Source organism: Falco cherrug, chromosome 6 (assembly GCF_023634085.1).
Source record: "Falco cherrug isolate bFalChe1 chromosome 6, bFalChe1.pri, whole genome shotgun sequence".
Classification (NCBI taxonomy): domain Eukaryota; kingdom Metazoa; phylum Chordata; class Aves; order Falconiformes; family Falconidae; genus Falco; species Falco cherrug.
In genome coordinates this window covers 19,200,923-19,331,399 of record NC_073702.1, presented here as the reverse complement: position 1 = coordinate 19,331,399, position 130,477 = coordinate 19,200,923, and the positions used below count along the sequence as shown (strand labels likewise).

At 41.4% G+C, this 130,477-nt stretch overlaps 6 protein-coding genes and 1 long non-coding RNA gene across 17 annotated transcripts; 2 read left to right on the top strand and 5 right to left on the bottom strand.

Annotated features, from left to right (window-relative positions):
• The first annotated feature begins 13,890 nt into the window (after nt 1-13,890).
• On the top strand, nt 13,891-22,966 carry TMEM14A (transmembrane protein 14A). Its single transcript, XM_055713521.1, has 5 exons — nt 13,891-14,049; nt 15,351-15,436; nt 17,185-17,286; nt 21,285-21,372; nt 22,366-22,966. The coding sequence occupies exons 2-5, from the start codon at nt 15,361-15,363 to the stop codon at nt 22,403-22,405; spliced, it is 306 nt and encodes a 101-aa protein (XP_055569496.1). The 5' UTR covers nt 13,891-14,049; nt 15,351-15,360; the 3' UTR covers nt 22,406-22,966.
• A 2,176-nt stretch (nt 22,967-25,142) lies between these two features.
• Nucleotides 25,143-35,722, bottom strand: LOC102049995 (glutathione S-transferase). 2 transcript variants are annotated; one of them, XM_055713519.1, is made up of 7 exons: nt 35,582-35,722; nt 32,254-32,360; nt 31,142-31,193; nt 30,775-30,907; nt 29,564-29,705; nt 26,342-26,473; nt 25,143-25,494 (listed from the first exon to the last, which is right to left on the bottom strand). In XM_055713519.1, exons 2-7 carry the CDS (start codon nt 32,338-32,340, stop codon nt 25,372-25,374), a joined length of 669 nt encoding a protein of 222 aa, XP_055569494.1. In that variant the 5' UTR covers nt 32,341-32,360; nt 35,582-35,722; the 3' UTR covers nt 25,143-25,371. The 2 variants fall into 2 exon arrangements, with proteins under 2 accessions (XP_055569494.1, XP_055569493.1); XM_055713518.1 differs by having other exon boundaries at nt 35,573-35,706.
• A 1,025-nt stretch (nt 35,723-36,747) lies between these two features.
• LOC102049827 (glutathione S-transferase-like) lies at nt 36,748-43,388 on the bottom strand. Of its 3 annotated transcripts, XM_005441872.3 has the most exons (7): nt 43,251-43,380; nt 42,072-42,177; nt 41,311-41,362; nt 39,430-39,562; nt 38,447-38,588; nt 37,466-37,597; nt 36,748-37,135 (listed from the first exon to the last, which is right to left on the bottom strand). In XM_005441872.3, exons 2-7 carry the CDS (start codon nt 42,156-42,158, stop codon nt 37,016-37,018), a joined length of 666 nt encoding a protein of 221 aa, XP_005441929.1. In that variant the 5' UTR covers nt 42,159-42,177; nt 43,251-43,380; the 3' UTR covers nt 36,748-37,015. The 3 variants fall into 3 exon arrangements, with proteins under 3 accessions (XP_005441929.1, XP_027664949.1, XP_055569495.1); XM_027809148.2 differs by lacking the exon at nt 37,466-37,597 and having other exon boundaries at nt 43,251-43,388; XM_055713520.1 differs by lacking the exons at nt 42,072-42,177; nt 43,251-43,380 and adding an exon at nt 41,665-41,689.
• A 7,572-nt stretch (nt 43,389-50,960) lies between these two features.
• LOC102049651 (glutathione S-transferase 3-like) lies at nt 50,961-63,375 on the bottom strand. Of its 3 annotated transcripts, XM_027809132.2 has the most exons (7): nt 63,269-63,375; nt 60,293-60,399; nt 59,562-59,613; nt 55,857-55,989; nt 55,366-55,507; nt 54,218-54,349; nt 50,961-51,258 (listed from the first exon to the last, which is right to left on the bottom strand). In XM_027809132.2, the coding sequence occupies exons 2-7, from the start codon at nt 60,377-60,379 to the stop codon at nt 51,136-51,138; spliced, it is 669 nt and encodes a 222-aa protein (XP_027664933.1). In that variant the 5' UTR covers nt 60,380-60,399; nt 63,269-63,375; the 3' UTR covers nt 50,961-51,135. The 3 variants fall into 3 exon arrangements, with proteins under 3 accessions (XP_027664933.1, XP_027664934.1, XP_027664935.1); XM_027809133.2 differs by lacking the exon at nt 60,293-60,399 and having other exon boundaries at nt 63,269-63,309; XM_027809134.2 differs by lacking the exons at nt 59,562-59,613; nt 60,293-60,399 and having other exon boundaries at nt 63,269-63,304.
• A 2,345-nt stretch (nt 63,376-65,720) lies between these two features.
• LOC129736380 (uncharacterized) lies at nt 65,721-76,073 on the bottom strand. The gene is made up of 4 exons (XR_008732883.1): nt 75,248-76,073; nt 72,641-72,740; nt 70,744-70,795; nt 65,721-69,978 (listed from the first exon to the last, which is right to left on the bottom strand). It is a non-coding gene; the product is annotated as an uncharacterized LOC129736380 (long non-coding RNA).
• A 62-nt stretch (nt 76,074-76,135) lies between these two features.
• Nucleotides 76,136-102,255, bottom strand: CILK1 (ciliogenesis associated kinase 1). 5 transcript variants are annotated; one of them, XM_027809128.2, is made up of 14 exons: nt 102,152-102,255; nt 97,938-98,196; nt 96,048-96,102; nt 94,453-94,574; nt 91,695-91,774; nt 89,194-89,326; nt 88,556-88,727; nt 87,777-87,944; nt 85,537-85,833; nt 84,276-84,466; nt 83,498-83,649; nt 82,051-82,179; nt 80,249-80,362; nt 76,136-79,783 (listed from the first exon to the last, which is right to left on the bottom strand). In XM_027809128.2, the coding sequence occupies exons 2-14, from the start codon at nt 98,036-98,038 to the stop codon at nt 79,629-79,631; spliced, it is 1,869 nt and encodes a 622-aa protein (XP_027664929.1). In that variant the 5' UTR covers nt 98,039-98,196; nt 102,152-102,255; the 3' UTR covers nt 76,136-79,628. The 5 variants fall into 5 exon arrangements, with proteins under 5 accessions (XP_027664929.1, XP_055569231.1, XP_055569230.1 ...); XM_055713256.1 differs by lacking the exon at nt 102,152-102,255 and adding an exon at nt 101,244-101,444; XM_055713255.1 differs by lacking the exon at nt 102,152-102,255 and adding an exon at nt 100,454-101,054.
• Nucleotides 102,038-123,875, top strand: FBXO9 (F-box protein 9). Of its 2 annotated transcripts, XM_005441868.4 has the most exons (13): nt 102,038-102,375; nt 106,320-106,397; nt 107,335-107,493; nt 108,500-108,557; nt 111,434-111,533; nt 114,705-114,835; nt 117,746-117,860; nt 118,544-118,662; nt 118,953-119,043; nt 120,072-120,167; nt 120,920-121,013; nt 121,798-121,952; nt 123,276-123,875. In XM_005441868.4, exons 1-13 carry the CDS (start codon nt 102,373-102,375, stop codon nt 123,382-123,384), a joined length of 1,308 nt encoding a protein of 435 aa, XP_005441925.1. In that variant the 5' UTR covers nt 102,038-102,372; the 3' UTR covers nt 123,385-123,875. The 2 variants fall into 2 exon arrangements, with proteins under 2 accessions (XP_005441925.1, XP_055569234.1); XM_055713259.1 differs by lacking the exon at nt 107,335-107,493 and having other exon boundaries at nt 102,200-102,375.
• The last annotated feature ends 6,602 nt before the right edge of the window (nt 123,876-130,477 follow it).

The following is a 130,477-nucleotide window of genomic DNA, read 5'->3' as shown; positions in this document are numbered from 1 at the left end:
ATGATGGCCAAGGCAGCGTTTCCAGTGCCACTGAAATCTGATGTGCTTCACATACCAATTAAAGGACATTCTTTGGACTTCAGTGTCCCAAACTGTGCAGCCCTGACAGTCTCCCAGCTCTACTTGTTGGGCAAACTGCACCAGGAGCATATCCAATTTGAACCCACCAAACGTGTGTCTTCATCCTCCTTGTGTCTGGTCTCCCTGGTACCTGATCACCACCACGACCAACAAATTTGATCATTCACAAGTGAATCAGACTGATCAAAGGACTGACTGACCTCCATCTGACAGTTGTAAAAGCTCTTGTTCAAGGAAGAATACATGTCAACATTGATTTGAGCTTCTCTGGAGTAGCTGAAAGGAGATCTTCTGTCTTCCCATTGTGTCTATTTGAAAGCTGAGGAAAAAACCTGCAGACCATGAATGCAGCTGAAACAGAACATCTTTATCTCTGCCTGAACACTACACTGAGTCCCTATTTTTATCCACTGTTATAGCTAAGATGGCCGAATTACAAGGTCACGTATTTTGCTGAGGGCTGTAGCATAAGTCATTTGATTAAAACTCTGCCCTTCCTGGCTCTCAGTCCTTTGCTCTACTCATTAGTGCACACAATGTAATAAAATGTTGGAATATCCCCAGAAGGGAGACTTGCTTAGACCACTTCCTCTGTAGTTCACTACCACAGACCTCAATTCTTGGCTTGGGCAGCTTTCCAGCTGAACTACATGATGCAAAATAACATTTTAAGTTAAATTTCAAGTGGGATAATGAGCAGCTAAAGAACTTCAACATTGTTCTAAATTTAAACAGAACAGCAAGAGGAATTTTAGAGAGTATTCAACAGAGTAAACAGAATAGAGGCTAAGCAAATACATAGCAGACACTATTCACCCTTCTTATTATCTATCTTGACAAGCTTCTTTGATGCATTTAGTAACTTATGTCCTCCACTCCCTTGCCTTTTTTTCAATTTTTAGCAAAAACCCTTTACCCAACTCCCTAACCCAGGATAATTGAAAACTGAAAAGCTGGCAAAATTAACCAGCTGTACTGACTGATGAGAAATCATTGATAACATTAGATATTCTATTAAAGTCGCATTAAAACTCTTCTATTTAATAACACAGCTTAAGGAAGGGTTCATTTTATAAACTCATAGGGTGTTGGGATGAAAGATGTGATATTTCCCATGTAACCTCATAAATTCTCTTGCTAGTCAGTCTCGAGTCTATGAGCTCTAATAAAATTCTCATGAGAACACAGTATCCGTCCATAAAAACTCCTGAACCCCCCATGGGAATCAGCTGGTTTAGAAGGGTTCAGAGGTTGAAGCCTGTGGTTTATTTATTAAAATTTTCTCAGTAAATATATCATGGTATAATAGATAACAACCACACTGTTCTGTGCTAGTAACATCCATCTTCCATAAAATATATGAACAGTAAGCTTCAAAAATAGGAAGGAAGAAGAACCTTAAGTTACATTTAAATGTGGGTGCACTAAAACTTTTCTCAAAAAGAGTCTGAAATCATAAACAAGAGTGACAATTTGCTTCCTTATTCTCCCCCTCACAAAACCACTGCCATCGGAACAGCTAAAATGTTGCTCTTTGGAAAGCCAGAAAAAGGGAATTCAGATCACCTGAGCTTTTAATAGACTGGGCTAAGGTTAGACATAGTCTCAAAAGAAAATGGTGACTTAGAGATAACATAGCTCTAGTATTAGAAGTGTGAATCTGACCAGGAACACCATGCCATGTCCATGCTGGAAATACAAGCATTTTGTATAGTGTGTGGTTTAAGGCTCTGAACCAATTTTATCTCCTCCCTCTATGAAGGCTCTGAACCAACCCTAAAAAAGAAAAATGCAAACTCCTTCCCTTGGAACCAGTGAACAGTAGTAGGAATGTGACAGACAGCAGTAGCTTCTATGAGGCAATATTGTACCCAAGACTTGCTCAGATACTCTAGTGATGAGTTTGATAGCTAATTGGTGCCAGATTAATTATTGTAACACAGGATACACACAGTCATTTCCACCATAAAAGGCTCTTTAGGGAGGGTATCACTAGAATCCAGACAGACTTTTTTTTTTTTTTTCTGTTGGAAAGCAAAAACCAGTTGGTCCAAATCCTCTGGTGGTATCGTCTTGAAGAACACTTCCACCCTAAGAAAGAGTAAGTCTTTCATAGATGTTTTATAGCAGGTCACTTCAAGCCTTTAGAGGCAGGCTCTTGGGGTGGCAGGAACAGGGAGGTGACAAAGGCACCTTTCTCGCAGCACTACAGCCAGCTGCCAGCTTCCAGCTCTGAAAATAAACAGGTAGATGGTCACAGCTCTCCTGGTCCAAAAGACTGCTTCATGCAGATGTGCAGAGCATCGCAGCCCCAGCATGCTGTGGCACCCAGGAATGCCAAAACCACCATTACTCTAAGTTGCAGGGGCTGAGCATGCCACAGGCAGTCTCCAGTTTCTCTACTCAGAAACCTCCATATCCACTCTTCTCCTAGTACTACTGTATTAAGAGAAAATGGGAGAGGAGGATGCTATGTGGAAAGGATGAAATACCCTTTCATATTCCCTGCCTTTCCTCCCTGTGACACAAGTGCATAGCTTTTCCCACTCAGCTGGTCTCCGCTCCATATCGCATCCCATATTCACCTCTCCATTCTCTAACACTGATGTGATGCATATAAAGAGCACAAGGTTGTGCAGCAAAGGAGCCATCAGTCTCATCCCTCTGTAGTCTGCATGCATGCAGATCCTGCTCAGAAAAATGGACTCTGTTCTGATTTCTGCCAACCATCTGTTGAAATGTAAATGTGTTTTATTTTTTATTCTCAAACAACTCCAAGCAACTTCACAGGCTTCCTTCACTTACCATAACAACACCTTGAATATGTTCAGAAAATTTGCTTAGCTTGGATAATAAAGTTCTGGCTTTGTATTTCAAAGCAGTGTGCTTCAAATCCTGCTGGGACTGCATTTTTATTAAAAATTCTCTGTATCTTTCCTTTCTCTCCATGTGAGCTCGGCACATGTACAGTATTTGAATGGCTGGATTAGAAAGATAATTAACCAAAATATTCAAATAACCTTTTTTTGTTGTTGTTGCTGGAAGAAGCCAAACTTTGTGTGTGTGTGCATGCTCATGCGTGTGACAGAGCTGGTTTCCTTCACACTGACACAGCCCAATAAATGTTTAAATAGAAATGCGTATGTCAAATTCAACTGTTCAATGTGCGAAGTAACCATTAAAAATCTTTCTTAATTTCTTAATGCAATCAAAATTTTGATTCTACAAATAGCGTATACTATGATTTAGTGTTACCCGGCTAAAGCTGTGCACATAAAGGAAGTCTGCAAGCACAGTACCTTTACACATCTATACATCTCTTCTCTGGAACAGAGCTGACATTTGCATTTGCCAAATGATCTACACCAAACTTAGAAGATAAAGAAAGGGAATAAAGTGTTTATTGACTTTTTCAAAGGAGAAACTAGATCTGAATTCCATTTTAGGCCACTCAAAATTCCAAGGCTTTAGGGCAGGCTTCTGCTTGCATTTTAGCTCCAGCAGTAACAGTGAGCTGTAATTTACATAGCACATCTTTTGAAAACACCTCCAATTTACAAAGATTTACGGGAGTCATTTCAGCCAACAGTGAACTGCGGGGATGGGGGAAATAGGTTTGTGACATAAAGAGGTAGGCCACAGAAGTGAAAGAATACTGTATTCCCTTGAAAAATGTAGAGGATAATAGGTAGACACACTATAAATTGTAACACTGGATTATCCTTCAGCTTGTAAAAAATGTCAGGAGACTTTAAATACCTACAGATGGTCAGTGCCTCCATTTTCAATTCCTCTGACAGATGGCCCTTCCCTGCGGCCCAGCACTGACACGCCAAGAACAGCGATTAGGGATTGACTCAGAGGCAAGAGCGGTGCCATACTTTGCAGCTGTATTTACAGTCAGACCCAGAGTCTTCTTTGCATGTCTTACTGCAATTCAAAAATGTCACCTGAAGACATATTGAAACAATAGCAGTCACATAGTTCTATCCCCCCGGCCCTGATTTACCACCATAAATCATACTGTATTGAAACTAAAGGCTATTCACCAGTTACATTAAAACTCCAGAACTTATCTGTACCCTTTCTAGAAGCTAACAGCTCTGCATACACTTAATGCATTAAAGTATCAATGCAAATCTCTTTCATTCCCCAAAGTTGAAGATTCTGTTATAGATCAAATCATCAGTTAAAACTATTGGCCAGTAATCACAAAACCTGAGCCAACTGCTGACAAACCAAATCTATAACTGGCATTTATACTAAATTAATCATGTAACACGTGGCATTTGTTAGCACTTTACCACATTGTACACAGTCTGGTTATTTCCTGACTCCAGTTCCAGTTTCAATCACGGCTCTTCATTTCATGTAAAACATCCAAAAAATAAAATGATCCAAATGTCTTTATCACCTCGGAAAATGTAAACCGTGGGAGTGTGAAATGTGAATTCTTCACGATCCAGTAAAGCACCAGGCCCAGATGGCCTCTCTGTGCAGTTTTTCCAATGATCCAATTTGCTGCTTCCGTCCCATTTATGATCCCTTTATTGAGAATCATAATAGGTGTTCAAAAGACATTGAGTAAAGCAACTATTTCTGGATTTTGGAGCCTGAAGAGAGTCTGGAAATAGGTTTGCTTGCCCACTTACTACCTTCAACTGTGTGGGATGCATCCAGAACATCGCAACGCTCTGGTCTGAGCAGTGTCAGCCACACGGCTGCAAGCAGCCACTTCGCTGTGCCCACTGCTCTTCCTGCTCCTGCGGCCCACGTGTCTCCCAAGGATGGCTCTCCCTCACTATGGACCTGGCAGGACGAACAGCCCCCGCCTTGACAAATGGCACAGATAATTGCTGGGGGTGGGGATGGGTAGGGGGTGTCAAATACACCAAACGCCTGATCAGCATTTGCCCAAACAACTGATCATGTTACAGAAGATGACCATCGACCAGATTAAACGGTTACTGGGGCAATACAAAGAGGCTTGACACTAAGCAGGAGCCAGACTGAAAAGAAGTATAAAAGATGCATGAAAACTTAACAGGAGGGAGAGACCTTGGAGGGGAAACAGCTTTCTCAAGGGCATGTGGTTCAGTCACCAACTTGTAGGGAGCCGCAGGGGCCTGCATTAAGGTACAGGACCCACATCTGCCAGAGGAGGCACATGTAAATAGGGAGACCTGCAACCTTTGGAAAGGGGGGTGTTTTTGTAACCCATACTGCCAACAAGTGAGGGGGTGCATACAACTCTGTGCGTGCATGCGTGTGTGTGTGTGTGTGTGTGTGTGTACACTAAGAAGACTTTGGGATTAGTTATGGGAGACTGTTCAGAAATTTCCAGTACGATTTGCCTATTGTATTACTGATCTTGTATTCAGAGTTCACTGATTGCTGGTTCATTATATACTGTCAATAAAGCAATAAACTGCTTTGATGCATATTTATTTTAAACTATGTAAACTCAGCAGTTTTTCCCTGCAACATCTAACAAGTTGCTGAAGCAACCAGAGATCTCTGTAGCACAAGGATTTTATGTTTTCTTCCAGAGCACTGACACGGAATAAATCCATGTAAAATATATGTTCATGTTTAGTGAGTCACATCGAAACATATGTGAGATCCCTTAAATGCATGCAATATTTGTCTCAAAATAATTACTTTTAAGTAAGTCATTACACATATGGTTATTTCAAACCTAATTCCCAGAAGTTTATACGCAGATGTTACATGGTTAGCATTTGTAGTTAAACATGCTGTTATACTTCAATTTGGGGATCAGCACTCACTGTTTGCACCATATTTTCCTTTGAGTTGTCTGTGAAAAGAACAAACCGGGCTTGGGATTTGGATTTCAATTACCACAATCTGATAGAGAAGAGCCTTAGCTAAACCTTACTAAAGAATCAAAATTGTAATTCTACAAGTGGCTTTCGTGTGTTGCAGTTTCACTGACCCTATAGGGTTTTGGGGTTTTTTTGTAACATCGACTCAGAATTTTCTTTTTCTGTAAGAGAGACAAATCTTTTCAATTTTACCCATTTAATCGTCCTGGCCAGTTCTCTCTCCTTCCATAGCTGTAATAACATACTCTAGTATTCCCTAAAGCATGTTTTGCTGTGCATGCCTGGATATGTTAGTCAGTGCTAATTTGCTATAACCCTGCTGTCCTGACTTTCCCAGACCTCACTGATAACAAATGTAAGCAGTTTGGTCCGAAGTGTGGACTTTGTAATAGCCTCACAGCTCTGAATATTGCCCAGCATTGATGCACTACCAGTGACAACAAACTCTCCACACATCCTCATAGTACAGATAGGGCACAAGCAGGCAATCAGCCAGGAAGGCTCTAACACTTACCAAACAATGAACTTTGAACAACTTGGTAAAGGAAATAAACAAATTTAAAAATCTCTGTTTCTGGGCTGATATTGTAGTTGGATATCCCTGCCAAAGATAATTGTATTTCACAAAATTGCAAACCTCACATGCGAGTTTATAGTGGAAAACCACTGACAGGCCATTGTCCGCGGCATTGTATTCATATTGCTGTAATTCTAGCTTTACCATAATGAGTGTTAACTCTGTGGTCAGGAAGATGGCAAGAATGTGATATTTTTCCAGGGAATACTTCTTCCTTCATAGATGTTTGGCTTGAAATCTGCCGTTTAAGTTGCAGTGTCGTTGGCATTATTTTTCTCATGTTTTCATTTTTTGGGGCTGATTTCTGTAAGTGCTTTAACTTGGCTCCTCATTTTAGGTGTACAAATAAATATTACTTCATTATTTCCAAGCTTGATTAATTGCACATAAAAGTAGACATGTAAACACTTTCTATCATTTGATGTTTAGAATCCTCCCTTTGCACCCACAGTGGTACTCCTTTGAGTATTATCAGCCACAAAAAAATGACGATTTTTTTTTTCTTTTTTCAAATTAGGTCACTACTGTTATTAGGCAAGATCCCTGAGGTCTCACTGAGCTGTGCTCCTCCAGGCTGGCTTGGCAGGAGACATATCTTAACCCACGCTGCCTGATGATAATCACCAAGAGATACCAGTCTTACACCCACGAGAGGCTCCTTTACCACATCGTTGTGGAAGGTTTCTGGCTCATCTGCACTGGAGGAGCAGCAAAAAAACCCTCAGCAGAGACCAAAGATCTGGCTCCATAATCAACCAAGCATGAAATACAGTACTGTCTAATATACCCTCGTGTATCTAAGTGTGGGATGAGCTTTGGAAGGGGAAAGAAAACGATGTCTGGACTGTTAAAAATGTTACTTCTGATAGGTCTAAAAGATGGGTTGGTAATCATTACTGAAGGCTGCTTAGTAGTGGGTGGTCCTCCTTACTTGGATGTCCCAACTCTAATGAGCTCTGACGAGGAAACAAGGTCAGAATCTCACTGGGAAAGTGCTGGAACAAGAACACTGCTTTGAGAGCCCAAGCCGGCTCACCACTTTTTCTCAGTAGTACTTGTATAAGCAATACTCCTGATGGTAATGTGATTATCTAAAGGCAGAAGGAATACTCATACAAATAAGGGTTGGGATTCATGCCTAGCAATCTGTCTTATCTGGCACTCCCTCTCCTTCAGCTGCACTAAATGTTTTCCAGCAGAAGACTCTCAAATATTATATCCAAAATACACCAATATTCTGGGGGGAAATTCTATCATAGCTTACAAAATCTTTCCCGAGACATGAGTATCCATCAAGTTCTGTGCAGACAGAATAGAAGGATCCCAGGAGAAAAGGATTATAGTTTAGTCTAAGGGTCCCTTTCCAAGTGCTAATTCTATGTCAATCGTTGTAAAACTGCATGTTTCCTCAATAGGGTACAATGCAGTGTTAGTGATCTAAGCATCAGGTTTCACTGAGGTAACAGAACCCTGAGATATCACCTTCAAAATATAAAACACAATCTCCCAAATAAATTACAAACTCCTAGCAACATCACATTTGTCCTTACATACCTGTGGACACAAAACCAGGGACCTGAAAAGAACACAAGGGATGCCCTGGTGAGTCGGACCAACATTCAGTTACTGCCGGTATCCTATCTCCAATAGTAAGAGATGATATTTAAAGAGAACGTGCAAGCCGGGCATATACATTTCCTTTGTTCTCCTCCAGTATCCACAATCATTGCATTAGGGATGTTAGGGAGCACATCCCTACCCATTCCTTTTAGAGTCTCTTCATGAACCTGTAGTCCATTTAATCGTTTTGTCTCCTTTCCAGGCCACTGACCTATCTGCTTCCAAACCCTCTGCAAAATCCCCAAGTCCACTATACCTGCTACTTAAAAAAGTATTCCCTTTTATCTGTCTTAAACCAATCGCCTATTGGTTTCAGTGGCTGCCCCCTAGCTCTAGTACTGCAGGATTCGGAGAACAACAACCTGCATTCACTGTACCCACTGCCTTGATTTTATAAATCCTGATCGTATCCACTCTCTCCAAAATGAAGCTCATGCTGTGGATAGCCTCACTCCCTTCTGTTTGCCCCCCGACGCTATGGCACGTGGGTCTGAAAGGGACTGTCCCTCCGCCTTTCACCCCCTCTTCAAAACATGTGCAAGAATCAGCTCTCTAAGACTGCAGTTCCAGAAGAGAAACATCAACAGCAAGCTAAATTTTCTGAAGATTTATCATCATGACTCAGCACAGAGTTCACTGAGTGCCAGAGGTGGTTCAAGGAAGGGACTGAGAATGGGGAAGCCAGCAACTGAAGTAAGTTATTGCAAATTCACAGCTTTAGCCACTCTCTGTGCACCCCATAAAAGCCAGGATCTCACAGGCCTTTTCCTTCTGGGACAGATGTTGTATTTTACTTTCCTTTCATTTCTGGTGTGAGAATGATCCAAAGGTGCTTATGATTTGGATACTCCTGTCCATAAGCTTGCCCATCCTGGACCTGAACAAAGGTGCAGCCAGCTCACGCTCCTGTCTCAGTCAATGGCCACAGGTAGGACAGAAACATGAACAGTGTTCGTGAACATGAACAGCAAGAACAGTGGGCATGAACTGATGTCTAGGAAAGAGTAAGGACAGGGCATGCATATATGAACTTTCATCCTACAGCTTTCCTAGCTTCAAACTATTTTTCAACCCAGGAAGGTGCTTTGAGGCATGTACAGGTTTTCAGTATGCCATGGTGCATCTGCTAGAATTTGGAGAGGGCAAGGGATCCTGTGCCTCTGTCCTTCAGTGAGATGTTGTCTGGAAAACTCTTGTCTCTCAGTGTGTGCAGCTGAAAACAGACCCCTCTGTACTGAGTACATAGGGGTGACAGGTATCAGAGATCTGACGTCTATCATAGGATGACAAATATTAGGGAAAGGGTCTAAAAATACACACACACACAAAAATCCCCCCTCCACCCCAAGAAACTTTCATCTTCATGAGTTGTTTTCAACCAGCTGAAAACATCACACAATGACAAACAAGCCGCTTCAAATGTCACTGAAATCCCTCAGGGCTTCACTCTGACTTCTTGAACTGCTTTAAAATCCACATACTTATTAAGAAAGATGGGAAATTTGGGATATCTTGGAAGCAGAGCACAGCTAGTGGTCCTAATCTGGATTTATGTAGACCAAAGATTTCTATGATAGTGAAGATAAAAAGCTCCATTTCTTCAGAAGATGGAGTCTATCAGCTATTGAGAACTCAGTTAAGAAAACCAAATCACTACACTGAGCAGAACCCAAGGCAGATTAATCACTTGCTCTTAACATCTGCTACAGTCCTTTGATCATGCCTGGTGGACAGAAACAGTTTTACGTACGCTCTCCCAAATCACTGCATATCACAATCACATTCTTGCATTTTGTTCCCGTTAATCTTTCCACTATTAACTGTAGCTAGAACCTAATTTTCCTGGAGACCTCACATTAAAATCATGGATATTATCAGCTCACAGTAAAACTGGATATTGCCAGCTCCCAGGGCCCACAGGTAGGTTTCTGTGAGCATGTCCCTTATTTCACCATTTGCTAGCTTCCAGAAATACTAGTTTGCTGGCTTCAGCATCTGGGAAGATTCCTGAGATACCACTGACCAACCATAATTCTGAGTTGCATTTCACTGTATTTACCACAAATTTCAGCTGGTGCTATACCATAATGCTTTCTCACAAAGTCAGAGGAAATGCACAGCTTCAGGTTATCTCACTCTTTTTTTGCTGATGCCTGCAGAGGCTCTCCCCAGCCTCCCACCCCCTGATGCAGTCCCAGTTCTTCCTTTATGCCCTGATGCTTTTTAGAGCCTTTTGACCTAACTAACTGAAACAAGTAACTGACTGAACTAATTCAGCAGAAAGCTGTGTATTTTTCTGCCTGGTTATGTTTCTGCTGGGCTACTGAGTTGATGCAGCCATTGCAGATTGGGAGAGAAGCAGCAAGATTCAACAATTACTGCACAAAATAAGGCACTGAAAAGCAGATTTGGAAATGAAAAGGTGCTTTCAGCAGCAGTGTGCTGTTAAATTTGAGTACCATCTCCCACGAAATCATTGCCCAAGAACCCATCTCTTTTTCCTTTGCAAGTTTTATTCCATGTTCGTATATGTTTCATTCATAGAAAAGGCCTTAGTTTGTGTAGCTGTTTATTAATGTGTATGTTCTGCCAGACAACTTCATGGTTATTATAAAGAGCAGTATCTCTGCTTTTTACCATTTGATTGAACTGTCAGGGATGATTCTGGATCTAGACTTTCATACTAAATTTTCAAGGAAGTGACACGTCAGGGCTGAAGGGTAACGACCCATAAAGGCGGCCCAATGAGGCTGTAGATCACTCTCCTCAGCCTTTAAAACAACCTTCCATCACTTTAACACCACTGTCCTTCTCACTGCTTATACACACGTGTATGCATATGAAAGCTTATTTATTTCTAACAGTCACCTTTTTGTACCGGAACATGGTAACTGACTTCCTTATTCAACTACAGATTATTAAACCTGATGCCTCTGAATCAGCATTGTAAAAACCTGTATTTTGCTCCTCTTCCTTTTCCATAGTCCCACCCGATGAAGAGAACAATCTTTTGCACAAAAATCTTCCAGAATTACAGTTGTCTCACGGTGCTCAGCTGCTCCTTTTTCCCCTCACCCACAACATTTTCTTCTGTCTGTGGTACTTCAGAAGCACTCCTCCACTCTACAGATCCCTTCTAGAATCACATCATGGTTTACGATAGCACTTAGCATTAAATTTTACTTGGAGTTTACAACTATGAGTAGCCTTTAGTGTTAATACAGGAAGACCAACAAAACCCACAAACAGCTCACAGCAGAAGACTGGTGTTTTATGTGATTCATGCTGCCAACACCCTGCCTAACTACAGGTAGCCTGAGTAAAAGTGTTGAAGGGGAGAGAGATGGGCTGTGTTACACAAGCCCCTTAGAGGCTCCTTGTTTTATACTTAACAACGCAAGGCACAAGCTCAGCCCTTCCCTGGAGAGTAGGCATACATTCAGATGTGAATGGAGATGGGCCTAACGAAAGATCACACATGATCAACATGGGTGGAACTTTCTGGGGACTGGGCTGCACAATTTTAACAAGCCTCTACTCCACATTTTTAAGCTTTTTTCTCTTCAGGTCACATTTTCATGAAGATGGAAAAATATATCCCTGAAATAAAAGCAATTTACTTGCCAAATCTGAAAGCTGTTTTTACAAACCAGAGAGATGCTAGAGGCTGTTCAGTGAAATGGTTATGTTTATAATGGACAAAACCGTGTATTATCCCCTAAATTCATCCTTGTAGTTGGCTTGATTGTTGTAAATGGAACTTTCTAAAAACAAAGCAAACAAATCACAATAAAAGGCAAAACAACCAAAACAAGCTAAAATAAAACAGCTGGAAGCAGATACCCAGCAGGGGCAGTTTCAGTTCAGACTGGCCGTTACGAACAACTGAAAACTAGAATAGAAAGTGCTTAGCAGCGCTAACACTAGCTTTGCTACTAGCTCTGTTATACCTCACTGTTAGGGCTGAGGGAGTTGATTTACCATGCTACCAACAAACTAATTTAATGAATTCTCCTCTCATTAAAAATCTCCCACAGGAGACTACCTGTGCTGTAAAATACAGCAACTATTTCACATCAGGCAATAGTTTAAGTAACAGCTTAGGGAAAACGATACCAAATACTTTTTGTAATTGAAAATGGAAGGGAACACAACAAGAAGCATATAATTACGTGAATTCAAATTTAGCCCAGGCTATCCAGTCTCCTTCAGCAAGGAGTATCATTGAATCAGTAACCACAACTGGTCATGATCCTAGAGGTGCCAAAGACACTGTATTTGTTTGACTTTGGAGCCCCCTCAAATAGAATTGCATGGTTTTGTTCTATTTAATCCATTGTTTATTTAACTGTGCTTTACAAGAGCCACAAGTCTCAGAATACTTCATAAAGAAATCCAAAATTTCTGGATTTCAGCTTATGAATCTGCTTTTCATTTGCATTTTGGAGCTGTCCTGCCCTCAAGTGTCCTATGTTTGTTTTCCAAAGTTGCTATACCTTCAGTCTTCCTTCCCACAGATGAGGGTAAGATAAGGAGAATGGTTGTTTTCCACTAAGCAGACAGACTTGGACAGCTCATATGAAGTGGGGTTTTGTCAGAGCAGTTAAACACTAACAGAAAAAACAAACGGAACATTAGGAGTGGAAATTAAATACGTTAACCCTAATGAGAATACTGATTCCGCTTTCCAGCAAGCTCTTCAGAGCGGAAAACTCCCACACCTTTAGGCAAAGAAATCTAAAGGAAACAGAAGATTTTGGCAGGGGTTTTCAAATGACCCCTGAAAGGCGGCAGGTATCCAAGTCCCATCACACAGCATTGTGCGTCTCTCCCTGTTGTGGCCGTGTTTATGCTCAGCCTGTTTGCAGGAACACGGGAAGCGTGGGGAACGTCACAGAGAGGCACCCCTGAATTACTCTGAAGGACACATCCTGGGCTGGTCGAGAACGTCTCACTTGAGAGTAAGCTAAATACTGCAGTGGGTGACAAAATACACACAAAAATAACTTTTAGTGGTATAGCTCCAGCGAAGAGGGATAGCAGAGAAGAAGTCAAGGTGTTAGAACAACCACACCAAGCAGTTTCATACATGAGCTATGCTGTGCGGCATCCTGAGCCTTGGGGTTCGCACCTGTTGGTTTCCCTCAACACACAGATAACACCAGCGCTCAGTCTGTGCATCCGACTTCATACGGGCCACCCCCCTCACGGCTGCAAAGCTGCAGGCGAGGAGAGGAACTGCCCGCCGTGAGGGGCAGGGGGTGCCCGGCACAGCAATGAGCACCTGCCGCTGGGGTGCAGGGTGTCTGGGTGGTGCAGGCAGGAGACCCTCGGCCCAGCCCCTGCCCATGTCTCTGTGGGAGGTGGCCGTCTGGGGACAAGGAGCTCAGCAGGCATGACTCACTCTCGTTCGTGAGTTCTTCTATCCCCAGCGTGGCCGGGCAGGGGTTTTTAGGCTTAAAAGGCTACAATGAGCCACGGATCTCTCCGCGGCCCGTGGAGCCCTGGCAGACGAGCAGCCGGAGGGCAGGACGAGTCCATGCGGCAGGAGACGCCAGCCCCGGGGCTGGGCCCCGCCAGGCACGGCGCGAAGCTCCGCCGCCCCCGCCAGCACTGGCCCATGTCCCCGCCGCCCCCTCAGCCAAGTGCCACACGACGCCGCGCCCCCGCGCAGGGCGCTCCGCGAGCGGCAGCACGGCCGGGCCGCGGCGCGGGGCCGCCCCGGTAGCGGCAGGCGCCCTCCGCTCCTCCTCGCCCGGGCCCGGGCCCGCCGAGGGGCAGAAGCCAGGGCGGGGGCGGAGAGGCGCGGCCGGCGGTGAGGCGAGGCCGTGGCGCCGGCCCCGCGAAGCCTCACGGTGCCCGCCGGGCGCGGGAGGCGGGGCCGGGGGAGGTCGGAGGGCGGCGGGCCGGGCGCGGCGGGCCGAGGTACGGCGGGGCGGCGGAGGGCGCTGGCTCCAGCAGGGGTGAGGCGCCGGGGGGGGGGCGGCTGAGGGTGAGCGGGCCGCGGAGAGCGCGGTGGGGTCCCCTGCGCAGCCACCGGCCTTCTGGCGGGGGCTCCGGCGCGGCGGGCGGGGGCAGCGGGGCGAGGGGCGGGGGCAGCGGGGCCGGGCCCCGCGACCCCGGGCGGGAGAGGGAGGTTCCCCCCGCGGGAGGGCGGCCGGCCGCGCTGGGCCTCGGCCTGCCGGCCTGCCTGGGCCGCGGAGTCGAGGGGATCAAAGGTCGGGCTTTGAGTCTGGCTCCCAGCCCCGCAGGCCCCGTTTTCGGGTGTCCATGGCCCTCTAAAGCCACCTGTCTTGCTGAGGGGTTACAGCTGGGGCGGGGGGGAGTCACTGTGAGTTACTCCCTTTAATATTAAAGGCTTGATGTGAAATGAGTGTGTGCTCTTTCGTGCTGCTGCTTTAACGCTGTGAGCAAGGAAGCACCTGCTGAGGTAGAAAGAAGGATGCGCTTAATTAAGTGTACACTTGGTTTGGGAGGAGGAGGAGGAGAAAGGTGTCTCCCACCTGCAAGCCACTGCCACTGGCGCCTTTACAAAGCACAGCCAGGGAGGCAGGGATCAGTGTCACAGCAGTAACCTCAGTGCTTTTTGGAGGACAGATGCCTAACTTGAGACAACGCACCGAATGTAAAGGTGAGACACAAGGGGCATAGACACAGTCAGGTAAAGTTACTGTATGTAGAGCTTCCTAAGACAGCCTAGGTTTCTGTCTCGAAGTTTTGGGTACACTCTGAAAATTCCTGCTTTTCCTGGTGTTGCTGGGCCTGTGACACTCCGCTCGTAGCACACCAGGTACAGCCTGGTTGAAAGGCCACTAAGCAGGGCACTCACAAGTCCTGTATGTATCCATAGCGTGTGCCCGGGTCAGCCATATGGCACAAGTGCAACAAAACTGATGCTTTGAGTGATGTCAAGCTTTTTGCTTGCATACCTGTATTTTTGACTGGGAAAAATGCACACCACATACATCCCAAAAAAAACCAGTTTCCCCTGATGGAAATTTGGTATATCTCTATAGTGAGGTGTAAGGAAGGGCAGCAGTTAGTGAAAATATGATACAGTAGCCAATAGGCACATCTTTACCTTTTGAATTTTTGACACAGTAATCAAACACAACTCAGGAGAGTGTAGTGTTATTTAGAACACACTAAGTAATGATATATTTTTTTTTTTTTACCGGGAGGAAGGAACTTGTTTGTCTTCAGTTGCAGTGTGTTTTCTTTTCCAGAGTTGGGACCATGGCTGTTGACTGGATTGGGTTTGCATATGCTGCATTGCTGGCTGTTGGAGGTGTTGTGGGTTATACGCGTAAAGGTAAAGATTGGGACTGCAGGATTTGGAAATGAAGTATTTGTTTCCTCTCCACTATGCTTTGTAAAAAAAATAAAAATATGTGAGACGTTAAACTTTTAATGTAATGAACATGACTGCATATTAAATCCATCCTGCGCTACTATAAATTAGCTGAGTCTCATGAGATTTACTTGGGTCACCTTAAGCATTTAAGTGGTCACTTTTTTCTGTTAATCTAATTGATGAGTTTGTTTTCAGAGCAAAAAGGGGCTGTCACGTTATCTTTGACCTTCAGTGTATTATGGACGTTCTCATTTCCTTTAATCATTCCCGTGTTAAGCACAGCAGATAATCTTTGATTAAATCTTCATTTCTACAGAGGCATCCAGGCTTGAATTCTGAGATTTCCAGTTGCACACTGGAAAGAAAAACCTTTACTTGTGTATTCTGATTTGGTGGTTAATTATCTCATGCTGTTAGAATCGTGCATTTCCACTTTAAGATAATCAGGCAGGGTTTAGGTTATTACATACTGCACTGTATTTCAGGCCGTCTGCCGTTTCTGCAGTCCTTTCCAGGTAGCAGCGCCCTGCGGAGCCGAGCACAGCGTCCCGGCAGAGGTCGCAGTAGCAGCGAGGACCGGCTGGCGGCTCTCCGGGCCGGTCCCTCTTGGCTCCCCCACAACGTGCGCATCCCAGCAGCGCATCCGTCTTTTACACTGTGGCCGTCAGCCATCCCGAGTCTTGTGATTCAGAGTTGCTGTTTCCTTGCATAGTGTGCGCATACTTTGCTCATGGAGACATGGCTTTCTGAAAACACTTGCTGTGGTTTTTCTGTTTGCACCTAGCTGCGCTCACTGACTGTCACATTTGCTTGTTCTCGTCACTGTTTTAATAGGTGGTCAGTCCTTGTGGCAAATCTAGATTACTTTGTTATTGGTAATGATTTCTGTTTTCTTGCAAAGTCTTGATTAAAAATATTCAGTATTACAGGACTGGAAGCTAAATGACATCTGGGGTTCTGGATTCTTTATAAGCATTTTGGGATTATCTGGATTAATCCAGATAATGCCTGCTGTTCTGATTCTATGCTTTTATCAGATGTTACTGAGTCATATGTCTATTCAGAAACCTAAGAATATTACTGAAACTCCAGGACTTATGAACCAATTTTGTAATAGCACTGCAAGAAGACATCGAGTTACTTTTTAAAGCCATATTTTTGTCCTCATTGCCATCTGCTTGGGTTTTAATCCTTTATTAATTAAATGTAATGCTGGTGATACCATTTCTTTGTCCAGGACTGATGTCAGACCAAAAGGCCTATGACTACATGTGTTGTCCAGTTTACCCTTTATATATATTGACACATTTCTACCGTTTTTGGAGGCTCTCAAGTGCTATAAGATATGGTTAAAATCAACAGACAGAGAAATTACAAAAATGCTTCTAAAGGTATATATTGGTAGAGAAAATAACTAAATTTGGGGTTGTGCTTCAAAAGTGGTTTTTTTTTCCCAAATAGCAGTATTAATAGATCCTGATCATCTCCCTCTAATTTAGTCAACATTGGCCCTAATGTCATGTAAGAGAATGACCCAGTTACAGAAACATCACCTGTTTATTCACACTGGGTGAGCTAGTTGCACTGTGGCAAAATTGGTTCTATTTTTTAAATATTTGCATAATACTGTGTAGGAAAAACTACTGTATAAAAGTTGATCTTAAAGACACTGTATTGAGAAATAACACTTGAATGGTTTCTTGCAGGTAGTAAAATCTCTTTAGCTGCTGGTCTTACCTTTGGTTCTGTGGCTGGTTATGGAGCTTACTGCACAACACGTGATCCGAGAAATGTGAAGATATCGTTGTGTAAGTGTTTTACTACAGTAAACAAATGAACAGAAAAAGCTCCCAAAAAGCAATTTCCTTAACTGTATGGAAAATTCTCTCTTTTAAATTTTGAGTTTTGCTTTGGTTTAAATGATAGTTTTTAAATAGAGATTGGCACTTCAATTCCGCTTGCAAAATTCAAGAGCTTAACTGTGGAACTATTTGCAAGGTAAGGCAGACCATTCACACAAAGCTTGCAGGTGTGTGTTACCACCTGGCAGTGTCTCCTTTTATTAGATGGTTACCTAACATTGCAAATACTGTGAAATCCAGCTGAGAAACATGGGAGAGTACTGGAATAAAATAATTAGCGCTACAGATTGGAATGTACTTTTGAGAAGAAAAGTAGGTGTGGGATCCAGTCATGCATAATGTAATGTCTCCTTAGCTCTCAATGAAACAAATAGTTTGATTTGGTGGTGGTTTTTTTTCTTTGCTGCTAAGAAAGACAGAATACAAAGTGTGCAATAATGGTCACATTAGCTAGTTTGCCATGAAACCCTCCTGGAGGCGAGGAGCTACAATCTTTAAGAGGGACGTTATCCTCACACAACTGATTTGCAGTAAGAGCTCTTGGGAACTTGTCTCACTCATGGTTTTAGCAAAGATAGCTTAGGCTGTGGTTTCACATGCAGAAGTGCATTTAAAATACATTTAATCCAGATTGTGTGAGTACACAATCACTTTTTCTGTTAGTTAGAATTTATGGTATACTGTTCATGCTGGCGCTGTGCTTTACACCAGCCACAGCTGTAAAAATTTCCATTTTAAAAAAGTGTTGGAATAGCATTGTTAGCAAAATATGTTCCACCGAGTTCTTCAATAAAGGTGGTAATGGCATACCTGATCTGCCCCTAGATGGCCTAAAATTGGATATTCCACTTTGCCAGCATGACCTTGTTCAAATTAAGTTATCCCACTGTTAAAAAAAACACCCTTTTGTGGAATGATGACAGCCTTAGGTATATGTGTATTTTTGTCATCCAGTGTGAGGTGCTTTTAAGTAGCATATGATACTGTACTTTTATGAGTCAACTAAATCACTAATTTTGGATACAGAATTTGTGGAAAAGAAGACAAATTAAAACTTAATAACTGTTGCCTGTTTCCCAATGCCCTGGTTTTGAAAGGACTAATACAAAATTTCTACTAATCTGCTTATGAACGTCTGATACACTAAAATATTGTGAGTGTTGTGCGGTTCATGTAGGTGTAGGCATGTGAGGACTTTGCACTGGAGAAATGTGTACCAATGTAATAGAAATTATAGCAGTACAGATGAGATATATACCTGCCTTAGAAGGTTCTTGTTATGTAGAGTAAAAGGAGCAAAGACTTTTTAGAGCAGTCTTAGTTTAGAATGTTTACAAGGTAATGTTCTAATTGCTTAAAACCTAAACATGTATTTAATGTTGGCAATGAATGGGTGGCCTCTTCAACATCCACCTGTGCTGAAGGACACAGAGAAGGTGGTCTGAACTAACTGTAGTAATTTTTGCCTGAAGTGAGTTAGGAAGTTTCATACAAAGTATGCTGCCAGCACCAGTCAGGCTGGTTTTAAATCTCTTCCAGGCTGATGTATCTCAGTCTGGAAGAGGGCGTTTTCTGGCTTCTATATACATAGATACCGTAAACCAGGGGTCCTCAAACTTTTTAACCAGGGGGCCGGCACGCGGATGAAGTGGCAGGCAGTCATCTGCGGCTGCTTGGTTTCCCCCCCAACCCCCGGGGGGGGGGGGGGGGTCTGTAAATACAGGGGCCGGATTGAGGACCCTGGGGGGCTGTATCTGGCCCGCGGGCCGTAGTTTGAGGACCCCTGCTGTAAACGAATAAAGAACTTAGTAGGAAGACTTCAGAGGAAGGGAGAATTAGACATACTCAGGAACATCTACAGGTCCACCTCTTAAAAACCTTTGATGGCTACTGTTATCTATAATAAGGCTTTCTGTAATAAATGTGTATTGCTTTGGTAGAAAATCATAGTGTTTTCACTTATGCCTAACCTTCTGAGGTGCCAAAAGCAACTAGAGCACAAATGGAAGAAGGACACTTAAGTGCATGGAAGAAAGTGACTGCTCTGAACTTAGAAACCAGTAGAGTAAATTGCAAGGTAAAATGAAGCAAATACCCAAGCTTTTAAAGGTTAGGAAATTTAAAAAAAAAACAAACCCTCTCCAAACCCATAATTATCTGTAGTATTTATCATCTATGCAAGAGTCTCCTACAATAACCTAGGTAGTGTTTTAGTACGAGACCTTGATAGCAGGGGTTTTGTAACTTTCCCTGCATACAGAAAATATGTAGCATACAGATACCCTAGGAAAATTCTTAGTTGTTGTAGAAATTATTCTTTCAGGCATTCTTGCACTCCCCCTGAAATTAAATATCGCTTTCTTAAATACTTTAATGCAATTTTATGTTTGGAGTAGGAGTAGAAATTCAGACTTCAATTATGCAAGTTAGTGCTGTTCAGAGTGCAAGTTGATGCACCTGTCTATTGAATTTCTGATTTGAGCCTGGTTTATTGAATTGAATTTGGCTTGATTTATTGAATTTCTTTGATTCAAGGTGAAATAGTGACTATCTAGCACTTTTGAAAATCAGGTCTAAAAGTTGAACATCTTAAAAACTTGCTGACACATGCAAAAAGCCAGATACTAGTAACTGGCATTACAGAGTGAACATGCTTTGTAGCTTGTAATTAATTGTAAATATACTCGGGGCTCTGGCAAGATGCATACTGTGGAACAGTCCATTCTTCAGACATTCCCGAGAGGATCAAGGCTATGGGACCAGAAAAATAAGAGCAATGGATAATGGAGCATAACAGTTTTTTTGCAGGGCGTCTTTAATGAGTGCACATGCATAGCTAGTAGAGTTTTGTAAGATGCTGGTAACTGTCAGAGCTTGCTTGTTAATGCTGGAGTGAGTTTATGACTAATTCTTGACAGTTGTGAGCACAGGACTGTCCACAGGAGGAGACAATGGAGTTTGAAGATAATCAGCCAGATGGTTTAACCGCTTCATAAAAAAGGAAAAGATTTGTGTAACTGCCATTACTTTGGCTGCAAGAGTGATAAAGCCTAGCTGCCCACGAGAGGTCCTGCCTTCTGCCCACTTCTAGGAAGCATTTCAGGTGACAGTTCTTTACCGAAGCTAGCTGTATTTGCAGTTTTATGTATTCTCATCAGTCTTCTCATTTATGTAGTGCTCTGCAGCCATAGTTCGATATGAAATCCCCAAGCCTGACCAGTTCATTGCTACCTCCGTTTTTAGGTTAAACTGCTCCAGGAAGAAGACGCAGTTCCTTTCATGATGTTTGTTTTCTGCTGCTTGCGCTGCATTTGTTGCCCTCTTGGGCTGCCCACCTTGTGCCACAGACAAGGACGGTTCCCTCGTAGCAAAAGGAAACACAGGGACTTCTGGTCATGGTGAAGGAGATGCTGATAGCCATATTCTGTAGCTGAAACAAGTGGCAAACCTTCCAATCTAGTTTTTAAGGCTTAGCAAATAAAGAGCTAGCATTCTAAAAAGAAAACAGATAAAGTTGGATACTCTAGCTCCTTGACTAGTTAGAAAACAGCTGCAGTGATCTAGGGCGGTGGGATTTATGAGACACTATTCCTGTAATTCAGCAAACATGTTACTGTTATGATGAAGAGTCTTCCTACTTTATTTGTATTCCCAGGAATGTAGATACAGGGGAGTAGAAGTCACTGTCTGACAAACTTATTTAGGATCTGTGGAATAGGGTTTAGCATTCTGCTGCATGTGGAAACCTTATTTGTAGCTGAAAGAAATCATAGCAGTGTATTTTGGAAAAGCAAGAATGTTTTTATAGACCTTATCTCTGATCTAATGTTTTATTAAACTACAGTTCATAGCAAAACTAGCAGTGACCTTTGATAACTCTCCATGTTCCTGAATGGTCCACTGGGAGAAGTGAGAAAATAAATATATTAAATTGTCTCTTACAGTTTCAGCTTTTCTTTTGACCATTATAATGGGAATGAGGTTCAAGAGGTCCAAGAAATTAATGCCAGCCGGACTAGTAGCATGCCTGAGGTAAACCTATATTGAGGATCTTTTAAAGATTTCACTGGTTTTCAAATAGTTGCTATTTGACATCTGATTCAAGCCAGTATCAGTGGAAGTTACCATCATCCAACAACTGTATGGTTTAAATGAAATCAGTTTGGAGGTCACAGTCCTGTTTCCAGTGAACAGCTTTTTCATCTCACTAGGCGGATACATCTGATATGGACTGACTTTCTCAGCACAGAAAGGAAAGATCTGCAATTAAATATTAATGCATATTGATAAGGCTCTTGGAAGAACCTGAGGTAAGCCTCAGTGTTTTCAAACACATATGTGTAAAAGTAGTCATCTAATTTCATGTAACACAGTCATCTTAAAAAAGAACAATGTTTTGGTTTAGAAGTGCTGCATTCAGAACTACTGGAAACACAGCACCTTTGAAAACTAGGATGTTTTTGACCTGACCTAAGAACTTTCATTATTATTACTGCAAATTATGATGTTTCTAACCATTCTGACTGCTTTATTGCTGCTGTTTATTTTGGCATTCTGGAAAACATTATTTTCTGTACTTATTATTTTGGAATTGAATTATGAAGTAAGTAAAAACTTCTTTTCCAGTGAGTCTGCAACTCAAAACATTTTTCAACTGTAAGTCATAATCTCCATCTTCTGAAGGAATAGTAACCGTTGCTTCGTTGTTACCAGATTTAATATAACACCATTAAGTGTTTTACTGCAGTTACATACAGGGAGGAAAAAATTATACGCAAGTAGTCAAGATGCAGGACTTAAACTGGAAAATGTTATTTTCCATTGTGGATCTCTTTTCAAGCCTCGGTGGACTGCGTGTTTCAACAGACACTGAGGCTGTAGATTTAGAATTTTAAAAAGATTGCTTACTAGAGGCTCTAGCGTCAGGTATTTATGATTGCACTGTTATTTAATGATGACTTTCACTGGTTTTATTCATGCACAACCATATTTATGGGGTTTTTTTCTGGATTTTTTTTTTTGCAGCCTTTTGATGATTTTGAGGCTTGTTTTTATGCTGCTGTAGGAGAATTCAGCAACTTAACCAAAGCATGACTGCCATGCCCACCGAACAGGCAAGCTCTCCATACCTGAAAGACAAGTTCGAACACAAGTCTTACATTGCATTTATCTTTTCTGTAAAAGATCTGTACCTGTTATTTGATTATTGACATTTACCGATATTTTGCAGGCTTTTTTTTTTAAACTAAAACAAGTGTTTTGTTGATGATCTATTTTGATCTACTTCTGCTAAGCAGTCTGTTAACTCAAGGGATCTTTTCTGTTTGCTATCTTTTAGGGGTGCTGAGCACCCCAAGAAATTGAGTTAGTCTTGCACTGTATCACTGAGAGAATATATCTAAATACATGTTTATGCTAAAAAGGTATATTGTATTGGACCATAATTTTGTAGCTTCTGAGATTAAGTAATCAATTCTAATCATAGTGTCAATTACTAACCAAAGGCTCAGGCCTGTACTGGGTTGCACTAGAAAACCCACCTTCCTTTGAAACATACGTTCTTGTTCTGCTGCTTCTAAATGTAAAAACTGTTTTCAGTGATCAAATAAAATGGAAAAAGTTTGAAGCTTCTCACTATTTTATGCAGACTAGCGAGCCGTTTTGTCAGTGAAGAGTCTGGTGATCTGCATTGTACTTGGTACTGGTTTAAAACGTGCACCGTGCTGTAATTTCCCACTGACATGAGACAACTGAGCAAGGTTCACCATCTTGCACAAATAGGTTCTGAACTCTCAGTCTTAATATTCTTTTTAACAGGTTTGCTGTTGTGGTCTTACACAGATTATCTTCCTGAAGTCCTCCCCATCCGCAAAAGAGACTATTCAGACAAACTATTCAGGGACTGAAGTTGCTTTGGTTTGCTTAGAAAATAATTGAAATACTCCCTGGGTCTCAAAGCTTGGCTAAAACTATCTTCTGGTGCACAGGACTGTGCAGCCCTAATCATTAGGAAACTGAATATGGGTGAGTGCACTACTGAAGACAAAGAGAAATTTTATTTCTTTTCATTTTTTTCATACAGAGCTTGCTTATAAAGGCTATCATGTATCAGATCTTAATGCTGCGCAAATCCATCCACAGAATACCAAGATTATTCTTGGCAGGGGCTTAGGTGGTCACAAGGTGTTGTGAGCAACTCAGGTGTCTAAGTATAACCGACCAAGAAAAAGGGCACACACACCCCCCCCCCAAAAAAAAAAAAAAACAAACCAAAACCCACCAGCCCCAAACCACAGCCTCCAGCTCTGGAATCTTTTGCTAACCATGTTGGTATCAGGCACACACAGGTATTGCCAGTGACTGAGCTGGTTGGGATGACAGCTGGACACAGAAGATGTGGTTCATTTCATCCTGAGGCAGAACTTCAAGGCACACCAGAGGAATTAACTGCCATGTACCCTAACAGGCTTGAGTAACCAGTGCCAATTTGCATATCTGTACTGCAGACAAGGTGAATCCTGCCTTATAGATTAAGCTCCAATGAAAAGTTTAGGCAAGCTAGCACTGAAATGCAGAAGCCATCCTGCAGTTGCGGCTACCCCGTATCCTAAATGCAACAAGATGTTATTTTTGAGCACATCCAGAGCTGAGCCTTTGGGGCATTCTCTGAATTAGCCCTTGGTTGGGGGGCTGGGACTAGCTTCCCAGTCCAACTGTTATCCAGACGCTTTTGCAGAAATTCCTGAGCTGCCCAAACAAGTAGCATTGTTAGCAAGTCCAACATATCCCTGTGGGCCTGAAGACTCACAAAATGTAAAGTGATGTCCTGTGCCAGTTTCTGTCATGGTTCAGCAATCAGCACTTGTTTGGAGCAGAGGTAAAGCTCAATGACAGCGGAGTACTATAGTGGACATAGCAAATACTGCTACCTTGGTAATTTTAATGTAAGACTTTTAGGACCTCATCTGGGGAGTGCCTAGGCAATTGGGGTGTTTTCAGTTTGTACCTCTCAGATGTGTTCTGTGGCTCAAGTTAGAATTAACTTTACTAGGCAACAATTCTGTATATACACTGGCTGACCGTTTTCTCTGCCCAATCAGTTCAAGTCCTGCTGAGAAAAACACCTAACTGAAAGAAAGAATAGTTTATGGCACTGTTCTTAAAGGGAACAGTGATGGTTCCCATGAAATTAGGGTAAAGAATCTGAAAGAGTAGTGAATGCTTTAATCACTGTTGAGATAAACCTAACCCTTTTAATGAAAAGGTAAACAGCCAGTGCAGTTCTCTTGACAACTACTTGGGAAGGGGCTGGAGAATGTAAAACCTTATAAAAAAAAAACAGTCAAGTGGTTATTTTCCTCACTGTTACCATCTAGCCAAGCAGCAAGAAGAGCAAGGGAATAGGCGCTTTCAGTAGATGGAAACACCATCAGGCTAATTAAACACAAGTACTTTGATCTTTCAGTGAACAAAACCACTTCCAAAAGATTCATGTGGTGATTAAAAAAGTTTCTTACTTTTGCCATAAACTCACCAGGCTTGTGAGTTTTAGGGTTTATTTATTTATTTATTAAACTGCTGCTCTGAAAGTACAGAGACAGCAGTGAAATACAGCAGGGGGGCAGTGAACATTGATTGAGGAGACCACCTAGAGAGAAAACAAAAAGATCTAGGCCTGAATTTAAATAACTTCCCCATTTTTATGGAGTGGCTCTTCTCTCCTGCACTCTATGAAGTGGTGGGGGCTTTCTACAGTACTCTGCAAGCTATAGCTGAAACATTTTACCCTACCAGGCATGTACTGTAATTAAACACAAAGTATCAGCATATTTTATTTCATGTAACTGCTCCATGAAATATCACTTTCTGGACTCAACAGGTCCAAATCAGCCTTTTACGCTAATTTAAAAGTGTATTATGTTTCAACAATTATCATGCAAGCTACAGAATACATGTATGCAGTTTACACTTACAAGGCACAGCTCTGGCAATATACTAACTACAGTTGTATGATCTTCGGCAGCCAAATGATTAGATATTGAATATCTTCCTCACATTGGCAATAAACTTCTCATCTGCTGGTGGCTTCCTCTGGCTGCCAGGCTGCAAGAATTTTTTGATTGTTGGAATGTTGCTTGTTCTTCCTTTAAAAGCCTGTAAGGGGCAGCAGTAAAGCCAATGACAGTAAGGAAATTGTAATTCCATCCTTTATAACTTAAAAATCAGGTGACCTGGATATTTACTTGTCATTCCTATTTATTAAACTGAGAAAGGTAGCAGCTCCTTATAGCCAGCTCAGCCCTCAGCATTTTCCATTTAAAAAAAAAAAAAAAAAAACAAACCACAAAACCCCAACATACTACTGAATTGGAAAATTCAGGTGTGAATATTCTGATTGGCAATGCTGGTGCTATGAAGTTTAGCTTGGTTTCCCAGATGGGGATGGGAGAGTTTAATATTGAAGAGTTAAGGTTCATCTAGAAAAAGTGGAAGAAAAAAGGAAAAAAAAGCAAAAAAAGATACATTTGGACAAAAAAAGCGGCAAAAGCAGCAATACTTCAGTGCAAAGCACAATGGAAGACAAGACATAAGAAATTTAACAAGTTTTGTGTATGATTTCTTCAAAATATAATTTTGCTAGCAAAAAGAGAATAACAAGAGCTGCAGACACAGCAGGCTGCAGGCTTCCCCTCCTGATGCTCACTGTGTGTTTGAAGACATAGAAGCAGCAGTTTACTAACGCTACCAGTTTGGTCCTGTAAGTGAATTCCTGCCAGCTGAGAACAGCTGGGAAAAGCAGAGCTGGAGAAAGGTGAGCCCCCAGCAGCTCTGGGAGCAAGGCAGTGCACCTGTTTTCAGGTGGTTGTAGCCCACAGAAGTGGACCAGAGAACTGTCAGTAACAGTACAATGGTTCAAAAGATTTAACCATCAGCTAGCTTTTAAAACTGGGCAGTGAAATTTGTATGTTATATGCCATGTTGAGATCAGATGATTACCAACCTGCAGCAGAGGGAACGCAGACAGTATATCAGGCTTGCATTCTTCTGCCATTAAAATGGCTTCCAGCAGATGTATGTCTGCCCAGCTTAATTTGTTGCCAACAAGATAATCATGCCCATGGTCTTTTAAGGCCTACAAAATACAAACAAATAACAGAAGTCATATAGGATGTAACAATTTGATCTAGATATTTAATTACAGACAGATTTCTACAAAAACACACAGCACAGCAAATCCATGCAAGAACCTATAAAGTCAGGAAGTGATAGATATTCTCACAACAAAAAATCAAACCAGAACTCATGTTTCAGTGTGCACAGACCTATCACTCACTCTAACCTACTGCACCAGGTAACTGTAGCAAGTCCACTATCATAAGAAATACTTAAATCATACAAAAGAAACAGGATAGAGAGGATATAGTAATTGGAAGAGGTAGCAAGGACAGTTTACCTGTAGCATGCTTTGATTTTTGTAAAAAAAGTCAAGTGAATTCCCAGATGTTTCAGCCAAATTTGAGATTGCTGATTATAGTTGAAATAGGTCAGGAATGAAGGAACACAGCCTTTCCATCCTTCATCCTGTATGGAAGGATTCTTTCATGGCAAACTGCTGATGCAAGAATCACAGTCTTCCAAGGCTACTAAGAGCTGTAACAAACAAGTTGTGCTGAATGTTGCAACACAGCTTCAGAGCAGTTACCAGCGCTCCAGCCTACCTTTTTCTTGAAGACTGTGACACTTAGAGCAGGAGCAAGAGAAGGAAATGTTTTAGTGCAGCATTAGAGTAGCTTAGGCACAGACACAACGACCAAATGTGCGCTAGAAGTATGACAACAGTCTATGACTTTGGAAGCTGATTCCTTCTCCAGTCCACCTGCCAATTTCACTGTAACAGAGGCAGTAAACTCTGACACAGACAAAGATGATAACTACATGTAGTTATTTCTTATACTGCTCTAACAACATCCAGCCCAGCTCATCTGTCAAAGCCATATGGGAACTCCCAAACTGAGCATCAGAACCAGACAGCCTGCAGTGCCCTACAGTCCCTTTTGCCGCTCTGCCTGGCTGCTGACTGTTTAAAGTGAACACTCACAGCTAGTGCTATTTTCTGTCAGGCTGGCGTAACACATGGACTACAAACCCTGCTAAACCGAATCAATGGTCAACTTAAACAGCTGGTACAGGAGGAAAATTGTTCATCATTCTAACAAAATCAATTAGGCTAAAAATCACGGAAAAGTTTAGTTGTGTCTTCACTGTAAGTAAACAAGGGTTATCTTGAAGACTTCCCTGCAGTGAGTATACACACTGAAACGTAACAGTAATTTCTGCCACCTAGGCACAGGTTCAGAGAGTATGTATGTACATAAATTTGCTTTTTTGGTTATTTATAAATATTTATGTTATATTCATATAATATAATCTTCAAATCTCTGGAAGATTAATGTGTGCAATCAATGTCTCTCAGCACAGCCTTCCATTGCTATGGCAGTGGATCCGTATGAACTCATATTACAGGAGTGCTGGCTTATGTTGTTCATGTGCAAATTTTTTTTCACAGGGCAGCCTCTGTGGGTTTCGCTTCTGCAGTTTAAGACTAATAGAGGCACATGAAATTGCATCAAGACCTGTACTTTCTGAATGGGCTTCAGCTGCCTGTGAACTAAGGATTCAAGCTAGAAACCTGGCTCAGCTCTCAAACAACACGGCTCTGTACCCTTGGCAGAGACTTCTGAGACAACTGCCACGCTCTGAAAAAGCACTGTGAGGAAGTCTGTATAGTACAAGCATACAAAGTACAAAAGATAAAGTTACAAACAGAAGTACACTAGTGAGATAAGGATCACAGCTGGCTCAATTTGAACAGGAAAATGTTAACACCAAAAAAAAAAAAAAATCGTAAAGGGAAAACCAAAACAAAACAACAGAACAAACAGCAAGCTGGTAGAAAATGGCAACTCAGTAACATCCAGCCTATGTTCCAGGGAGAAGAAAAGAACAACTGGTCCCCTCCAGACCAGCTCCTGCCTAGCTAAGAAAGACTCTTCATGTGCTCTACAGGGGTGGCAATGCCTTACCTCGTAGCTCGTTGTAGGCTAACTCTTTGAGGCATGCTAGCCAGTAAATAAATGGTTTATGCTTTTAAGCTAAATACATCCTGTTTGCAGAGCCTCTTTGTGCACACCTAAGGATGTCCAAATAGCAATTCAGAAAAAGACAGTAATAGTCTAAGTATAAAATATGTAAGCAATGGGGTTTAGAAAGTCCGCAGAATCAGGTCCTTAATTATAAAGCGCAATTATATTTAACTTTGAACCGCAAGAGTTGTCGTGGTTTAACCCCAGCCAGCAAGTAAGTACCACGCAGCCGCTTGCTCACTCACTCCCTGCCCCTGCCAGCAGGATGGGGAGGAGAATCAGGAAAAAAGTAAAACTCAAAGAGTTGAGGTAAGAATAATTTAGTAACTGAAATAAAATAAAAATAATAAACAACATCAGCAGCAATTGTAATGAAAAGGAGAGAAAAAGGGAGAGGAATTAAATCCAATGGGAAGAGGGAAAAAAACCCAAGGGATGCACAATACAGTTGTTCATCACTCACCAACCAATGCCCAGCCAGTCCCCAAGCAGTGATCGGAAGGTCCCAGCCAACTCCCCCCAGTTTATATACTCAGCATGACTTTCTATGGCATGGCATACCCCTCTGGCTAGTTTGGATCAGCTGTCCTGGCTGTGCCCTCCCCCCATTCCCCATGCCCCTCCAGCCCTCTCGCTGGCAGGGCCTGAGAAACTGAAAAGTCCTTGACTTAGTATAAACATTCCCAAGCAACAACCAAAACCATCCATGTGCTGTCAACACTGTTCTCACACCAACCCCCAAACACAGCACTGCACCAGCTACTAAGACGAAAATAATCCCAGCCAAAACCAGGACAAGAGTATATTACATTCTCAGGCAACAAGTTCTGAAGGCTGGCACACGCATTTAAATGGTGCATTTATGCAAAATGCTAGAAGCTATCAGTCACTAAGCTAGGTTTAAAAAGTAGGATCTGCTCTTTGAGGAGTCTTAAAAAGAATCAAAGATACTCAGAACTGAAACCACCCAGAAACTACTTTGTGGCCCTCTTCACACTGCTGCATACTGGCTCCATCATAAAGTTCCAGAGTTGCCCCACTTTACTGTCTTTGTGGACTACTGGTGATTTACCACTTACCTTTTCATAAACAGGGAAGTACCTGCTTGAAGCTCGTTCAGTGATTAAGGCAAGATTCTTTTCTTTTGTGTCAGCTGGTTGAAAAGGGAGATACATGATCATTCCCATCAGGTCTGTTGTTCCCTCCACATACATATCAATCCTGAAACAAATACTTCTATTTTACATTTACCGTTTGAACATTCCATTTTGGTTATTTTCCTGAAATACAATGCTGAAGTGATCACTGAGTAAAATGCTTACAAGTGAATGTAACATAAGACACTAGTTTGTTTCCAACTTGTTCTTCCACTTTGATTTTTTTCAAAGTACCTATCTTTATAAACAGGCTTACAGTGTCTGCAACAAGGCAAGGTATAAAAAACAGTCTGCAACTAATGTATCTGAAGCAGAGTTCACACTGTTTTCCATTGATAATCTATTCATCTATGCCATGGGAGGAAAGATCCCATATGCAAACCATGCTAGAGGGAAAAAAAATATTTTTGAGGTCTAATCATGAAAGGATCCCACAGCTACCAACTGTCAGTTCAGACATGCCAGTCCATAATAATCCCCACAGTCTCTGCAGTTTTCCCTCCATTATCACAGAATAAACCCTTTACAGTAAGTGGCAGTCAGTTAAGTTAAGGACTTAACTGAACTTTTGGGTGACTTTTTAAAGAAAAGAGTAAATAAGGATTTTGCTTTTGCATTAGCCCTTTAATTATGAGCACAGAAAGTATCCACAGCTTACACAGTAAAGTGATATTAGGAAAATAGTGGTTTATCTTTCAGTAGCATTAAGCCACTGGATGTCTTTTTTTAAATCAGCTGTGAAAGATTCTTTTCATTTTGAAAAAAGGAAATTAGAACACTTAAAGACACTTCATATTTTTTGCAGGTAGCTGTAGTTTTTCCCTACTGCTTTCCCATTTAAAGAGAGAGGGGAAAAAGGGCATACTTAGCCTTTATTATTGTTTTAAGGTCCTGCAGTTGCCCAGGAACTTAATGCACTTATGGTCTCTGCTACAACATTCTCACTATGTTGACAATTAACAGTCATTCATCAATCACAAGGACCATTCACCTAATCCCTGGATCTGAGGAGTCAAAGCACTGGCAGATGTATATGCACCCTTACAGGCAGCTATTTCACAGTAATATTCTTCTCATAAATATTAAAAATCATGGAAGAGTATTAGTAAGGATAGTATGCACTGTTACCGTACCAGGCTCTCTCCTTCAGGTCTTTTCCATAGAGGTTGTACTTCGCTGCTATGTAGCTGAGGATGGCTCTAGTCTGCACCATCTTCATCCCATCGATCTCCACCATGGGCACTTGCTGGAATAGCAGGGATCCATCTTGGGAAGAAAGAGGAGCAAACTACTCAGACTGCTGCAATAGCACACTGAATATGAGAAAGAGACCTGGTAACACACCAAGACATTTCCAATGAAAGCATCCACAAGCAAGCGGGAGTTTCAAATCTTTTCTTTACAGGTCACATTGTATTGGAGGTCTTACAAAAATATCACCTGTTGTCCTTCTGTTATACTGGTGTGAATTTATGTTTAGGGTACAGTTTACAAACTCACCATTGCGTAATTTTTCTAGGTCCTCCTTTGTTTCTATGAATTCTTCCTCAAACTGAAAGGCAACAATAGAAAACAACACTGTTTCACTCCAAAGGCAATTGAGAAGTGGAAAGAAGTATGGAAGTTGGACTCTACGTCTCCACACTATCCCCCATACTTCTCATGATTGTGTTGACCCCCTACTCCTATTCATCTCTTTGCTACAGCAAATAACCCAGGACTACAGTGTCCCCAGCCCCATAGTAAGTTTCCCTCATTATAAAGACCAGTCTATTTGCCTGCATGAACGATTAACAGACACCAAATCATTCACTTAAAAGCAGCTGATGCCACATGAAATAATTGAGAAATTTAAACTATCTTATGCCTCTGTCAGACAGCATTTATCTCCCTCTTTCCCCCTCTGGCATTTTTATTTTTTAATGAGAAGGACATTCAAATGACAGCAAGATCTTTGCTTCCTCAGCACTCGTGCTCTGCAGCTTCTCTGTCAGCAACATTCACAAGTAAGCACTATTAAAAAAGCCTTTTATTTCCAATGAAGTCTAAATAGTTTGAGAAAATAGTTTCAAAGCACTATAATCAAACAAAAAATGAATGTAGAAATTAAGATTAAAGACAGGATGGTTTTCACCTGTGAATCTAGATAGCTCCCCTACTGCCTTCAGGGCAGCTCTGTTGATTTGTACCACTGAGATCCTGACCCAAAGAATGAAAAGCACCTTGTTTGGAGATAACATTCTAAAGTGTTTCATGTGGTACCATGGTCTTGCAGTAAAGAACAATCATGAGGCACAGGGAAGTAATGAGTGTTCAGAAAAAGTCAGAGATACACAGGTTTGGTCTGTAGCAACAATTTTTGATCTCAGCTTAAAGTATGTTTAAAAAATGTTCAATTCTCTTTGCATGTTAAAATCCTTCTACTGTGCAGCCATTGCCCAAGGCACACATTAAACACAACACAGGAGAGTGTATCACTGAAGCTAAGCATTCTGCATCATAATATGCAATGTTATGCGTATCTCTAAGCATAGACGCAACTGGGAAACCTTTCCAAAGATTACCTATTTTAATCACAGATTAATCTGATCACTTTATAAAAAAGTACAAACCTCAACCCCGGCTGCTGCTAACAGCCATCGGATTGACTCCATCTTCCCCCTTCCATTGGTGTAGTGCAGCTTGGGTTTCCCTGCCATGATTTCAGAGTTCTTGTTTCCTGATAAATTCAAGATTATGATCTTATAGGAAGCATCATTTAACTTAGCATTTAAAATGTTCCCATCCAAATTACTACAGTTAGATGAATGTGAAAGCAGAAGTGCAGTCAAAGCCTAGATACTTGGGTTTGATGCAACCAAGTTTCCTGTGGATCAGTGGAAATAACCAAGAAGTACACACTACCAGCATATGCAGCAATTCAAAAACGAATCATGACAGAATGTAAAAAGCATCTACTAAATCCTATACATATCTTTTAAAATATTAACATAGCTTTAAGAGCTCACAAGAGTTTTACATCCAAAGCAGCACTGTATGGTATTCCTGAATAAATACATTTTTAACCCTGTAGTGATGCAACCTCTTTAGTTGGCATTGGGTTTTGTGACAGCATCCGTGTCATACCAGACTTGAAAACATTTATGTCGAATGAATTGCTTCATAAGAACATCAACCCAGAGACAGCAGCACTATTTTCACCTGTCTCATTATGACATTTCAGAGCCCCATGGTACTGTAACTTTACAAACACAAGCTTATAACAGCAATATATATTCCAGCATGTATTTCACCAGGCCTGCTGACTTCCATATTTAGCTAGTTCTGTTTTGACCATTAACCAAATCACAATACATCCATTGTAGAGAATGTGGACCGACTTAAAACCCACTCCAATTTTACAACCAACAGTTAAACTGTAACAGGGCTTTATATCCTATTTGCCCTGAAAATTCAACTTTAAAATCAAACCCAAACAAACGAGCCCATGACCTCTGTTGGGCAGATACTGCCTGGTCAATGTCCCCAGCAGCAGGGGACTGAAGTCAGCCCATCGAATCATGGCACTGGGATGAAACACTTAATCCTTTCAAATTTCACTAACAAGTGTAGTCACATGCACTTGAACTCAGCATGTATGAACTCAGCAGCTGATGTGAGCTTGCTTGGTGCTGAAAACAAAGCTAACACTGTCCTCATCACTAATGGATCCCAGAAGAACGAAGCAGATTTAATAAGACGACAGAGTCACAGACTAACAAGAGTGCCTCACCATTAAGCTAAGGTTTTATCTGTTTACAGGCAGGCTTATTTATTCTTGCACAGACTTCACGGTATGTAATTGAGTCACAAAGCGGAAACTTTGGCCATAATCCCAACGGCATCAATGAAGAGGCACAAACAGAAAGTACAACAGTGAGAGAGGAGACTATATCCCCGGCCTTCTCCACTGAAGTCCTTTGTGTTGGGTGGTATTTTCAATAGGCAGCCACTGCTGTACTACGGGCTGGACTCACAGAAGAAACCTGGAGCCCCAGTCTAATATACAGGTCTTCAAAACCGCTGCTCAGATTCCACCTAGGCCTGACAATGCCTATATCCCCAGACACCTCAGTCTTTTGCAACAAAGTTCTCATTATACATAAATATATGCTTGATAATAAAGACTTTATTATATCTTGACAGTTTAGAGTTGGCATCTAGTCCAGAGCTGCTGGATGCTGAGCTAGATTCCTAATACCTGAATAGCAAAAGGGCGCATAAAGAAGGCATTTAGAGAAATGCCTTATCTACCTTACCAGGCCCTACACACAGAAGGCCATGACCTGTGCTCCACGACCTAGTTCCCATAAGCGTGAGCTGCTTTATACCAAGTGAAAGAGCTCTCAACCTTCCGTACTTCAAAAATACTTAATTCCCTGGCACTCAGCAAGTAGACGATAGTTCCACCAAAGAACTGTGCTTGGGCCGTGCTCACAGAATGGACAAGCACACCTCTAGCACGTAGGATCAAAGCTGGGAAACACACTACAAGGACAGGGTAGCGTTGAGCAGAAAGAACAAACCTCCCTGACCTCTCCCCAAATGAGAGGCAGAGCTGATAAAAACCAGCCCAGCCAGAGCCCTGCTTGCTAGCATCAGCTCAGTGCCCCACTCCAAACAGCCGGGAAAGCTGAGGAGCAGAGCAAGCGTCCGTGGAAAAAATTCCAGGTACCAACACAACCTGTACTTGTTCATCACAGTTCCTTACAGGGACTGGCCAAGGGTTGAGGATTTTTGCGCAAGTAAGAAAAAGCTCACATTTTCCTGGAACTGCGCTTAAGGACTGACTTGGGGGTTTCAGCTGAATGCTTATATAGGGTTGCAAAGTACTTGGGTAACTCTGCTGCTGCTCTGCGATGAATAGCCCTTGGTAAAGCAGTGAGCCATTAAAGAGTAACAAAATTGGTAAATTATCTTTCTTGAATAGCAGTAACAGACCTGAAAATAAATCACAAACTTCCTTGATGTTCTAGGGCATCAGACCTTCCTCAGACCTCAGCACTGTCCTCACAGTGAGAAACAAGCAAGTGAATTTAACAGCAAGCTCGTATCCTGATGCAAGATCTTAATCCTTCTTCTCAGCTGAACGCGGACCCCAAAGCAGTTCCCTGCACCGCGCTGTTCCTCCAACACAGCCCAACAGGGCGGCCCGAGCAGGACGCCCTTACACACAGGCCTGCGCCGCACGGCCCGGCCCGGCCCCAGGCCACCTTAAGGCCGTTACTGCTGGCCAGCCCGTGGCGTGGCTGCCGCTGGGACCCCGGCCAAGTCCTGATGCATAAACCGTTCTTCCACCACCCGAGCCAGGAGGAGCGTTTGAACAAGGTGAAAGGCAAATTACCCCAAGAGATTTTAAAACTTTAACTCCAAACAGCAATTCCTCCTCGGGTTCCCTGCTGACCGCACGCAGAGCCAGACACACGCTCCCTCCCTGCGCTCCCACCCGGCGCGGACGGGTCCCCCGCAAGGCAGCGGGCTGGGTAACGCCGGCCGAACACCCCCGGCAGCGGCCGGGCGCTCGGGCTATCCCTGGAGCCAACACCGGCTGTCACGCACCTGGCCCACCGCCCTCCCGGCAGCGGCCGCGGCTGGCCGCCCCTAGCCCCGCAGGGGGCTCCTTCCCGGGGCCGGCTGCCCTGCCCTCCCCGCACCTAGCCGCGGCGGGTAGCGCGCCGAGCGACCGGCGCCGGGCGGCAGAGAGGGCCGCAAGGGGTGGCACAGAGCCCCGCGGCCGGCGGGCCGGAGCTCTGCCCGGGAGCCGCTGACAGCCCCTGCGCCCCGCGGCCAAACTCACACCCCGCGCCGGGCCGCCCCTCGCCCTACCCCACCCCGCACGCCTGCGGGGCCGCCGACCGCCGCCGCAGCCCCCCGGGCCGCCGCCGCCAGTACCCGCCGCACCGCCAACAGGTGCCCCGACCCGGCCAGCTCCGCGCCGACTGCCCCCGCCTCCCGGCCCGCCGCGACGGGGCCGCTCCTCCCCTCAGCGGCCGGGGCGGGCTGACGGGCTGCCCCCGCCCCGCCTCAGGCCCGGCGGCGGCGGGAGGGGGCGAGAGGCGGGGCCCGCGGCCCCCGGGCGAGGTGCCGGGCCGCCGGTGTGCGGGGGCTCTGGCCCTGCGTGGCTGAAGGCGGGGGTCGGCAGCCGCCCGGGGGGCTCCCGTGGCGGGGGGGTCGGCAGCCGCGGCCAGGGTTTGCAGCCCAGGTTTCTGACAGCGCTCGTCAGCTGCAGGGGCTGCGGGAGTGCCTCAGTGGGGTGGGAGGGACGCGGCTCTTGAAACAGCTCCAAATGTACACTCTGCTGCGGAAAAACATTGTGGTTTTTCCTTTCTTGATGCTAAAAACTGGTTCCAGCTGCACGACAGCTCTTACAACGGAACTATCTGTGTTAGCAAGAGTTTTAGTGCCCTGACTCTGCCCAGCTTAAAACTTCCAGCACTAGAGCATTGGTTGGTTTTAGGGCACTGGCTGTTGCATTTACATACTTGGTTGATTTGGTGTTTAATTAACATACACATTTACGTGTTCAACTGCCTTGCTAGGCTATCAGTAGTAGAGCTTGACCTGAGTGATTATACTGTTCAACTTAGGTACAACTTATATTTAACTTAAGTTTGATATAATGTAAGTCAACATGAGGTCCAACGTTTCAAGGTCCACTAGTGCATGGCTCCAATGTGATGACTCCTTCCTCAAACAATTAATTTTCAACTTTACAGTTGGTGACCTCAGCTGAGCCTGTAAAGTGCTCTTACTGCTACAGTAGACCTTTTGTTAAAGGAAATACTGGCGAAGCCATGGTACCGGAGTTTTAACAACAAAACAGAGGTGCGGTAGGATCTCTGATCCCAGCATACTCCCAAGTTAATTTTGGAGGAAAGCTGAATCCAAACCCACCACCCCCATCAAACCACAACCTGCAGGCTTTTCCTGGCGTTTCCCAGAACAGATATATTGACTGCTGTTTGGGCTAAGCTCTCTTCATTTTCCAGCAACTCTTGGGAATGCTGGAAAGACAGAACCAGAGAGCCCTTAGGTATGTAGCAGCAAGAAGCCATTGAACACCCTGGTTTTGAGTGTCAATAGTAAGACTTTATTTTAGATGTTCTCTTAAGTAATTTAAGACATACTGTGTTGTCCAGTGTACCCCCTAATTCAGTGAACTATTTCATTTGCTGGTATGCTCACCTTGGAGATGTTTGCAATAGGCTAAAACCAGTCCTGTAGCTAAGGAGAGAGAGATCAAAAACCTTTTTACTATTTTCATTAATTTCACTTTGTCACTATCAGCAAACACCAAGACAATGAAATAGAGTTTCTGTGGGTTTAGGTTGCTGCTCAGTGGAAAATTTTCATCAGTTTTGGTACGTCTTTTTCTTGTAGCGGTGGTTTCCTCTGGCTGCCAGGCTGGAGGAATTTCTTTATTGTGGGGATATTGCTTATTCTTGCTTTAAAACTCTACAAAACAAAAACAAAATAGCACTGTGCTGTTAAGAACCATGGTAACTGTCAGGCATTTAGATGTTATCTATGCTCTTTAAGTAATGTTATGGGTTAATCCTGCAGAAGAATCTTTATACTCCATCCTATTATGCTTTTGTGGCTATAGTGACAGAAGGCAGCAATAACCATTAGTATTCAAGGCCAGCTAAAACTATTTAGGACATTTGAGTTTGATTTTGTTTTTCACTTCTTTCCTCACCCTCCCACTCTCCTGTATTTCTCAGCCAGTGTAAATCAGGGGTCCTGCTTTGATTCATTGTCCATTAAAACTGTCCATTCTATTACCTGCAAGAGAGGAAATTTGGCAAGTATATCAGGCTTGCACTCTTCTGCCATTAAAATGGTTTCAAGTAATTGCACATCTGCCCTGCTAAACCGGTTGCCAACAAGAAAGTCTTGTCCATGGTCTTTCAAAACCTAAAAACAGAACCAGAAGCAGATGTGATTTTTTTTTTCTCTGCGTGACTTAACATGATATCTTCAAAGCAAGGTCATACACTGCATGGAGTTGTCCTTGAAAGAAGGAAATGCAGTAAGAGTATCTGTAGTACAAACAAATTATCTGACCACACTGTCATCCTAGGCATAATTCATCAGTCCTTTCTCTTCTGCATTTCTTTCTGGCAGCTCAGTTGTACTCCTCTTGCCTTCACTTCTCTAGCTCATGTAGTCAGTGCTGTTGTGTTGAAGGCTGAACTTTACGGGATACAGCCACCACTGCAAATGCCTATACAAAATTTACAAGAGGCTTAAGGCTCTTCAGCCCAGGGCATATTAAGAGTATCTTGGACTCTTTCTCCTTTACTTCTCACCGGCTTTCCTCTTCAACTTTGGGAATGTGCATTGAGAGCTCTCCAGTCCTGACACCCAGCTAATCCATCCTCTCTTGTTCCAGAAGGAGCTGAAATGCTTTTACATAGCATGGATGGTAGAGGGGGTTGTGCATTTGTGAGGAAACTTTATATAAAAGCTGATGCTATAGTGTCTTTTGTCTGAAACAACATACAGGCTAGAACATGGACATTTGGGGAGCTCGGTGTGTCCTGGGTTTTTGCAGCACTGCATCTCTCCCAGATTTGTAGTGTCTTCTGTCCCCTCTGTAATGTCCTGTCCCCATCCTCATCCTAGCAACACCAAAACCATAACATTTGTATCGAAGTCGTAACTTTTCTTCTCCATTTTGCTCAATAAAATGTTTTTGTGTAGAGCCAGGATGGAGTTTCAGGAAAACAATATTAATTAAGTTACTGCATCTTTGCCACATACCTTCTCATAGACCGGGAAGTATCTGTTTGTGGCCTTGTCCACAATAGTAGCAAAATGTTGCTCCTTTTTATCTGCCGGTTGGAAAGGATGGGTCATGAGCAACTCGTTCAGATCTATTATTGCTTCCACATACATATCAATTCTGAAAAGAACAGATACAGCTGGAAAAGTCAAACACAGTAGGTCTGAATAGCATGTTAGCTACCTGCACAACCCCACTGAGATGTTGGGAACTCTCTGCCTCTTCTATCCAGCATGCATAGCTTGGAGCTGTGCCCCCCAGAGTGCAGCAGCTTCAGGGGGGAGCAGGGTGAAAGACAAGTGCCAAGTGCCTAGCCAAAAACTAAAAGACTGTGCCCCTTCCATTTTTCACTAAGGAGGGATGATACTTCTTTGTATTAAGTTTTTCTGAACCTGAGTACAAAATTGGCATGTGTACCATCCAAACTTGTGTTAAAAATCTGGTCAGGTGTGGTAAATTAAACAGTGGATCTATACAATTCCTAACAAATATCTTGACGTATTTACTAGTACTAATTAACTTGAAGAATTTAAAAATATTTCAGGTCAAAACATGTGCCCTAAGAGCCCTGTCCTTTAATAACCAGTTATTAATTCTAATTCTTGGTTAAATGAGAGAAATATTTTCTTTCCATCTTTGATGTGGTGAAAATGCCTGCTGCTGACAACTGCAGGAGAAAATGAAAAGCAGCATCAGTAAGACAGTCTGCCCTCTGTGCTCCTGACTACTTTCTTCTGATAACTGTATTGACCTTTGATCTTCATGAACTCCCTTGCGCCATGATGCCTATCTAATCTAGTTGGTTATTCCTGTTATAGATATAACCCACAGCCATGGTCCACACGTGCTGCATGAAAAGCTGCTGTATCACGCTGAATCTGTGAGCTGGAGCATTCTTGTGTTACACAGAGAGGTAGTGTGAACTGCAGTCTAACAAACAAAGATGGTACTGTTACAGTACAGGGCTCTCTCCTTCAGGTCCTTCCCATAGAGGTTGTACTTCGCTGCTATGTAGTTGCCAATGGCTCTGCTCTGTGCCATCTTCATTCCATCGATCTCCACCATTGGCACTTGCTGAAACAGCAGGGATCCGTCTAGGGAAAAGGGGACAAGACAAAGAGACATTCAGTCTCTGAATGAGAACCATTGGTGGGTGTTTGGCAAAGTAGCCACACATATTATTTTTTATTTAGAATCATTGAATCATTTAGGTTGGAAAAGACCATGAAGATCATCGAGTCCAACTGCAAACACAGCCAAGTCCACCACTAAACCATGTCCCTGAGCACTATGTCTACATGCTTCCAGGGGTGGTGACTCAACCAATTCCCTGGGCAGCCTGCTCCAATGCTTGACAACCCTTTAGGTGGCAGTCTTCCTCATTCTCACGGCAAAGTACCATGAAAACAAGAACCATTTCTTAATGACTTGTTGATAATATTATAGCACTTAGCTTCTTGAATTTTCTTCAGATCTGAGGAAGCACCCAAATGCAGGACTTTCAGCAGTCATACACTGAAAAAGACAAGTCCTGTGCTGCATGGCCCTAACTCCGATGATTCTCATGGAGGTTAGTACAGATGAGAAGGACTGAAGGATCTGACCCAGCCCGTTTCTGTCATGCTTTGGCAAGTATTACAGAAATCTAGACTATTTAAGGGCTTGCCAACTTATAATGTGAGCATACATGCATATAATAACTTTGTGACTACTATATTGACTTTATACAAAGGCATACATCTTTACAGGCATGAAGCAGGAGATAATGGGTGGGTTTCATGAGTTTCCTGCAAGAGCCAAATACCACTTGGTCTGAGACTGTAGCCGTGTAAATCCCTTACTGATCTGCAGGAGTTTTATTCCAGCAAGGAAGAAGTCAAAATACCTCCAGGAACTGATCGGAGAAACAAGTCAGAGTATTTGCTTTATGGAATCATATTTCTCAACTCAGATAACTGATCAGCTACGTCTGCCTTTGTATCCACTGTAAGGCAATCACGCAGAGAAACTTGTCTGCTATTAAAGGCACATTTTCGTTTACGCTCGCATCTCAAAATGCTTTTTGAAAGGTGGCAGGGGGATCAAGTTATTGTTCCTAAAGGAGAGCAGGACTGCAAATGCCAACCCTAGCTCAGAGTTCTTTGAAAAGCCAAGTGAACTAGAAGAGCACATGCGTAATTAGGTTTGTAGGAAATGTGAATATCATGTTCACAAAGATGGAAGCTAAACATAGAAAGGTGAATAGTTGCCTTGGGAAACAGGAAGGCATCAGAAATCTGAAACTCTGATTTCATATGGATTATAAAGCAACAACTTTGTAGGCTAAAATGCTACTGAATTTCAAGATGATCTGATGACAAAAACCTGTATTGTCATAGGGCAGGAGGCAATGGGCACAGACTGAAACAAAGGACAGTAAATCATGTGAACTTAAGGAAAGGCTTTTTACTGAGAGAATTACTGAACACTGGCATGGATTGCCCAGAGAGGCTGTGGAATCTCCAACCTTGGAGATATTCAAAACCCAGCTGGACACTGTCCTGGGCAACTGGCTCTAGGTGGCCTTGCTTGAAGAAGGGGGGTGGAGCAGATGATCTCAAGAGGTCCCTTTTGACATCAACCCTTCCGTGATTCAATGAAGACTGAAGCAACTGGGTGGATGATACCATCTAACACGCTGATGAGTGCATCTGTGATACCTCATGTACAATCCAGTCTAGATTTTCTTTTTAAGAGACGTAAGACTTCTTAGGTATTCTAAGACAAACAATTCTTCTTCTAATTATGATTATCATTATCATTACTATTATCAACTAATTATTAAAAAGCGAAGGAAACTTACCCTTCTGTAACTTTATCAGATCATCCTTTGTTTCCAGAAAACATTCTTCAAACTGCAGGAAATACAGAAGAAAAGTTGCGTTGTCACCACATGTTTTAGCTTTGCATGAGACAATGAGAGCACAAAAAGCTGTATTTTGGAGAACTTTATTTTTAAAAAAATAAATCAGATTTGGAAGTGACATCTTTAAAAATGTATTTTGCCTCTGTTGAATCCTCTCCTCCTCCCTCTCACATGTGATTCATGTTTTTGCATAGGCAAGCTGAGGTGACTGAAAGGCACAAAACCCTGTCCGCTGAGCAAACAATGACCACGCCACTTCTGTTGTCAGGGCTGGCCAGTAGCATACAGTACCTTCAGGAGTAAGCTACATTGTAGTAGGCATAATTTTTTGCTGTTTTGGACATTGGAATTTAACTGAAGGTCTTCAGAATTGAAAGTGCTCAACCCCTGTGATCAGAAAATATGAAGCCAGTTTCTGCTGCTGTAGTTTAATTTTTTGTCTTTCACTAGCTACGGGGGGGGGGGGGGGGGGGGGGGGGGGGAGGAGTTTGTAGTGCTACCAGTAGGCTTGGCACATGATACTGGGAAGTGAAACAGGAACTTGCCCCGCTGCTTAGGGTAAGCTAGTGGTCATTGTTGGCTTGGTCAGCAATGCACTAAATGCAGAGCTTGCAGCTGCTAGTCTGTCACCTTTTTTATAAGGAACAGTAAAAATATGTATTTGTCACGTGCTTTTAGTATAAAAAACAGAGGCAAACCTCAACCCCAGCTGCTGCTAGTAGCCACCGTATTGATTCCATTCGGCCTCGTCCATTGAAGTAGTGCAGCTTGGGCTTCCCAGACATATTCCCACGTGCCTGCTCTCTGGAATAAAGAAGCAAGTTTTGCAAAATTAAGATTCAGAATACTGAGTTTGAGTCTCTAACTGGTTCTCAAGTATTGTTCAAAGTTGTCTTGCTTGAAACCAATGATTTATGGTCCAAGACTCTCATCAGATTCATAGAGAAGGTAACAGTTAAACTATATTGAGAGAGTACATTGTGTCATTTTGCCTTAAAATGTCTTTTATATGTGCAGGTTAGTTAAACAGAACTCTGTACTGAGACCAATTGGCCCATGTTGGAGAACGAGCAAATCAAAACCCATTTGCATCCCAAAGTGTTCTGCTCTGACCAAAAAGAAGGTTGTGGGAGACACACTGTTCTGTTTACTTTGGCATTATCTCAGGATACAGTTTACTATTTAATCAGATGTACAATATAAGCTCAGCAATTGCTGTGCTTTCTTCAGCAGCTTCTCCATAATAAAGTGACAGGAAAGATCTTTTTTTCCCTTTGTAAACGTTCAATCTCATTTACGACACTTCTCTCTTATCTTTAGGGAAGCACCTGAAGATGTGGAACTTAATTAATCTCTGGTAACATTAGATTTGCCTTTATCACAGGCAGAGCCAAAGTGCAATACCTGCTTGGTCCAGTTCCAACTCTGCCAGAATTTAAAGCAACAATATTTTCTAGCCAGACTGACAACCACCCTATTAAGAACCAATGCACTGACATCAGCAGCAAACATGTAGACAGTGCCTGGTTTCTACTAGCTTCACAGTTATTAACACCATGTCAACAATAAAGCTGAAGCATTAAGAGCAGCAAAAATAAAATTACTAAAAACCCACTATATTACTGCCTTTGTAAATAACATGTCATCTTATCTACAGTAGGAATAAGGGAGTGAGAGGAAGCACCCCACATTTCTGAGATCTACATTGCTTTTTCTTAAATTTGTACACCTAGAAAGCCGTTGATTAATAATTCAACATTTGACGCACATAACCATGTTAGTAAAGAAAGTACATACAAGTATTTAATCCATAAAACCTGTTCACTTAGTTTCAAGTAACTAATTCCCTATGCATGTCCAAACCGCAAAAAGCTTACCTTCTGCACGGTGTAAATCACTCTAAGCTCACAGTAGCTGTGCCTTGAGATTATATAGGTCTGTAGTCCCTCCTACAAAGAGGAGTGCAAACAGCCCTCTGCTGATGGGAAACTCCTATTTCTTAAACAAATAAAATCAGTTAGGTCTGTTTAGTCCCTTCTCACCTACAGAAAATAAATCCCTGACTAATGATTACTATGTACAAATGTAAGGTTCACAAGAGGTCATGATCATTGGGACATCTCTGACAGCAGAAAATTGTATGCTTCCTATTTTCATTGTTTGGCAACCTACCAGTTAAAAAGAATCTGAACAGCTGAAAAGCTCCCATGATTTAAAAACATGCTGTGATGGCAATCAAAATTTTATTGTAATATTTTATGGGTTTTTACTTTACTTTTTTTTCAAGGACTGAAACTTTACATAAGTCACACCAACTAATTCAGTTTGAGTCCTTCATAGGTTTCCTTCCTTTCCTTAATGATGGGGGATAATACTTTAGGACATTTTTTCTGCTGAATTTCATTCACGAACATAGAAGCTTTTTTTCTGTTTCTGCCAAAACTTTTTCCCTAAATTTGACCTAGTGAAAATGCATGCCAAGGACAACTGTAGGAGACAATGAATGAAGAGTGGCATCAGAAAGCAAACTGCTCTCTGTACTCCTGACTGCTTTCTTCTGATAACTCTGTTGACTTCACAGAGCCAATACAGCATGAACTCTCATGCACTATCCTGCCTGTCTAATCTAGCTGGTTAATACTGTTGCAGACATTATCTACTGGCAAGGTTAATGTCCTATATTAAAATCTGCTGAATCATCCTGAGCTATGTAACTGTGAGCTGGCATACTCTTCTGGTATTATACAGGGAGATTGTATGAACTTATGTCTATCAAACAAAAAATTTAATTGTTACAGTACATGGGGGCTCTCTCCTTCAGGTTCTTCCTGTAGACTGACTTTGCTGCTATGTAGCTGAAAATGATCCTCATCCCATTCGGCTCCACCACTGGTACCTGTTAGACCAATGTGTTCCCCGTTTGACAATAAAATAAGCTTGATCATTTATTTAAAGCTAGAACCAGAGAAGGACAAGACATCAAAACAGTCACCACTGCAATGTCTTGTCTTTTAGGAAGTTCCCCAATGGAACACTCTGTGCCCTATACAGCACACGGGGAGAGCTAGGCTTCACAGAAGGGGACTTCTCACGGATAGCACATCCCATAGCCTCCACCTTCTGGTTCAGGCTCTTTTCTTTCTTATTTCCCTCTGTCCCCCTCTTACATTTCGGGAGGTTCTGTCCAGTGAAAGCTTGCAGCGGGGCTCAGTTACCTATGCAGAGGTATCCATGCTGCTATGCATGTTCCAGGGCATCTGTTGGCCTCCAGCTGCTGCTCCAGAGAGCCCAGCTCTGCAGCATGTGCCACATGTCAGCCCTGCAGAGGTGTCGCAGGGAACCCCGGCATCTGTGCTAAGCGCAGCAGCAGCAGACTGTTGGTACTGCTGTAGAAGCACAAGCTGCCCACATTTTGTTTTCTGTTAACATCCAACCCAAAATAATTTGTTCATACTTTCTAACGAAACAGAACTCTGCATACAAATGTTTGGTTTGCTTGCTTCCTGGAGAAGTTACTGCTTTCCCCTCTAGGCTTCTGGGAGTGCTGATTTCTGCTGTTAGCACCGAGTTTTTTAAGAGTTAAAGATCAAACTACGCTGCTGGAAACAGTGTTTCTGGAATTGTTGGACAGAGGTGATTTATGACCCAGAGTCTAGGATAATGTAGGCGGTAAGTTGTCCCTGTGGAAACATATGCACCAAGGTACATCTGGTAGCGTTTCACAAATCAGACTCACTCTTAGGTAGCTTGGCTGGATTAGTCATTTGTAGACCTGGCCATGATAAACTAAGGACTTGACATCCACTGTGTCAGAGGACTGCAAGGTAACAAAACATGATTTCACGCATGAAAGTTAATCAGTGTAGACAACTTGGGAAAACTCATCTCCTGGAAACTCTGTAGACATCTACATCTAGTCTAGTTGTCTAGTCTCCTTTAAATAGGTCTAAATTCAGGAGCAATCCCTCCATCATGCAGTCGAGCTACAGCTGATATCCAAACTACTTGAAAGGATGCCGTCTCAACTGAGACAATTAAAAGTTTAGATGAAGCCAGTCTCTTCAGCCTTCCCTTAGGGGAGAGGAGTAAAAGTCTTCAGAGGGTGATTTATTGCAACACTGACATTTCTTACCCTATCAGAGATACCCATCAAGATTTAAGGCAAGTCCTTGTCAACACAATTACTAGCATAAATAAAAGTGAAATATAAAAATACAGTCTGTCTCCTAACCTAACAGGACTTTTGGAAATGTCACTTTACTGAGCTTGTCAAGTATTTTTGAAAATGCTATGGAAGTATTATTTATATCTTGCATGCCTGAAAGCATCTGATCTCCTAAGAACATTTAGGTTCAGCTTGACCATCCAGGAGTTAAAACTAGGGGAAATGTTAAAGATACCTTAATAACTTAGAAGGGAATATTCACCTCAGCTGCTTCTGTTGGCCACCTGCTTCTTTCCATTTAGCCTCTTCCTTTAAAACAATAAGGTATAAAATGTTTGTTGGTTTGTTTCAAACATGATACTGATTTCTTGACAAAGCATTAGAAAATGGTTTGTGTCATCAGCCTTTGTTAACTTTCCTCTCTATATAAAACATATCAGAATTATGTTAATTTGAATTGGAGCTGTGTCCAAAATGATGAGCCGATATTTAAAATATATTTGCAAGGGAGGCAGGTGCATGCACAAACTGCTATGCCTTACTGTATTAGCAGGAGGAATAGGGACAGTAGAGAAGGGAGCCTCATCTGTGGCTAATGAGACCTGTTGGGATATATCCAGTCCTGCCTTGCTGCAGAAATAAAGTGCAGCTCTGGTGATTCATGCAATTCCAAACAAAGATCCCATTTGTTGCTGATTTTCCAAGCTGGCACTGCCTGTGTTCAGCACAGTTGAAAAGTGCAGCTCACACATTATGTCCCATGAAACATTTCCTCACACTGCATTACACCCTCCAAACCTTGCAGGGTAAGTGTGCAATGTAACAGTCTTATAAACCCAGGAATATGTTTACAAAGCATAGCTTTGCAGAGGGAAGGGAGAAATTAAATGAAAGAAAATATCTTTTTCTCCAGTGATCCTCATGCTGACTTAAGACTTGGTTTCAGGTATGTGAAGGCCATTAGATGTTTTTCCCAGACATTTTGAAGAGCAAGTGGGTTACCTAGAAGCCGGCAGGTATTCTCAGTGCTCCTCCTGAGCTTGTACTTTTTTTACCATTATGGTTTTTTGCCGGCAGTTCCTTACAAGATGGTTTGAATAACAAATGTGAGACCTTGCCTAAGCAAAACCAAACCAACGCTGTGATATTCAGTGAAAATTAGTGATCAACACTGGCTAACATCAGCAGCTCCTGCCATCCCAATGTGAGGCAAAGAGAAGGTTGTGAATGGGGCGTTACCTGCTCATCGTTGCTTTTAGAGCTCTCTTACCACATGAGAGCACATTAAGCTTTTAGATTTTCTTCTAGTTCCCTCTAGCTGGCTCCCTCTCCCTCTCTCTCTCTCTCTCTCTCCACTGCTTAGTTTGTGTCTTCTTGGCAAATTCCAAACCGTCTCACTTACCTGTGATTATTCCCTATTTTCCCCTCCACGCTTCCAGCCTCTGGACCTTTCTCCTTTCTGGATGTGATTCTCTTCCCATGGAGACGGTCGGTATGTAAGAACAGAAAGTAGCATGCCATTGACCCTCAGGCAGCATCAGGACTTTCAGAGCATTTCACACCTGAAAACTTTCTCTTTAGTGTCTTTCCTCTTCTTTTCTCAGCTTTCCATCAGCCAGCACAGAAAGGATCCTAATATTTACAGAAATTCAAGGGTTTCTTAGATCGCTGCTAGTAATGATTTCAGACTCCTCTCTGAAACCAGGGTTAAGGGATTAACTTCCTCTGCAAGTATCGCTCCAAGCACGCTCAAGCGGTAACGTGACACAAACCAGTACAACTCCACTCTGAGATCACTTATGGCCTGATGTGAAGGTGCATTGACCATTTCAACATCTGACCTGCAGGTCCTCAATATTCTAGAGCGAGAGATCCCAGCCACTTCACTCTGCAAGCTGTTCCTCCAGCAGCTGTTGTCAATTTAAAGTGGAAAACCGATGGGAAATACAACTTGTTTTGAAACCCAAAGTGGGCATGGAAAGGAAGACTTGCACACCAAGTACTAGAAGTCTGTATTTATCTGCCTTCTCCCAACAGTGACCTTCAGCCTTCTTGCTCCGTGGAGCCTGGAACATGCCATATGGCTTGTTAAACTGCTTGTGTTCTCTGCCCCTACAGTTTAAGCCAATGTGTGTCCTATACCAGTGGGAAATGCGGTTGTTTTTAACAGTTTTTTATAACTCTTACAGGGTTAAGCTGCAAGTAGGGTACACTAGCATTTTTCCTGCACCCTTACACTTACTCTCTAGTTTAGCTTGCCTAAAAGCTTGACAACAGTAAGGGATGCACCTTTTTTTTTTTTCTTTACATCCTGGTTACAAAAGTAATAAAATTTTACAGGACGGCCTTAGCTTACACACATATGTGGATAACCACCATAAATATATTTTCTGCTTCCGTTCTGTTTATGCTTAAAGCATAAAGGTGCACTTGAGTCCACAGCTTGCTAGCACTCACTCTCGGAGTTAAGTGCATAAGCACACACTTGCCGTTAGGTGAATAAAGATGAGTTTCAGTGTTTGCAGGTCATAGTCAAAAAGCTACACAATCGTATTGGACATAGTCGTAAAAGAGTAGGTTGCCTCTGACAAAATGCAGAGCATATTCAGTTGTAAACCCCATTTCGTCTAGTTGCATCCCAACAGAAATAATTAATTGTTCTTTTGTAGTCTGCTGCACAGGAGAGATGTGGGGGAATACTGGAGAGCAAGCAATCTGAAAAGGAAGCTTGTTCTTCTGCTTTCTCCCTACCAGGTTCCTTTTCCTATATTTTTTTTCTAATTTCCTTTTTTCTACAGTTTTGTATTGGCAGTATTAAGCATCAGATTTGATTACTGACATCTGCTGGAACAAGTTTACTTCTATGCAGATGTTGCTTTGCCACATCAGGCCCCTTCACAAGGCAGTTATTGCCTACTGTAAATGTATAAAAGCCCTAATATTTTCTTTTTTAAATCAACAGAAGCTGAACCTCTGTTGCTCTGTATTCTGTCCCACAGCTATAGAAATAAACCACCTCTGCTCTACCTGAGTCTGCAAAACAGATTATGTGTTTCTCCCACAATGCTTCCTTCTCAACAGATAATATATTTGTAACCTGCATGTGAAATGCTAGTAAGATCATACACAAGGTTTGAAACAATTTTTGAAGAAAAATAATCAGTTTTGCAAGGAAAACTTTGCAGAGAGATCTTAAGAAATCCAATTCACCCATAGGCCTTAATTTAAAGATGGCAACATTGGCTACATTTTGACCTTTTACAGGTATGTAAGCAAGTGATGTACCAACCAGCTCACAGGAATTCCAGTTCCACATTCAAAGCCCACCTTGTTGCTCAGCATGGAGAGGTAGCAGCCACACAGATGGCACGGAGATGTACGTTACTGTGGTGGCAGCTACTAGGAAGGTGGTGTTCCTGCACAGGCAGATATGCAGTGGCTTTCTTCTTGGGACAGCGCAGAGGTGCCTGGTGACACAAGGAGGCAGGTTGCACTGCTGCCCAGCAGCTGCACACGCAGTTCACCTATGGCATTGCCAGCCATTAGCAAATAAGTTCGGGTACTTCTCCACCTTCGGGATTTTACAGGAAAAGCAACTTCTTCCAGCAACTGCTTGAGACCTGCTGCTTTCACTTACTACAGAACCAGGAAGAGACAAAGCGCCAACAGTGTGGGTGGCACAGGGAGGCTGGTATCTCCAAGCTGAGCACTTGGGTGGCCTGGGGAATGATGGCTCAGGGCACCTGGCGAGGGTGAGGCAGGCCAGCACAGATCCCATGTGCTGGCAAACCGGCTATGTAAGGAGCCATCTCTAGAGATCTTTCCAAGACCTCCTGTGACTCCCAGAGGGTTAGGTAGTCCCCACCAAACAGGACTGACCGTCCTGGGGATCCAGGTGCCGATGCCATCCACAACGGCTGCCATTGCTGAGCCCAGTGGCTCCGTATTTGGAGCAGAGATCCAGGGTGAAAGCAGGGCAGATCCATTGCTCCCTTCAGCCTCAGCCGACTCTGACATCAGACCTGGGAGCCTTTTGTGTGGCACATTCTTCCTTGCTCACATTGCACCAAAGTCACTTTCCAAGAAACCTTAAATAGTTTTTCAGGACAGAGATAATGAGCACAGCTCACTAAATGATTAGTGAACTTTCCTGCACAAGGAGAGATTGGGAAGAGAAATTTGGGCAACTTTATTACACCTTTAATGCACCTGAGCTGTTCTAGCCATGAAACCTCTGCTGCTCTGTGACCCCACTCCTCCCTTCCCCATTGCCACTCTGTGAATCGCCTTCACCGCTGCAGACAGGCCTTGCTGCGAGGAGCTGTGGCCACCTTGGTGACACTGGTCCCAGCACATGGCCAGAAGGGCAGGTGGTGCCCCACTGTGCCGCCAAAGCAGTAGCACCCCTAGGCTGCCATCATTTCACTCTGTGCAAAGTGGCAGCTCAGGCTCAGGTTTTGCCCTCTGGACCTCTCCAAAGATCACATCAAACACGAGGCAGTGCCAGGTCACGGGCACTGGAAGATGCCATCTATGTTACTGAATTGATGTTGGCTCACTCAGGGCTTATTGGTCTGCACCTGCTACTCTCGCCCAGTCCAATCCAGGGCCCAGCTGCAACAAGCTGCTTGGATGTGGTCACACAACATTGGGTAATAAGAGAGTTTAATAGCATGAATTATTTAATAGTGGGTATTATAATCTAATTTCCTCAGAGCCAGGCAATGGAGCCTGGTGCTTCTTGTTTTACTAGGAAGAAGATGTAGCTGGCCATTGGTGTCCAGAACTGGGGCTAGGAGGCAGCTGAGGGTCCCCAGATTGGCAGATGAATGCACAGAAAGAAGCATGAACAAACATTGAACCCGAGTGCTCATCTGTTTGAGGATGTGGCTCTGCCCTCCCCATTCTTTGAAAAGGTTTATCACGTGAAAAGGTGCAGAATCCAGTGCACTGGGAACAACAAACTAAGGTGCTTGGAAGAATCAGAGGAAGAAAATAATGGAACTTTATAAAAGCTGGTTCCTAGGCAAGACCTAGGAAGTGTAAGAAACAAAAGAGATTTGGCTTTGGTAACAACAGATGAAACCACGACTAAATTAGAAGTTTCACTCACACAATACACAAAATATAAAAATAATGTAAGTACTTACCAAAATTGCTCTTGAAACAAGTCTACTTCTTTAAAGAAGTGATTCAGTGAGTCTTCTTCTCTTTCCTCTCTTCCATAGCTCTTATACTGAACCTATTTTCATCCAGAAAGTATCTTCTTCAACACGTTACATTCTGACAATACTAACACCGCATTGGTTTTTTTCCAAATGAATAAATTCTCTACTATACAAATAATTCTTTGCTCCCACACTCCTTTGTTTTCATGTTTTACTAAGCATTTGATATCAATAAAGACAAACCTACTGTCACATTGCCAGGGTAATCAGAATGCTTTATTTCCATTTTGGGGCTTTTTTTTTTTTTTTAACCATTGATTTTAACTGCAACAGTAACAATTTACTGAGCTTCCTACTTCCTTTGGTTTGAGCTTCTGAGTTTGGGGGTTTTTTTCCAGCATTTTGAGTCTCAATGAAGGTAGAAGGCATTCATTTCTTAAAAATCTTCAACACAGTTTCAACATAAGATTCATCTGGTGGGGGTTTCCTTGGGCTGCCAGGCTGCAGGAACTTCTTAATTGTAGGCATATTGCTCATTCTTATTTTAAAAGCCTAAAAAATAAAAACAACAGAGTAAGAGAGAAATTCCAGCTACTTCAGTAGCAAACAGTGCTCCCTGCACAGAACAACTGCTTCCCCCCTGCTGCTAGAAGAGACCCTAACATTCATTCAGATTTCTTGCCATCTACACAGTCGTCTTCTGTCCAACAGGAGGAGGACCTTGCTGCTGCAAAAAGCCTGTTCTTACCAGCGAAGGCAGTATTGGAGCAGACAACATCTAAATCTCTGCTGTGTGAAAGAAACTGAAGGCAAAAATTCAGTGTCTGGGAGCACCAGGGACTAGATTTGAAGGTACAAATACACTGACCCAGCTTGTGAGCTTTTTTTCTTTCTTTGCTGGTTCTGATGTTGCAAACCGCTATGTGGGCAAACAATTATATATTTTAACATGATTTACATTTTTACTACAGAATCACAGAATGGGTTTTGAATGTCTCCAGAGAAGGAGACTCCACAACCTCTCTGGGAAGCCTCTCCCAGTGCTCTGTCACCCTCAAGGGAAAGAAGTTCTTCCTCATATTCAGAAGGAACTTCTAGTGTTGCAGTTTGTGTCCGTTGCCCTTTGTCTTGTCGCTGGGCACCACTGAAAAGAGCCCGGCCCCATCCTCCTGGACACTTGCCCTTAACTGCAGACATCCATAAGGTCCCCTCTCAGTCTTCTCTTCTCCAGGCTACACAGGCCCAGCTCTCGCAGTCTTTCCTCATAAGGGAGATGCTCCAGTCCCCTCATTATCTGTGTAGCCCTCTGCTGTGTCCTCTCCAGCAGTTCCCAGTCTCTCTTGAGCTGGGCAGCCCAGCACTGGACACAGCAGCCCAGATGCAGCCTCACCAGGGCAGAGCAGAGGGGCAGGATCACCTCCCTCCACCTGCTGGCCACGCTTCTCCTAATGCACCCCAGGGTCCCATTGGCCTTCTGGGCCACCAGGGCACACTGCTGGCTCATGGCCACCTTGCTGTCCACCAGCACTGCCAGGTCCTTCTCTGGTGTATAAGCCACTCCTCCCAGTTCTGTATCACCAGCAAACTTGCTGAGGGTACACTTTTGTCACTTCATCCAGGTCATTGATGCATAAGTTGAACAGAATTACATTATGTAGTAAAATGATGAGCTCTGTGTCTAGTATGCCCACTGTTGTCCCACTGTCCCAGCATTTCTAGGATTGCGTGGCTGAAGGTGAAATGACTGAAGGCATCCTTGGCTCAACTCAGTTGTCCAGTAGAGGCTTCTGATGCTGTGTTGTAGTCTACAGTAGCCAAAATATCTATATAGGGCTAGCAGATATAACAGAGCCCCTCAGGAAGACCTATTTCCTCCTGGAGCAGTGGCTGTAGGCCAGGACTAGGATTAAGGAAGAGCTAGGCATCTCAGGTGGCAAGAGATGCCTGTGTTAAGGCAACTGAGGATCCTGAAACATCTCATCGTGCAGTCAGAAAGACTCACTGATGCAGATTGCAGCCAGCTGGAGACCCCATGGTTAGCTGAGCAACCTTAGATGCGCAAGAACCTTCTAACAATGGGGCTAAGGGAGAAAAGCTTTACAGAGCAACAGCCAGTTCTTGCTGGCAGATGTATGAAGTTAATTCCCTTTTCCTTGCTGGAAGGATAAGAGGGAAATACAAGAAGGAGCAAGAAAAATAAAATAAGTAGCCACCACTTTTAGAAACATTCTCCCTTCCAGCAGTAAAGGAATCCCTCCATAATTCCAGGCACGGCTTCAATGTAACTGTGCCCATGCCTAGTGGCTATGGTATCTTGCTAGAAGACGGGAGTTAGAGACAAGAATTACCCAAGTCTGCAAAACTGCTTATGTGATAAAACCTGACACATGTAACTGCCCACTTTGTGGCTCAAGTGCCTCATTCTTTCACACTAAATTCAGGCTTAAACTGTTGGGGTTGAGATCTAAAAATTTTTGTAAAAGTAATCAGAAAAAAAACGTCAAAGCCCTTTTCCTCATCAGTTCCATGCAGAAAACCTAACTGTGATAGTCTGATGCTGAACTGTTGGTTGTTGTCGTTGGGGGTTTTTTGTTTGGGTTTTTTTTTTTTGTTGAAGGGAATAAAGGCAAAGTCTTTGAGTACACCCCTTAAATTAACTGTCTGTAAGCACACAGAAGCATGACCTCAAGCCTTGCATCCTCAACCCAAATTTGCATTGCCTACACTGCTTTATTACCTTGATTACAGGCACATGAGAGGACTAATGAACACTATCTGCTTCTTTCCAGTCACAGACTACTTGGGTCCACTGCATCTCAACACTTAATGACTCCTGCAGGTCACACCCCAGGCTTGCCCACGCACCATGCTCTATAGCATGCTGCGTGCTTCTGATTTCTGGTCAAGGCTCACAGCAGAAGTGCCTCACTTCTGCTTAGTTTCAGACTTTGTATGTGACACAAAGGCAGAGAATTCCTCTTCAATTGTATCAAGTTGATTACTGACAGCTAACTGTGTCGATACTAAGGCTTCAGTTTGTAGTCATAGTGTAGAAGGCAGAAGTGAGGCTACTGGGATCCCAAAATTGTAATACCAGCCAGTACAAAAAAATGGCACACTGTACCTTATTGTAACATGTCAATCTGTACCACAGACAGCATTTGTTACCTGGCGTTAGATAGCATCTACTGGCAGGAAGCAGGAAAATGAAAACAGGGCAGCTTAGGTCAGTGATTCCCTTAGGATGACATTAATTTATTTCTATTGAGAAGGCATATACCACTCAGGTATATGAGGTATATAGGCATACCTGAACAGAGTTCATCAGGAGCACAGTGTCTTACAACAAACCAGCTAAATCAATTCCCTCTTGTGCTTGATGTTAAGCATACATATAATAGTGACAGTTCCTCAAATTGCCCACACTCGTGATTTACATAGCATGACGAGGTGATCACTTTAGGATTGCCCTCTAGCTCCTGAACACAGGCATGCTCGATAACCACATTACCTGCAACTGAGGAAACCCCGACAGCACAGCAGGTATTTTCTCCTCCACTGCTAAAATGGCTTCAATTAGCTGAACATCTGCCCAGCTGAATTTGTTGCCCACGAGAAAGTCTTGGCCATGTTGTTTTAAAACCTGTAGAATACAAGAGAATGTGGGCTGCAGATGAGAATGGGACATGTGATCTCTGGCAGCTAAGTCTCACAGCACAGCTGTAGAGCTGAACAGCAACTATATCTGATATTTCAGGGTGGAGTTTCCAGCTGGAAGCTGTGAGCCTAAATCACTTCATTATTGTTGGGAAAAAATCTGAACTGTTGTAATACACAGGCTGCAAACTTTGGTCACTTAGTAATGGTGAATGATAATAGGCACTGGGAACAGGGACAAAACTATATGCTTAAGTAGATTAGTCATAGAATTAAACATAGAGATATTGGAGGAACTAACAAGTAACTTGGAGAACTTCTAAAACTGCCATTCAGATACTTCATTGAAATTTATGTCCCATGTTGATACCAGGGAAGCAAACTTAGAAATACAGAATTACAATAGCTAATCAAAGCAAATCCCTGCCTTTGGGAATAAATTATTGTAAGAACTTCTAGGATGTTCAGCCTTTATTATTGTTTTCCATCAACAGTAGATGAACGTTACAAAAGTAAGAAATGTTTCCAGACGCCCAAGTCACATGGGCTTTGTTTGTTGTTTTTGAAAGTGGGATGTGCAGAAATCTATGTTCTACTAAAATACTCCTAATCTCTCCACCTGATGTATTTGCAAGCGATTTTTGCATTTGTCTAATGAAAATGTTCCAACTGAAATTAAGTATAGCAGAGAGATGTGCTCTAAACAAAGGTAAGTGTGGAACTATCCCCTCAAGCAAAAAAGAAATCATACCTGCTTGCTTTTACTTTAGTGGAAAGTTTTACTGCATAGCTGAGAACATACAACTTTGTAGATGTTCAAATACCACAGCCCTGACAACACAAGTCAACAAATAAAGAAAATGTGCTGTGTGTTTCCCTTTGGGAGAGCCAAGAAAGCTGGGGATTTGGAACTGACGTGCACTACAAGCACATTCTTATTTTGGGGAAACTTCTGATAATTTGCAATACAAGTTTTATAGACACATCCTTACTGTCACTTACCTTTTCAAAGACTGGAAAGTACCTGTTAGTTGCCCTGTCCTTAATTGAGTGAAGACTTTTCTCCTTTGCCTCAGGTGGAGAGAAAGGAAACATCAAAATCATTTGCATCAGATCTGTTATTCCTTCCACATACATGTCGATCCTGTTGGGGGGGGGAGACAGTAGAAAAGAACACAGAAGTTATTTCATCTGTTTTCCAATTGACTAAAACTACTTAGACGAATTTTGTGTCCCCACCGTAGTGCCAATTTTCACAGCCAAAACGAAACATAAGCTAAATATTTTTTAAAGGACTAAAAGCCTGTTTCTGTTCAGCAGCATTTCAGAAGCAGTGTTTCTGCTAAAACCTAAGCAAAGGCTAGAATCCTTGCTTTTTATTGTGTTAGCCTTTATCATGCCTTTCTACTGGATTTACAGGATTTACTTTGTTATATATAACGCAGCTATCAAATAACAGATTGCTCATTAAGTGAAAGGAGGTGTTACAGTACAGGGCTCTCTCCTTCAAGTCTTTCCCATAGAGATTGTATTTCCCTGCTACATAGCTGAGGATGGCTCTGGTCTGCACCATCTTCATTCCATCGATCTCAACCAGGGGCACTTGCTGGAACATCAGGACTCCATCTAGGGTGGAGAGTTGAGGGAAAGCTTGTTAGTTCTTCCTAGACTGCTATCTTTACAGGAGAGCGAGAGACTAAGCACATTTCTTTGCAGTGTAGCAGATTATTGATATCTTGCCCTACCGTAAAACTCCATGCGGTAAACTAACATGGGAAAGATCAAATACGGACTAGCTTGCACCACGCTTTTGTAGCTAGGTCATTACAGTGCACTGGGCCCCTTGCTTTACAGCACTGCCAGAGCTTCACTGGCTGATGGGAGCTGGCACTGCTTGCTCCTTTGGGCTTCTGGACCCTGCCTCATGCTGGCAGGAAAAGCCTGAGCCAGCACTTTCAACCCAAGGGACTGGAGGAGAATAAAGGTCTGTGTTAAATCTGAACTTAAAAAAAAAAAAATCCAATTATTTTGAATGCAGATCAGTTCCCTGTCACAGACATACACACATGAGTAGAAAGAACGAGAGGGGCAGTACTGCAGCAAGGCTGAGCTACCAGGATAACAGAAGAGGTCAGGCCACTTAAACATTGTGAAGCTCTCCAGCTTGGCAGTCCTGGGTAAATGGCTGAACTTAGTTATCTCAAAGGTCTTTTCCAACCTAAATGATTCTATGATTCTAAACTACAGAGTTGAAGGCAGGGACTCTAACAGGAGTTGCTGTTTAAGTTTTAACAATCCCCCCAGGGACAAAAGTTTGAGAGTACACATAGATTTTCATTACAGGCTTATCCTCACTGTCATTCCACAACAATTCAGACCTATTTAGATACGTCTTCGTAGTCTCATTTTCTCCTGGTGCTGGTAGGAGCATTTGTGGAAGCCTTCAGTGAGGCAGCTCTGAGAGCTAGGCTGACGAGATTCAGAATAGCAAAGTCAGCCTTTTCTAGACCAGTTTTCTGCTGGATTCTTTCATGGTCTTTGGCGATACTCCCTCCTCCATTTACACATTCAGGGCATCTAGAGAACAATCCCGCCCTGTTCAAATCACAGCAACATTCGAAATCCAACTAGGCAGCTGTCACTTTGCATTGCTCAAAGTTAATAATTTATTTTAATTGCTCAGTTTTAATCTGTTCAATGCGTCCTTCTTTCAGGTGTAAAAGTTCATTTTAACAGACACATCTGTTTGCATTGTTCAATAGCTCCACAGAGCTATTAAAATACTTTGCTAGTCTAGAATTAATAAACATTCTTCATTCATTCTATATTATTAATTTACAGTTTAAATTCAAAGAGTCGTTCCATCTGCAGCAATGAATAGCCTTTTTTTCTTGTAAACATTCACTGAAAGATCATGTGTCTTCATGTCTTTCCAGGACACACCTCTGCAGCTTGATATCTATCTAGCAGAAACAAAGTAGAATGGGAAAACTAACAGTTCTGCAAGGGAACTTTTTCAGCAGGAAAGATGTGAAACAATAAAATCTCACTTTCTGGCCCCTGACAAAAAGTGATCCAGCAAATGTGAATGAACTGAATGCATGGTTTGTTTCTTATCTACAGAAAAGAGGGATTTCTCTCTTGTGACCAGCAGTGGACCGCTTCTCCTTGCTTTGCAGTGAGAACCACTTCACATAACCACTGCACAGAATATATATGCAGGATTAAAAGCAGTTTGCCAGTGGTTTTACAGACTGGATTGTGCTGTCAGAAGGTGTTCTGTGGAACATACCTTAAAAACCAATCATTTAGACCTACTTTTCATCAATTACCAGCAGACTTTGTTGATATTCAGGTAGCAACCTGGGCAACCTGTGGCTATACAGATTGAGCCAAGCTAGTAATCTCTCAGGCCAACAAGGTACAGGTCTGGCCAGGCTGATGCGATTTAATTCTCCAGGCCTCCAAAACAGCTGTCTGTCAGCAAGCTGCCCGTTGGGAACAGCCCCTGTCCCAGGCTTCATCCTGGACACTGCTGGGGCATTGCTTAGAAGATCATCAGCTGGCACCTGCTGAAGTCACATCTGGACCATTCTAACAATGTGCTGGTGTTTAAACACAAAATAAGCTAACAAAAAGCATTTTGGAAGGAAGAGGTAATGTGGGCTTATTCTGTGTTCAGACCTGCCCTGCAGGACTGGCAGCATTCCAGAGGTTGCTTTATCAGGATGACTAACTAGTTTGTCTTTCTTAAACCCATCATATTAAATCCCACATTTTTCTTTTGAGTTCTCACTATCTTAATCTCTCTCTATATATATAAAAAAGCCCTTGATCTTCTTTATAAAACCTCCCTATCCCTTTCATCACCATTTAGTTCTTCTCTCTGAGTATGGATAAGCTTGGATGCTGTATCCAGGATTGTACCACTTGGTCTGGATTAATTAGCCCTGTGAAGCAAATTCAGATTTGGGCTTTCAGTATCTAAGCCATCATACTTAGAGCTATACCTGTTATCTTTACACTGCACTGCTCTCCCACATCAGTTTCCCAGACAGCTGGACCTGCTATTTTAATTCTGCTCTTCATTATACCCTTTTTTTAAAAAAAATAAATATATATATTTAATATTAATTTTTCTGTCAGAATTTCTTTAAACACAGCTTGTCCTTTCTGACCAAGCAGCCAGAATGCAGCCAAGTCCTCTCCCAAGTCTCCCAGCATGATTTCACAAGCTCAGCCTGCTGTGAGGTTTCTCTTAGATCTCCTGGGCAGCAGGTAAACTGTAGGGCAGGTGCACTCTGTAGTGCTCCTCATAGTCCCAACTCCTTCTCCACCCTGGCAGCAAGGTCTTCTCCTTCTAGGGTGGCTGCAGAGGGATTTGGTCTAGCCAAATATCAAGGGCAGTGGCTGTGGATATGCACTGGTGTTTGGGAACTGGTCTCACTCCCACGGCTGACATGAAGCCTTTGTGGCTTGCTGGTTTGACCATGTCAGACTTTCCACAGGTCTCCCCGCCGGGTCCCTGTTTTTTAACTGGCAGAAGCTTCACAGCTCAGGCTTGTCCTGCTTAGGACTGTCACTAGTGTGTTTGCAGACAGCCTAGCACAAAGGAAAACGCTTTCCTGGGGATTTTGATGCTATGTCAGCCTTTCATTTAGAGGCTTATCTCACTGAGGTTCAGAACCAACATATAGGTACATCTATCTGTTCTAGTCATCTCAACAAGAGCTCAGGCCAGCTGGCACAGAGTGGCCATCTTCATTCTATGCAGTGCTCTCTGCCTATAGAGCATGGCGGTCACATCTAAGTGACAACTTGGAAATGGCCCTTGGCCTGGGTCAACTCCCAAATGATGCCTAGGAATTGCTTTGGGGAGTGCTATTCACCCTGGACCAAAAATGTGCCAGGAACCATGCTAACAGTTCAACAGCATACATAATTAAGTTCCATTAAATAGGTATATTTGCTGCTCCTGTTTAATGCGATACAATAAATGAGTCACAGAAGCTATGGCTTTTAGCTTATAGGATTTGTTTGGCACTGGAAAGAACAGGTTACTCAAACCCAGCATTTCAGTATTCTAGGTGTGCACCTGGAAGTTTGCACTGGTTTAAATAAACTAATTTTAAACCACAAATTTAGCTAAATTGGAGCAATTTTCTGAGGTGCTAAGCCTCAGATGTTAGGATTCTTACCTTTGATTAACTTTTCATACTGTTCTCTTGTTTCCAAAAAATTTTCCTCAAACTGGAAAAGGAGACACAATAGTGTTATACTGCTGTATTTTAGCATTTTTCTTCTGCAAGTGACTACACATAACCGTATGCAGAAGGGTCGAACTAAGCAAAAGATAGTGGGCTGCATCTTCAACTGCGCTGTTTGGCCACAGATGTCCTGAGGATCCCCCGTGTGTCCTCACAGATGGGGAGGAGCAGAAGGTCCTGGCCGCTTCTGCCTCAGCACTGATTCAAAAACAACCTAAGTGTGGGGACATCTAGAGGAGGGAGACGGGTTATAGCTAGTGCCAAGGGAAGCACGAGGTAAAGCAACTATTTCTAACCCCACCCCAGGGCATGCAAGTCAACAAAGCTCTTTTGTTTATACACATTGCAACTGCAGGCAGACTAAGACTGAGTTAAGGTGGTTTTGCACAGCGGAAACCTCAGGCTAATTAAGGACCTTTAAGTAAATCCCCAATATGATTAATTGGTTCATGGAACTGATACTAGCTCTAATAAACTCCAAGCTCCACTGTGTTTGCACCCAAAGTATTAACACCAAACAAAGTCGTTAACAAACATGCAGTGCCACTGGCCAAATTAATTTAGTCACCCCCTTGCAGCCATTTATCCTCTATGTGCATGTTAAATTGTTCCTTGCTGAGGCCAGTTGGAAACACCAGTGTGGAACACAGTAGTCAACTAACCTCCACACCAGCTGCTGCCAGCAGCCATCGTATGGTCTCCATTCGCCCCCTTCCATTAAGGTAGGTAAGCCTAGGCTTCCCTGACATGCTTCTGAGCTCCCGGTTCCCTGAAAAATATGAAGCAGAAAACAGCATCTCATAAAACTGGTGTAAAGTACCATTATTTTGATGTGAGAGAGAGCCTTTTTTATTCTCGCTATGCCTGCTGATGTTTAAACTCCATCTGGTTTAAAACAGAAGATGAGAGATGGGCCAGTGACACTACAGGCTGTGCTAGGAAAGGAAAGATGCGCAGATCTGTAAAGCCTTCCCCAGCGCTCATACAGACGTTTGGTATGATTATAAGCAAACACAGACATGTTTAAACATGTGGTATGAATCCCAGGCTACAGGGGGAACCTTGCTGTATTTTAACACAATTATACGAAGCCACCGAAAAGTCTACCACATCCCCAGGGAAGTTATTCACTCACCCTCCTTGCCCTCATCCTCATTGAAAAGATGAGGAGAAGAAAACAAAACATGTTGTACTAGAAGGCTGAAATAGGCTAGCTTTGTTTGCCAGATGTGGGAGCGCATTTTGCAGCTTCAACTGCATCCACTTCTTTCCTCATTTAGGGGCAAATGAATTGTTAATCTTCCCTTTGTTCCATGAAACAGGCTGAGCTTCCTTGGCAGTCCTGTTGAATGGCTACAGCCTGTTTCATTGCTGCTTACGGCAGCCTTGAGGTGTCCCTCAGAGCCTGGAACGTAGATCTGAATCTAGCTGCGTTGCTTCAGGTGCCCCCCAAAAGTATCCCCTAGGGCACCAGGGACCTGCGTGCCCAGGGGGTGGGCGCATCGGAGGCTGTCTGAAGCTTGCTGTAACAGCACCTCTCTGCACCATGAGCAACAGAGCTCCTGGCAGAGACAGCATGTCTGTGGTGAGCTGTTTCATAACTAGGAACGAGCTGGAATACTTGTGCTGACACAAATAAAAGTGTTTGCAAATCAAGGCCTTAATTTCTCTGTGCTTCATTACCCTGATTGCTTAAAAAAAAAAAAAAAAAAGGACTACTCTTCCCCCTTCACTAAGATGTTACTATCATACACGAATGACGGGGAGAAAAATGCTTTAAAATGGGTATCCTAATCATGTTCCAATGGCTCAGAAACCTGAGTGCCTGATTTAAGAAAATATTTTTACAGATGAGCCCAGTTTTCTCAGAGCTAAAAGCCAAGGGCACAACATCATGTCTGTCACACTCTGCATCCACATGATGTTTCCCATTCGAATGAGATTCAGTATGGTCCAGTTATGTGTTTTCTTCAAGTCACAATGCTTTGTAAGCATACGGAAAATAAAGTACGTTTGGAACATATTTTGCCAAAACCTGATTTTAAAGAACAATCAGATTGAGAGTTCTCCCTTGAACATTTCTGGTAAGAACCAAGTCATGTCATCACAATAAATAGGGATATTTTGGGTAATTTAGACAATATAATCCAAATACACAATAAAGGGAAAAATGATCACCTCCAGTTTTAAAGTGCAAATAGCTGTTGCTAATCACAATGTTTTGCCTCTAGGACAATGGTTTTAATAGTTTCTGCATGTTGTGTGATTAGCTTTCACTATATGGCACTGCAGCTTATCTGTATAGTTCAAAACATACTTTCTAGATACATCACACCCAAATCATTTCAACACACATTGCCTGAACTTGTAATGTGCAGAAACTTACAGTAAATAAGACTTTTCCTTTAACAAGAAAAGCCAAAGACTTCAATACCAAGAATATGAAAGTTAAAATTTTAAATTACTGGACAATTTATCTATTGTTTGTAGAACAAAAATAGAGTGAAAAGCCTTAGGTAGGTATCATATTATCATTTTACATGAATAAGAAATTCTATATGGCATTATATTATGTGAGAAGAATAATGAGAAATAGAGAATAAAAACCTGTCATCAGCTACCTTTTTTTTTTTTTAAGAATAAGTCTGTCAGATGTAAGTAGATTCTAGTTGCCTTAAGCTTCTAACACAGAAAAAAAACCCTTGGTTTTTGGTAAAGTCTCCTCAATCTTCAGGTCCACTGAGTGTATCTCCATTGACTATACAGACTTGACACAGGTAGCTCACATTAAGACTGCGACATTTCAGTGCCTGGGTCTGGACCTGAGAAGTGCCCTGAAGGCTCAGTTTAGTTGCCCATTCCTATGTGACTACTGACACCTGAGATTCCCTAAAGGTGGGCAGACAGAACCCTTGACTTACCAGAGACAGGATGACTTTTTCTACCTTAAATCAGTATACTTATTCATCTAGACTCTCAATGCCTTTTTGCATTTATTTGGGGAAAGGTACAGCTAACATAGACAAGGCTCCCTCAGAACTTCACTTGGTTCTCCACTATTTTTCTAAAATTCTAGCAAGAGATTTGCAGGATGTTGTGTTAAAAAAAATGTTGTTTTTGATACAATATATTGATGAATTATTGGTAGCCAAGGAATCTTGTATAACTGACACCCATTCCTTACTGTTTGCCTCAGCTGAAAAAGGCCATTGGGACTCTCCACATAAGTTACAATTTTTATAACAGAAGCACCGAACACCTGAGTTACATTCTCCAACAAGAGGAACAGTGTTTATCTGAAAACCATATTAAAACCATTCAAAATCTACCATGAGCAGGTACTAAAAACAAACTCAAGCCTTTTTAGGAGCAGTTTCATAGCTACCTTGCTCAGCTCTGAACCGCACTGCAGGATTCATGCCCTGGTTAAAAAATTTCTTTCTCTTACTTTCTCTCTATTGCAGCTTCTAGCTGGTGAGTAACTATTGAGACCACGCTTAGTATACCTGGCACACGAACTAAAGAGAGCAGAGAATCTACATTACCCTAGTAGATGCCCTAATACATTTGGAAGTCACTTCACTATAAACAGTCGCTCAAATGCTTTAAGAAAAAGGAATTTTTAAGTTAGTACTTACCTTCTGGCCTCAACTCAGCTTCCACCCAGCACAGGCAGGTTCCCTCCGGGTGATTAAACTTTGGAGCTTGGGGGAGTTTCCAGCTATACCCAATTAGAGAGAAAATCTCCCATGGCTGTTAAGCTGGCACTATCCAGCTTAAAGACATATGTCTCTGAAAATTGCCATCCAAGGCAGAGACTTTCTTTTTCAGTTTGCCGATTTGACTATGCCATGGGGGTAGCCTCATAGTTTCTACAGTAGCCATCTATGCAAACTACTGTCTTGGAATTACTGGAGCTTTTTACCCAAATACTAGAGCGAGACACTTTAATATACTAAGAAAATTACAGATTTTTCTGGGTCATTTTTAGGGTAATATTAACCATTTAAAGACTAACTGCTGACATTTCTAGGCATATTTCACTATTTAACAGCAACCCAGGTTTTTATTTCCACAGAAAAGATACCCAAAGAATAGGATAACAATGTTCAATTACTTAGAAGTACAGTTTGCTGGTGTCAAACTTAAAGTTGGTATAAAAAATAGATGAGTAGTTTATGTCACTAATCACCCCATGTCTTAAGGCAACCGCATTAATTTTGGAAATTGAGTGTATGTGGCTGATGCTCAGTTAGACATGAAATGAACTATGATTTTCCTACCCTGTTTCCATGAAAAGTAACTGCTTCAGATTTGTTACAGACATTTCAGGGGAAAATATGAAAACTGAAAGTGGGTGTGAATGGGAAATGGGTTTTTGGTGGCAAAGATCAGGTTCTCACCTCTAACATAGACCCATTTGTGATGCTGGGCATCACTTTACACCCCTGCAGCAGATGTCAGCACAGCTAATCTGAAAATCTGCTCACAGAACCCATGCTGTCATCAAAAATTGTGTTTATCAGTCTAAAGCCATGGCTGTACTAACACAGCATCTCAAGGTGGGGAATCTCAGGACAAAAATCTCTAGTGACTACCTTGAGGAAATCCCTCCAAAGCTGCTACTTTCTTTTTTCCCCACAGTTGGAGTTTGGTTATGGTTTCTCTGCCTGGCAGTTGCTGGCAGACTCATCTAGAGGATGCATTTCCACTAGTGGCTTCTCACAAATTTGTAATTTACATGCTTCAAAGGTTGATGATGTCAGAAAAAAACTTACTGTATGGTGCTTCTTTATACTTTGCCTAATTTTAACTCTCTCAGGTCCATCATTCACTGAATAAAGCACCACACTAAATGTACATTTCTGTACTGTGTCTATGTCAGGGCCAGTTACCACCCCCAGAAAATTCCCCAGGTATGGGTTGGAAGTCCAGCATAGGCCCAGAACTGTTCCCAGCAGGCAGATGGGTACAGCACCCTATTCTGGAAGCTAGGGCTGTAGTGTAAATGCATGCTGCATCACGCTAGCTGGCAGCGGTGCCAGCCAACGGTCCCCATATGCCTAAAGCACTAATGTAGATGCGGCTACAGTAGGAGTGTGGCACATGCAGGACAGGACAGCTGAGTAAGAAAGGAGCATTTTTGCATATTTGTCCATGATGGCAGCACTGAATCAAGATTAATCTATTCTTCCTTTTGAGGTCTTTGATAACAGCATACACCTGAGTGCAAAAGTTGGTTCAGGAGCAGTGACCACAGAAAAGCATGCAAGTAACCATTGTCTCCTTGTCTTTTCTGCAGTCTCAAATGCTGCCAATGGCAGCAATAGGCTTGATGGCAAAGAAGAAGGGGAAGAAGAGGTCTCTGATTTGATGCTCAGAGATGAGTGGTCAAGAAAAGCATTCTGATCCTTTTTGGATTTTCTGAATTTGGCCACATCCAACTTTAACTGTTGTTCCCCTTCCACACACTCCTATTTGCCAGAAACCTTCCCCCTTCTTCTCTCTTTATTTTGCTTCCAGCACAGCCTTTCATAATGTAACTGTAAATCTCCCTTGACTTGACATCTAAAGGTATTGCATCAATGAGGTTACTATCATCTATAACTTGAATAGCTGGTCTGTAAACCTCTAGAGTAGAAAAGAAAAGAAGTTTCTTTTATTAATAATTTGTTAAGCCACACCTGTGAGTATTCAGGCAGGTGGCATGGAGCCCAGATGCCACTTAAGTGATCTTGGGATTGGCATAGGCAGAACTTAAATAGTACATAAACCATGCCCTGGTATGTCAGGCTCCCACTGTGCTCTGCAGACACACTTCATCGTGCTGTAGGTTAAACAAGTCCAAAGTCTTCTTGAACGTACTTGCCTGCAGTCCTCACAAACCACTAAACTGGCCTGGGGGACCACCTGATGTCAGCTTCCAGCAGTGTCATCTCAGAGGCGAGAACAGGTTATATGACTGACTGCCACTAGGGAATTAAACAAGGGCGGTTAGGATCCTCCCCATGCTGCTTATCAAGCTCCTAAACTGAAGCATACCACCATTGTGATAAAAAATTAGAGTCCACATAAATAGTTAGAACAAGTCATGCATCACTCAAACCTAGACTTGCTGCAAAACTTCAGCAACTGCTCTGTTTCTGTCCTGGAAGCTTTACTGGTTTACTTTACACCCAAGGACAAAGTTAACCAAGCTTGTATTGACCCTCGCACGTATTTCTGTGAGCTGTTTGGCACTTACCTGCACCACTGGCACAGAGAAGTCTGAACACTGTAATCCTAATTCTGATTTACACCCATTGTGCTGCTGGCAGGGAGAGCTTAAATGGAGTGTCTGTTTACAGAACGTTATTTGGATTGTCTAGTCATTATTGATATAAATATAAATATCTCAACACGGTCAAAAGAATGATTTATATAGGTGCAAGACAGGCAATATCAAGGCTTCAAAGCCAACTGGAAAACAGTTGTACTTAGTACAAATTTCATTGTGAAATATTCTTCTTAAATAACTCATAATGACTTCATCTTTTGATAGAAACTTGTGTATGTTTCCCCTATTTGGTCTCTGGTGTGTGCTGTGAAACTTTCTAGGACTCTCAGTTTGTGTGTTGTTACTACAACTAATAATAATCTAAGCTTAGGTTTAAATAATCCTTTTATTTTCAAAAGAGAATGTAAAGAAGCAAAGCAGATATTGCAGTCCTATTTTTATCTGCTGTTGACCAACTATATAACTAGACAACAATTTGGGTTTTTTTCCCAGTAAAAAAGGGGGGTTTGCAATAAAAAATATTTAAATTGATCCCTTGAATAAATTTAATATAATCTCTTATTCTGTAAAACATTTTTTGTTTGTTTTGGTCCTTTTTTAAATAAAACCAGACTTATTTATACATCTTAGACAGGGAGAAATAGGTTTTATTTCTTCTATTATAAAACACTTTTGTTTTCACTGAAGTACGAGTCCTTCTCTGTCTCTCCTACTTTGACCTCACGCATAAGAAATATCTAATAATTTTATCTAACTTTTTTTTAACAAATTGAACTGTAATTCACTGCTCACATGCATTTCTCAGCTTTGCTTTTTCATTTTCTTCCTTTCGTATTTTACTTTGTTGGCTGTGTTTCCCTACGCTCACTTTATTACTTCTGCATTGCGTAAGAGCGCATTTTAAGTTTTCTTCCTCAAAACTTCCAATGAATATGGGTATATTACTATTTCATTTAATTACTTACAGAAAAGGCAACTCTGAGGGAATGGAGGGCACTTTCTCTTCTACATCAGGATAGCTTCAATCAGTTGCTGGACTTCCACCCACAGAAGTTTGACAGACATGAAAGATGGGTAAGTAGCTTGATTCAAGAGGGAAAAGGCTTACAGGAATTAAAAAACATTTTACAGTTTTGCTCCAGTACAGAGTTGATGGAGATATTAATGACCTAAACCTACATTTCAGGTTTATTTCTGCATCCCTGGACAGTTTTATAAATTGCATATGTACACTAGCTGCTACATTTCCATAAAAACTACAAATAAAAAATGATCAGAAGAAACAGTAGGTATGGTATAAGATACATTAGAAGTGGAGGGAAAGATACATGGTTAATCATATGTGCGCTGGGTCAGATACGAATCTTCACTTGCTTTTGTTCACTTGTTCTCAAGGAGAGGTTTTCAGTGCAAGTTTGATAATGGAATAGGAATCTGGTTCATATTGCCCAGCTCGTTAGCAGCACTAGAGACTATAGGCTCGGTGCTCACTCCACAAAAGCAACATCTCACTTATACATAAGCCTCTTTTCATCAGTCTGGGCAGTGGGAGGTTAAATTGAATGTAAGCATACAGAGAACTGAACTGCCTTTGCCATAGCAGGAATATTAAAAGAAGGCTTTGATGTGCTTGAGAACCATATTGAAACAGTGAACAGTCTTTACATACAAGATAATGAAGTTGTAATAAGTAAAATACAGTAAATACATTCATGTTAGAAAAACGTTCACGGGGCTATGTTTCACTGCTGAATGTGGAGACTCCTAATCTTCTACACAGGAAAAAGCAGAAAAGACAGATCAGTCTTTAGGACTGAAACCTATACACTGGTCTTCAGTAGTCTGGCTTGAAGAGGCATCCCTCTTGCTTCAAGGGGAACCAGGACACTATATAACTAGTGAAGTCTAACTCCATCCCTTTTGTAGGACAAAGATGACCTCTGGATCCTGGAGATGTACGTTCTCTAGCCTCAACCCTGCACTGCTTCATATTAGCGCCTATTGCTATTAGCAAGAAAGTACCATGGCCCTGTCACAGCACTCTCCAAACTATCAAGCAGCAACAAGGTCTTTCCCCATCTCATACCAGCACACTCTCCATCCAGCCCCTCTGCAGCCTTCTCCTCATATAGCCTCATCCAGAGCACACTCTCTTTTCTCTTAATTCTTCCTCTCCCTACTTCTCCCTCAGCTGCTCCCTCTTCATTGGCTCTCAACCACTTCACTTAACCAGCCACAGCTGCACCTTATCCCCATCGGCCAACCCACCACCCCTGAAACCAGCCCACAGTTGTATATTATCAATGCTAATTAACCCAGCTTCATTCTTCTACATGGCCCAAGAAAAATAAACACTGTGCTTGTTTGATTGAGGTTAAGATACTCCTGTTACACCATTGTTTTGTTGTGCGTGCCTACTTTGTGAGAACTTAAACTTAGAATGAGATACTCTGCAAAGTGTGAGAGTTAATGCTGTTCATTTCAAAGCTGTCTCTGTGCAACCCCTTCTTAGAGAAACTTTCTCAGAAATAATTGTTCAAAGCAAGTTTTCAGAGGAATCCAGAACAAACAGTTGTCTGCTAGATCACCCCTTGAGTAAAGTTCTCCTACAGCAAAACTATCTGCTGAATAATAGCAAGAATTAAATCAAGTAGTTACTTCCTTGCTTGAAAAAGCAAGCAGGGGCATGATCTACGCTTAAACTAATGTTTATCCGAGTATGCTAGCACAGTTGGGATCGTATGTGCTAAGCTATAGCATTTAAGGCTGAAAGAGGTGAAGATATTTTTCTCTTGCCAGAAAGGATAACGTTTCCATTCCATCTTCTCTTGGATGATGTTTCCAGGCCTGAGATCCAATGGTTCTGCTGCAGTGTAGAAATTGGTCTGAAATAGTAGTAGTTGTAGGGCAAGCAACATAAATGAATTGCAACCTGCAGCATAACCAGAAAATTGTCCCCAGTTCTGCATTAGAAGTGATGCCTATAGCTAGGTACTTCATGGGTCAATGTCAGAGCTGGACGCTGAGTTATACAACTATGCTATTTCGAAATTTCCATTGGACGTCAAAGTTACATTAACTTTCTTGGATGCCAGTGCCACATTGGGAGATGGTATATGGTTGATTATCCACCATGTCCTTCAGCTCCTCCTCCTCTGAGTTCCTGCTTCTCCCCTCAGTGGGAATTTAGGGAGAGGGAATTTAGCTACAGTAAATGCAAATGTATCTTGTTTATTCATTCCCAGTATGCATACTGATACTTTTTCTTCCTTGAACCCGCTTCAACCGATTCTTCCAATCATTTGCACCATTTAAAAGCAGGTTATTGTAAAGTAACCGTTAAAGTCAGATACTTCACTAGCTGACGATTAGTTTTCCTTCTTTTGAAAAACTATAGGAAATGGACATTTAAAGACTATGTATTGAGATAGCCCAATCACATTTTTTCCCCTTGACACAGACACAACATTAAGATTTGGATTTAATTTCACATGAAACCAGAAGTTTTCCAACAGCTTTTAGTTGTTCTTCCCCCAGCTTCTAAACCATGCACTTTTTGCAGGGCTGTGGAACACCATGCAATCACAGATAACATCAATGGCAGATCTTATTTTGCAGCGAAAAGTTAAAAACTAACCATTGCTTTCCAGAAAGTTTTCTGTTTACAGCAGTAGTTTAACATTTACATGCCAGTCACCTCTTGAATACGGGTATTAATCTTTTACTAAAGCTCAATAAACCTCTGCCTCAAATATTTTTGTGTAAAAATAATTAATTTGGAACAAATCAGTTGGCTTGTGTCTAACTGGCCTGTCATGCTCACTGCAAATTGTGTCACTGAGGCACACAGGTGATTCTCTGGGTGTGCAAGTATGCAATTAATTCTAGATGTATCTAAGCTACTATAATAAATTCAAGAAGAGTAATACTGTTACAGTACAGGGCTCTCTCCCTCAGGTCCTTCCTGTAGAGGTTGTACTTCGCTGCTATGTAGCTGAGGACGGCTCTAGTCTGCACCATCTTCATCCCCATCAACCACCATGGGCACTTGCTGAAACAGCAGGCATCCACCTATAGGGAAAAACACACGTTATTCTACTGGATCTAGTAACCACGTCAGATTTCTTGCTGTCTTCAGATCATTACTTTTATGGTTAGCTTGCTGTAGGTAGTCATTATATTAAACTGGAGTTCTTCCATGCAAACAATAAATTACAGTGGTGCAGACAAATTAACTGCAGAACACAATTATTTTGGATTAGTTGAAGTTGCAGTCAGTCAGTTGAAGTAGCAGTCACTGAAGTTGCAGTCAGGACAACGTACAGCAACTTTTATGCTGAAATTGAAACAATACAGTGAAGACAATCACACTAAACACCAACTGAGTAAAAACTGTCTAATTCTAAATACATTAAAAAAAAAATCTGTTCCATTATTTAGAACACAGTTGAAGCAAATATCATATTCCCAAATTCCTCTCTTATAACCAGTATCTTAAGCTAAATCAGGACATTCAGTGAAGGTTTAAAGATATGTTTTTTCCAAGCTCCTGAAGCCCAGGGTAAGTTTGTGGCACCAGATGGGACACGTAAACAAATGGAGAACAGAACAAACCAGAGGCATGGGAAACTCTCTGGGTTGGAAAGACATTCAATTTTCAATTGCATCTGTCCACATATAGGAAAAAAAGCAGCAGCTGCAGCTGTTAACAGCTCTCAGTCTTACTCCCCTCTCTGCTGTGTGGAAAGAAAGTCACACACAGTCTTCCAAGTCTTCTCTTCACGTGTCTTCTCTGAGACTAAGTCTGGTCACACTTGAGGTTTCATGCGGACTCACCTTACAGGAGCTTCTCATACTGTTCTTGGGTTTCCAAAAACTCTTTTTCAAACTGAAAAAAGGGAATGACGAAGAAGAGGAAATGAGTGGATTTTTCACATTTCTAGAACAGATAAACTTTTAAAGCATCGTAAAAGGGAGAGAATATATATCATGATTCCTTCCATTCCAGATATGGCTCTAAGGGAGAAAGTACCAAGGGCAGAAGCACTGGCCAAACCTCTTGGACTGGGCTGCTAAAGGCAACCCTAGCAGAAAAACAGGCCAAAAGAACTGGAGTGAGGATGGCTTGTTTGGTATTGAACAGGTAATTTAATGTGAAATAGTCAACAATACAGACTAGGCTGTCCTTAAAATGCTTTCTAGTATGTGAAAAAAAGACCTCAGTTGTGGGATATTTTGATTTGGGAGCTAGACAGGAACAAATTCTTAGGAAGTTAAAACAAAACTTTTACAAAATAATGTAAATAAACTTCCAGCAGGAAGTTTAGTATAGAAGCATGTTTAGGATACCTGAAGATGAATTATCCACTAAATGAGAAACAAAAAGGTACAGAATGGCCTGTAATCAGAATGACGTAGTTATATTTGATATGGATGACAATGGCTGGTCCAATCACTGATATTTATGGAGGAACTGAGTTCAAGAATAAGGCACCAAAATTAGATGTCTACATGTAAGTGTTTGCATGTGCCATTCATGTCTATAGGCAATGTAAGCCACGGAGGCTAGAAAATGATTGAGCTTACCAATTTCTAGATACCTAGCTATGGAGTCCCAAGGAACCTTCCTCAGTTAACCTCTCTCAGAACATCTGCACAACTTATGTTAATTATTAAGATTTGCTATATTAGGGAAACCCCAGAAGATCAGGCATAATAATACAATGCCAATGTCCAACTATAGTAAGAGTGATCACAGAATCTGAAATACAGAACCTGGGTTTCTTCTAGTGAAAAGCCAGGAAACGATTATCTCAAGGAAAAATGTAGTAATTGGCACCTATCAACAGGTGGGGATTTTTTAATATTAAAAAAAAAAAAGAGAGAGAGGGAATTAAAACATAGGAACAAATGATGCAGGGAAGTAGCCAGTTATATCTTCTGTAAGGCCTTCAAATAAGGACTGGTGATCTTTTTGAAAAACTCTTATTCCTTGGCTCACAACAGGGGTAACCGTATGAAGCGCACCAGCCTATTGCATAAAAGAGGACACTCGGAGCAGCTACTAGTCCTTTCCATCCTCAAACTGAATTATCAGTTTATCACCAAGATAGATGGCAAATGAATAAGTAAATTATATCCCATTAAAAAAATATATTTTAAAGTGGTGTCTTGCTTCTCTGGTTTACCCAAATGTATTTCTTCCTGCTCTAAAATTTTTAATTTCCTTACACATGTGGGCCACTTCACCCTGTTAAGCTTCATCTAAATGATGCAAGTAAGACAAAAATATATTTCATGCTATAGCTTACTATGGAGGATGCAGCCAGTGGAGGTAAAAATAAAATAAAAATCTGTGTGAGCATCCAACTGAAAACAGAAAGACTAGAGAAAACATATTTGTTGCTGGTTTATTTGGCACAGATAATACTTGTTATGCAGGAACACATCTATCATTCAGCTCAACAGCTCTGGGTCAGTAATCGAACACTTAATTAAGCATTGCACATTCTTGCATTAAGCAAGAAACTGGATTACAGTGTCATTGCTCAGAAGACATGTAACTTGAGGCCATACTTTTGTGTGCCTAAGAGTGTTTAATTACACTGAATAGCCAATGCTCATTTACTATTTTATCTTGGGATACCTTTTCATTTTTGGTTAGTAAGCTGTGATCTGCCTCAAAGACAAGCTTACCAATGTGCAACTTAAAGTAAAAAACACTAAACCAAACCTCAACGCCAACTGCAGCTAACAACCAACAAACTGACTTCGTCTTGCCTCTTCCATCAAAGTAGTAAAGTTTTGGTTTTCCAGCCATGACTTCAAACTTCCTAGAAGTGTTATAAAAGATAATGTTAGTAATGACACAAAAATCTGATGGCAGCTGGGATAAAGGTTCACAGGTCACTCATGATAAAAATTTAAGTCTATGTTTGACAAAACACTTCAGTAAAGTTTCAGTCTACACTGACTTGGTTTTATGCTGCACATAAAGTCACAGTATTTCATAGTGTTTTCATACCCCTGAAAGTCAGGAAAAGTAAGTATCAAGTTGCTAAGTAGGAGATAACAGAAAAAAATAGTCACCCCTAAGGAAGTCCTTAAAACTTTTAGAAGATATAAGTTTTAGCACTAGAGTTACTCAATCAGCACTGAAAGCCAAGTTTTGATCAAAAGGGAGAAGAGGAAGTTACAAATCTGGCAGCCCTTATATCAAAGAATGCCAAAAGTATCTAAACATTAACTCTATGCATACTGAGGTGAAGTATGGGAACCTATTTTCAAAGCCTCTCACTTTTCTTTCCAGCTGGGGTGATCCAGGGTATGTGGTACAGAATCGGCAGAAGCTTCCTTCAAAAGAATGAGCAGTTTTGTCTGTAATAATCCAGATTAAAATATGAAAATTCAGACTGTTACACTACTTCTACTGGTTGCATTTCTCTCTAGTAATAAACCTGTTGCTAAGCAAAACTTTTATAGACTTTTCAGTTAACCAAATACACCATGCTTTGCAAGCAACATTTTAGTTCTTGAATGGCTTAATAAACAAGGCTATTAATTGTTATTCCTGTCTCAGCAGGAATTGGGTCCACTGTAGAGCCATAAACCAAAGGAGCATTAAATTTAATCATACTGGTATTTCATATGCAGAACTCTGTAATAGCAACTCCTTGCTGCAACTGAGAGCTGTTTTCTCTCTGTGGGGAGATTTCTTGTCACTCCAATCCACAGTTCAAGAACTGGAAAAGAGGCTGTTGGCATGCAAACAATAATCTGCAGTCCCCGATGTTGCAAGAGCTCCTTCATAAACAGAAGGGAAAAGTGACCTTTGAAAGACCTTGAGCACATGAGGCAAGCAATCAACTTGTTAGCCAATAGGCCTGAAAACAGAACACAAAATACAAGACTGCATCTGGCCATGGGAATTCAAAGGGGCCAGGCTATTTGGCCCTTCATGTCTGCTTAGTGGCCTCCATTTCTTCTTGGGTAAGTCACTGGGAACTAAAACATTGCTGAGTAGTATCTATACTGCTAACAAATTTAGGAGTGCATGAGAAACAGGAAAAAAGGACTACAGGAAAGTATTGGTGTGAACTGCAAGTAAGAACAGAACGAAACAGGAGTTGCTTGTAATACAACTAAATTCACAGAAGAAAAAAGAAACTAAAGGTGATTTTTCATATGAAGATTAAAAATTTAAATGAACAAAAGTCACCTTTCTTCAGCGCACCTTCCTAAGACATGCTCCTAGCAGGCCAACTGACACGTCACAGGAGATCAGCAAGTTGCTTTTGCCAAGCACACACCAAGGCAGCAGAGATAAACAGAAAGTACAGACATGGTGGATGTTTATCTTGTAAATACAGGGGGATCAGCAAACTTTGAAGACAGCTGTAGCATTCTGTTTCCTAAGACTCAGCCTGCCATGCAGTATTGGAATAGAAAGTCCAATGTGTTAACTGAAATCTGATGGAAAGACAGCAGCCCCCTCTTGGGATGGGCAAAGAGCTGCTTCTTTCCCAGCTCTTCTTGCCAGAAGGAGAGAAAACGGCAATTTGCAGTAAGGAGCTGCTATTGCAGGTAGGCTGCTGGCCATTCCCCTCAGCCTGGTATCTCATCAGCAGAAGGACTTTGGGAAGAAAGCATCTGAATTTACACCTTTGTTGTGATTTATGAAGGCCGCCTGGGCTAACAGGGGGAAAGAGGGAACGTGAGTATCTGTGCAAGAAGTCATTGCTGCCACCCTAGCCACACAGACCACAAGAACATTGGTGAAGAGGGCCTGGAGACCAGCTGTGCCTGGCACATCCTGCAGATCCAAGACTCCAGGACCCGATTGTCACTGCTTGCCTTCAGCCGCCCTGTTCCACCCCCTCTCACGGAACACCAGCCTCCGGGGGAAAGCCCCCCGCTCAGCTACGACAGGCAGTAACCTCCCGGGCCATCGGCTACAACCCTGCCCATTCACGGCAAGTTCTGTGTAGACACGGGATGAAGCGCGGTTCATGCTATTAAAGGGGGAAGCTGCCATGCTGGTGGTGGTGGGGTGAGGACCTGAAGGCCAAAGCAGAAGAAAGCGAGCTCCCACGGGATGGGAAGTGCTGCAGTAAGCGTTCCTTGCACAAGTGCTCCTTAAGCCCAGGGCAGGCAGCCTGTGGCCAGGGAGGTTCTCCCCGACCAGCCACCCCAATGCCAGCCCAGCCCCCCCAGCCCCCCATGCCACCAGCGCCAAGCGAGCCAGGGTGGTGATAGGAAAAGAGAAGTCACAGAAACCCACGGTATTCACACCGAGTATTAATAAATAAATAAATGAAAACCTAAAAGCAAGCGAACATACACGGCTTTTAACGAGCGAGCCAGCAGCGGCTCCCACCGCGGGGCTGCCACCCCGCGAGGGAAGGAGCCGGGCCCGGCCGGGCCGGAGGCCGGCACACACCCACCTGCCCGCTAAACACTGCCACGGCACCGCCTCCAGCGGGACAGCCGCCAATAGCAGGAGTGTATTTTGCATATTTCGCAAAGGCTTCTGGGAGAAACATGAAACAAAAAAAGTCAACAATAATCGGATTTTAAACTTTTTAGACCGAAACTGCTTATACTATAAGAGGTGGTTGCATGGCGTGGGTCAAGGAATTGTCAGTCTCGACTTGTCGCCATGACCCGAAGATATTTTAGATTCTGACCCTTATATAGCGTTTGGGGCCAGCTCATGCTCTGGATGTGAGGGCGATCTGGCTGCGACATCTGTCACCCCATTGATCGCCAGGGTTGATTCGGCTGATCTGGCTGGCTAGGCGGGTGTCCCCTTCCTCCCTCACCGCTCCATGTGCGTCCCTCCCGAAGCTGCGCGCTCGGTCGAAGAGGACGACCTTCCCCGATAGAGACGTACCGTTCATCGGTCAAGGGTATACGGTAGCTGCGCTCCCCTGCTAGAACCTCCAAACAAGCTCAAGGTCCATTTGTAGGAGAACGTAGGGTAGTCAAGCTTCCAAGACTGCAGACACATCCAAGTGAGGCACTGCATGGGGCAGTCTGCCATTGTTTTGTGAGCCGCACTCACGGAAATGACCCCGTTTCTAACGTTCTTTACGGTTCTTTACGGCACTGCGGGGCGCGAGGGGGGGCAGTGCATGCAATGTGGAAGTCTTAATTAATCTAATTAAAAAAGCCAAACTGAACCAGTTTTAATAGAAGCACTTAAAAGCAGGACTCTTGTCTGTCAGTATTTCTTCAAGAGTAACTTTATTCTGGGCAGGAGACGTGACAGAGAAGGAACGAAACCAAACATTTATACATATTCGAACAAAACCACTGAATAAACAAAAGCCATTATTTCTTTACTCAACTCTGACAATTCCACCCTCTCCTTCCACATATGTACAAAAATGTTCTTTTAGTATTTGTTTTCCTCCTCACATTATGGCAACCTACTCACATCAACATAGAAGTGGGTTTTCTGGCTTGGTTTGGGTTTTTTTTTGGGGGGGGGGGTTGGTTTTTTTTTCTAACATCATGGCACTTACACAATTCTTTTACAAAAATCTGGATTACAGAGCTGAATGAGTCCACTGCCAGGCTCCTTTACTTCCAACAGTCATTATTACACATTATGCATAAGCCTGAGAAAATGTAAACAGTAGGATTCTAAAAACATTTTGCATAAAGATGCTGCTAAATATTAAAGCACAAAGTAGCAGGTTACATAGGATAAATTCTCAGATAGCGCTGCTTGTCCAGATTTCAGTATGAGACCTACATCTTTTCCATATCTATATTGCACACACAGACAGCACAGTAAAATACATAGCTCAGTCAACTCAGACCTTACTCGAAAATAATTTTTTCCAACTTCATTATGAATTTTCTTGATTAAAGGCTACAAGTGCTGCCATTATACTTTGCTAATTTTCTGTCCCACCAAGTTAAACCTAGCAGAAGTGATTCTGAATATCAAGATTAGCAGCCTTTTTTTCCAAAATAAAGGCTTTAATTTGGGAGAGGAGGAGGTAAGCCAAAATAAAAAAAAGCACTACTACTTTTTCTAGCCTGTTTGCTGGACCGACCAAACCCTGAATGCTATTGTCAAGAAAATCTCTGCAGGGTTGATAAAGGTTCAGAGATTACAGGCCAGGCTCAGATTCACCCTGTATCACTTTAAACACATGGAGTAGCCCCCATCCTTAGTGCAGAGATCCAGGCATCTCAAGAGGGTTACTAAGTTCTCAGGTGAACCAAATTTCTCTTGAGATGGTTCTCACTCACCACTGGTTTAAAGAGTTAGCTCACAACAAAGGAGCTGATGCTTAGGTGCCTGCAGCTAGGTAGGATGAATACAAGCCTCAGCAGCCTGTTCTTGTGACTTGTTCATCTCCTGCTTCCAGTAGTAGAAATTCAGTGTATGCAACAGTTAAATTGCCTACTTAGGTCTAGGAAAACTTAGGACAGGTTCAGGGTGTTCCCCTCTTGAGACTAATTATTCAGTGAAAAATAAATTAAATGATATCTAGACATAAATACAGATATTTATTTCCACCAAGAGAAGCAACTTTCTTTCCAGTTCTAACACAAATTTACATGTTTCCCTTTCCATTTACCCAAAGGCACCATCAGTGTGTGCCACAGAAATCAAATGGCTGCTTTAATTTACTGCTATGCATTGGCATCACTGCTTTGGAAGCAGTTAGGTATGGTTTGGAGTCTACTCGCTATGAACAAATAACGGAGTAGCTCGACACATAACACATCCTTGGCATATGTAAGTCTTACATGCGTACTTTTTTTTAATGCATAGACCCTTTTGCTCCCTTTTTGACTCGTACTGTCTGTCTCACTGTGGACCGAGCCCATAATAGCAAACAGTGAGCGGTGCTCCTCATGGTTCCCCCCGTAGCACTGAGCCAGCAGCCTACTCTAGGGTACAGTTTCCTCCAAGTCCCACAGGTTCTCTACAGGAGTACTGAAAAGGCCAGCGTGCATTACCAGTCTCCAGTCCACAGTGGCTGCCCCTTGTGGGGTACCGGCAGATCCCACGGAGAGGGTCTCACTAACACACTGTCATTCAGCTCCTTTCAAATGGCTGGATGCTGAGAACCATACCTGTTCGGATCCCTTTAGACTAGGTTTAAGTCTGACAAATATACAATTTGCCCGATCTGTTCATAAAATGAGCTCAGACAGGTGAACATTTCTGTACGCTTCTGCAGGAAGATGCATTTTTACGCACACTTTAGCTTTGGTGGTGCTGTTCCAAAACACAACTATAAAAGGTGTTCTCCCACAGAACTGTTCTTTCTTCTGTGGAAGGATGTGCAGGAACATCCAAATTCTGGCTGTGATCTAAACTAATCTTTTGCTGACGGCTGGACTCTGGCATTCCTTTCCAGAGCAGCATTAAACCAGGCAATGCGGCGATTTTCTCTTCCCTATAACCTGATAAATAATTTTCTCTCATAAACTGAGTTAAACTGCTCTTTAAACAGCTGTATCAGTTTCTGTGAAATCAACTACAATTTTAGAATGTTTTTTAGCAGGACCAGGTAAGGTTCCATTTTTTGCAGTAGAGCCTGGAGGACTAATTTACAGAAGCTGACATACTCTTCACATTGTAAGTGAAGATGTATTGAAGAGAAGAACTATCTTAAACTGACTAATTTCCTTTGGATTTTTTTTTCCCCACAAGTGATTTAAAGCAGTTGTGAAAATTAAGTCAGCTGCATAGATATTGTTTCCTTAAACTCTGCTGCTGGTATATCACTAATACTTTGTTACTCTGAAACCAGCTTTATAATTGTTAATACTGTCTTAAATATGTCTTCAGATCTTATATTCCCAACAAGAAAAAAAGAAGAAACAATCTGATTTTTCTCCTTATAAATCATCAGAACATTTAAATGAATTTAACAGAGGTAGGTCCACATTCTATTTCAAAGTGAACAATGCCAAGAAGCAACTCTGAAGCAGGACAAAAGAGTGCTGTGTCAGAACACAGATCTACAGAAGGGTTTTCACCCTTCACCAAACAAGGAGATTCCCCAAATTTGGTTAAAGCCCAAGAATGGAGCTGGAACGCTGGAAGCAGTCCAAAAACTCCTTTAAAGGCAAAATAAATGAAAAATAAGAAGCACCCCCCCGACCTTCAGCAGTCTCTGAGTGCAAATGAGAGTTTAGACTGTTAGTCACTCATTCCTTTGATGTCAGTACAAAGCAAATGAGCACAGGACAACAGAAGCAAGAAGCATGGCATCAAGATGTGGCATCGCTGAAATTATACAGCCTTATTTAGCACATAAACTTCAGAAAATGTCTAATGAATGCCCCTTCCTCAGTACTTCTCTTCCACTGCAATATTGCACCACTTTGCTTTTTTTAATCCACTTTTATAAAAAAATTGATTCTAATAAAGGAAAAGTTCGATTTTTAAAAAGTTCATTATAAAAATTTATCATATAAAAATGCCAAACCCCCTAAGCCATATATACAAAATGTATCAGATTTATGAAAATAACCGGACCCAATTATATAACAAAACAATTTATACAAAAAGGTACAAGACTGCATTCAAATTAATACAAATAAAAGTAAAAAACCCTTCAAAATGACTCATTCATAGAAGATCTGTTTCTTTCAAATTTACAGGTATATAAATCAGTATCAAATTGTCTCATGTTAACAACCATTTAACGGGAAACACGCACTGGTTCAGAGAGTATTTCCACACGTCACCGGTGAGCACCATACTTTGCAGACCAGTCAACACGCCCATGGATTGGCTGAGCTGGTGGGGGGAGAGGCATTAACCTTGGTGTGCTTTTTGTAGGCGAGTTGAACGATGGCCGCCCAAGATGCGGTCTTACTGACTTCAGAGAAGAATAATCTAAAGGACAAAAGAAAATGCCATGAGATAACAGTTCAGTGAGTAGCTGTTCATATTGAGCAATAAGTGGATGCAGGTCCAGCTCCTTATTTCTTCAGGATATAAGCCTCCTTTTTTAATAGAATTTGTTGATGTGAAACAATAGTGGATCCAATCCCTAAAACCTTATCAGACAAGGAGTATTTATATCATGGATCTCACAAATGTGAATTCTGTGCCAGCTCTCACAGCAACCTCTAGGTCCCACTGAAATATGCTGTGGATAAACCCACGTATTTCATAAACAAAGTAGAAATAAACCAAATCCTTCTCCCTATGGAGTTCTGCAAGATTACAAACTGTAGTTCCAGTCAGTCAAATATTTACAAACAAAGTAAAGCAAAGATAAATCGCTCAGTGCTGCATATATACAGCATTACCAGAGTAATGAGCAAGGGACCAAGACAACTTTGGTACTATACTTACTAGAAGATGGATCCACAACTGGTGCCAACTGAACCCTCTGCCCAGCAGAGCCTACTTCCTTCTTCAGAAATGAAGGGACATAACCACTAGTTAGACCACTTGATCCTAAGGGCCCTGAAAGAAATGGCAAGGAACACCTGAGCTCAAAACAATGGATCTCCCATACTATCAACAGATGACAAAGGTGTGCACAGAGGGGTCATACTCAAGATCAAGCCTCATCACAGACTGATGAAAACGAGAACTTCATTGAAGACACTAGAAATCCACAGATCCCATATATACCTGCGTTCATCAGACTGTCATCATCAGACTGCATTTAAAGATGAAAGGGAAAAAGGGTACAAATTGTACTACTAGAAGGGCAATTTCTGCTTCTCCCTAACATCTCAGCTTTTTCAAGGTTTCTCAGAGCTTTCTGAACTTAGGAGTTCAGCTGGAATTGTCTTGTTTGACTTTCAGCAGCTGGGTTCTATGGATATACTCACTCCTGATTTCTACGCAGTGAGTCTGGGGCTCTGGTGCCACTCAAAGCTCTTACTGAAGCCAGTAAGAACCCAGCTTAACTGGGATAGATTAATGTTCCAAATTCATAACGTCAACTAAAAAATTTGTCCCTAAGATGAGCAGGAACAGATTTGACCAACCTGTAGGATAAGCCATAGAAATTGGAACAAAAATAGGTATAAATAAAACAGTGCAGATGGACACTATAAACAAGTTAGCATGCACAGATCAGATCCACTGCATGTATGCCTGTAACATACTAGAACACTAGAGCAGTGCCAAAGCATATTGTGGGAAATGATGGTTGCAAGTTAAAAAGGGAAAATCTAATGATATATGATGCTGCTACAGAAGAAGCAAAAACTTGTAAAAGAGCCAGGAAGGCAACTTGTGCTATGTATATAAAGGCTCTCAGGTAGTTTAGCCATTTACAACATCCTCCCACCTTCACTCTTCAAAGAACAATTTTCTGATTAAACCACATCCAAAATTTTAAGGTTTTTTCTTTTTAAACCAGTTTCTAAAGGCCCAAAACGTTTCTGTTGAATCTTGGACCAAAGAAACAACATATGCAAAACAAGTACTGCACTGCAGAACTGTATCACATGAAAACCTGAAGGCAAGAGTTAGACAGGAAATACATAGACACAATCTTAAAACATCAATATGTTTAAGTATATCTGGTAAAATCTAATGTAAAAATCTACAATGAAATAACAGGGATTAAACACCTGAAATACCAAATGCCCCAAAAACATGAAGAAGAAACACTGAAGAGTTTTGCTTTTCGCCTTAGTTTTTCAAAGCTACAATTATATCCCTATTTTAAACAGCATCAATTAAAAGACATGATAACAGATGACTGATTTGCTTTATTCACATAACAAGACTGGTGTATATGGCTAGTTTAATTTAGACCAGCTTCCTCCTCCATGACAGCCATTTATGCACCAGCTGGGCTAAAATAACATGGAAACCTGAAAATAGGACTTACACAAACAGATGAAGGAAACTGAAGGCAAGATGAAGTATTTCAGGTCAAAGAGACCTAAGCTGTCCAACCTTCTATGCATATTGTACTTCAAACCAGACTTTTGGGGATTCATTAGAAAAAATGACTATGTTTCAGTTTAAGGTAGTCTCCAAATCCAAGGAACAGTGCTCATAACATATTTTGACAGAAAGACCAGGCATGGTAGCAAGTATCTTTGGAGCTGACAATGTATCAGAAATGGGTGGCCCTGAAAAATAGCTGTCTGGAATTACGGGAACATCACCTAAGCGCAGCTTCTTACCTGAATTCATCCTGTTAATACTTCCTCCCAAACCAGATGCTTTCCCAGGCAAACCAGAACTAGGCCAGGGATTAGACAGAACAGACTCTTTGTTTGAAGTGGAGACTATGGTATTCCTTGTGCTTATTCCTATTGCAAAAATGCAAAAATTACCATGCTGAAATCTCTGTTGTTACTCAGGCTTGCATTCATTCCATCTGATGCACAATCTTAGAGCAGATGTTCAATTCAGCAAACTTAACTAAAACCTTCTCACTCTTAACATGCCTCTGGGTTACTTCCCATCCGCTCATATGGGAACACTATGACTTGACATAGGCCCTAATCCTGCAAAGATAACAGTGTGAGTAGTTCTGCTAGCATCAATGGCTGCTGATATCAAGGGACAAGACCCTTACACTAAGGCCGCAAATATTCTCAAGTTGTAGAAGGTAAACCTTGCTATGTAAATGAAATCTATGCTTTGCATCAAACACAGCATTTTACAGCTTTAACCTAACAGTGACAAGATAACTTGAGAGTAAATAACAGTAGATTACATTTGTCGTAGTACTGGACTCTTCTTTGGTGTATCTACTGAAACCACAGACTGTGGCAGGGTACCTAACATGCAAGGATGCACTCACAATTTATGGTAAAGCAAAAGTAGGCTTGGGATCACGTGTTTTACAACCTCCTCCAGTAATACAACTTTTAGCTACCAAAACTCTTACTTAAGTGATCCAATTTGAAAGTCATTGCAATTAATTGTTTCAGGAAAAAAGACTGATTTTACAATCATGATACCTTCTTGTTTACTTAATTTATTTTGAAGTATGAGTACTACAAGTGAAGGAACAGCTAACACTTCCTTTATAAACAGAAATGATGAAAGAGGATACATTCATATTCAGCTCATTTTAAATACAGGCAGACATGTTGCCCACCTCCTGTACTCATCCTGCCTCAGCACTGGTCTCAGTATAGCAGAAGTTGACATGAAGACTGGCAGGCAATTCCTCTATAGAGACATGGATTTGCATTCTACTTAACTCCAAGCTACAGCAGAGCATACTCCCACTATCAGTTAGCTTCTGTTCATAATATTATATACTTATGAGGTAAACATAGGGCACTTTCTTTCCCAGTCTAAAAGACCAGTCTTATCCTTCTTAGGGAAACAGGGAATACTTTGGCATATTTTCTAACACACTTCAAAGAATAAGAGTATCCAGCAGGAAGAAGTACCATGAATCCTGCCCCCTTCTTGTAAGCAGAATTTATCTCAGTTGCTAGAATGTAGTTTGTATCATTGCCATCTACATTAGCAAAGCTCTTGCTCTCCTCATTTTCTTTAAGCAGTAGCCCCACTTCACAAGCTCAAAGGATAAAGCCTCGTGTACCCATGACTATTTCATATTGCTGTTGGAATTACAGGAAGAAAAAGAAATAAGTATTTTTTACTAACCAGGCAGATACCTAGAATGTCTCAAGTAATGTTGCTTTGCTGCAGAAACTCGCAAGGTGGGAGTGTCCTGCCGTGGAAAGGTCACATGGGAAGGTGCACTGCTGCCAGAGCCTACAGCATCCACAGGCTTCAGGTCCAAAATGCTTTCAAATCTGTAATCCCAAAATTGCTACACTTAGTCCAATCCTTATAGCATATGTTTGGCCACAGTTGGCCTTCCCATCTCCAGGAACCATTTCCTCATACTGTGTTTGCTACAGCATAAACATACAGACAACAGGGAATATTTTCAGCCTGAAGACATGTAAGTGCCCCTGAAAATCAGATTCACACCTCTTGTTCCCTTATAAATACATTTTAAAGGTTTTATAAATCACTTGTTTTTTCTCTACTGTGTATGATCCATGGAAACTGCAGCTTAGAGTCACCAAAACTAGTTTATATGCATGGAATATGTCAAAATGGTTCATATGTGAAATAAAAGTAGATACTCAAAAGACCAACTTGGGAAGACTTAAGCTAAACAATTTTCAGTGGGGAAAAAATGAACAAGGAATTGTATAGAAGGGTGCACTGCCCATCAAAAAACGCCTTGCAATTCAAAGGTCAGCATCCAACAAGCAGCCAAGGCAAAGCAGGAAAGAGACAAGCTGCATGTCCTTTACTTGCCTGGATATATGTTTCTGGATCCATAGAAAGCATAAAGAGCAACATGATGAGAAGTGAAGCCTAAGGAAGTAAGACCAAACAGCACATGGACATAAAAGAAACAACTTACCTACAAAGAGTTTCATCACTCTGCCTCTTCTTGTTTTTCAAGTCCACCCTGGTGATGGAAGAGCTGAAATCAAGGTCTTCCAAGTCATCCCAGTCTTCAGAACTCTTCACTGTTCTAGCAAGATGTCCCCATCTTCGCCTAGTTTTTGGTTTAAGTTCACCATTTATATTCTCAGTCCCAGCAGATGTTTTCTGTTATAAAGATTGAAAAGAAACAAACCCATGCACTGACACCATAAACCAGGTGACAGAAACAAAGAGGACTTTTTTTCCTGTCTCAAAGAGTAATAGTGGTAGTAGTGCTCTAACAGCAGAATCCTAATCTTTCACTAAACGTGCTAAGAACACAGCCTGTAGACACTACTACCTATCTTCTGCATTTCATCTTATAATAAAGTAACTTGCACTGACAGAATAAATTTCTCAGGTCTCAATTCTAATTCTATTTATATTTCACTATACAAACTCCCAACCAATTAGCTCACGCTCAGTTTTTATTCCCTGACCCATCTTAGGAGTACAAAATGGCATACATGTTCCTGTTTCCACAAGCCTGTGCCTAGACATTTACGAAATCTATTTTTCTTGCAGGACAGCACAGGTACAAATTTGTGTCTCTTCAGCCACTTAAAGTATCAGTACATTTCAACCTTGTGTGACTCTGTATGTGGCCAGTACAGACCCTATTTAAGACCAATGTCTTAGCAGCAGCATTCACACTCTCTGCTCTTGTAATCTATCTCATGAATACCGCCTCCTTGTACTATCAACAGAAATGGTAGGTTTTTATGCTGAAAGAAGAAACTGTTGTTTTCCACGGCCAGTGTAGAAGCCCAAAGGGACTACTATTCCCAGTCACACAAACTGGATGCCTTAAATGGGTGAAGGCAGAATCCCCCCTCTCCCTCATTTCAATACTGTTTAGCTTAATACTTTTCTCTCTGGCATCGATCTCATTAATATTCTGACCACTGTACATCCTTTCTACCCGTATGAAATCACAGTAACATCCTTTAAGTGCTGCTTTACAACAAAGGGAAGAATAAAATGGCTTTGAAATGAGAAATCAACTTGCTTGTTTTATAGCAACTGGATTTAGATTTCAACAGAGTTAATTCCACTTTCTAGCAGGAAGTTATAGCTATTCTTTATTCCCATTTCCTGTCATTTTAGTAAGTATAAGAACCTTGAAAGAGAACAAGAAAAAGAAACACAATCAAGGAAAAATCAGGAAGTGTATCTTATGCTAGATGGACCTTTACCTGCTGAGGAACCTTATTGTGAATTGCAGGCAGAAGAACCTGGTTAGACTTGTCCTCCTGTAAGTAGTTACTGTGCTCAGCCCCAGAGTTGTCTGTCCTATACGGGTACACCAGGAGCTGAGAAGACTGGCTTTGTTGAAAAGGCCTTGATGAAATGCGAGTGTGAGGTTTCAGAGGCGGCTGTGCTGGGGGGACAGGTTTAATATGCAGAGATGATTTATTATGCAGTTCCTTTTGTTTCCCCAGTTCCTGAATGCCCAGAGCATGCCCAACCTGGAAATACGGATATCGAAGTGCCTAAAACATAATGAAGATGTTAGGATCCAACTTAGAAAATGCAAGTTTTTAACTTACCCTAGCCCTATGTGACAGTGCAAATTTAACTTTCTCTGGCGTGTGAAAAAGCAGAAGACCCGTCTCTCAACACCAGATTCTACTGAGCACAATCCAATTCAGAATAATGCTGCAATAGTAGAAAAGTTTCAACAGATATCAACTTACCAGGACTTAATACCGAAGTTAGTCAGTATTTTTTGCTTTTCAACACCTTTGAGAGTTTTCCATCTATTTTAACTGCTTTAATTAGCTTTAAAGCTTTTTATTACAATTGGTACTGAAGGCCTGATATAATCACAAAGGTTCAGCTATGGTCCTACTGAACTAAAGACAAATTTGAACCCAGTATCACATCTGTTTTTCAGAAAGTACCCTGCTCATTTCAGTAGTTGGGTACTACCACTACAGTACTGGTATCTGCAATCAGTGGCTACCATCATCAACATCAACTGGACCATTGTACATGCAACACATATGCTATGCTTACATACAGGATGGTGGGACATATCTACAGAGCAAATGATCTGAGATTGCCCTGCATAAGCTAGCTTTTTACCCAGCCAACAGTGGGCTGGATGAACAGACAGCGAGGGGGACTGAAATCTGGCTGAACAGCCAGGCCCAGAGGGTGCTGATCAAAGGAACAAAGTCCAGTTGGAGGCCAGTAGGTACCAGTGTACCCCAGAGGTCAATACTGGGGCAAATGCTGTTCAACGTCCCAATTACTTATGTCAATGGTGGTGCAGAGTGCACCCTCGGGAAGTTTACCAATGACACAAAATGGGAAGGAATGGCTGATATACCAGAGGGTTGTGCTGCCATCCAAAGGGATGTTGACAGGCTGGAGAAATGCGCAGACAGGATTGCGTTGACCATCAAAGTCAACAAGGGTAAATACCATGACCTGCACCTGGAGAGAAACAACCCCATGCACCAGTAGATGCTGGGGTCAACCATCTGGAAAGCAGCTTTGCTGAAAAGGACCTGACAGACACCAAACTGGACATGAGCTATCAATATGCCCCTGCAGCAAATAAAGCTAATGGTATCCTGGGCTGCATTATAGTGGGAGTGTTGCCAGCAGCTCAAGGGCAGTGATCTTTCCCCTCTGCTCAGCACTGGTGAGGCCACACCTGGAGCTGTGTCCAGTTTTGGGCTCAGGAGAAAGAGACGGACGTAATGGACAGAGTCCAGAAAAGGGCCACAAAGATGATTAAGGAACTGGAACATGTCATGTATGAGGAAAGACTAACAGACTGGGACTGTTCAGCCTGGAGAAGAGAAGGTTCACGGGGACCTTACCAAAGGATACAAATACCCAAACAGAAGGTGCAAATAAGATGGAGCAAGGCTCTTTTCAGTGGTGCCCAGCGATAGGACCAGAGGCAATGAGTACAAACTGAAACACAGGATGTTCTCTCTGAACATGAGGAAACACTTTTTTACTGTGAGGGTGACAGAGCACTGTCACTTGTTGCCTAGGGCAGTGGGGCTGGACCAGATGACCTCCAGAGGCTTCTTCCAACCTCAGCTATTCCGTGATTCTGCGGTTCGCCCCAACAACAATGAAAGAACAGCATCACAGCCTTCAGCCATACATCCTACCTTCACTCTGCTGCTGTTCACAGTGACTGGACTATACTTAATTCAGGTATACTTATACACACTGCAGCCACAGATTTGATCACTGAGCACACACCCCATGCAGTTGATGTTGTATACAAAACACTGATTACTCTCTTTTAATTACTCCCCTTTGTCTTTCAAATTATTCTTGGCTTCTGCTCTTCTCCCTTCTAAGAAATGCACCCCTGAGCAACTGTTAAATGACTGTCTATAAAAGGTGTCTTGCAGTGAAAGGAAGTGTCATATGCAGGTGTGAGAAAAAGAAAACAAAACCAAACCTGACTAGCTGTTGGCCGCTTTTTGGGGTCCCACTGCAGCATGTCTCTCATGAGCTGCACCGCTTCACTGCTAGCATTAGGTATGAGAGTTTTTAGGTTGTTAGGTACACACTGAGGCCAGCGAAAATTCATGGAGGCTGAAAGCTGGTAGCCTTCAGGCCAGTCATTCTGGAAGAATGAGATTTCCAGTCACAAATAAAGTTCAGTGGTAAAATATCACAATGCCTAAGTACACTACCATATATTTTCCTATCAGTAATAGACAGCTTACTGTAATACTATATATAGTATATAATATATACAATATAAATATATAATATATATAATACTATAATAGACTACATTAAAGATTTCAGTAGAAATTTTCACATAAAACCTCTGGTGAGAGATTAGTCTTGCTTTAAATCCAGCCAAGTCAAAGGCACAAATGGAATCAGGAGACAGGAGTCTTGCTATGATTCCAGTTTCTAGCCTCTTAAACCATAAGTTTATACACAATGTGCAAGAGATAATGAAATTTCCACCTAATCAAATCACAGTCTAAGGACTTAGGTGTTCAGGGGTCCATTTCTCCTCCATATGTCAGGTTTTATAGCATAAATACATAATGCTTATTTCACAGAAATTAAGTTTTAGTTTAGTTTACTATATCTGAGATCAATACCATACAATAGCAGTAAGTGTGAAAATTGATTATTTTTATGCTTACTGCTATTGTGCCATTCTGTATTGTAGAACAGCTCTAGTACTATTGCAGTGTGGAATGTTACTTTAGCTACCTTCTTTGGTGTCCCCAAGACTTGGCAAATTTTGAATATAGTATCAATTTCACTGGCGCCTGGGAAGAGAGGCCTCAGTGTGTAAACTTCTGCCATTATACAACCAACAGCCCAAATATCTATTGGAGAGCTATAGCTGGTGGATCGCAGAAGGACTTCAGGAGCCCTGTACCTGTAAGAGAGGAAAAAAAAAAGCTAAACATATCTCAACAATCAACACAATTCAAGCAGACATACATGAAACCATTCAGTTCTTCGTTCTTTGCTGTTGAGAGCAAACACCTCTTAAAAAGTTCCTATCCTCTCTTATCCTATACATAAGACGACTTTTTTTTTCTTCTAGAATGAAGAATTAAAACCTACATACGCTTTTATAAGCTCTCTTACACTCTTCTGACATGCAGCAATCCCAGCATGTCCCATTGGCCTTACCAGGCTCCTTTTTTGTTCCTGTGCTGCTGTCATCTGTAAACTGTCTTGTACTAACTGAAGCTCTTCAAATTATGCTAAGCTTAAATAATTTTTTTATCAAAAGGAGGCACCAAAAGTGGTATTACATCCAGCACAAATACAGTACTTTACTTCTTTAAAGGTTCGATTATAAGTTTCACACAACATAGGTGAATACCAGCACTTACCATCTCGTGGATACATAATCGGTATAAGGAGGTCTAGATCGGATTTCTCGGGCTAAGCCAAAGTCTGCTATTTTCACAAGTTCTGGTCCCATGCAAAGGAGATTTTCAGGTTTCAAGTCTCTGTGAAAGAACCCTAAAATTCAAATGAAATATTGATGTGCGTTGCAATGCCACCCCAAGCTGTAGCCTTTATTTTCGACCTGGATTCTTTTGCTTTAGTCTTTATTGCTGAAGCTTGAATAGCACAACACAGAGTGCAAAGTTTTTTATGATCAACAGAGCTAGTCAATATAATGGTTATTCAGTCAGACTGTGAAGAACAGTATATGTAAGTTGACTATCTTATAAAAATTCAGAGTATTCAGTCAGATAGCTCCCTTTTAAGTGATGCTTCTTTAACATAAAAAAATACACTTTAATTTTAATTTCATTCTAATTGCATTTGAAACTGCAATGAAGACATCAAAAAAATTACTTTAGAAGTTCCTTTAAACAGACTACAAATTAAAATATGAGGCAATTTTTTTGCACCTTGAAACCTCTTTTTAAATCTGAGAACATAATAATCTGCAAGCACTCAGTTACTCATTGCCCTGTCAGAGGATCTCAGTGTGTTTTTTTAGTATTATCTGCATTCAGCAGAACTTGATCACAAATGAACATTTGGCAGGAGCTCTTTCAATACAAATGAGAGAACAAGGCTAGAATATTACTGACTACCATCTCTGAAATCTGCTTCCACCCTTAGTCTGGAAAACTGTAATCATGATTCTTTTTTGCAGGCATCTAAGAGGACAGTTTCCTATATACAGCACTCTCTGTAGTACCTCTCTAGAGCTCTAGGACCTCCTTTTCAGAGGTTTTCCAACAAGCTTCATTTTTTCCCTGGCCTTGAATATGCTCCCACAGAAGACAGAATAAATATTGACATAGAATGTGTCTATGTTGTCCAGTATATTAACTTTTGTTTGTTAAGATTAATGCATGACAGCATCAAAGACATAGTGCTGTAGGTATCTACCAACCAGCAGATTATGTTCTTCCTAAGTATATTAAATAGATGTTCTGGTGCCAGCTTGAAATACTGCCTCTGGAAGGTACCAGAGCAATTAATGTTGTTTGTAGCATTTAGTACTTCTGTATTTTGCTGAACAGATGTGCAATGCATCAATAGAATGCTTTTGAGGAAATTTATTTCATGGCAAACGTGTAAAAAGAGCAACTGATTGTGTATTCAGATATGGAAAAGATGCTTAGAGTTTGGATAGATAAAGAACATAAAAAGTTTCCTTGACAAGCATTTCTATGCCATACAGGAGTAGAATACAGAAATTGAGAGGAAAAAAAAAAATTCATGTGATTTTTCCAGAACTGTTGAAGAGAGAATCTTGGGACACCCAGTAATACACTGTAAGCCGCAAGACCATCAAGACCATCCTGTCAGACTTGCCAAGAATTTTCAGATCTTTGTAACTATGGATTTGCAACATGTTCACAGAAATACCAGTCTAGGGTGTAGCAGGTCAGTGAACAAGACAGTTTCAGCACAAAATTGTTCATTATTTAAAGCTATAGTAAGTTAAATAGTAGTAGAAGGTATTCTGAAAGGTTGTGAACCATTTGACAATTTATATATTAAAAAAAGGTGGCTTAAATTTTTACAAAATATTTTAAGACAGAAAAAAAATACAGTTTATTTGTATCTCACTGGAACAGACTGGAATTTCTAGCTTGGTTTCAGAAGAGTATCCAAGCACTATTAGAATAGAGAATAAAGCCATTAGCTTGAAAATATTTTGTAAAACAAAGTTACATGTGTTCTTCAAGTAAACTGAAATGCTGGTACTACCAGCCTTTCACTTCCAGAACTTTGGCCACTGACGTTATTTCTCTTCTGATAACCCTGAGAGCTGACCAGCAACATATACTACAGTACATTTAGCAGGCAGAATTGAACAGGGCAGCAAAATGTGGTGAGGAATTTATCATTAATTTTTTTATTAGTTAAATGGGTCTTGTTAGTACTGGCTGGTACATCAGCTTTAGCTTTTATCATTGTAAAAATTAGTTTGAAGGCCATGCAAATGAAAGTTGCCACTCAGACTTCATTACTTTAAGCATAGCTTACAGAGAATGTATGATTTGAGTATCTGTGTGTACCTTAAGAAAAAGCATAATTTTTCCTTTATTTTCAATCTCAGGGGACCTCTAAATCTTTCAAGAAATGTGCCCATTAATGTCAGATGAGTTTTAGCAAGTGGCAGCTGCTAGTATGAGAAAGTAGAAATCTATAGAAAAGAAAGTGAGCAAACCTCTAGACTACAGTATCAGGCAACTGTAAAATACAGTTATTTTCAGTAATCTGACTCTTCTCATATAGTGCCATTCTTTTGATCACTGCCTTCAGTAAAGTTAGTAATGTAATAGCATACTCATTAAAAAACTTAAACAGCCACTATCTTGCTTCAAGACAAAATGTTTACAGCTAAAATGTAACCTACCATGCTTATGAATAAATGCAAGGCCTTGCAGGATCTGATACATAATATTCCTAACTGTAGACTCTGGAAACAGTTTGTTTCTGTGGGATAAAAGAAAAGGTATGAAACAAGTATTAATGATTAAGTTCACACATTAGCTTATGCTACCTAATGACCAAAGATAAAAGGTAAAAATAATAACACTCTCATGTAGTTCATTTCTCCAATAAAATTCAGACAGTATTTCCATAAGTGACACATCATATTAAGACTATGTGATATCAAGACTATGTGGGACACTGAACTAAAAATGGGAAAAAAATAAAAAGAAAGAAAAAAAGAGAGTTGGCCAAACTGAACAAACCTTAACAAAGAATCATAGAATGGTTTGGGTTGGAGTGGACCTTAAAGATCATCTAGTTCCAGCCCCCTGCCACAGGCAGGGACACCTTCCACTAGACCAGGCTGCTCAAAGCCCCATCCCGCCTGGCCTTGAACACTTCCAGGGATGAGGAATCCACAGCTTCCCTGGGCAACCTGTTCCAGCAAATAACCATCCTCAAAGTCAAGAATTTCTTCCCAACATCCAATCTCAATCAGTTTAAAGCCATTCCCTCCCTTCTCACTACATGCCCTTGTAAAAAGTTCCTCTCCGGCTTTCTTGTATGCTACCTTTAGGTACTGGAAGGCTGATAAAAGGTCTCCCCAGAGCCTTCTCTTCTCCAGGCTGAATAACCCCAGCTCTTCTTCATAGGAGAGGTGCTCCAGCCCTTTGATCATCTTCATGGCCCTCCTGTGGACTCACTCCAACAGGTCAATGTCCTTCTTATGTTGGGGGCCCCAGCAATACTCCAGGTGGGGTCTCGTAAGAGTGGAGTAGAGGGGAGAATCACCTCCCTGAACCTACTGGCCATGCTTTTTTTGATGCAGCTGAGGATATGGTTGGCTTTCTGGGCTGCAAGTGCACATTGCTGGCTCATCTTGAGCTTCTTGTCTACTACCAGTATCCCCAAGTCATTCTCCTCAGGGGTGCTTGCAATCCGTTCTCCATGCAGCCTGTATTTATGCATGTATTTTGCTTCATGACATGTACAGGTCATGAGGCACGCTCCTCACAACAGTGAGAATTCATGTTAATTTAGTGCTTTTCGTGCAACAGTTTCTTCTGGACTCTCTTCTAAAGGATATACAAGCCATATTTTTTACTTTCCCTTATTATTATCTAACAGCTGATGTAATACTCCCTTCTCTCCTGTTACCTGAAAAAATACTCATCTGCTACTACTGAAAACAAAGAGGCTCTTCTCCTCACAATATTCAAGCAAGAAAATCAACCATGGCAGGTGGTTTTATGATAGCTCCTCTTACCAAGAGAGGTTTCTGATCAAACAGCTCTGCACCAGCTGCCTCTGCACATATCAAAACACAGGAGAGATGGGCCGGAGTGGAAATCAGTGACAATGGTATTCAGAAAGAGCCTAACAGTGAATGAAGATGATGGCCTGGGACTTACTTCAATTTTCTGAGCTTATTTCTCTCACAAAAACTGACCGTCACACATGTCAGAAGTGAGATCAGCTACCAGAGTAAGTTTTTCATATTTGCTTGCTTATTTTTTAATTACAGCAGAAAGAGTCGTATTTCTTCTACAGTCCCTTCCAGTAAGACTGGCAATTTTAACTAAGACTTAAGCAAATAAATCACAATCTTAAAGGTTTGATTTATACAATGTCTAATTAGTCCAAGGCCTAGCTAAACTGTAGAGAATCTGATATGTAGCACACTTTACAGACATCTGCCCTTGTTGTTTTCTTAAGGAGGCAGGATACCATCATGCATTTCTAAAGAATTCCTAAAGATAATTGGTTTGTATGTTAGGCACTTGAATAATTTTCTCAAGGTTCCTTATTTCATGATTAAAAATCAGCATCCATATATAGGTACCCAATTTAGTTAAAGTTGTTCTATACCTTTGCATGCATAATAAGTATTTTTATACTTAAAAGGGCATTTTTTGTAGTATTCACAGAGTTACGTTATAACAATAACCTTACTTTGTTAAATCAAGTAAGATTACTGTCACCTCCTGGGCTGATTCTATGGTCCATAGAAAGAAAACAGCCTCCTCAGAGAACAATTCAAAGCAGGGAGTTATTTTGCCCCAAATTATCCTCTGAAGGATGCTATCGTGGCCCAAAGGGTAAAATTAAGACTATTAACGCTCCAGGCAATATCAAAAAGCTATATTTTATTGAGAAGGTTGACACATAAAATAGACAGTCCTTTGGACATCAGTTCAAATTCCAAGTTAAAAAAAAAATTCCTAGAAGCAATCCGGAATTTGACCCTTCCTGATTACTGTTTCAATCACTTTTTATTCATTCATTTATCTGAGGAAGGTATAACAGAAGAGGTGGAGATACCACCCTCTAATAGGAAAAGCACTGCTGATTGGGGTACTTATCTAGAAATCAGAAGTTCTAGGTTCAATACTTCCTACGTGTGATGGCTGTTAAAAGTTCACAGTTCCTAACTGTCAAAAGAGTGCCCCACTTATCTGCTAGGTTAATACAGGAAGCAACACTGGAAACTCCCACTAAACTGTCTGAGATATGCTCAAAGGTGACAGCCACAGCTCCGACTGCAGCACGCAGCCTTAAGTCATAGTCATCTAAACCTAAATAAATGATCCAAAGTTCTTTGAAAAGTAACAAGGGTGTTAAAAGCACATTACACAAGAAATTAATTTGTAGTAGGAATGGGTGATGTGCTTACATACCTTTCTTTCATTAACTGGTAAAGATTTTCCTTCATGTATTCAAACACAAAATACAGATGATCATTTTCTCTGATAACTTCTTTCAGCTTTACTACATTGGCATGGTTTAATTTCTTCAAAGACTAGAAACAGAAAATACAAACAGATCTTACGAGGGTCTTACTCTAATGAGAAAGAAAAAACATTTCACTGATGCAGAAGACTTGGCTTCAAATCTTCTTCAATATCTTAAGTAATCAGACAGCTCTGAGAACAAAGACCAGATCTCCAAGTATTACCAGATACATATACAGTATACATATCAATTTGATGTGCTGGTTGTTTGAAAGCCAGCTACCTGGTGTCACAGCAACCACCATAACAATTGCATTTTCTCTGTAAGTAACTTCCTACTGGCAGAATTCACACTCTTCTAGAACTTGAACTGGCAATAGTCAGGTTAGACTCATGACTAAACACAAACCTGGAAATTCTTCCTTAGTATTGTGGATTAACCCTGCCAGACAGTTGAGATTGCTCATCCCCCCAGGTGGGATGGAGAAGAGAATTAAAAGGGCAGAAGGTGAGCAAACTCATGGGTTCAGATAAAGGCAGTTTAATAGGTAAAGAAAAAGCTAAGTACATGAGCAAAACAAAATAAGGAGTTCATTCACCACTTCCCATTGGCAGGCAGGTGTTCAGCCATCTCCAGGAAAGCAGGGCTCCATCATGCATTAATGGCTGCTTGGGAAGACAAATGCTGTAATTCCCAATGCTCCCCCTTCCTCCTCCTTATCCCAGTTTTTACTGCTGAACAGTTTGGTAGTTTGGTCAGTTTGGGTCAGCTGTTCTGGCTGTGTCCCCTCCCAGCCTCTTGCCCACCCTAAAACAGGTGGCTTGAGGTTGAGCAAGCACTGCTGAGCAGTAACTAAAACATCCCTGCCTTGTCATCAGTACTGTTTTGGTCACAAATCCAAAAAAATCCAAAACACAGACCCTTATGAGCTACTGTGAAAAAAAATTAACTCTATCCAAGCCAAAACCAGCATACTTGGGTCTTCATTCTTCCTTCTTCTTACATCTTCAGTGTATTCCACATTCATTCTTGCTGTAGCAGCACAGTACTAACTCAGTACTTAAGAAAAGTGACCTAAGTTTTTTGCATGTTTGCAACACTAATAGCAAGGACTAGAAATTAAGAGAGGTCTTTAGAACATACCCCTAAAGCTCTGCAGGTGTCAAAATTTCATGTCATATGTCTGCCACCAAACCAACTATCCAGAAACAACTGCATGTACAAAGGCTACTGCTGTTCAAAGGGCATGTGTTTATTTATCAAGCTTTGAAACACCCATCAGCTTCAGGTTTTGTGATATGAGGCGCTCTCACACACCACTCACCAAGGAGGAAGCAGCTCTCTGCAACCAAATGATTTTTTGTAAGACTATAGACACCTCGTTCACTTGCAGAGCCAGGAAAACAGAACTGTAATGCCATATGCCACAGCTCATGTTGGGGGACGTTTTTGGTAAAAGGGGTAGAAAGAATGCGATGTTGCCTCAAAAATGTTACAGGGGTCATCTACTTTAAAGACAATGATTGAATGAGACAAATACCTTAACCTCTCGAAGGTTCATGCACTCCTCCCAGGAATAAAACTTTCTCTTCATTCTGCAATAGTAGAAGGGAAAAAGCCAATTAATACATGATCGACATCATCTGGTCTTAGACCCATAAGTCTCATTATATCTTAACAGTTCAGTTCTATCAAATTATAAGGTGTTATCTCCTTTGTCAAAAAACTTTACATGTCCGGATAAGGTACATTCTAATAGAATGTAAAAGCACTACTATTACACAGGATTGTCTTTTTCCTATATGTATCTTGCTGAAAAATTTCAGAGCCTTCAGTAAGTCAGGGCATGTTATTTTTCCTTCCAGTATACAATGTGGTGAAGTACAGCCTAACTGTAAAAAGAACAAGGGTTGTGACAGTTATGAACAACTCAGACTAAGTTTTGAAACAAACCTAATGAAAAATTAAATTAAATCACCGTGTCTCAAATTTTATCATATTCTTCTTGCTCCTCTTCTCTGTATTCTTCCTCTGTAATTTCAATACTTTTCCCATCTAAGTTGTGTTTCTCCAGTTTTCAGTGTCCACTGCTCCCATGTTTCTCTCTCCCTTGCCAGTTGCATCTATCATACCAACTTCTTTTCAAATTCTGCCTTTCCTTTCAAGCTTACAAGCAACTCTGCTCTAACAGAAACAAATTGTGTGGCAGATCTGTTTTCTCCTAAGCCAGACTATAACTCTGAACATACTATTTGTGTGTAATGTATGGTCCTATTTATTCACATGCATTTTGATTATGACTCAGTTCTTTCACACATAACTCTTATGCTTTCGGACCAACAGGATGAAGGCACACCCACACAAGAGCATATATTAAACTTACAAAAATACCCAACTGTTTAGAGTCTGGATTTCAGAGGGAGTTAGGATACCCTTTGAAGATCTGAGTCTTTGTCAGACTTTAGTAATAATTCAACATTACTTATTATTGTAGCAAGTTTTTAATCTGAAATCAGCTCTTATAGTTACAATAGTTTAAGAACTACAAGCCCTTCAAAGGGTCTGTTTTTTTTTTTTTTAAGTAGTTTTTTGCAACTGCCATCTTGTGTGTTCAGCCACCAGGCCATTTCTGTTCCAAATGGATTGGCATTAATGTGTAATCTAAGACAGTACCATCTTCTGGTTTGTTCTGAAAGTTTTGAGTTCCTACCATGTTGCAAAATGAAAATCAAAGGTGCTTCTGCCAAGATTTGATACAGGAAAAATACCCTCAACACAGAGGATTTACAAAGTTCCTAAAGCTAGCTATTGACTGTTCATACAAACCAGCATTGTACTGAAAACTCTTTGGACAAGTATGTCCCTGGGTCATGGTTGGTATTTCAGGAAGGTGCCTGCAATGCTTTACTGTTGTTTCTTACCACAGCTAGGACAAATACGCCATTTACAAACTGAAACCATTACTGAAGTGTCAGAGAAAATCGTGGATTTTTCAAGAAATTTTAAGAAAATCTTAGCTGAAAAGACCAATATGTAGTAGAATATAAAGATACAGATTATGGATAATGAGATCCATCGTGTTAATTATGACTTCAGCGTTAACATTACACTGGATATTAGCCCATGAAACCTATGTTCCATGTAAGCAGCACTGCAGAATACTCTAAATAATACACATAATACACGTATGACTGCACCTAGCAGCAGAGCACTGTTACAATAAGCCTATATATCTCAACCTCTTTATCTTCTGCTGAGGCTTTGGAGAATACAAGGAACTTTGGATTTGTACTGGGGTAGCATGCAAATGCTCAATACAAACACTGTGTGGAACTGGAATGTGAAGTACTCAAAACAAGCACGACCAAGTGGACCATAGAATGAAAAAACCTGAACCATCCACTGTTAAATAACAAATGAAAATACTTACTTTTTAATGGCTATTAGCTCTCCAGATTCAATGCTTCTCCCTAGGAGGACAGAGCCATAGGTCCCATCACCAAGCTGTCTGATGGTTGTATACCTATTCATGATGACGATACTTTAGCCGCAAACGCATTTCAGTCCTTAGTGTTTCTTGTGTTTCTCCTCCGAGTGTAACCAGTTCTTTCTGTGGCAGCATAAATATAGAGCACTCAGGACAGTGTGAACAGTTGCAGGAATCATGTTTTCAAGACTTAGCCTTTGGTCTGAAAGCACAGAACATAATCCGTTTGAATCCCGTACTCTTCCAAGATTGCTTGTTTGCAGACTCCATTCTGCTCCAAGATATATTCCTTCTAAGCTATACACAAACACTTGCCTTGGTCTCTCATCTGGGCCAGCCTGTACCGGGGCTAAGTGGGTATGCTCCCCAAATCCACTCTAACACTAAAGCTAGATGTACTTCACAGCAAGCTCACTGGTAGCCCAAACGGGAGAAACAATTACCAAAAGCAGAGAATAAAGCCTCATAGCTTGGAGAAAAGAGTTTGCTGTCAGAAAAATGAAGTGTTACAGTAATACAGGAGGGAACCTATTATAGCCAAATTATCAGATACATAAGTTACCATCTCACATGTCATCCTGCCATCAGTTAAACGAATTTCCTGACTTTACATAAGGTCCTATGCTAGCGATACGCCATATGTAGCCCCTTAAACAAAGCCTCCAGAGGAAGCATATTATATTCGTGTCAGATAAGATCAGATGTATCTCACTACAGTAGCCCTAAGCATGAATCAGTCTACAGAAGCAGTTGCTACATCAGACTATCTATCCCACCTTTTGTCCTGACACTGCATGAACAGAATGCTAGATAATAAAGCCAAAAAGTCCTTATTCCCTCATTTAATCTAATTCTTGCTAGTATTTCTTAGACTTTAGTTTAGAATAACTGTTATCCATTCTATGCAAATTAACCATACGTTTGGAATAAAACAGAATTCCCCTGCAGTGAGGGTTTGGTCCCTGCATTCCCTTTTTTTCCAGCTCCAAGAAGACAGCAATATTCATGGCTGGTGACCTTTGCCTTCTGTAACCTGCATTTAAACTATAATTTCACAGTTTGGGTTTAGGTTTTTTTATTTTTTTGTCGCAGCCTTAAATCCGTCCTCCATCTTGCCTTATTTCACAAAGCCAAATTATGTTTTTTAAAAGTAATGGGATTATGTTTCTTGTACTCTGAAGTGACATCAATGCAGCGCCACAATCCTGTGGATGCAAGATGTTGTAAGGATCCTTTTGTTTTCAGTCTTCTAAGCCCATTAGCCCCACTAATACCAATACAGGAACAAACAAAAATTAGGAAACATGATGTTAATACACCTTAACAAGCACTGTGTATAAGTAAGAAACAACATGTCTCTAACACTGTCTTAGACACTGGGTAGCATCTCAGACAGGCAGGAGGAATTGCCACCTAGCAGCACCCATTTCTCTCCACACACTACTACAGAGAACCATGACTGAGCACCTTATTAAGAGACCTAATCCCGCATTTTGTCCTACTTGCCAAGGAACACAGAGCCTGTCCGTAAGAATGGCACTTTGGAGTACCAGTTTCTTTTTGGCTGGTTTTCACGCTGTGTACCTGCATAGCATAAAGCTACGTTTAGGCAATGTTCTGTTTCTATGTTAAAAAGCTTTGGTTACTCCAGCTGGTCACATCGTAAGAGGATGTGAATACAAACTACAAAACTGTCTTGGAGTAAAAGAGTGTGTTGATACTAAATAGAAAAACATAAAAGCCTTATTTTCACAATATTGTCAATGATGTTCAAACTCTGCCTCACCTGTAAACATGGCTTTCCCCCCCCTAGAAATCAACCAGCAAATACCCTTTAAAAGCAAGCCAGATTTAATGTACCAAGGCTACTTTCTGATTCACGGCATAACTCAAACTTGTATGCCTTAAATAAGCATCCTCTCCCATTTGAAGGGCTGCAGCACTGAGAACTGAAAGTGAAACTGGCTCACCCTCTGCCACAGCTGAGAAACGCAAACAGTAAACAATCGGCAACTGCCTTTCAAAATCCGTTCAGTGCTTTGGCAATAACCCTAAAGCGTTACTAGCAGGATGCACAGAGAAAGGCCTGGCGTAAAGCCGCGGGTTGCGATCTTTGTTGTCCCAGCAGCCGGTGTTTATGTGTGTTTGTGAAGGCACTGGGAGGTGCCCCACGAGCCGAAAGCAAAGGCAGGGGCAGCGGGAGGCACCAGTCCCTCGGCAGCAGAAGGACCCGCGGCATTTACGCGATGGCGGGGAGGCGAGCCGCGGGGCCCTGCCCGCACGGCAGGCTAAGTCGTGGCTCCCGCCCGGCCTTCACGCTGCGGCGGCGGCCGATTCCCAGCCTCGGCCCCGCCACACGCGAGTAACCCAGCTCCAGCCACTTCTCGCACCGAGACGCAGCACCCCCGCCACGCCGGCGGGTCCCCCCCGCGGCGCTCCCCGGGCGCGGCGGTACTCACGGTGCGCGGGCGCGCCCTCCTCCAGCCGAGCCCCCGCCCGCCGAAGCGGCAGAGGTCCCCAATGGCGGCGCCGCCGCTCCGGGCGGCTCCCGCCGCGGCCCCCTCGCGCCGCCTCAGCCCAGCTGCGGCCCACGCCGACCGCGGGCCTCGCTCAGGGCGCCGCCGGCCGCCGCGCCCCCCGCCCCGGCCCCGGCCTTTGGCGCTCCCCGCCCGACGGCGGCGGGGCTCCCCGCGGGGGGATAACGCCCCACGACAGCAGCCGGGAGGGCCGTCAAGCCGGCGGTGCTCGCCTCCGCGCCGCCCGGCTGGTCCCCTCGCGGGAGGGTGGGCAGCGAGGGCCTGCGGGCCCCGGCGCGGCTTCGGCCGCGGGGAGGGTTTAGGGGTCGCCCCAAAAGCAGGCGGCTGTCGGCGGGGGAGGCGAGAGACGACGGCGCAGCACCGCGGCTACCCGAGAGGTGATTACATACAGCTGAGGGGGGCTTTAACGTAACCGAAAAGAGAATAAAAATCCCCTGGTGACTGGCTTGTCTCACGTCCCCGAGAGGAGTGTAAATAATAAAAGAGGGACGCAGAAATACCGAGCTACGAACTAGCGGCAAAGGGTACCGACACCTGCCGCGCCGCGGGGGGGGGGCGGGGCGGACCCCCCTCACCCAGAGCACCGCCACCCTGCCCGGCTGCGGCAGGGCCGGGTAAGGCACAGGGGGCCGGGGGCAGGAAAAAGGGAACAAAAAAATTACCCTCAAACAATTGATCATCAGATCTGACAGTAATAATGATTAAGTTTTACCTTCTTTTCTGTGCTCCCTCATTTACATTTTAAAAGTTACACAACACAGAGTTACTTCCCGGGGCTTGCAAGGCGGGGTGAGCTGGTGTAACTCGGAGCCTGGGGGACCCAGCTCCCCGCCTCGGGGAGGAGGGTTTTACCTCAGTGAATCCTACTGCAAAACACACACTTGTTAAGAACTTGGCTCCTTAAAAAAGGTGTGAGGGAACTGTGGTTGCCCAGCCCTTCCCCCCACCTAAATCGAGGCCAGTCGTTACATTCAGCCCTGTTTTAGAAAACCTGTTTTAGAAAACCTAACGGGGTGTCCCAGCGGCACTAACAGCTCTCTCCACCGAGCTGGAGAGTGCCCTGGGCGCAGGGCAGGTAGTCGTGAGAGTCACACGACCTCAGCAACGTTGCTATCTATACAGCTACAGCACTAACTGCTCCCTTGCTACCTGGTTATTAATTTGTCTGTAACGAGGCCCCGGTTTGCCCGCGGTCACAGCGGGAATGGCGGCTCCGGCGCCGGGCCCTGCTCCTGCTGACGCCGGGCCGAGGGGCCGCACCAAGGCGGCAGGAGGCCGCCCCCGGTGCGCGGACACCGCCGCCTTCCCTCGGCCTCCACCGCTGGGGCCGGACAGGCTCAGCGGCGTCCGCGGGGCTCGCCGCCTGGGGGCACGGACTACTTTTCCCGGCAGGCTCTGCCCCGCCGCCGGGCGGGATCGGCCCGTGGAGGCGCCGCTGCCCGGCCGGCGCGGCCCTGGCGCGAGGGGGTGCCGCCCGCGGACTACGTTTCCCGGCGTGCAGCGCGGCGCTCCGCTACAGGCGGCAGAGCCGCGGCGGGCTGCGGCGCGCGCTGGGGCGGGTAGTCCGCGCGGCCGGCGCCCGCGCCTCCGAGCGGCCCGTGCGTCAGGCGGCGCTCTGACCTTGCGGGTTTGTCTGGGCGCGTCTCCGCCGCTCCCGCCCGCCTGCCCCTCACTCGCCGGGAAGATGGCTGCCGTACGCAGGGCCCGCAGTTACTCCCGCTGCGTGGTGCGCTTCTCCGACCGAGAACTCTGCTAATTTCCCCCCGCGGGGAGGACGCACGGACCGAGCAGGGGGGGCAGAGACCCCCGGGAGGGGACAGCGCCGCCCGAGCGCCGGCAGCATGGTGAGCCGGGCCGGGCCCGTCGCGCCGGGCTCCCCGCGGCAGCGCGGCCTGGGGCGGGCGGGCGGGGGGGGTGCCAGGCGCCCCGCGGGCAGGCGGTGGCGGTGGGGGCGAGGCCGCCGTGGCGGGCGTTGGGAGGGGGCGGTGGCAGCGGCAAGGGGTGTGTGCCCGGCGGCGGGAGGGGCGGCCCCTCAAAGCCGTGCTTGCTGCCCCGCACCCTGCCCTGTCCGCGGGCACCGGGACCGGGCAGTGCCGGTGGGAAGTGTGCCGTGATCCCGGTCCCTTCCGCGGGGGATTTTGGGCTGAAGAGTGAGTGGGGCTGCTTGGTTGAGGAGCGATCTAGCTGTCCGTAGAAAAACCTGAACGTACCACCACTGTGTCATTACAGAGGAGCCTGCCCTACGTTTCTCTTTCTTCCCTGAAAAGGTAGATGGCATAAAGTCATCTGGTAAACGGCTCCGTTGGCCAGGCACTCTACTTATTTTAGTTTGTGTCTTAACATCTCAGAAATACTGTTAGATTCAGTATTGCTGTTCTCACCTCAATATTGATTCAAGCATCCATGATGAGAGCTTGGTCATTCAAACTATTTATGTCATTCAGAAGCTTTTAAAATGCCTTACCACCACGATTAAAACTCGTTATTTTTCAACACAGTGTTGCTTCTACCACATTGACAGAAAAATGGAGAGACTTACTAATTTTCTTATAAAACATGAAAAACGTTAGCTGTCAGTCACTGTTCCGCTATGTCATGTTTGCTTGTCCCTTGGTTCTGTGCAGTTCGCCCGTAGCCCTGTTCAAATGGTGACGGTCAACTTTGAACCGTTTCTGATCTTGGCTTTGTTTTGCTGAAACATCTGAACTATTAAAGGGTTTGACATTACAAACACTTTAGCAAGTGATTGTTGTGCTCTGAGGAAATCAGCATGCAATTTTTGATTGCAAAACAGTTAAAACGAAGCTGTGCAAATAAACTAGTCTTGCATTTAGCAAATGATTTCTAAAGCTTTGCAAACGAATCAGAATCGAACCTACTCAGCTGACTTCTTTTTACAGGTTGCAGCCTAAGTCAGGTGTTTACTTTTGACATGTTGACCTTTTGACTTGCCTGGCTACCACTTTTCTCATGGAAAATTATTTGAGCTGATCAGTACACACACTAAGGATGTCTCCCTTTCAAGCAGGATCAAGTCACTGTTCCGTATGACAGCTTGTTTTTAGCAGGAGGAAGGCCAACAGTGTAAAGATGGAACAGGCTAGATTTATCCACTGCATAGCTATTACAGTACAGTATTCTGTGAGCTTCAGAAACTATAACTGCAATTTAAATATTGTCTGAGTGGGGGCAAGGAGCCAATTTTTACAAGTTACAAACTGATCTAGCTGTGGTCTCGTAAGCTGTATGCTAGTGAATATCCTTGCTTCAGGGATGCCTGTGTTTACTCATTTATTCTAGCAAAGCCATAGGGTTTCAGCATTCAAGTAAATAGTGGAAAGTTTGTTAATCCAGTCCAGTTAGTCATACAGTAGCCATGTGAATGAATTGCATTACTGGTAAATTTAGAGGGATGGTCACTTACGCTGACACTGCTGTCAGAAGACAAACCTGTGATGTGAGAGACTTCAGACCACACATGCACTTGGTATAGAGGAGGTAATGACAAAAGTAAAAACTTCAGTTGTAATCAACTTCATGATGTTTTTTGACAGCTTTTAGGCTGTGGACTAGGTCTTCATAGTGTATAGTATGTATTTTCTGTTTGGATTGAGAGCACACTCAAATTTTAAAGAGCGTTGAATGATATTTTGGAAGCAGTTGGTCCAGAATCATGACTGACTGTGACTCAGAAATAGAGGAGAAGCAGGGCAGCTGAACAGAGACGAGGGGATGGAAATCAAAACTCTTGAACAGATTACTGAAGCAAAAACTTTTTGAACACGAGGTAAACTTCAGCCAGCTTCTTAACCTTAGAAATAATTTTAACTCTTACTCTTAAATTAGTTTATTTACAGTCTTAATGAGCTAAGGGTTTTAACGGGTGTGCCTTTATGCACGTGAAGATAGTGTGTTGTTGATTTAGTTTAGGAATTACTGGTTTCTGCATTTTGCAGATAAAACCAGGTTTATTCTTCCCAGACTGAGAGCTGACTGGGCATAATTAATCTGCAAACCAGAAGCCTTGCACTCTGCACAGGCAGAGGTGGGCCTTACTTGTGTCAGCCCAGTGCCATAATAATGCTCTTCCAGACATCCATTTCAGTGCTAGCTGGTTCCTAGGCTATCTCTGTTCAGCCAGCGTAGATGTAATCCCTGGATGCTATAATAACATGGTAACTCATAGGATGTTAACTGCCTGCAAATTCTGGAATCAAAACCCATGAAACTTCTAAGTTACTTACTCCTTGCTTAGGTTTAATGCTGCTGGTGTTTTAGAGTGCTCTGGTTTACCTGTTTTCTCCACAGAAAAATAAAAAATGTGCAGCCTTAAAATAAAAGTGTAGAAACGGATGCAGTATCTGTTTACTTTAACCAACCAACACTGTCTGCATTATCAATTGAAAAAGATAAATTGACTGAGACATCAGTGAAAACACCTTTACTGATGACAAGTCAGTAAGTTTGTAGCTGTTTTGGAACCTGAGACAAGTGCTACAGCTGAACTCCAGGGAGGTGTTTGTCACCAAGACAAAGAGATTAAATGTTGCCATCCCATCAAGTTTGCCAATATTGTGTAGTTTGATCATGAACTTCCAGATGCTATAAAAATTTTATAAGTTTTCTGAATACAAGAATGCTTTGATTTCTGCACTTTGATTGTGTAGGGGATAGAGATTTCTTTACGAGAACTCAGAAGAATCTCACTGACAGAATGTTACTTGAAGTCTTTGTGCACTGCTTACAATAGGAAGGAGTGGGAAACAAAAGTTCTGTAAGTTAGTTGTGGTAATCTTAATGCCAGGTTTACCTTCTTAAAATTTCACTTTGCATTGTGTACTTGCAGAACTATAGATGTCAATTTCAGTGTAGAATGGTAGAAAACCTGGGATGCTTCAGCTGCAGGAAGAAATTTAAACAAACGTTTTAGTTTGTCTTGAGGTTTTATTTTTCCTTACTGGCATCTTGCAGTGGTTGTCATTGAATATCTTATTGATGCTCAGAATTAGTTTTCCTTTGTTTTAGTATAGATTCCATAAATCCCAGTATATTTCAAAATGAGAATTTATTTGCATCTTTTTAAGTTTTGCTCTGAAACTAGCAGTCTAAATTCTATGTAGAGCCCTGTTAAGTTTGTTCAAAGGTATTAAAGTCTTATTTGTTTATCCTGTCTCACAGCAGTACTGTAAATAAAAGCAGCTGTCAAGCTCTCATGCTAGCTTTTTATTTTCTTTTACAATACATTTTTTCTTTAGTTTCACATGTAGTTTGGAGAATGCTTGTATTGTCCCACAGTTTTCATAAAGTATCTATTGTTAGTCTTTTGTGCTTCTGTAAATATTAAACAAATCAAAACTACGGGTTATCTTTACAATGAGAAGATAATGATTAAATTTTAATTTCTTGTATGAAGCACACGACTTTAATCTTAATGAAGCTTTGGTTCTATGCTTTGGCTTGGATGCTGAGTGTATTTATTCAGGTGTTATGGCAGCGTTCTGATGCATGTAAGCCTTCAAGTGATACATAATGAACCTGTGTTGGATTGGTGTGACTGAACTGCAAAGCCAAACTTCATTGGGTTAAGAGGAAAGTGCAAACAATACCAGTAATTGTAAAATTAATTTTTATCATCAATTAAGATTGATCTGTGGAGTAGTGGACAGAATGTGGAAAAGGGGAGTATGCTTAGAATTTTTTAGATGTGTGTCCGTGACAGTTGTGCTTTGTGAATGTGCTGCAGGGACTTATGCAGACTCTATAATCACATCTGACTGCTCTCTACTAGGCAGAAGCAGAAGAAGATTGTCACTCTGATTTGGTAAGAACTGATGACAATGAAAGATCCAGTGAAGCAAATCTTCAGGTATGTCTCGTGTTTTTACAAACATAGTGCTGCTGCAATTTAAGCTGCATTACTTATGCTCATTCAGTTACCACACATTGTTGATCTGACAAACGCTTAATCTGTCTGCCCCTCTTTGCACTGTGTTCCAAGTGTTAGATTCAGTCTTCATTTATCTGTGTAGATGAAAAGAAAATTTGTGTCAGATTTGGAATTTGATGAACTAGAGAAATCAGACAGCAGTTTCTGTGTGGATCAAATTCCAGTTTAAGTTGTCGCTGTCTTATGGAGCAGAAAGTTGATAAAGGCAGTCTAACAGAAAAAGTGTGTTCTCTTAGGATACTAGATTTCTGTGTAGTAACTCCCCAGAAGTCATGAAGATTGCAAAAGACATGTAAAGTGTAGCTTCAAAGGTGCTGAAAAAAATGCATGGCAAGAATTACAACTTGTATTGTTTCACAGAGCATAGTCCTTTCTTTTTAAAAGAGAAAGGAATGTAAGATCTTGTTTGTAGATTATATACAGTCTTGATTGTCATAAAGCTCAGTATCCTTATGTACAAAAAATCAGGTTTTCTAAATTTTAATTTCAAGAGCTAGTTGACTTCTTGGCTTGAGATAACTGCATAAACAAGAACAAACATCATGTCCAGAAATAATACTTTTTAATGGAGTCTTAGGTCATAACTGTAGTACTAACAACCACTTCTTGAAACATCGCTTTTTCTTCTAGTATAGATAAAAGCACTTATGTTATTGAATGAGATTGAACAAGTCCTTGTGCACTTTATGTTAAATTTACTGTAAAAGCAGCTGTGTCTAGACTCACTGAAACTAAGTTAGAAGTGTAAAGCATAATTTTGAAGTTCTTTTTTTGTGTTTGTACTTCATAATTTCTCCTTAGAAGTTGTACCGTCTGAATATGTGGTACTAAGTCAGAATTAATGGGATTTTTTTAGGCAGAGCTTCAGATGTTCAGAGCTCAGTGGATGTTTGAGCTTGCCCCTGGTATGAGTTCTAGTGGGTTGGAACCTCTGCCATGCAGAGCATCTTCAAGAGGACCTGGAGTAAAGTCTGTAGATGCCAGAGGGAAACAGGAGATAGCAAAAGAGGAAAAGGTACAAAAAACTAATGTGTAATTTGGGGATTTTTGTGTTCGTGTTAGTGTTGCAGTATAACTACTCTAAAAGCTAATGATTAATTAAATCTAGAGGAACAACAGAGGTGATTAACCTGTTGTCGTGGTTTAACCCCAGCTGGTAATTAAGTACCATACAGCTGCTTGCTCGCTCCCCCCTCACCCAAGGGGTTAAAGGAATGTAAAGCTCTAGGGTTGTGAGATAAGAACAGTTTAACAACTGAGATAAAATAAAAACTAAAGACCAATAATTTTAATAACAACAATAATAGTTACAATGAAAAAGAGGGAGAAGGGGAGAGGAATGAAATCCAAAGGGAAGGGAGAAAGAAGACTAGTGACGCACAGCACAGCTGCTCACCACCCGCTGACTGATGCCCAGCCAGTCCCTAAGCAGTGATCTGCAGGCCCCGGCGACCCCCCCACCCCAGATTATGTATGAGCTTGATGTCCCGTGGTATGGAATACCTCTTCAGCTAGTTCAGGTCAGCTGACCCGGCTGTGCTGTGTCCCCTCCCAATTCCCTGTGCCCCTCCAGCCCTCTCACTGGCAAGACCAGAGAAACCAAGAAGTCCCAGACCACACTGTTCCCGTACCAAATCCAAAACACAGCACTGCATTAGCCACCAAGAAGAAAATTAGCTCTATCCCAGACAAAACCAAGACACCCGTTGTCTCCATACTAATGTCTTACTGTAGTCCCACACTGATTTTTCTAGTTTTTACGCTTGGCTTTGTGTCACCTTCGCAGTCTGCTTTCTGAAAGACTAGCTAAGGGGTGAGCAACAGGAACATGGATAGTTTGTTGATTGGGAATTTCAGTTATGGCTTGTAGCACATGAATATGTCTTCTCACTCTATGGAATTATTCTATTAATCTCCTTCATAGAGTACAGTAGGTAAGATGAAAAATAATTCTAAGTCAAGTGACATTGTGCTTGTATTCGTAAGAAATTTATGAGTGTTCTGTGTAATTTGTTACACAGGCAAAAGAACTTTTCCTGAAGGCCGTGGAAGAAGAACAAAATGGAGCCCTTTATGAAGGTAATATGGAAGTCTACAGTCAACACCCTTATTGCAGTGGAGTCTACCACTGATTTATGTGCAAGCCTGTATGATGCCAGTGAACTTAAACAGCAGGCTAATAGTAATTTGAGAGCTCAGTTGTTTGGATAAGCAGACAGACTGGCTAATAGGAACCATCATATCACAATTCTGAGGTTGAAGAGAAGCTGAAGTGAGATCAAAGAAAGAACTTTGAACTTTCAGACATCTTGAAATCTGGTAATTTAATCAAGCACTGAATTGCTTCTTCATATAGCATGCTTCTTTATATGACTTTTATAACATGGAATAAGCATAGTAATTAATCAAGGTAATATAGTATATTTTCTGTGCTCACAGTTTTCTTCATTCCACTTTAAACAGAACTACTTAATCCATGGAATGTTTTGTTGTTTGACTTTGACTTTTGGTTTTATTCTTTTAATTTACACAGTATGGCTTGTTTAAGAATTCCTGAAGTGAATGTTTAAATTACTTTGTGAGGTTTGCCAAAAATATTTGAGATGCTGAGCTCTTGTCCTCTTGCTGTCAGCACTTGTAGAAATGGAAATTCAAAGTTTTGTTCCTCATCGGTATTTTTCAGAATGTATAGAGCAAGAAGTCCATCCTAACTTCAAGTCCTGTAGGTCAGTAGTGGAGATACCAGTTTTCTGTTTCTTTCATGAAAAAAAAATAAAAATGAACACAGAGCATCTGTGCCATCCTGCTCATCCACTAGAGGCTTTGGCTACCTTGGTTGAAGTGCAGGTGCAAAATATGTCAAGATAAGCAGAACGGAGAGTACTCTGGAAACTCCTGAATTCAGCCACCTGTTGAATACAAAATTTCCTCTCTATCATGGGAGTTTTCCTTCCCTTGCAAGGGATTTCTGGTGGTTGTTCCAGATCTCAAATGAACTGAGAAAAATGAGTCCCCAGTAGGTAATAAAATTAGTTATTTCAGTTTCTAATTTATTACATGTTTTTACAAGGCAGAATGACTTTGGGCTAAGATATTTTGTGTGTTGGGTGTAAAATTAACTGCGCAGTAAAAAAAAAAGACTTTAGGACTAAATCAGATATGTAATCTACCATTTTGGAAATCATGCAGTAGGTGGTGAAGGTTCTTTCATATCAAAAATTTCCAAATGATCTTAAAAAATATGGAAGGAAAGCAGTCTATTTAAATATTGTGTATATAAACATGTATGTATAAAATGAAAGCTATAGATTCATCTGCTTGAGTGCGTTTCTTGTGTGTTAAACATAGCGGTAGACAAGTAGTAACATCTAACAGTTGCATTCACAAAGGCATATTAGGCATTTGGATTGCTTGAATACGAATCCATTCTTTCTTAGTTAAATTTGGTTTGAGACTTAAAGAAACAAAACTAAACTGTTTCTACACATACATCTATATGAGACCTTAGAGACAAGGTCCTAAGCCAGACACAGATACATTGCTGAGCATGTGTTGGGACACCTGTTTTCAGACCAAACTTTTATCTGCTGACCTGGCCCATGTCACCAGAATCCAGCTGGCATTTCAGCCTGCTTCTGAAATCTGCTGATACTTGACATTTGTGAGACAGTTATATGCACCAGCTTGCTCATGTTTAAGTACAGTACAGGCCTTCCTGCAAGATTAAATGCTAAAGTTGAGACTGATCTCTGTTTAGCTGGCTGCTGGTATTCCTCATCCTCCCCAGCCAAAGGATATTACTTGTCAGTCAGCAGCCCTGACATAAATTTAAGGAAATAGAAATGCTTACTTGCCCAAGCTCAGGCTTCTGAGACTCATTACTGTGTCATATTCTGAGCTCCATCTCACTGGTGTTTTACTTTGGGTTTGGTTTTTAAGGTCCAAACTGAGGGAGAGTTGCCCTCTGATCTTGGTATTTCCATGCAGGAATACAAACAGATGTATAAGTACATCTTAACAGTGGTATTAAAAGAGACTGTGGATACAATGAATCTGCTTAAATTAAGAGGGACCCACAGAGTTAACTCAAGAAAGACGTTCTACAGTTTAAATAACAGTTTGTTCCCACAGGGTGATTTTCCTGGGTCTATTTCTCTGCTCAGTTTTCGTAGCATCTTTGGAGTGTTAAAGGCAGAAGTACTTTCTCTGCATGCTGGAAGAAACCCAATCTGTCAGTTTTTCTTTCATGCCCCATAGTCTTGTGCTTGCTACATAGCTTTTTGAAAAGGCTGCTTTCCTCCAGTGAGGTTCCTCACTCACTGTTTTGCGTGGGCTTGCTTCTGTGCCTTCTGTGGTTTCCAGGGTTTTGCCACAGTAAAATTTACTTGGTTTGTGTCTGTTGTTGAAATTTTAAAATTACAATAGTATTTTGTTGATCTTTCTCACCTTTATAATGTTGTGTATGTCTGAATGACTGTTTGTACTGTACTGGGGATTTAAAGTACCTGCATCATCTTTAAAGTTCTCTTTCATGTTCCTCATTGTTACTTCTGAATATAATGCCTAAAATCTTTATGGCTTGTTAGGAATGCTTTGTAAGTGCTGCGCAACAAACAAAATCAGGACTTCGCAATATTTTAATGTAAAATTTTGTATTCCGTAATTGAATTTATAGTAGTTAAGGTAAATCTGTAAAAGTTGAAACACTACTGAGAGAGTTCTTTACTCTGAAAGAGTACATGAAGTTTTTAGTTTTGAAAATAGGTGCTTATGTGCCTCTCTTCTGTATTGATTTGAAACCTAATCAGTTTAGACTAAGTAAGATTTACTACTAGGCAAAGGCATTTTCCACCTTTTTAGTGCTTTTAGCTGAAGTCATCTCTCTAAAAAAAAATCTGCCTTAATAAGCCAGTATAGGCATCAGACACGTTTAAATGTTAAATCTTTATTTTCAGCTATCAAGTTTTATCGTCTAGCCATGCAGCTTGTACCTGACATAGAGTTTAAGATCACCTATACAAGGTCCCCAGATGGTGATGGAGTTGGAAAGAGGTGGTAAGTATGAAAATTTGCTAATTAAGTGCATAAGAGTACTAAAACTTGAAATTTTGTTTCTAAAACATAAGAATTCTGTACTGTGATAACACAGTTGTAAGTCTCTTAACATTTGGAAAACTTGTGTGCTTTCATTTGAATAGAATGCTTCATAGAAAGTTTACAGATGCATTAGTCCAAGGAGGGTTTTTCTGTAGTCTAGTTCAAAGAAGGTAACAGGCTTGTTTGGAACTAGTTAAATTCAAGTGGCAGGATTACAGATAGTTAGATTGTTTCTTAAGAAAAAGAAGCACCAGTCAGTTTATTAATTTTGATTTCTGATTTTCATATTTATGAGTTATACATTTACAATCATCAACAAAATTGCAAATGGAGAAAAGATGAGGAAAAAGATTGCTACCATGGAATAAGTGTCATAATTAAGCAGGGGAATATACTACTGCTCTTGTGCTAACAGAGCCAAGTGGGAGCATTTCCAACAAGTAGAGCAATATATTTGGAAGCTCATAGACTGTAAACTGAGTAGTCTAGCCTTTCATCATTACAAGCATCAGAATACTCCTAGCCTCAGCACAACAGATGTGTAGCGGTTTAAGGTTGGCCTAACTTGATTCACGTTAGGCCCAAAACTTGTTATAGCTCAGATAGTGTAGTGAAGACAAGCTTATGAAACAGAGCTTCCCAATTCAGTGCTTACTGATAGCAGCCATAGATGCTGCTGATAGCCATGAGAAATCAAAAATTTAAAACTGAAAATAAAAGAGGAAAGTACACCCCTGTCTGTGTGGTATTATAGCTCAGATGTGTTGACCCAGGGCAGGACAGCTTCAATGCAGTTGTTGACTCAGTATAAAAAAAAAAAGAGTAAGATGAGCCAAGTGCTTTATTCACATCTGTTACTTCAGGTTCTGAATGCATTGCTAGCATGAAATCTTTGCTGTGCATTTGTGCACTAGGAAAAGCACTGGATGACAAAATACAGCCATGTAAAAATCTTGTTTTTCATAGGATTATTTTTGTATTTTAGCGTCCTTTTCCATACTCCCTTCATCAAGCCTATCTGACACCAAGTTGGGTGGGAGTGTTGATCTGCTTGAGGGCAGGAAGGCTCTGCAGAGGGATCTGGACAGGCTGGATCAATAGGCTGAGGCCAGTGTATGGTGTTCAACAAGGCTCAGTGCCAGGTCGTGCACTTGGGTCAAAACAAGCCCTTGCAATGCTACAGGTTTAGGGAAGCGTGGCTGGAAAGCTGCCTGGCAGAAAAGGAGCTGGAGGCATTGGTCGACAGCCAGCTGAATATGAGCCAGCAGTGGCCCAGGTGGCCAAGAGGGCCAAGAGCACCCTGGCTTGTATCAGAAACAGTGTGGCCAGCAGGGCTGGGGCAGTGATCGTCCCCCTGTACTCGGCACTGGTGAGGCCGCACTTTGAATGTGCTCAGTTTTGGGCCCCTCACTACAGGAAAGACGTTGATGTGCTGGAGCGTGTCCAGAGAAGGGCAACAAAACTGGTGAAGGGTCTGGAGCACGAGTCTTATGAGGAGCGGCTGAGGGAACGGGGGCTGTTTAGCCTGGAAAAAAGGAGGCTCAGGGGAGACCTTGTCACTCTCTACAACTACCTGAAAGGAGGCTGTAGTGAGGTGGGTGTCAGTCTCTTCTCCCAAGTATCGAGCGATGGGACAGGAGAAAATGGCCTCAAGTTGCACCAGGGCAGGTTTAGATTGGATATTGGGAAGAATTTCTTCCCCAAAAGGGCTGTCAAGCACTGGAACGGGCTGCCCATGGAAGTGGTTGAGTTACCATCCCTGGAGGTATTTAAAAGACGTGTAGATGTGGCACTTAGGGACATGGTTTAATGGTGGACTTGGCAGTGCTAGGTTAATGGTTGGACTCGATCTTAAAAGGTCTTCTCCAACGTAAATGATTTTATGATGCTATGAATTTTCATTCAGTTTTGTAAATGTTCCTAGAACTATGTGACAGTGAGGGAAAACCAGCCAGTGCTCTTAGTTGTCTATAAAGCAGTATTCGTAGAGGTGTGTTTTTTGAAGAGATTCTAGTTGTGGTGGTTTTGCTGTCTGAATTACTATTTTAGGTGTTTAATACAATCTTGGTAAGAAAAAAAAATACACAATTTATCTGAAAAAAACAATTTATAACATGGCCTGTAGGTACTGGGACTGGCTGTTGCATTCCATCAAAATAAAGGTGTATATTGAGTGCAGCATCTTACTGTAGTCTTAGTTACGACAGGCCCAAACATAATTGTCTTCTCTATAATACCGTAAAACCCATTGGTAGGTCTGCTATTTGCTTGCTTATATTCTCAGCTCATTCTATTAAGCTTGTTTAGAGGAGAACTGAATAATATTAAAAAGTGACTGGAAGATTTCTTAGCTAGCTTATATACCAAGTCAGAGGAAAAATGTTTTGTAATGAGATCAAGGAGAGTTGTGTAGTTTGTGGTTACTTGGTGCAAGCAAGCATGCAGCTATTAAAGGATCATATTATGGCATACAACTTAGATTTAGTTTTTTTTGAATGTGGTAATGTTCTTTTATCACTTAGTAATCTTTCAAGTTTACTGCCCAATAGCAAGTGTATTGTTTCTGTTCTGCTACCTTGTTCTTGCTCCTGAAATTTTTTTTCTCTGCCTGTTTACAGGATTCGTGAAAAGTTATTGATGAATAAATTCACTGAAGATCACGCTTCAGTGAATAACACAAAAGTAAAAAAAATTAGAAATTCCTTCATTGTTTTCAGTATCTTACATCGTGACAAGGATTACAAAACATAACTTTCCATCAGTGATAATTTATTTCCTGCATGCAGTTTATCTCAGGCAAAGTAAAGGATGAGGTTTGACTTTTCTTGTGGTCAAGCAATTCTTCAGTGACTTCACTAAAAAGAGTGTACTTTAAAAGCCGAAAAGAAACTGAAATTGGAATTACATGAAATAAAAAGTTGTTGCTGTCAGATGGATTCCAGGAAAATCTAAATGAACTTCATAAGATGGCAGTAGTTCTTTTGTTGTGTGATAAAATGAGGTTGCTTTAAAACCATACAGGAAACAACTATATTGATTGAGGGTAAGACAGTGGATTGATGCCAAGATAACGACATCTGTTGGTATGTTTTGTCCAGTATCACAGTGTTGGCATTCCCCCTTTTCTAGTGTTGAGGATAACAAAGAGGATGACAAAATGGCTGATCTCCTGTCGGATTTCCAGCAGCAGTTAACTCTTCAGGAATCTTCAGTCAAACTTTGTCAGCCTGAGGTTGATGTCAGCCAGACCCATATCTCAGGTACGAGTTAAGATACACTGTAAGAGTTCAGAGGCAAAATTTATGGAGATGTTCACTCTACTACAACATTTATCTCCTTCATTGTAAAGCCACCTTTAAAGAAATACACACAGTATGTCTTTATTTACTGTTATAGTTAGATGTGAAGGAAGAAGGATCATCAGCTGAACATATCTTTTTCTCATACGTGAATCTGCCTTTGTCACACAAGCTTTTCCATATAGTGCTACTACTATATAGAATTTTTCAGGATCAGAGTCATACTTCAAAGTATGCAACTTCTAGGAACAGACTTGCTAAAGTAAGCGTATTCCAGTTTTCATTCCAGTTCATATTGAAAAAGTGAAATGTGGGTTTTTTCCTGTTTGGTTTGCAAATACTTACAACAATTCTTCAGTGTGAATAAGAGACAGTTGTCCTGTGAATAATACACATATTTGCATTTCCTTTTTTTATCTGATCCTGTATCAGATTTTTACAACAAATATGTTTTCAGGTTCAGCAAGACTATATAGTATAGCTAGAAAGACTTTTGGAGGTTAATGATTTTCAGTGCTTTAGTTCTAGGGCAGTCATACTGAGACTTCCTTATGATATCTAAATTGTAGAGAGCGTATATAAGCTATAAACTCTCTTAAAATCAGATGCCTTAAAGCATGTGTGTTTTGCATCCCAAATTATGAGTTGCTCTTGGAAATCTTGGCCTGATCTCCTCTTCTGCTTCAAGGAAGGAAAATAAAATAAATGTAGCATGCTGTTCAAGTAGAAGCATATGCAAGTTTTTTAAAATTTTATTTTTATTTTAACAACTGTGACGTTGTACGCTTGAGAAAGCATTTTTTGGTTTTTTTGCCAGTAAAGTCAAGATGTTATAAACATTACTATAAAATGATCTCAGGAGATGTCTCTTTTGAGCAGCAATCTTAAGTCTCTTTCTAGTTTTATTTTATGCCTTCCTGCCAGTCCTGTGCTACAGTGTCTTGTTTACTGACTCTTTTATAGTGGAATGAAAACTGTTAAAATCATGATGTCTGCTTCAAAAGTTAGTAGGCTGGAAAGCATCCCCCTTGGTCACCACAGTAGTACAATAGTCATGGAACTCAGCAGCCCAAGGAAAACTGAAACAATGTGAAGCAGCGGATTTGGCTGAACTGATTTCCTCTGTTCCATTTTACATTTTATTGACATTCATAATCTTAGAATACTGGTTAATCATTAGTACAGGACAGAATCGAACCTCTGCTCTGTAACTGACATACTGAATATATTTACTTCCCCTCCCTAGTATATGAGTAATTTTTCTTAGCAGTTTTCTTTTACATGAGTAAAGCTTAGGACCAAGATAGTATTCTTCACCAGAAATACTGTAATATTTTTTTACAGGGTGTGCCAAGTATCTGAAGCAAAGTGTCTTCACAATCCCTGGTTTATTAGAAACTTAGAAACATGGATGATGAAATAAACAATCAAAGGCTTTTTGATTTTTGATCATTACTGACTCGTAACTATCAAAATGGAAGATGTAGACCTGCTAGCATTAATAAAAGATTTTTAAGCCTTTGTTTCTCCCATTCTGCAAGGCACCGAGAGTTCATATACCGAAGAGCTCCTCAGCTGACAGAGACTGTTTTGTACCTTGTAGCAATAATCTGCACAACTTTTGTTTATACTGGAACATTAATTTAATGGTTGCAAATATAGGCAATATAGCAAATTTGTGACTTCTCAATAATAAAACATAAATTAAGTGAGATTCATGAAACAAAATGTGTATTAAATGAATCCAGAAACTGGTGGCCCATGTAATGTCTGTACTTTTTACCATGTTAGTATTGTGAAATGTGAAACTCAAGTTTCATCAGATTTTATAGCAAAAACAGTCTTGTTGGATTTGTGGGAGTGCAGCAATGCAGGTTTTTTTAAGAAGCATATTTTTTCAGTAAAAATAAGAATTCTGTTAAATTGCAGTCTCTACCATATTTTTTTTAGCTAGTTACCGTTTAATGTACCTTTGCACTACTCTTGCTGTTTTCTCCATTTGATCTCAAAGCAGTTTATTCAGTTATACTGAGTAAAATCATCAAGTCTTTAGTGCATGTGGTGATACAGTTGAAGCTGTAGGCTCTGGAAAGCAGCAGTAGTTGAAAATAAATGAAGTGTAATTCCTGATGGTATAAGATCAGTAAACAAACTATACCCAGCTGAAACAACAGAGGAAACTTAGGGAGGCAGAAAGCTACTAGGCAAAATGCGGCTTAGTATTCCAGAACTTTTTTGCTGAATTTTTAATGCTAGGAAAATTATCATATGATCTTGTGGTGGTGCTTTGATAAAGATTCTGTCATTATCTTGCATTACATTAGAAAAAAACTTTCAATATGACAAAGCTGTGTTATACCATTCCCAACCACTGGATCTGCGCCACAAAACAGTGTGATATCATATAAATTCCATAGTGGCTATGTTGTTTTAAGACCTCCTATGCAATACTGAACCTGACCAGAGCTTATTTAGCATGTCATGCAAAAGCAGTGTGCTTTGAGGTAATGTTAACACACTAGGTCAGTTTGAAGAAAATACTGCTTCACAGGCACTGTGGATGTGCAATGTCTATGTGGAATTTTTGGTATAACATCTTACAGTTCTGGATATTTGTAGTCTTCCTGTCACCTTACCATAATGCACTTCCAGCTCTTGATTTTTGTTCTTTTGTTATGCAACTTTTTTCTAATATATAGTGACTTTTAAAATTAAAGATACATTTTTTTGTTCGCTGACATTTGGCTACAGTGTGAAAAAACAGGATTTTTTATGGAAAGTCAGAATTTCAGTAATTGTCAAACCTGGAATTTTAGATAACCTGTTGATCTGTGGGTTACCATCTAACAAGGATTTGTTTACTCTTTGCAGTGTTGCCTATGGAAGTACTAATGTACATTTTCCGATGGGTCGTTTCGAGTGACTTGGACCTAAGATCATTAGAGCAATTATCACTTGTTTGTCGAGGATTTTACATTTGCGCCAGGTATTGTAGATAACTTATCGAAAGTGAAGCTTCTTTCTGCTGTAAGGAAGACAAAAGAGCTTTTTATGCTCAAGCATATTTGAACAGTATGTAGAGATGAATAATAAGTCAGTAGAGCAAAACTGTCTGTGTTGGAAAGGTGGATTTTTTTGGTGTTTTGTTTTTTTTTTTGCTGTTAAGCTGCTAAACAGTACACGTAGGACTATGTCCTGCTTTTTCTTCCCATGGGAGTTTTCCTGTTATGCCCCCCACAGCATTAATCAGCTTTTGAATACACCACTAAATGGTATGTTAGATGGATGACTTCACTGTAATAAAAAGTGTTGCTGAAAGTCTTACTTGCTTTACCTTGTTCGAAAGTCAAGAGTTGCAAAGTCTCAAAAATAACGTCTGTTGTGTTGTCATCCTCATATGCTCACACAAAGTGCCAGGCTGCTGCAATGTTGTTCTGTACTTGGCTGAAAATGGCATTGTGTTCTTGAATTTCACTGGGAGGAGGAAGTGGCTTGAAACACTCCAGGATTAAGTAAAATAATGATTTTAAATTATGAGCTACTGTTGTTCAAGGAAGTTTCTTTTGGTTGCATCCAGACTAAATAATGGGAGTTTTACTTTACTATATAAAAGCTAAACAAGGTTTGCAGGAAAGTTACGTGATTTGCTTTTTTTCTCATTTTCACTAGAGATCCGGAAATCTGGCATCAAGTCTGTTTGAAAATATGGGGCAGGAGCTGCAATAAACTTGTTCCGTATGCCTCTTGGAGGGAAATGTTTTTGGAAAGGCCTCGCGTTCGATTTGATGGTAAGGTGTACTTTTGGAAATAGTTTTGTCATTCATTTACTGCATGTAACCCATGACAAAAGTAACCAAGAAGGGTATGATGTTATGATGTTGTTAGACTTAATCTGAATTTGTTAGGGCTTTTTAATCTGTAGAATATCTGTAAAGAGAAGGGAAAGGTGCAAGGGAGGAAAATAACTTTCACATATCTGAGTAACAAAAGTAAACTCAAAATGATTACTGGTTTTTTCCATCTTAAATATTTTGTGTACTTTATTCTGTTCATATACTTGTATCTTCCTTTCCTATAGGTGTATATATCAGCAAGACAAAATACATACGTCAAGGAGAACAATCTCTTGATGGTTTCTATAGAGCGTGGCACCAAGTGGAATATTACAGGTAGAACTGTAGTACAATGAGTGAGTGAAATGTTTCTCTCTCTTAAGTTCTTTAAATCCAATCCCTGATATCACAAACATTAATCATACTGTAAAACTCAATGGAACTACTACTGTGTGTAAAGCTATGTGTAGTTTTTGAGAATTGGTCTTAATAAATAGGATTTATTGTGATAATTAGAGATGGACTTGGAAACACATTTCATCCTCAGTTGCACAATTTAATGTGGATAAAACTTAAACAGTAACAACAGTAATACTCATCTACAGATTTCTTTCCCCAAATCATTTCTGCTTTAAATTTCTGATACAAGAATTCTTTTCAGTAAAGGGGAAACAAGTGGTTATACAAGAATTGTCTTTTAGCTTACTTGTAACCAACTGTAAATAATAAAGAGGCTAGGCTTTCTTAATTTGCTGTAAATACTTCGCCATTTGTTTCCTTAGCCTGTTTTTTTGCCGTTCTTCATCTTGCTGTTCCCAGCGTTATATTGTTCCATTCTGTTGTCACTTCTGAGGCTGGAAACTGTTAATAGATGCCATCGAATCTTGTGGCTATTTCTGTAGTCTCACAAGCATCATCATCAGAATATCAAAGTACTGTAAAAACTGATCAGATCTCAGAACCTGGAAAAGTCCTTATAACATTGTCCATTCTGTACTGATACTGTACTTAAGGTTTTGTTGGATTTGTGTCAATCCATGCTGGGAATGGAGACTCTTACTTGAGGTCAGTTCTGATTCAAGGATTAGCTGCCTTGCTGTCACAAGCTGCCTTGCTTGACAAAACTCTTGAACTTCTGTCCTCTTTCATAACTGTTCATAACTTGATCTCTTAATCTTCAAAACTCTCTTTTGATTTCTGATCCCTTTGTTATATCACATTTGAAGAAATGCGTTTTCAAATCCTATTACTTAGTAAGTTTTGTATCTTTCTGGGAAATATCCTGTAATTAAAAAGAACCAACAACACCACAACAGAAAAAGGATATGTTTTCTAGGTTTTTATTGTATAATTATTTTTTGCAGATATTTGAGATTCTTTCCAGATGGTCAAGTTATGATGCTAACAACTCCTGAAGATCCTCCATCTATAGTTCCTCGCTTACGGACTAAAAATACAAGGTTATTGAAATAAAATACTTTGCTGTACAGTTTTCATCTCACTTTTACCTGGCAATTTCTAATTACTTTTGTCTTGGACTCTGTGTTCCGGCTTAGCAAAATAAAAGTAAATGTACAATGTTATTTGTATTGTGTTATAGATGTTTATAGTTCTCTTCTGAGAACTAGAAAAATTTTGGTCTTTACGCAAAGGTATCTTTCATTTTAAGGTCCTGGTACTGTAATTAGATTTCCTTTGCGGGTTATGTGATCTTAAACTTTTAAAGGAAGTAGATGAAAGAATACATGCTATTACCTCGGTGGTTTTAGAATCCTTTTAAAAATGGTCTTTTTATTATTGACTGCCTTCTCACACTTCCATGACTTTTTGAAGGAAAGTGAAGATTTTGGTGGGATGTGACTGAATTATTGCTTGATTTCTTTTTGATGTTTGCACAGGCTTGTTAAAACCATATAAAATTGTTTGCAACTTCAGAACAGGTTTGAGCTGTTCACCCAAAGGCCGAAAACATTTAGCAGTAGGCTGGGTAGAACTGGCTAACTTAACTTCACTGTCCATCCGGCAAAATTAAAAGCAACTTTCAAAAATTTTTTCGTCATTTGATATCGTCAATGAGGCTGGTACTTTACTAAATGGAAATAAAAAATGGTTTCCTTAATTATGATATGCAGCCTGTCTTCTTTTCATTGCTGATGTTTGTGACAGAGAATATTTTTGTGTCCTTGACACTGTCCTCCTCTTAACCTTCCAGAACAGATGCAATCTTGCTTGGCCATTATCGCCTTTCCCAGGAAACAGACAATCAAACCAAAGTATTTGCTGTAATAATGAAGAAAAAGGAAGAGGTAGGTAACAGAATAGAATAGAGGAAAAATAGTTTACGGAGGGGGCTTTTTAATAAGTTCTTTTCTCAGACTGAATATTTTAAAGTCACCTGAAGATTATACCAGAGGATTGAAAAATGGAATTAATTTTTTTTAATGGTTTAAAAGTAAAATAGAAACAGGCATGGTGATTTGTCTTACGTTTTTTCCCCAAATCTGTGTTTATTGTTTATTAAAAGATTATATGTTAATAATCTTTTTATTAACACAGATAAGTATCTGGTTTGCATTTGAGCAGCGGTTCTCCTCCCTCTTAGACTTAATCGCCATGCGGGGTACTATTAGGTAATTTGTTAGCATTGTTAACAGGAGGGAAGGATGAAGAGGTCACTTTTGTAGATCAGTTTTGACTGTGTGCACTTACGTTACACAGCATTAAATAGAACTAAATAAGCTGTGCTCATTAATTGAACTCTGAATGATTTGGTCAACAAACTTATATCACAAAATTTTCTGACTAACAAAGTGTCTGTCAAGAGAAAGTTGTGAAGATGTAGAAGTCTTAACATTACTTTACAGTGAGTTTGCGTAGTTTGAGTGGTGTCCTCCATGCTTACCTTACTTTCTGTGAAAACTTCTTCCATAATTAACATCTAAATTGATGTGTTTTCAAGGAATACCAGTACTTGCTTTTACGTGTGAATGTTTAACAATCTGTTCTTACAGTTACTTAGGCCTCAGGATAAATAGTTGCACAATGTGTTTGCTCTTTATAGGTCATGAAACTTCTTTTCTCTTTGCACAGAAACCAGTTGACTACCACAAATACAGGTATTTCCGCCGTGTTCCTGCGCAAGAAACAGATCACAGTTTTCATGTAGGACTGCAGCTGTGCTCCAGTGGGCGCCAGAGGTTCAACAAACTTGTCTGGATACATCATTCTTGTCACATAACTTACAAGTAAGTAAATGGAGAATTAAGTTCAAAGAAGGATACTTAACTATAGAAACACAGGTGACATTAGTTTGCCCGATACTAAGTACAGAAGATATAAGGACTGTGAGACTTAGGAGGCTTCAACAAAATGTTCTGAAAACAGTAACTGGTCCTGATTTGATAAATTGCAATGAACTTTTACTTTAAGAAATCGCAAGGTTTGGTAACTTTTTATAATGGTATAGGAAGTTTCCCGAGTGGTGGAACTGCAGCATTTTAGCCATTTAAAGGATTTATACACAGTGTTTGAATGACCTCAGAACTAAATCAGGGTTAAATGACTTAGTGTGGTGCTAGTAAAGGCGTGTAGAAAACATACATTCATTAAGGTATATTGCTTTTCCTGTGTGGATGTGCAGGGTAGAAGTGTCTGCACCCATCATGTGCGAACTGTAACATTTGCAAACTATAATCCAGAAGTGCAAAATGTGGGCGTGTGACCAGCTGTTCTGATACTAACCAAGCAAGAGCCATAGCCACTGTTCGTGCACCTGACACCCTATAAATTACTGGCAAGTTGGCTGTGCAGATGTTTGATGTTGGCATTTACGATGGATTTAGGCCTTGTCTTCCAGTCTTAATCTCTGTATTCAGTGTTCTTACAGGGGCATAGCTCAGCTATTGAGCTGTAAGTATATAAAATCTAGGAAGTAAACTACTGCTGGTTGGGAGTATAGGTAAATTCCATAAACAGAAAAATGGCTTTTATAAAACCTAATATTTTCATACCTGATTTACGGAGAAGTGGCAGTATCACACACATTCTTTTCAGAATGAGGTCTCTGTACTGCTCAGGTTCTGTTGTACCTCTCAGTATACTGGTGTCCTTTGGAAACTAGAATTAAGGTAAGTATACGGCACAGCTAGGAGGAAGTATGCTTTTTGTCACTGATGTTTGGACATACTTAGGTTTCTTTTAAAAGTTTTGTAAACACAAGTTTTTGCTGTCACTCTGCATTCTGAATCAGGGTTCAAAGTAAAAACAAATGAAAGGGGATTTTTTTACTTTGATATTAATGTCATGATTTGAGTGCCATCCTGCGCTGTTTCAAGTGTTCGAGCTAATAATAAGAATGTAAGGGGAAATTGGTTTCTTTGATATTAAAATAGAAGCGTATTCTACGTAGTGTGATTTGGCCAATGTTCAGATGCTTTCAGAATGAGGCAGTATGAAAGACAAATTCAGCTGTAGTATGGTGTACACACTGTATTGTGGAACATGATTGCATTATTGAGGGACTTAACAGCAATTTGTGCCTAATTTAACTTTTACAATACCCTTTGCAGATCGACTGGTGAGACAGCTGTTACTACTTTCGACATTGACAAAATGTACACCCCTTTGTTCTTTGCACGAGTGAAGAGTTTTACTGCATTTTCAGAAAAGCCGCTCTAAGAAACACCTATTCCTCTCACAACTCTTGCATGAATAAAAGGTTGTAGCTTATGAGCACTTAAGTTATAAATGTGTATATATTTGGAACATTTTAAAATTCTGGGGAAACTCTTGAAGGCAGTATGTTCTGTTTGATTGTGATTGGCTGGGGTTTTATTTTGAGATCAAGTCTATGGCTATTAAAATCCTTTGTGACAAGAATTTGATAGCAAAGTTTTATTGTTTGGTTTGGTTTGTTTTTTTTAAAACAGATTTTATAAATCAGTCTGCTTAAAATATCAGTCTTCATCTGCCTGGACATTGGTTTGTCCAAATGGAATTGTTACAGGAAAATCTCACTGTCCATGGGACAGTGTGTGTGGTCTCTGGTGAGGGCTTGAAATGTGAAGGGGAGAAAGTTGTCTTATATCTGTTAAACTGTGTGACTCAAAAGAACTTTGAATAAATGTCTTCTTTAAAAACGTAATTAAACTTATTTTGTTTGCCTTTAAGGTCTGGCATTTTGTCAACATCAAGCTTAAGAAAAAGAGTCTAGGGCAAGCAAGCATGAAGTATAAAATTTAACTGCAGAGGTACATCCCCACTAATGCAGTGATGTCAGTTGGTCATAAATGTAATTTAATCTTGATGGAAGTTCAGTGGAGCCTGCCTTCTTGACAGAGTGGGCATGAAGGGGAGAGGGATATGGGCAATGAGTTGTTCTCGTGTACTGTGGGACAAGTTTGCAGGGTATGTGGCTCTGCTTGGGGAGCGTCACAGTGCAATGGTGAAATGCTGGTGTGTACTGCTTGGTCTGAATGCACAGGTAAGCAGGGCTCACTTGCACGTGGTTGTAATGTGTTATCATTCATCTAACCTTGCTACAGATGCTGTAAACCCTTTGAGCATTTGTTGTACTAAGATAAATTTTGAGGCTGCTGTAGATGTTCAGGTGCTGTATACTGCTAATCATGAAGTGTACCTTGAGGTGTGTTGCAGGTACTGTATGCTGCTTCTCCTGCATATATCGCTTGGGGGTGTAGTGCAGACACTGTAATGCCGCTTATTATATATGTATTTTGAATTCTGAAAGAACTGAAGCTTTTTAGTGTAGTTTTTTAAAGCCATTTTGCATAACTTACCTTTGAACATCTCATTTCAAAATACTGACCTGGACTTGAGGACTAAAATGTGAAAGCTGTGGAAAGAACTATACTTGTTCCATAATTTATAATGTGTATCTTTGCAAGGAGCTACATGATTAAAAATACATCAATAAATCATATTTTGAACATGCAATCCCTTGCAATTTCTTATTTTGCCAAGAAATCATTATTTTCATATAGTTAAAGATGATTAGTTAGGAGCCACCATGCATAAATTACATGCTAGGCAAGATCGACAGGTAGAATTAACCTCTTAATGACTTTTTATTACACTACTTGCAGGTTATCTGACAAAAGTACAGAAGCTTTCAGGTACATGAGTTCTGAATAAGGATGTGTATGTCTGAAACTTGGTGTTTTTTCTAGCTAGTCTAATAAGACTGCCTACAGCCCTTCTTTGGCCTATGTCCTTAGACTGCAGTTGCACTACTGCTTTGTAACAACAGAATGTTGAATTAGCAATGTATTGTTTTCCCCTTGCTGAAGGGAAAAGTGATTGCTTAGAATATCAGCTTCTTGTTTTGAAATGTTGCCAGGTTTGTAAACAGGGAAAGATGTTAATTACCTACACTTTTGTTGAGGTTGAAAGTTAAACATTTGAGTCTGTCTGCTGCGAAATGTCAGCAGCTTTTGTCACAAGAATCAGAAGATTATACCGATTATTTGTTTAGGTATAGTCTTGTCCAGTAACCAAGCTGGATGGAATAGAGGAGCCTTTCAATGGAAAGCTCTTTTCATATCCGACTTACCAGCTTCTGTGTTTGGCATACACTCAGGGTGTAAAGGAAAAGCTAGCTAATGTCCTGTGGTAAATTCGGATGTTGATTCAACAGAAGTCCCAGGCAATGATTGTTTAAGATTATATCAAGTGTTCCTTCACCAAGAAAAGTATGTGAGCCTTCTGTCTGTGAGACTGAGCTGTGATTGATGTGCTTGTTCCTCTGCATTTAGCAATATAAGATTATTGCTTAGATAATATATATTATATATTTATATAAACATACAATTTTATATAAATATAAATAAATACATTTTGTATAAATATTATATATTTCTAGAAATACATAATTTTTTTTGTCTTTTGAAACGGTTTATTGGCAGGTACTGTCACTGTCTCTTCATGTGCCACTATTAAAATGGTGCTTGTTTCAGCCAAGAAATGGATGGCTAGTTGCTCGCTCTTCCTTCATTCTCTCTAGTGTTTTTCAAGAGTCCAAGGCTTTAATTGCTAGAGGCTCTGTTCTTATAATTCAGTTTTATTGCCCTTTTAATTACCATATAAAGACATTAGTTGCTATAACTGGTTTACTGCTGGGAAATTGTCCTTTACTAATTATATTAGTAATTTGAATAATAGAATAATGTATACACCTATGCAGTCCTTTTTCCCAAGAGTTCATTGTATGAGTTGAGACAAGTTCACTTAGAAAAATGGAAGGAGGACTACTAAGAGGTGACAGAAACATTGTTCTTGGAGCTGTAGATCTCTTTTACGCATTGTATTACAGACAGCAGAGTGCACAGTTTTGTGGCAAGAAGATGCTCAGGTGTTCAAATGCTATGCTCATTTGACCCAGTCTAATTGGACATTAGCACCACTTAAACCTTTGTGCATAATGCCGGGCTGTAGGTGGGGGGCGGAGGTAGGTGGTGTGATTCAGTGCCCCGAGCAAAGGGCCAGCAGTAGACGTTTTCCAGCTGCCAAGTTCAGCTCCTGACTCAGTCTGTAACGGTGAACCAAGCTGGTCAGAATTTCAAAACTATGTGGTGTTTCCACAAGGTTTTTTGTTTAAAGAAAGAAAATATTCAGTAGAGTCTGTTTTGATTTTTTTTAATGCAAGAAAATTCTCCTGGAATGTGTGCCAGTGTAGTTGGGAACTTCTGTCATTGTTAAAATGGCTGAACTACTGCGGTGCTTTTCCGTTTTGTTTTTTCTGCTGTCCAAGGTGAGAAAAATATAAAAGTTTATATACATTTGCAAAACAGTTTGGATTTCAGAAATTAATGTTACATATGTTATTTAGTATTAGCATCTGTAAAGAAATCAAAGACTGTCATTTGATAGTCACTCAGTCTGGATTCAAGCTTTGTCCTTTATGCTAAGACCAGCAGCTTTCTCAGTAAAATGACTTGGATATTTTTTTTGCTTAAAAGGAGCAGTTGGCGCTTTACCTTTACCTCTGTCTTGTCCAGACTATAGTTCCTGAATCCTGAAAATAATTCTTAAAACCAGAAGTCCTAGATATTGTTGGCTGAAACAAAGGATTTGGAAGAGAAACTAGAGTATGTTGAATGGAAGATTTGGGGATGTGTAATGTGTAATTTGGGGATGTGACATTCTCTCTTAGCTGAAGCTGCTTTCAGCTCTGGTCGCATTGCCCATCTGAAGGTGTCTAGATGCACCATGCTGATGTGTACCTATCATTCAAGGCAGTATGAGATAGGTGCTAAAATTACAGTGTGATGTGATTTTATGGAACACATATTCCGAGTATGAATAGAAAAAAAAAAGATGAAACATGCCTGCTTCTGAAGATAATATTCCTGCATCTTTTAGGATTGACAGCCTTCCTACCTTGGCAACTGCAGGTATTCTGACTTTTTTTTAAGATGTCTGTAGCACGTTTATTAATTTAGCCTCAGAATGCTCAGAAATAGCTGGATGTGATGCAGAGCTAAGAAAAGTAAGACGACTAGATCCTGCCATATTACATTCTTCTTTAATGTGGAAAGCCAAGATGAGCAGACATTTTTACCACGCATTTTATTTCTGAATGAATGAATCTTTTGAGAAGGTGTGTACATGCAGTGTGACCCCTGTATGTTTCCATGATAAATTTACACCTGAAGTAAATTTCTTTTCATATAATTCTACTTCCATAATGGTAAGATACTGCTAAAGTTGCTAAAACAGAAGTTCTGCCTGGTTTAGTTTGCAAATGTGTTTGGGTTTTTTGGTTGGGTTTTTTTGTGTGTGTGTGAAGGAATTTCCTTGATTGTGTTTTTTTTCGTTTGCTTTTCTATTTTTCCCCAAAGTAGTGCTGACCCCGCAGGTTGTTGCAGCTTAGTAATAAACAAGAGTTTTGTGTTGTGGCTTCCTAATGTATGTTGACTGGCAGCAGTGCACCATGTTGCTGTTCTGCCGTTAGGTGGCATGCCGCAGTTTGAAGTGTTCTTTTGTACTTAATAAACCATATTTATTTTTCCCTACAGCTTATTTAAAATTAGAGAACCTTCCAGGAAAAAACAGAGAAAACAAAACAGCAATAGTTTAGCATTATGTTTAGCCTGCCAAACGTTCAGCCCCTTAGGTTTCTGCGCTGTTAAGACATCCACAAGAACATGGTTGAATGGGAATAAACAGAAAGGCCAGCTCTTCACGGGGATTTTAAGTATCTGAATCTCAGTGGAGCCTTCAGTCCTGAGTGTGCTTCCTAGACTCCAGGGGGATGGCCTCCAAATGGGATCTGAAGCACCCAACATTTAACATCCTTGTGTGACAAAGCAAATCAACTAACTGCTGTTTGGAGAGCATATGGTCTGAAAGCAGTGATCGTTGTTTCAGTCGCTGCCATGCTCGGGGCGTTTCTGCTCGCAGTCCAGGTTTGCTAGGGCAAGGTGATTGGTCCTAGCCAGGGCCAGGCAGACATGGTTTTGGGGTGTTTTGGTCATCCTGTCTTGCAGTGTGTAAGTGACTCTTACTTCTTGTAGAGCAGCTTTAACAAGGCAGACTGAATGTTTCTCCCCAGAAACCCTATGAAACTGGTAAACATGGGTGTGAATGGAGTACCTCAGCTAGAGGAGGGAACCCATGAGCTGAAAGTGTGTTTACGTTCTATATGGATCTCCCCTAGACTTCGATGTTGCATCGCCTGCTGTCTTTGGGAAGCAAAAGGAGTGAGCCTTCCTGGTAGTTTAAGAAGATACTGCAGGGATGTCTCACGGCAAGGGAAGTTCAGGAAGCTACAGCACTCCTGAGACATTGGGTTTAGGTCTAGTATTTCACACTTCAGTGTTTATTAACCTGGGTTGGCCAATTAAAATATGTTTATAGGAATGTTAATTTTTTATCAGCTCTCAGTTCCATGTTTGAAGAAAAAAAGAAGTACAAAACATTGGTCCTTTTTCTCCTCTTTTCCCTGAAGCCCAGTGTCCTTGCCTCCTGGTTTGAACGGTGGTCACACAAACAGCTGACTTTGCTTTTAAGACAGCTGGGGGAACAGATGCCTCAGGGTGGGTGGGGAATGGGATCCAGTGGCTTAGTGCAGAGGAAAAGGCACAAATCTCTTCACATTATGAAGGAAATTTGATAAACATGTATGTAAGAATCAGTTATAATCAGTTTTCACTAAGAGTGTATGTTATCAGAGATTTTAGTTTTGTTTTTTTCTTGTGGCTGATCTTTCCCAATGGCTGTGGCATCCTCTCCACGAGCAGCAATACTGGAGATCAAAGCATAGACTGAGCTTGTTCTTTTTGCCACCGTGTCTGACACAACGTGCAGAATGAAAGTGCTTGTTCCCAGGTGATGTCTGTACCAGTGCCTGCAGAGCTGGCTCTGCACCGGCCGGGGATTGCTGGCTGGAGCTTGGGAACCCGCGTGTACAGAAAGGGCTGCCAGCAGTAGAAGCTACTTAGTGAAAATGGTATTTAAGCTAAAAGTAATCGTGCTTTTTCCAGCATAGACAAATTGTTTCCTGTACAAAGTAATATAGGGATGGGTATCATTGGTCTGATTGCTTCTCAAAAGCGTTTCCATTTTCTCTTTATAGTAAGCAATGTTAACTCACAACTCGTTTCAGCTGAATCCTTCCCACACCTCACAGATTTTTTTTTATTATTTTTTTTTTTTGCGGGGGATACCCAAGGAAAAGATTGTTCCTCTTGTACAACCTCAAGAAGACCTTTGAAATTCAGGGTACTTTCCACAACTTCTGTACTTTGGTTTCAGTAAAATAAATGAAAAGGTCTTTAATTTGTTCTGGATAATGTGACATCTGCCTTAAATGACAAATGTGAATATATTGGGTTGGTTCAGTGCTGCCTGGAAATTTAATCGCATGGAGAAAAAAATATTGAGTACCCTTAAACTCACCTTGCGTACACTTATTAGTAATTGACAGTGTCTAGACAGATGGTGATCTGGAAATTAAAGTCTGGGGAAAATAAACTTACAGATATTAAAGTCAGCTGCATTTCCCAGCGCTAATAAAGTGGGAAGATTGGGGGGTTAACTTTCATAGCAGCTGAGAAAACAGTTGCCAGCAGTTTTGTTTGGAACCTGCTCCCTCTTTAAGAAGTGTGCCTTTTTAAACATTTCACATAAAAACTGACCGAAGTCTGTAGAACCTGAAAAACTACCACAAACAGTAATCTGATGATAAGATGAGTATTTGTCTGGGTATGTACAATGCAGTGAATCAAGTTTTTCTTCTTTCTTCTTACCAAAATCATACAGTGTGTTGGCAGCATGTGGTTACTGTTCACAAGAATTAAAAAAACAACAACAATGGGGGACACTGTTGATCAGCTGGTGGTCACTGAACTTCAGCACAGGAGCATTCCTGCTCATTTTAAGCTAAAATTGCATTTCTGCTTCTGTTCAGGCATGGAAGATGATTTGCTGTAGAACAATTATAACCTAAACAAAGTTTAAGCTTACAGCATATGAACAGAGAAAAGATTACTATTACCCCAGTTTTAGAGTCAAGCCTGAGTTAAGGTTTTCCAAAAGAAGAGAACTAGTCACTGTGCTCTGCTCCAATTAGTGCTCTTTGCCCTGCTGTAATACTTCAGGACTACTGAAATACAGAGGTGTCGGAGTGTGAGAGGTTGAAAATGTGGATAAAAGTAGAAGTCTGCAAGTTTTTCAGGAGCCCTTGCGTTTCAGAGATGTGTAGAGTATGCCTCGTGGTTCGGACAGCGTCTGTATGGCTAAATGCAGGGTG

Excerpts from the sequence above, each read along its gene's own strand:
- LOC102049651 (XM_027809132.2), bottom strand. The coding sequence starts at position 60,379 with ATGTCAGGGAAGCCTAGGCTTACCTACCTTAATGGAAGGGGGCGAATG. Across the intron at positions 54,350-55,365 it reads ACTTTCCAGTCTTTGAAAAG|GTTTTAAAACAACATGGCCA; the intron begins GTAAGTGACAGT and ends TGTATTCTACAG. Across the intron at positions 51,259-54,217 it reads CGGGGTTTCCTCAGTTGCAG|GCTTTTAAAATAAGAATGAG; the intron begins GTAATGTGGTTA and ends TTTATTTTTTAG.
- LOC102049827 (XM_005441872.3), bottom strand. The coding sequence starts at position 42,158 with ATGTCTGGGAAGCCCAAGCTGCACTACTTCAATGGACGAGGCCGAATG. Across the intron at positions 39,563-41,310 it reads TCTGATAAAGTTACAGAAGG|ACGGATCCCTGCTGTTTCAG; the intron begins GTAAGTTTCCTT and ends CCTTTTCCCTAG. Across the intron at positions 37,136-37,465 it reads CCAAATTTCCTCTCTTGCAG|AGTTTTAAAGCAAGAATAAG; the intron begins GTAATAGAATGG and ends TTTGTTTTGTAG.
- TMEM14A (XM_055713521.1), top strand. The coding sequence starts at position 15,361 with ATGGCTGTTGACTGGATTGGGTTTGCATATGCTGCATTGCTGGCTGTT. Across the intron at positions 15,437-17,184 it reads TGTGGGTTATACGCGTAAAG|GTAGTAAAATCTCTTTAGCT; the intron begins GTAAAGATTGGG and ends GGTTTCTTGCAG. Across the intron at positions 17,287-21,284 it reads AAATGTGAAGATATCGTTGT|TTTCAGCTTTTCTTTTGACC; the intron begins GTAAGTGTTTTA and ends TGTCTCTTACAG.
- FBXO9 (XM_005441868.4), top strand. Across the intron at positions 119,044-120,071 it reads CACCAAGTGGAATATTACAG|ATATTTGAGATTCTTTCCAG; the intron begins GTAGAACTGTAG and ends TATTTTTTGCAG. Across the intron at positions 121,953-123,275 it reads TCTTGTCACATAACTTACAA|ATCGACTGGTGAGACAGCTG; the intron begins GTAAGTAAATGG and ends TACCCTTTGCAG.
- LOC102049995 (XM_055713519.1), bottom strand. The coding sequence starts at position 32,340 with ATGGCAGGGAAACCCAAGCTGCACTACACCAATGGAAGGGGGAAGATG. Across the intron at positions 31,194-32,253 it reads TAGCAGCAGCCGGGGTTGAG|TTTGAGGAAGAATTCATAGA; the intron begins GTTTGTACTTTT and ends GTTGCCTTTCAG. Across the intron at positions 26,474-29,563 it reads ACTTCCCTGTTTATGAAAAG|GCCTTAAAAGACCATGGGCA; the intron begins GTAAGTGGTAAA and ends TGTATTTTGTAG.
- CILK1 (XM_027809128.2), bottom strand. The coding sequence starts at position 98,038 with ATGAATAGGTATACAACCATCAGACAGCTTGGTGATGGGACCTATGGC. Across the intron at positions 85,834-87,776 it reads AGCGGCCAACAGCTAGTCAG|GCACTTCGATATCCGTATTT; the intron begins GTTTGGTTTTGT and ends ATTATGTTTTAG. Across the intron at positions 83,650-84,275 it reads AGTGATGAAACTCTTTGTAG|ATTTGAAAGCATTTTGGACC; the intron begins GTAAGTTGTTTC and ends TTGGGATTACAG.